The sequence below is a fragment of the Physcomitrium patens genome, chromosome 7 (assembly GCF_059467195.1).
Source record: "Physcomitrium patens ecotype Gransden chromosome 7, ASM5946719v1, whole genome shotgun sequence".
NCBI lineage: Eukaryota > Viridiplantae > Streptophyta > Bryopsida > Funariales > Funariaceae > Physcomitrium > Physcomitrium patens.
The window spans coordinates 6,743,840-6,861,659 of NC_143416.1; the positions used below are offsets into that span (position 1 = coordinate 6,743,840).

The 117,820-nt window shown below is 38.8% G+C and overlaps 13 protein-coding genes and 4 long non-coding RNA genes across 35 annotated transcripts in view; 9 read left to right on the forward strand and 8 right to left on the reverse strand.

The window, feature by feature from the left end:
• Positions 1 to 3,636, forward strand: part of LOC112285241 (uncharacterized) — a 5,141-nt gene extending 1,505 nt beyond the window's left edge. For all 3 annotated transcript variants that reach the window (XM_024525942.3, XM_090251836.1, XM_090251835.1), the window contains 2 exons: positions 1 to 2,435; positions 2,599 to 3,636. The exon at positions 1 to 2,435 is cut by the window's left edge. In XM_024525942.3, coding sequence (XP_024381710.1) covers positions 1,391 to 2,435; positions 2,599 to 3,386 — 1,833 coding nt within the window. In that variant the 5' untranslated portion in view covers positions 1 to 1,390 and the 3' untranslated portion in view covers positions 3,387 to 3,636. The remainder of the gene's footprint in view (positions 2,436 to 2,598) is intronic.
• A 7,916-nt stretch (positions 3,637 to 11,552) lies between these two features.
• LOC149988537 (uncharacterized) lies at positions 11,553 to 12,503 on the reverse strand. The gene is made up of 2 exons (XR_016504147.1): positions 12,216 to 12,503; positions 11,553 to 11,986 (listed from the first exon to the last, which is right to left on the reverse strand). It is a non-coding gene; the product is annotated as an uncharacterized LOC149988537 (long non-coding RNA).
• Positions 12,504 to 26,420: 13,917 nt separating this feature from the next.
• LOC141045581 (uncharacterized) lies at positions 26,421 to 28,329 on the reverse strand. Its single transcript, XR_012217817.2, has 2 exons — positions 28,191 to 28,329; positions 26,421 to 28,045 (listed from the first exon to the last, which is right to left on the reverse strand). It is a non-coding gene; the product is annotated as an uncharacterized LOC141045581 (long non-coding RNA).
• A 152-nt stretch (positions 28,330 to 28,481) lies between these two features.
• Positions 28,482 to 31,840, forward strand: LOC112284453 (F-box/kelch-repeat protein At5g15710). The gene is made up of 3 exons (XM_024524244.2): positions 28,482 to 29,288; positions 29,673 to 29,936; positions 30,658 to 31,840. The coding sequence occupies exons 1-3, from the start codon at positions 29,017 to 29,019 to the stop codon at positions 31,343 to 31,345; spliced, it is 1,224 nt and encodes a 407-aa protein (XP_024380012.1). The 5' UTR covers positions 28,482 to 29,016; the 3' UTR covers positions 31,346 to 31,840.
• Positions 31,841 to 45,399: 13,559 nt separating this feature from the next.
• On the reverse strand, positions 45,400 to 48,347 carry LOC112284845 (protein ETHYLENE-INSENSITIVE 3-like 1a). The gene has a single exon (XM_024525156.3). The coding sequence runs from the start codon at positions 47,992 to 47,994 to the stop codon at positions 45,955 to 45,957; it is 2,040 nt and encodes a 679-aa protein (XP_024380924.1). The 5' UTR covers positions 47,995 to 48,347; the 3' UTR covers positions 45,400 to 45,954.
• A 3,248-nt stretch (positions 48,348 to 51,595) lies between these two features.
• LOC112285031 (periodic tryptophan protein 2) lies at positions 51,596 to 56,416 on the forward strand. Its single transcript, XM_024525497.2, has 7 exons — positions 51,596 to 52,888; positions 53,079 to 53,330; positions 53,599 to 53,691; positions 54,096 to 54,467; positions 54,690 to 55,031; positions 55,267 to 55,494; positions 55,651 to 56,416. Exons 1-7 carry the CDS (start codon positions 51,779 to 51,781, stop codon positions 55,840 to 55,842), a joined length of 2,589 nt encoding a protein of 862 aa, XP_024381265.1. The 5' UTR covers positions 51,596 to 51,778; the 3' UTR covers positions 55,843 to 56,416.
• Positions 56,417 to 58,365: 1,949 nt separating this feature from the next.
• Positions 58,366 to 59,829, forward strand: LOC149988538 (uncharacterized). The gene is made up of 2 exons (XR_016504148.1): positions 58,366 to 58,857; positions 59,118 to 59,829. It is a non-coding gene; the product is annotated as an uncharacterized LOC149988538 (long non-coding RNA).
• Positions 59,830 to 63,874: 4,045 nt separating this feature from the next.
• LOC112284916 (uncharacterized) lies at positions 63,875 to 65,639 on the forward strand. 2 transcript variants are annotated; one of them, XR_016504150.1, is made up of 2 exons: positions 63,875 to 64,014; positions 64,314 to 65,639. It is a non-coding gene; the product is annotated as an uncharacterized LOC112284916 (long non-coding RNA). The 2 variants fall into 2 exon arrangements; XR_016504149.1 differs by having other exon boundaries at positions 63,982 to 64,073.
• A 907-nt stretch (positions 65,640 to 66,546) lies between these two features.
• On the reverse strand, positions 66,547 to 69,144 carry LOC112284915 (uncharacterized). Its single transcript, XM_024525293.3, has 4 exons — positions 68,941 to 69,144; positions 67,628 to 68,175; positions 67,258 to 67,339; positions 66,547 to 66,999 (listed from the first exon to the last, which is right to left on the reverse strand). Coding segments are annotated over exons 1-4 (672 nt in total). The 5' UTR covers positions 68,942 to 69,144; the 3' UTR covers positions 66,547 to 66,958.
• Positions 69,145 to 69,286: 142 nt separating this feature from the next.
• On the forward strand, positions 69,287 to 73,999 carry LOC112284912 (uncharacterized). Of its 6 annotated transcripts, none has more exons than XM_024525285.3 (6): positions 69,287 to 69,436; positions 70,342 to 70,409; positions 70,570 to 70,638; positions 70,828 to 71,026; positions 71,190 to 72,499; positions 72,706 to 73,999. In XM_024525285.3, the coding sequence occupies exons 4-6, from the start codon at positions 70,832 to 70,834 to the stop codon at positions 73,859 to 73,861; spliced, it is 2,661 nt and encodes an 886-aa protein (XP_024381053.1). In that variant the 5' UTR covers positions 69,287 to 69,436; positions 70,342 to 70,409; positions 70,570 to 70,638; positions 70,828 to 70,831; the 3' UTR covers positions 73,862 to 73,999. The 6 variants fall into 6 exon arrangements, with proteins under 6 accessions (XP_024381053.1, XP_024381051.1, XP_024381054.1 ...); XM_024525282.2 differs by having other exon boundaries at positions 69,296 to 69,436; positions 71,187 to 72,499; XM_024525284.3 differs by having other exon boundaries at positions 69,296 to 69,436; positions 70,348 to 70,409.
• A 417-nt stretch (positions 74,000 to 74,416) lies between these two features.
• Positions 74,417 to 80,507, reverse strand: LOC112284914 (CBS domain-containing protein CBSCBSPB3). 6 transcript variants are annotated; one of them, XM_024525289.3, is made up of 15 exons: positions 80,228 to 80,507; positions 79,701 to 79,934; positions 78,644 to 78,809; positions 78,237 to 78,369; positions 77,825 to 77,995; positions 77,243 to 77,321; positions 77,004 to 77,120; positions 76,623 to 76,689; positions 76,329 to 76,434; positions 76,069 to 76,127; positions 75,670 to 75,779; positions 75,422 to 75,561; positions 75,167 to 75,252; positions 74,961 to 75,050; positions 74,417 to 74,779 (listed from the first exon to the last, which is right to left on the reverse strand). In XM_024525289.3, the coding sequence occupies exons 2-15, from the start codon at positions 79,871 to 79,873 to the stop codon at positions 74,600 to 74,602; spliced, it is 1,677 nt and encodes a 558-aa protein (XP_024381057.1). In that variant the 5' UTR covers positions 79,874 to 79,934; positions 80,228 to 80,507; the 3' UTR covers positions 74,417 to 74,599. The 6 variants fall into 6 exon arrangements, 5 of the variants coding, with proteins under 5 accessions (XP_024381057.1, XP_024381060.1, XP_090107963.1 ...); XM_024525292.3 differs by having other exon boundaries at positions 78,237 to 78,382; positions 80,228 to 80,500; XM_090251837.1 differs by having other exon boundaries at positions 78,237 to 78,382; positions 79,701 to 79,945; positions 80,228 to 80,459.
• A 1,161-nt stretch (positions 80,508 to 81,668) lies between these two features.
• On the reverse strand, positions 81,669 to 84,947 carry LOC112284635 (uncharacterized). Of its 4 annotated transcripts, none has more exons than XM_090251838.1 (5): positions 83,937 to 84,947; positions 83,466 to 83,600; positions 83,058 to 83,366; positions 82,745 to 82,934; positions 81,669 to 82,452 (listed from the first exon to the last, which is right to left on the reverse strand). In XM_090251838.1, exons 2-5 carry the CDS (start codon positions 83,490 to 83,492, stop codon positions 82,214 to 82,216), a joined length of 765 nt encoding a protein of 254 aa, XP_090107964.1. In that variant the 5' UTR covers positions 83,493 to 83,600; positions 83,937 to 84,947; the 3' UTR covers positions 81,669 to 82,213. The 4 variants fall into 4 exon arrangements, with proteins under 4 accessions (XP_090107964.1, XP_024380397.2, XP_024380396.2 ...); XM_024524629.3 differs by having other exon boundaries at positions 81,669 to 82,458; positions 83,937 to 84,185; XM_024524628.3 differs by lacking the exon at positions 83,937 to 84,947 and having other exon boundaries at positions 83,466 to 83,911.
• A 6-nt stretch (positions 84,948 to 84,953) lies between these two features.
• On the reverse strand, positions 84,954 to 90,376 carry LOC112284634 (ethylene-overproduction protein 1). Its single transcript, XM_024524626.3, has 6 exons — positions 89,745 to 90,376; positions 88,553 to 89,182; positions 86,623 to 88,374; positions 86,125 to 86,416; positions 85,678 to 85,987; positions 84,954 to 85,580 (listed from the first exon to the last, which is right to left on the reverse strand). Exons 2-6 carry the CDS (start codon positions 88,699 to 88,701, stop codon positions 85,360 to 85,362), a joined length of 2,724 nt encoding a protein of 907 aa, XP_024380394.1. The 5' UTR covers positions 88,702 to 89,182; positions 89,745 to 90,376; the 3' UTR covers positions 84,954 to 85,359.
• Positions 90,377 to 93,725: 3,349 nt separating this feature from the next.
• LOC112284595 (uncharacterized) lies at positions 93,726 to 96,972 on the forward strand. Of its 2 annotated transcripts, none has more exons than XM_024524514.3 (6): positions 93,726 to 94,221; positions 94,644 to 94,695; positions 95,112 to 95,362; positions 95,612 to 95,748; positions 96,130 to 96,369; positions 96,667 to 96,972. In XM_024524514.3, exons 1-5 carry the CDS (start codon positions 94,052 to 94,054, stop codon positions 96,219 to 96,221), a joined length of 702 nt encoding a protein of 233 aa, XP_024380282.1. In that variant the 5' UTR covers positions 93,726 to 94,051; the 3' UTR covers positions 96,222 to 96,369; positions 96,667 to 96,972. The 2 variants fall into 2 exon arrangements, with proteins under 2 accessions (XP_024380282.1, XP_024380283.1); XM_024524515.3 differs by having other exon boundaries at positions 95,612 to 95,676.
• Positions 96,973 to 98,332: 1,360 nt separating this feature from the next.
• On the forward strand, positions 98,333 to 99,595 carry LOC112284597 (bet1-like protein At4g14600). The gene is made up of 4 exons (XM_024524517.3): positions 98,333 to 98,431; positions 98,600 to 98,846; positions 99,164 to 99,220; positions 99,401 to 99,595. Exons 2-4 carry the CDS (start codon positions 98,700 to 98,702, stop codon positions 99,563 to 99,565), a joined length of 369 nt encoding a protein of 122 aa, XP_024380285.1. The 5' UTR covers positions 98,333 to 98,431; positions 98,600 to 98,699; the 3' UTR covers positions 99,566 to 99,595.
• An 870-nt stretch (positions 99,596 to 100,465) lies between these two features.
• Positions 100,466 to 101,650, forward strand: LOC112284596 (GCN5-related N-acetyltransferase 7, chloroplastic). The gene is made up of 3 exons (XM_024524516.3): positions 100,466 to 100,491; positions 100,934 to 101,080; positions 101,368 to 101,650. Exons 2-3 carry the CDS (start codon positions 101,042 to 101,044, stop codon positions 101,539 to 101,541), a joined length of 213 nt encoding a protein of 70 aa, XP_024380284.2. The 5' UTR covers positions 100,466 to 100,491; positions 100,934 to 101,041; the 3' UTR covers positions 101,542 to 101,650.
• A 365-nt stretch (positions 101,651 to 102,015) lies between these two features.
• On the reverse strand, positions 102,016 to 104,832 carry LOC112284594 (clathrin light chain 1). 2 transcript variants are annotated; one of them, XM_024524511.3, is made up of 4 exons: positions 104,714 to 104,832; positions 103,241 to 103,756; positions 102,954 to 103,107; positions 102,016 to 102,730 (listed from the first exon to the last, which is right to left on the reverse strand). In XM_024524511.3, exons 2-4 carry the CDS (start codon positions 103,726 to 103,728, stop codon positions 102,293 to 102,295), a joined length of 1,080 nt encoding a protein of 359 aa, XP_024380279.1. In that variant the 5' UTR covers positions 103,729 to 103,756; positions 104,714 to 104,832; the 3' UTR covers positions 102,016 to 102,292. The 2 variants fall into 2 exon arrangements, with proteins under 2 accessions (XP_024380279.1, XP_024380280.1); XM_024524512.3 differs by lacking the exon at positions 104,714 to 104,832 and adding an exon at positions 103,980 to 104,593.
• Between the last annotated feature and the right edge of the window lie 12,988 nt (positions 104,833 to 117,820).

Here is a 117,820-nt window from a genome sequence, read left to right on the forward strand (position 1 = left end):
GTCATCAACATTTGCGAATCGTTCGACTCAGCTTCGGCATGGTGAAGTGGACCCGATTCACACGAGTCACAAATTCAGGAGAGGCTGAAGTAAATGCGCTGTGGTGATTGATCACAGCACCGATCATTGGGGATGCCGAAATTGGAAGATTAGGTTTCAAAATTAGGCGCAACGCCACATGGACAGAAACAGGACAAATCGGCAGAATGTTGAGAAGGGTCTCGAAGGATTTATTGATCGAGACCATGGGAATCTAGGAGCTACGATTCGAGATTTCAGCAAAACTTGCCAGTTGGCCACGTACATTGTAACCCCCCTAAAAATTGTAACCCCCTAGAACCCAATCGTCGATTCCGCGTTTGAAATTCGACAACACTAGGTGGGGTTCAAGGCTATTGATCCCGAGGTCCGGTCCCTGGGGTCACGTTAGCTTCTGACGAGGAAGGCCGGTTTTGAAAAAGGGTCTTGCTGTGTGCTCGTGATAAGAAGGCACTGTGGGCTTCTGTAGGGATTCGCATCGTTGGATTCGCATCAACCTTCAGTAGTTTTCTGTGAGGAGACAAGATTGCAGATCCGGGTGCAGGTGGTCTTGGTCTCTGAAACGGGCAAGGAAGCTTGTTCACAATCTACACCTGGCTTTGTGTATGCATCGAAGAGTAGCCAATGTTTACGAGGCTTAATGGGATTGGAGTTAGTTGTGGGAAGTAGACTCGAGAACTCTCACATGACACGGGTTGCAATTGAAACGTTTCAGAGTTTCTTGCTTGTGTGTTTAGCTTGTATTTAACCGACGTCTTCTCGAATTTAAGGAGCCGGAAGGGAATTGAAGGCACCACTCCCTTCGTCTCTGGCCATTTGAGGCTGTGTTGCTTGCCAGAAGAACGCACCCATTGCGTGCTTAATGTGGCGTTGTCTCCGTGAACGATGCCGTTGCTTGGTTACGTTCCGCGCTCTTGCTGCTAAGCTTCACCCTCAGTGAGACTTTGAAGGAAAGATCCAGCTGTTGTGCTGTAAGCACAATGAAAGCTTCTCTCATTCCATTACGCAAGGAGACGTAAATATTTGGAGAGTAACGAGCGCTGCGGAATGTCTTCTATCCGATAGCTGTCAGCGCTACTATCATCGTAGTACGCGCTCTCAAGCCAGCCCTTCGAAATGTGTTTGTTGTTCGCAAGGAGTGGTCATTAACTTGCAAGCAGTAGATGCGATAATTTACCCTTGTGAGTAAACTCTCCAACAATAATAATCTTCCTATTACGAGATTGTGGGGTCCGATTTGCAAACTGGCTGGAGTGAAAACAATGCTCAAGCCATTTGGAGGTCTTTAGTGACTGGATGATTCTTGTTCTAGCAGCGTTACTATCAGCAAATCTTTGGATTTGTGGCAGCCATGTCGCCATTTATGGATTTGGCTCCAGAACGCAAATCGAATGGAGTGGTGCCTAAGGTCGAGCAGCGAGTTCCTTCAAATTCCAGGAGCATTGAAGCGAGTCGATCTGATAAGGGTTCCTCTGCGTGCAACGCATCAAAGCCAGGAGAACCAAGAACCTCAGGCGGTGTTATTTTTGAAGGCATTGCGCTGACGGAGAACGGTTCAATGAAGAAGAAGAGGACTTCGAAGTTCCTCATTAAGCAGTTTGGAATTATTGATAAACCTGCTGATGGAAGCCTCCGGCGGAACCTTGAGCTTGTAGGCAAAGACTATGTATTCACCGTTTCGGAACCCAGAACCGTGTCTAACACTTACGTTTCAGTGCAATCAGACGCAAATTCTGAGGATGCTGCTGATCAGGATGGAATCGGGCTGGGATCGGAATTCACAAAACCTTTTGTTGACTCCGTAGTTGCTCTCGCAGACTCTGCTGTAGGAAAGCATCTGAATGTGGCTAAAGCGACGCCCATAGATTACAGATTTACAAATCGGGGGTGTGTGGAGAAACATCGCTGGAATGTGGCGAAGCTGCCCATCGAGTTGGATTTTAGGCAAGAAGAACGTGGGGTTGGAGGAGGAGAGGTGCCTGTAGATTCTGAAACGAAGTGCTCACCGAGGAATTCATTACGAGTAGGACTGCATTCAAACTCAGGTAATCATTCTTCGTCTGAGGAAAGGTCGCCGACTGGCTCAGAGAGGTTATCTTTCAGTCAAGGTGGCAGTCCTCGCTCAGAGGGGTCTGTCTTGTCAATTCCGGAGACGGTCATGTCCAGCCCCGAACATGGAGTTTACAGTGACGGCAGCGTTCAGTCGCACTCTAGGATGAGTCCCTCAAGCGTGGTCGAGTGGTCAAGCCAGTCTTTCGAAACTCGTGGAGAACTTGGCATTGGTAGGTTGACATCCAGGGAGGATCGAATCATCACCGGAAATTTGCGTCGCTCAAGTCTAACGAATGTCCAACCGCCCACTCAGTGTGAAACCCAAGCACTTGACAACGGTGCAGGTAACCGAATTTCTGATGTGCTCGTGGTTGCAAACATCTGTCGCTTGGTTATATGTATTTCTCGTATTCACATTATCCGTTTTTGTACCCTTTCTGCTATTTATTTTGGTGGTTTCTCACGCACCATTCCCAGCGAGTAATTAGATGAATGAATTGCTTGCAGATGGCTTGGACTCTCGAGCAGAGATACATCACGAAACAACTTCTGCAAGCTCAGAGTCGTCCGTATCCCGACGTTCTTTATGCTGTCGATCTGGGGAATGGGTGTCCGAGGATGAGGATTCAGACGGCGTGTCAAATCACGAACGTAGGGCTAAACATCGAAGTGATGCAAGTTACTCTAGCTATTCATCTTATCATGGATCCCAATCTAGATCTCGGTCTACTTCTTCTTCTTCTACTACTACTACTTCAGGTTCTAGTAGTAGCAGAGGTTACGCAGAATGCTATGATCGCAAACCGAATGGTTCAAGCATGGCCAAATTCACTTTTCCAAGTCGTCGCACGTCGAAATGGCGCGATGGAAACTCCGAAGCTAGCCCCAGGATAGCGGCTCAACCCCGCAAACACAGAAACAAGAAAGGCCGTGAAGGCGGTACTCAAAGCCACTCATGCGAAGTTGACGACATGGCTATATCACTGGATTCAATCACTCCCCAGGAAGCTACAGCAGTGTTCCATGACGAGGTGGCTCGAATGATGCTTGAAGAAGGGCAGGACTGTGGTGAAGCGCATGACGTCGAGGAGTTTCTCCAAGGATATATGAGCTTACGGTCGCCCTTCTATCTGTCCATGGTAGACAATTTTTTTAGAGCTGTGTGTGTGGATTGTTATAAACGACCCTTGGAGCTTCCGGTTGGCGCCACACCTCGCATTCGCAACAGATCGGGGTCCTCCCTCATCTCCAAATCCTTGAGACGAGAACGCAGGCTCGCTGCTTCGACAGGTTGAGCAGCATGTCTTGATTCTACTCGGGAGAGTTTTCAGGTGCCTAGAAAACCAAGAGGACCGCTTCGGTCGAACCATACCGATGGGCCATTGAGAACAGTAGCTTCCCAGACGTATAATTCAAGGACAAAGTGCTTGTACACATATAATTTCCTCGTTTAATCCATCATCCATCTCCTACCAAGCTTACAAACGTTGGCATTGCAGCTCGGTGCTGTTTTTAATTTTTGAAGGCAAGCATGATTACCAAGCATGTGTGAGCAATTGCAATTCGAAGAATAGTAGATGGACTTGGTCGTTGCTGTGATTGTGCAAGTCCGGGGACTAGTTTGCATGGGTTTTTTCATGTGGAAAGATCCACTTCGAAGGATTTGCGACAGTGGCAATCAGCTCACTCCTCATCGAGCCTCTTCCGTGTCTCCTATCTGATATCATCCGAGGAAGAAATAGCATTTCGGCACGGCGCGAAGGGCGCATATAACTGAATGAACTAAGTGAACACTCGTAAAAAATTCACCGAAACGCAGCTGTCTAAACTTATGCAGTGTGACATATCCAATGGTAACGCATGCTCGCGCATGTACATTTTGTAAATGCGATTGACAGCGACCCAGTTCTGTGAAATCTCCCCCACAGCAATCTGAACACCTGCAGTGCCACACACCAAGTGTCAGTGCGAGGGAGACGGGTCTGGAAGCCAGGAAATTGCGGAAAGGTCAGGTAGCTTTCTTGTCTGCATTAATGATAGTGGCTGTGCGAAGCGGGGGTGGCCCCATAATCGGGATTCGGCACAACCCATGCGTGGGAAAAACCCACGCCTGCTTGCCTTCTCAGCTGCATTTAGAATATTCGCACAGGAGCCCTCATTTTCAAAAGCTGCTCACAGCGGGACCTCCCTTTATGTGTCTTGATACTTGTCACTGGCTTTTCCGCCACTAATAGAAAAGTACGGATATGAGACATTCCACACGCTTCGTGATTCATGAATGTTACAGTTCAAAACTGCTGAGATGGGTTCATTTTTATGATCGTTGTCTATGCTTGTCTCTGACATTGTGCTCTCCGAACTAGAATTAAGGGAAAACTGACATCGACATTCCTCATGATCACAAAGTAACTCAGTGTCGACTATAATTTCTGACATTGGCGTTGATTGAGTATATCATATTTTTATTTATTTATTTATTTATTTTGTGGCAAATGAAAACTAATTTCATTGCAGAAGAACTAGTACAAGGCATCTGGTAGAGAAGGGACTCATGAATCCCAACTAGAGAGTGACTCGCATCTAGGACTTAATTAAGTTAAAATACAATCCCTTTTGCAGGGATCTGTATACTGCAATTTAAAGTCATTTTGTGGTATTGTTTTGAGTTGGTTGGAGTGCCATTTTCTTGTGTTTCTTGTGTATTTAAGAATAGTAGTTCCAGCTAAGAGTTAACAGTGAAGAGTCGGTCACAAGTGTCAATTGAAGAAGTTCCAGAATGAACGACTCAGCAGCAATATCAATTGGAACTTCGGGATGTCTAGATTTTGAAACTGGAGGCTCAAGTCAATGAACTGGGAAAGTAGAATGAAAATCTATCAAACCAGTTGAAAAAGGAGTCAATGGAAGGACTAGAGGAGGAAGAAGATTTGCAATTGAAACCAGATTTGGCGGAACCTACATTCAATAATGTAGTAAATGATTAATTGGGTGTCAAGGACAAGAACTCAATGAAAAAGCAATTCAGACAAGTAAGCCTTCACTCAAAGGAAGGTAACAAAATATAAATAAACAAGTATGTATATTGTAAGAGAAACTGGAATGGCTATTGCCAAAAGACATTGGACAACTGCATTGGACATCTCTTATTGTTTTTGGGATCTTCCAATCTATAATAGTTTGAACTTTCTTAGGATCCATCATAAGTCTATCATTTGAAATGATGTAATCTAAGAAATCGACTTGAATAGTGTAGAATACATACTTTTCTATCTTGGCATAGAGTCCCGCATCTCTTAATTTTTGTAACACACGACAAACATGAAGTTCATGTTCTTCTGGATTTTTAGAATAGATCAAGATGTCGTCTAGATAATAGACTACAAAATCGTCCAAAAACTCTCGAAAAGTATTATTAATTAGATGTTGAAAAGTTGTTGGTGCATTTGTAAGTCCAAAAGGCATGACATTGTATTCAAAATGTCCATACCTACTTCTAAACATAATCTTCCATTCATCTCTTTCTTTGATGCATACTAGATTGTATACTCTCCGGAGATCTATTTTTATATAGATCTTAGCTTGATTCAGCTGATCAAGAAGTCAAGATATTAAAGGTAGTGGATACCTGTTCTTGATAGTAATCTTATTGAATCCTCGATAATCAACACACATCTGCAATGATCCATCTTTTTTCTTCACAAATAGAATTGGAGCTCCTGTCGGAGATTTAGAATGGCGTATGAAATTCTTGACTAGATTTTCTTCAATATACTCCTTGAGTTTAGTCAACTCATTTTGTGATAAACTGTAGATTGGTCCGAATGGCGATTGTGCTCCTTCTTGAAGATCAATTGAGCAATCATAGGGAGGATGTTCTGAGAGTGTATCCGCATACTTTTTTTCAAATGCATCTTGAAATTCTTGATATTGGCTTGGAATGCCACGTGAAGTCTTTGCACCATTAAAAACGGGTGTGGCATAAATAATATATGGTGATTCTTTCATAACAGCATGCAAGAAAGCTTTTGCACCTATAAACACGGGTTTAATTGAACTAGACTTATGACTCTCTACTTGATTAACTACACTGTTAGTTATACTTTTAGGGAAAGTAAGAGTTTGAGAAATCCAATCTATTTCAGGGTTGTATTTTTTTAACCATGATAAATCTAAAATGATTGGATTAGAAGGAGATTTAATGATATTAAATACTACAAAGCTATTATGATCATTGATTATTACTTCTATAAGAAGGATTTTGTGAGTAATATCTCCAGAAGACAATGGACAACTATCTATGACTTCTACACGAACAGGTTTAGTTTTCTTTATTAAAGATATGATATGTCTTTTAGTAAATTCTTCATCTAAGAAACACGTTGAGGCTCCTAAATCTAATAAGGCAGAGGCTTTGTAATGTTTAGGTCCTAAAATAACATTTAATGTAAAACAAGGAGAGGTCTCTGAGGAGAGAATAGGACCTTTACTAGATGTTGTGCAAGGTTCCAGCCACACAATCCCTATTATAGCTGGACTAACTCGTTTTTCGACATATTGTCTTCTTTGACAGCCATACTCCTCATTTTGTCGTTGCGTCATTTCTTTGGATAATGTTGAGCAGTGTATTTTGGTTCTCCACAATATAAACATAATCCTTCTTGACGATGACGAGTCTTTTCTTGCTTAGTAAGAGGTATGAAACGTACTACATCAATTTGCATATCCTCTACTTCTAAATGTATGTGTTGAAGAGGTGTTGGTGTTGCCATTGAATTATAATAATGTTGAGGTCCACTTGTATGGTTCTCAGATCAAAATTCAAAAAGACGATTGTCGCACTTCACAGCAAAGTCAATCGCTTGACTCAATGTTTGAAGATCAGGTAAGTTGAGCATTAATTTTTTAACCTCATATTGTAATCCATAGAAAAATTGATTAATAAGTGCAACATCATCCCACTTGATATCAGTTGTAAGTTGTCAAAATTATGAAGCATACAACATTACTGATCGATTGCCTTGTCGTAAAATATGGATCTTATTGGTTGCAACACGAATTGCATCATGTTCTCCATACATAGATCAAAATTCCACTAGAAAAGCCTCTAGATTATCCAATATTGAATCTCGTCGTTCAAGAAAAGATGAAAACCACGATAGAAATGAACTTCAAAGAAGCGTATCAATGAATCTAACTTGCAATCCTGGAGTTGGATAGCTTTGGGGTTGAAGTTCAATCACAAGTTGCACTTGATTGATAAATCCTCGAAACTTGAATCTAGTGCCATCAAACTTCTCGTGTAGGATAATTCTTGGTTCTCTAATACTGGAAGGGCATTCCACCATAGAAAAAAGGACATGATTTGGTGCAGATGTTCAAGCAGCTCCAACCATTTCTATATCTTCACTTCCTACTAATCTTGTTGCTCCTTGCGGTGGTAAATTGAGTTGATGCATCGCAAGCATTAACTCCCTCAATTGCTCTTGCATTTATGCCATTGCATTCTTCATTTCAACAAGTTGTGCCATGATAACACTTAGAAAAGAGAAGATGTCTAATATCGCTCAAGACAAATAGAAGAGAGGACTTGGGAACAAAGAAAATACTAAAGACAATATAAGTTTAGAAGAGAATAATCCGCAACTTCTAATATGCTTATATCTTATTAAGAAAAAAGAATAATCCACTGTTAATCAAGATTAGACAAAGCTCTGATATTGTAGGTGTACTCTTATCAATTTGTCAAGGACAAGAATTCGATGAAAAAGTAATTCAGAAAAATAACCCTTCACTCAAAGAAAAGTAAAAAAATATAAATAAATAAGTATGTATATTGAAAGAGAAACTAGAATGGCTATTGGCAAAAGACAAGAAAACTACAGACCCTTGAAACTAGACTAGAAGCAAGAAAGGAGTTGACAAGAGTGAAGAAGGCTTCACTCTTGTCTCTATATATACTATCTAACTAGGGGCTACGTAGCGACATTCTATAGGACCTCCAATAAATGTTGACTTTGTAGGACACATGCCTTGACTTACAAGACAAGTTTTTCTATGTGTGGGCCACATTGTTAGCTTGGTCTTTAAGCTAACAACATGTGTGGCATATGGCCAACTTGTTGACCACGTTTCTAATCCAAAAAGTCAATTAAAGATACCTATAAAGTCAAAGCAGCATTTATTACTACTAGAACATATGCATCAACTTTCAAGTTGGCAGCCAAGTAACATCAATGTAATTTTTTGGACGTTTTCTCATAATTTGTAAGTTATATTGGACTGAATTTTTTTTTAAGCATGTAGAAGACTTATAGTGGCATTTGTATGCAAAATTTTGCATCAAGTAGATGATCAGATTAAGAGTTACAACTTACTGAAGCTCATTGACTACGATTAGAGCTTCCAAAAAAAAATCAAAATTACCTAATTATGAAAGTAATAAAGCAATTGGAATTTGTATATAATTGAGGTTATTTAGAAGAGTATTTTTGAGCACTTTATATTGACTTTAAGTACTTTTGAATTATAATTCAAATTACATTCTTTTTATATGAATGAAATCTATTAGGATTTTTTGAATACTTGTAAATTAAAACTTCACCTTCTACAATCAAATATCCAATGCATTTCTAAATAAGATAATATGTAATATGATAGTATTAACTTTTTTAATAGACATATAAGTGAGTTTTTTTTTATGCATGTTTCTAAAAACGTATCAATATCTATAGATTTTAGTGACAAAGCAAAAGAAATGCCTAATAATTTACTTACATCATCTTCTTCTCTCCATATTATTCCTAGTTGATATATCAATGTGGATTATAGTGTATTGTCAAGGGCTTCTAATAGCCACTTAATTTGTTCCAATTTATATTGAGTCCAGAGATCAAAAAAAATGTTTCAATAAGAGAAATGAGATTATGAATAGGAGCATCTTTTCTATGCATTATAAACAATATGTCATCTGCATATTATGCCATAAGTTGTTATCTATCGTCTATAGATAGTTGAATTTTTTTTGACCCTACCATCTTCTCTTTCTTAATATACTATTGTATTAAGATCTTTTGCAACAATAAAAAAAAATAGATATTAGATAAATAGAAAATTTTGATACACTTTTCTTTAAATATTAAATTAAAAAGATGGGATTCCATTTATCTTAACACATGTTGTGATATTATAAAAGAGAAGTCTAACCATCTTAATAAATTCATATAGCAGCCTAATGGCATTAATAATCTTTAAAAAAAAATCCAATTCACTTCATCATAGGCTTTAGAGAAGTCAAGTTTGATGAATAGTAGTAGTTGTTTAGATTATTCTACTTATGTTTTAGTTTCTTTTCATAGTAATAGATTATTTAAAATATATCTTATAGATAAGAAGGCTACTTAATCTAGGCTAATGATATTAAATAAGATGGATTTTAGGCAAAGTTGAAGGACCTTGGCATATATCTTGTAATCAATATTAAATAGGGCTTTATGCTTTTAATTCTTGATTTGTTGCCTAGACCTCTTTTTATGCAAAAGCACAATTAATTCTTTTGTGATACCATAAGATAGATGATCAAACAACAAATTGATCTATAACATCTGTAGGTAATTCCTTCCAATTGGATTCCAAAAATAAAAGTTAACATTCTACTAGCACCCTATCCAAGATAGAAGCTTTGTCACATTACATAGTTTAGAAAGTGTAGATAAGTTTGCTCTAATCTAGAAATTATTGTAACACATTTATTATGGCTACTATGATTTTAGAATGCATGTCTTGCACTATCCAAGTGCTTGCATTGTTGATAGCCTCTAATCATCTTTATTTTGTATATACTCTCATAAGATACTATTTGTAGAAGAATAAGATTGTTGCTAGATTAAGAGGCGTGTGTCCAATCCTATTATCTATTATCATGAAGTAAGTGGTTACCTTCTAGTCCTCATAAGTATTAAAATTCACTTTGGAGACTATATTTCCTACCTTCCACTACTTCAGCCAACTTTGTAGCTGCTGCTCTATAACCATTTTTTTTTTTTAATGCTTGTAATTCTTTTGTACATGTTATTAAGTGCAATTATAAGACAACATCATTCAAATTTGCTTATATTACTATTATAGCCACAACTAATTCTTTTCATTAGTGTTTTTTTTTTTTTTTTTTTTTTTTTCATGTTGAATAGTTACTACGCATTTGCAATATTACTTGTAGAACTTGATGTACTACTTCATTTTATTAAAAAAAATTGAGTTGTTGTATATTGCCCAAATATGAAAAATTTCTTTTTATACCACAATTGTTTGAAGGTGCACTACATTTATGATATAAATCAACAGCCATTGTACATTTATTTGTAATTTGAATTGTCTCTATACCAAATTATAGTCTAAGATGATACAATCCTTCATAATTCTCTACTCATTGTTGGTTATTATCCACCCTTGACTTAACCAATTCTAAATCCTATCCAATTAAGTTATGGGCCATGTAAACTAAAATAAACTTCCACTAATTGGAAGTCTATTTTGGTTTACAATGATTTAATAATCTACTTATTCTAACAATTCTCAATTATTGTTTAAATAGTATTCAATAAATTTGATAATTTTCCAATTGTGAAGTAAATAAATCCATCCAGTAGGTGATTTATTCTAGTTCAGTATTCTTAATTATCTTATAAATTGATCACATAAAATTTTCTCTTATTTTTTTACTAAAGAACTTAAATTTTCTAACTAGTTAAATTCACTCACAACAATACAAGCTACTTAAATGACCAAAAAAACACACTTAGAAGAAGAATTTTAATACGATTTTAATCTATTGTTATGTAATTTTTATTTTAAATTCTTTTTATCTAATATTAAAAAAACATCTAAGATAAAATTAATCCAAGACAAATTTTCATCCATAAATGAGTTTTCATCCAAGAATGAATTCTCATCTATAAATAAAAATTCATCTACTTCTAATCAATTTTCATCCATAAGTTTCATCCAATTTAACCTAGCTTTATCCATGCAATTTTCGTTCATTTCAAAATTTCATATCCATGATAAGTTCTTCTGATCTATATATCATTTGTTTGAATTCTCACAAGAGAGTAGTAACCATTGAAGAAGAATTTTTTCGCCTTGTGCCATTCTTCAACCACCAAATCCACCGATGCAACAACCAGCCGGAGCTTGACTCCTTGATAATGGATACACCTTGCTGAGTTATTCTGTTTTCTTCTCTTCTTTGTGGTTGATTTCTTTTGATCTACTATTGTAATACCTTAGCTAACTACACAAGCACCGAGCCACCGGTTCTACAAGGCCCACCACTACTACATGGCCAAAGGAAAATTCTGCTAAGGATACTCAAGGCCATCAAGACCCTGAGTTGTGCCAGTGTTATACCACCCACACAATTCAAATAGAAGGATTGTGGGCAATCCTACGGAATCTAGCGTACATTACAACTGCACACAAAAATTGTATTACACACAAAAAACCACAAAGAGTTGAAAATGTTTTCAACCACAAGCCTTCCTACAACTCCTTCGTTTGATCCTTTGAGCAATACGTCCATGGGTTATGTTGCACAAATTTGATGTCGATTAGAAGTCCAAGCAGTCGATGTCACTGGTTGCCTTTGACCAACCACGACGCGTGCCCTTATAGCGCCTCCACGCCAGTATGCGAGTTGACATACTATATCAATTACAACCCCGGTCCAAACTTGCAATGCCATGCTTTCTCCTCCCAAAACGAGTAACTTAGGAAGGAAAAAATGGGCCCAGACAATTCCACTACAGGTGAACGTAGACACAAAATCAATGTAAGCTGATAACAAGGGGGACTGTTGCGTCGCAACACCCAGCTTCTTAGTTGACCACCTCCACTTTCTCTGCAGGCGAGGAATAAAATCCACAATAATTCATCTTCTCTGGAAACAAAATCAACTACCGCACAGCAGCGTGGAAGGAAAAAGAATGCAGGAATCGTGTAGCTCCACCACTTGGCCGAGTCTTGTCACCCACCATGATTCACATGGCTGATTGACTCCACCAAACCACAACGACAAGTTGAAAGAGAAGAAATAAACCAACAGCAAAAGGAAATTATGCTAGACTTACAATGCGACGCCAGCCCCACCAACTCAGAAATTGTCACTCATGTCATCGCTGCACTATAGCCAAACACCACTGCCCCGACGGAATGAATGGCACCGACACCATGCAAGGAAAATAGAAGAAACCACAACTCTGCTACTAACCACAGCACGGAAGGGATAACCAAAACAGAAACAAGGTGAGTAATGCCGCCTATAACCTAAGCACCGCTGCAACAACCCAGCTCACCAACCTTCTAGATATAATGCCAAAAATCACAAAGCGCTGCAACGTAGCCTAGAAAAATTTAAACAGGAAGAAATATAAACGTCAGGGTTCTAGCCGGACTCGTATCGGCCATACCTCCGCCCTCAAGGTGGAGGTCAGCAGCCTAGCCGATACCTCGCTTATACTATCTGGCCTGCTCCATACCCGGTCCATGGCCCATATCCAAATTCGGCACAATATTACGTACGTCGTAGTTCTACCATATTATATTTATATAATATTGTATTATATCAATGTCGTATCCAATATGTCTACAAAATGTATTCTTTTGTATATGGACTATATCTGAATTGTGTTTGGTAGTAAATAGACCTTCTCTAAACCATATACATATCTTACAATACTAGAATTTTGAATATTCTAGATTTCTTCTAGATGTTCCAAGTTATTAAAAAGATACCAATTTGATGCCTCCTAAGATGTCTTCTGCATCTGAATTTCTACTAGATTTTTTATACTAATCATGTTTTTTCTACTAACACTATTTTATTTATATTTAGCCTTCTCTAACCTAATCCTTCATCTAATAATTACACTTCTCATTTTAATTATATTCTTTTTGTTCTAATAAAAACCATGAGTTGATTTGGTGACTTATAGGCCACCTTTCTTCTCTTTTCTAGCTATTTCAACTAAATCTGATAGGATTGATTGTTGAAAATAGATCTTCTATCTCTAGAGCCATAATAAGTGAAATAAAGTTTTGTCTCTCACTCTCTAGAATCATTGTTCCATTTACATTAGTTTTATCACTTCTCTTTTGTACAAAAATCCAACTGTCTATTAACATCCAATGAATACCTCGGGGTAGTCCATCAAGGAGCTCAAGCCAATGAAAACACCTCTTTATTGTGGTATAGATGGCATAGACATTTATTAGCATCATGTCTCTCCTAGGAGTGTCATGTAGAATAAGCCATTAAGCTCGTCTAAACTAAGAGCAATGCCTTGAGCTAACTAATAGTTGTAAGCAAGGTACAATCCATATGCATATCCCTCTATTGTTGACTCTATCAACATTACAATCATTTTTAGAGACTATTGTCGCTTCAATACCATAGAACTCCACTCCCTTCTAATATTTCTTATGCATGGTCATTGAATTTTATCCTCAAAGCTTGTATTTTTTAAAATATAAGAAGTCTAGTCTAAAAATGTGTGCATTATAATAATTATAATATCTGTCTTTACAAGGTCATTGAGACTTTACACATTTTGTGACAAGATAGTGATTTTCATCTAGATACCAATGTTGGAGGCATATTGAAGTGATCTATAAGTAGGATGCTCATGATGAAGTATAATGTCTCTTGATATTAATCAAGATGTTGTACATGATGCTGCTTAGACTTTTCTTCTTAGCTAGTTACAATGTGCCATCATTCAAGTTGATAAATACAAATACAATAAAGCCATGTTTATGTAGATTACTTGCCCTTTCAACTATTTATGAAAGGCCGGAAGTAAGTGCATTGAGGTTTCTCTATATGTATATAGCAAGATTCTAATTAAAGTTATCTATAAAAGTAATGTACCTTCTAATCTATTTTTTGAAAGAAAATACATCATGTTTAGAATTACAAATGTGCTAGGGGTGGCTATACTTAGAGCCAATTCAAAGATTATTTTTGAAGACTTTCTTCTATTAAAATCAATATCTAAATGGTTGTCATTGCCATTTGACAAAAATGATTGCATTATAATATCATTTGTACAAATTTATATGATTGGATTTCCTATAATATCACCTATTTGGATTGATGTTGGCTTGATTTCTACCACCTTCTCCATTTCTTCTATTGGGTATATTTATAGTATTGCTATTGTGTTGTGATTTGGCTACCATGTGAAAATAATGCATATATATATTTTATATATAATTTATCATATAATATAATAAGAGTCATCTTATTAGATTATAATTGGTTACAAAATGTGATTAAATTATTACTTTGAAGCAATTAGTTTAAAAAACTATTATTGAAGTTGATTTTATATTTATAATAATTTTTATATATTTAAAACAACCTTTATTAGACATTGGTGACTCTTAAAATCTTATTTTATTTTGATTAATTGATATTTAAGGCACATATTATGCAAAACTTAATAAAAAAAAATGATTAGAAAAGAATTTTTGTATAAAAAGGGATAGTTAAGCCAATCATATGGATGAATGGAGATGGATGATAAAAATCTCCATTCTTATTGGCCAAAAGTCATGTCTAATGGGCTTCAAGGAGGCTGCCCGAGGCCTTATTAGGGATTAGGGTTGCTCTTTTGAGACCATTCAAATATTGAAGGTTAGGATCGCCAAGTTTAGAATTTTGGATATGATTTTGGTAAAAAAATTGTATGATTTGGAATTTTTGTGAAGAAGTTATAGGTGCTCAAAATTAAGATGCTGATTTTGTATCTACTATCATTGTTTGGGGCATAACACATGTGTATGAAGGGCTTTTAAGGATCCAAATATGCAATTGAAAAGTTGATTTAAAGGAATATATTTTTCATACGAAAAGAAAAAGTTTTGAAATTGATTTAAAAAAGCAATGATTACTTAAAGACAACATTTCTAAATTGAGATTTTTCAATAAACCAATTTCATAAGAGATTTGTTTCTAACCATATCTAGGCTATTTACATGAATATTTGACTAAATATTTTTAGCAATGTATATTACTATTTTATAAATCTATATATCAAATTTTGTAGCATTTGGACTTTTGATTTTTGAGATATGAACAAAATAGTATTTACTTTCTTATAAATTAAGATTTAAAGTACCTGCTAGGATTTCTAAGATGCCAAATGATTTATAGTAGATTTATAGTTTATTTTTTTCATAGTAAAGCTGAAGGATAAATTCTACATTATTTATAAATTTGAAAAAATAATAATAATTGGATCAAGAGATATGATATTCTAAATTTTAAAGAAAAAAACTCCTTTGTGGGAGAAAAATATTTTGAAAGGATTTTACTACAATTTGGGCATTTTATGCAAAATAAAGGAGTTTTTAAAAATAAAGATTTTATATATGTTGAAAATAGAGATATAGAGCCATGGAAAAATTATGATATAAAGATGGATTTTTGAAAGGAGATTATGGATTTTCTTTGAGCTTATTAAAAATCTAACTTATCAACAAATGATTAGTTATGATTTGGTATAGCAAAGGATGTTAGGACATTTTTAGATGCTTTAAAAAGCCTTATGTATAGATCTTCTTAAATATAAAAAGTTTTTTTTAGTAGAATATTTTTCCATATTGTTATATTTATTTATCTTCTATAATAAGAATAAATCACTTATTAGAGCTTGGTCAATAAATTAAAGCTAAACTCTCTACAACTAAGTATTTAATGTATTTTTAGATAAAAAATCATAACATACAACATTGCTAGAGTAGGATCTCTGTTGGATAGATTCATCATTACGGTTGGCAAATGAAGGTGAAATAAGGCAAATCATACATAGTCCACTTTTCTTGTGATCCATCACACGGTACTCAAATCTTTTTATTGCAAGTCACTTATATCAATATAATCTTTGTTTTTTTTGTAGATAATAGTGTTCTACCTTTTAGTTGGTGACTTATTTCTTAAGCCATCAGATGATCTATTTGCTAGATTCTATATAGTCGATTTTTAAGTTGCAAGTAAGGGTAGGCATATAATATTTGCTTCTACTCTTTGTTTTCGTTAAGGCTCAAATATTTGATTGTTTCTCTAAGGTCTTTGTGTATTGGAAGATAATTAATTGCATAATCTCGTCTGTAGTACCACCTTGTGATTTCTTGGTAAGAATAGACATTCACAGATAAGATGATTAGTAGTGAGGCAATAACATCTTATACAAAGGTTCTTATAATCAATCTAAATATTACTCACATTTCCTATAATTGGATTCTTAATTGAGATAAAAAGATTATAGGTAGTATTGGCAATAATTACCATGTAAATTTTTTTATCAATATTATTTCCATTTAAGCAATCCCTATTCCAAATTGAACCAAGATAATTTACAATTTTTTATGTACTACTTATGAATTTGTTAAAGATGACTTTAAAAGTAATCCATAAGCCATTGAATTGACTCACTTTGATATTTAGTATAAAAAATGCACTTATTAAGCTTAAAATATAAATTTAATGAGTTAATATTAGAATTTTAGGAGAAAATAGAAAATAAATTGTTAGTAGGAGACATGCAATCTAAGATAGAGTTTAGTAAGAAAAAACTATAAATACTACATTTTTCTAGTTAGCTAGTAGTAGAGGAATTACAAAGGAAGTAGTCTTGGTGTCAAAAAAGAAAAAAGAAAATCTAATGAGGTTTAATTATGATGGGTTTGAAGATTTTTTCCAAATTCAACAAATCTAAGCAGCAAAGTAATTCTTCTAATTTATGGAAGTCTTTCAAATGCAATGGAGGCATCAAATGCACCATGTGGAGTGAAGAAAATAAGATCAGCACTCTTTCCTTCAAAGTAAAAGTAGAGAAATGAAATTCTCAATTTTTGAAGAATTTTACAAATATTGCCTAAATCCTTGTAAGTAAAAAAAACTTCATAAAAATTACAAAGGAGTATAGATTGATGCATGTGAATAATCAATATTAGCATAAAAAGGTGTTTTAAACACAATAGTTAAGTTAGATTTATCAAAAAGGGTTTTTTTTTCCACTTACAAAAGCCATCAGCCTTAGTCATGAAATTAGCTCTTGAATGAAGGAAGGCCGTAGATCTATATTAGGGATCTTAGAGATCAAGGGTGGAGATAAGGCCGCCCTTTCACAAGCCACCACTCAATTTTATAAGAGTGTTTTGGTTTCCCAAGCCTCTCTCTCTCTCTCTCTCTTTCTTTTTGATGAGGGCAAAGCCATGCCAAAGTGTGGTCTCAACCCTAACCCTAATCTTATTTTTTTGCTTCTTTCTTGATCTTAGATCTCATTTTGAACTTTAAGAACATATGAGCATTGATTTTGTGTCATGGGTGGTGCTTTTTGTGGTTTAAAAGGCGCCTCTTTGCAATTAGTGGTCACTAACCATTTCCACAGTCAAAAGAGTTTGAGGGGCCTCGGATTTCTCTCAATCAGTCTGTGTTTTTTATGATTTGTAAATAAAAAATTTTCATCAGATATCCCTTATTATTAACTTTCCAACGAGCTAAGGCCTGTTCAATTTGGAGTTGAACCGAATTTTTGGTGAATTTTTGAGTGCTAAGGGGGCGGCTGCCTTGGCAATTTCAATAATCCAACTTTGAAAAGGTATTTCTCAGTGCCACTTAATGTGATAATTTTTAAATTTTGGGAATTCAAGTATCTCTAAGCTGAGCTTCCATTGGTGCAGATTTCATTAAATTTAAAGAAATTTTGAATTTTTAACAAATTTTTGAATGAAGAGGGGTTGACTGCAATGGGAGGCCCAATGACCCAACTTTGAAGAAGCCTTTCTCGCAGCTCACGTACTAGATTGCTACGAAAATTGCAGATCAGGAGCTTCTTGAAGTAAAATTTCCAAAACAATAAAAATATATAGATTTAGAGCTGATTTGGATTTTTGGAAAATTTTGGAGTAAAAAGGGGGGTGCTTCCTTCAATCCTTGGGCATTGTCAAGGTACTTCCACTTATACCTCTCTTTATTTTATTTTTTCTTTGATTTTTATTTTTTTATAGTAACTTGTAACTTCTACATCCACTTTTGGATTTAATTTTTAACTTTTAATCTTCTCCTTTTTACTTTTAATTTTTATTTTTTATTTTTTAAACTTTACTTTAATTTTACTTTTACTTTTTAATCTTTAATTTTTACTTTTTACTTTTAATTTTTAATCCAACCTTTAAAAAATTTATAGTTACTATGGATTAATGATAATAACTTAAGTGATTACTTTTATCATCAGTTATTTAAGAAATAAAAATTTATATATTTTTAAAAATGATAAAATAATATAATAATAAAAATTAATAAAATTTACCTAATAAAAATAATAATAATTAAATCAAATTATCTAATTAAAAGTAGAAGAAAGAATTTTTTTGCATAAAGTCAAGGAGTGAATTATCATTGTGAATGTGAGTAATTTTAGAGGATTCGATTAATAACTTAGTATTTTAAGAAGAACAAGTAATAAGTGGATTAGGATTTAAATAATAGCTTTATTTTTAAATTCACATAGTTAATTCACTTATTGTGAGTTAGAATAAACTTCCAATTAGTGGAGGTTTATTTTAGCTCACATAATCCAAGTTGTTATCTTCATGCCAATTGATTTATTTGGATTGAATTTTAAGATCCAGAGTTATAAGATACAAGTACTCCACTTATCTAAGTGAGGCATCTTCATAAAAAAAATTATATGATTTTTTTATTTTTGCTAATAATTTGAAGAAAATTATAATCAAAGATTTTATCAAAGCATACATCTTTATTTATTTCTATTTGATCAATTTCAACTACTCCTATATATTCTTTTGAATTTGCCTTCTATCTACAAAGTATGCAATAGTCATACACTTTGGCAAGTGCTTCATCTCTTGTTTCTTTTTTATTCCATTTACTTATATTTTGATTGTTTTTTATTCAAATAGAATCATGTGCAATTGCTGTATAAATCAAATAAATAAAAAAAAAAATAAAAAAAAATAAAAAAAAATCTTAGAATTACTTTGGTAGAATGAAATTCAGCATACTTGCTGAAATTAGTTACTGTTGCAACAAGTTTGGATTTTACCTAGTCTTTGTGATAGACCCTCTCTACTTGGCATCCTTCTTCTAAGCTTATTGGAGCAAGAAATGAGTCGGCCACTTATGCCTTGACAGCATTGGCCTATAACTCCATCCATCATGACTTACGTGGCTATTTTGGTATCATCTATTACTTTTCTTGCATGCCAAATAGCCCAATTCCATGCAATGATGCTTCATCACCTACAATGTCCATCTTCCAAATCCACAACTTACACAATCTTTGACATTTTACATATATGTTATAATATCTAATTACTTAATTCTAATTTTAGCTTATTCTATCTTTTAGAAATCTTAATTGAAACTACAAGTCTTAATCAAATGTATAAAAGTAATAGCTTACTTTTTTTATGGTGATTGAACATAAAAGGTTGTACTCAAAGAACACCATATGTAATCATATAAGCTTAAAGTTGCTTGTTGCATTTGAGCATAGTGAAACTCCAAAGCTACATCATATCCGTCTCTCTTTGTTTTGAAAGAAAACAACATTTTTTTATTAACAAAATTTTAGTAGGAGAATAGACAATAAAAAAGAAATGAAATAAAGAATCTTTAGCTTATTAACAAAAAAATAAAATATAATGAAAGAATCTAAGATCAATATTTAAAAATCAATAATATTTTTTATTTCTACAATACAAATTTTAGTGCAAATTATGCATATTAATAAAAATAAAAATATTTTAATTTTTTTCAAAAAAATAAATTTAACAGCTAAAATAATACAAAATTTAGAAAAGATTTTAGACAGTGCAGACTAATTTGTGAAGTTCACTAACATGATTTTTTTTTTAAAAATGTATCATGAAATATTGTATGTAAAGAATTTATTCTACAAAAGATTGAAAAATCTTAGCATATAGATAAGTCCTTGATTATCATCTTTAATGTGTAAAACATCAAAAGAAAGAATTCTACTAATAAGTTATATGAGGTTATGTCTGTAAACTTTTGTAGGCATAAAAATTCATGAATAAGAGGTTTATGGAGTAAAAATCTATATTTTGATTTAGTTGAAAGAATGGTTCTAATTTATATATTGGTGTAGAGCTATAATTTTGTCAAACGCTAATCATGTCAAGGTCAAATAAAGATGCTGATGATAAATCATCTTAGAAAAATAATATGCACAAGAATCTACACAAGGCATTTGTGAGACTTATTAAAGATCATTAGATCTAGTGCTAATAGCCCTAGCTTCATGCTAACAATCATAAATATGACATTGATAACTTATAGATGCAATGCAAAGTCTTGCTAATATCTTTAATGATTGACATAGAGAACCACTTAAAAAGACTTACAAATACATATTATAAAATATTTTGATTACTTATTTCATAATGGAATAATATCATAGATTAGTTGTGTCCAATATCTAAAGAAGAAGATCATTCTATATGATAGGTGGAAACATAATTACGGCTAAGCCTAATTCTTATTCTTATATATATATATATATATATATATGACTATCTTCTTTTCTCTAACCTCCTCTTTTGTATGCTTTATTGATATTATGTACATCCAATAAAAAGATTTTATAAATATTTTTAAAATATCCTATTAAATTTTAGAAGATTTCAAATAATTTTTAAAATATTCTAATATAAGATTTTAAAAGGTTCTTATAATATTTTAATAAAATATTCTAAAAATATTTTAAAAATATTCTAGCAAATTTTAGAAAGTTCTAAGATTAAAAAAGTTGTTCAAGAAGCTTTCAACGGTTGCTTTGTCTTTCAGTAATATGTCAACTTTTGGAGAAGCTTCTTAGCATTGATTCATCTTGAAGAAAAATAGAAACTTCTTAAGAAGCTTCCTAAAATTCCTTTATCTTCATAAAATATGAAAACTTCTCAAGAAGTTGTCATGGACATATGCATGTAAGCCAATAATTACATGTATAAATAAATAGAAGCAAGTATAAATAGGTAAAAGAAAGTTAATTCTATAATATCTTCAATAAAAGCTTTTTAGAAGCTTCATAGATGTTGCTTTGATTTTATAAGTATCTTTAATTGATATTTTGGATTAGAAACATAGTCAACAAGTTGGCCATATGTCACACATGTTGTTAGCTTAAAAACCAAGCTAACTATGTAGCCCACATATAGAAAAAAATTCCTTGTAAGTCAAGGCATGTCTCCTATAAAGTCAATACATAATAGAGGTCCTGTAGAACATCGCCACATAACCCCTAGTTGGATAGTATATATAGAGACAAGAGTGAAGCCTTCTTCACTCTTGTCAACTCCTTTCTTGTTTTTAATCTAATTTCAAGAGTCTCAAATTTTCTTATATTTTGGCAATAAGCCTTTCCAGTTTCTTTTAATATATGTACTTTCTTATTTCTATTTTGTCACTCATTCTTTGATGTGGATTTCATTAGTTTATGCATCATCTTTTAGTTCATGTCCTTGACAGATTGATAAGAGTACACTTATAGTATCAGAGCTTTGTCTTGTCTTGATTAAGAGTAGATTAATCCTTTCTCATGATAAGATATAAGCATATTAGAAGTTATAGATTATCCTCTTCTAAAATGATATTATTCTTAGTATTTTTTTTGTTCTCAAGTCCTTTCTTCTACTTGTCTTGAGTGGTATTAGATATTTTTTTGAGTGTTATTATGGTAGAGCTTGTTGAAATGAAGAATGCAATAGCACAAATGTAAGAGCAATTGAAGGAGTTGATATTGGTGATGCATTAACTTAGCTTACTACTACAAGAATGAAAAAGAATGGCAGGAAGTGAGGATGTAGAGATGATTAGAGCTGCTTCAATATTTGCACCAAATCATATCCCTCTACCCATGATGGAACATCCTTCAAGTGTTAGAGAATCAAGAGTTTCCATACCTGAGAAGTTTGATGGTACAAGATCCAAATTTAAAAGATTTATCAATCAAATACAACCTGTGATTGAACTTCAACCTCAAAGCTATCCAACTCTAGAATCACAAGTTAGATTCATTGATACACTTCTCTTAGATTCAACACTATCATAGTTTTTATCTTTTCTTGAATGATGGGATCCAATATTAGATAATTAAGAGACATTTTTGGTAGAATTCCAGTCCATGTATGGAGAACATGATGCAACTCGTCTTGCAACCAACAAGATCCATATTTTACAACAAAATAATCGATTTGTAACGTTATATGCTTTACAGTTTCGACAACTTGCAACTAATATCAAGTGAGATGATATTGCACTTATTAGCCAACTTTTCTATAGATTACAATATGAAGTAAAGAAATTGATGCTCAACTTACTTGATCCTCAAACATTGAATCAAGAAATTGACTTTGCTGTAAAATATGATATTCAATTTTTTGAATTTTCATCTGAGAGTCATACAAATAGACCTCAATATTACTATAATTTGCTGGCAATACCAACATCTCCTTAACACATACATTTAGAAGCAGAGGATATGCAAATCAATGCAATACGTTTTAAACCTCTTATTAAGCAAGAAAAGATTCATCGTTATCAAGATGGATTATACTTTATATTGTAGAGAATCTAAACACACTACTCAACATTATCCAAAGAAGCGACAAAATCACAAAATGATGAGTATATCTATCAAAGAAGACAATGTGTTGAAAAATAATTTTTTCCAACTACAATAGAGACAATGCGGCTGGAATCTTATACAATTTCTAATAAAGGTCCTATCTTCTCTTCAAAACCCTCTCCTTATTTTATAATAGATGTAAATTTAAGACCTAATAATTATAAAGCCTCCACCTTGATAGATTCAGGCGCCTTAGTTTGTTTCTTAGATGTAGAATTTGTTAAAAGTCATAAAATATCATTAGTACAAAAAATCAAACTTGTTCATGTAGAAGTCATAGATAGTCATCTGTTGTCTTCTAAAGATGTTACTCATGAAACACTTCCTATAGATGTAGCAATAAATGGTCATAGTAGTTGCGTAATCTTTAATATAATTAGATCTCCTTCTAATCCAGTCATTTTAGGTTTATCATGGTTAGAAAAGTATAATCCTTGCATAGATTGGATTTCTCATATCCTTAACTTTTCTAAAAGCATAATTAAGAGTGAAATTAATCCAGTAGAAAGTCATAAGTCTAGTGCAATTAAATCTATGTTTGTAGGTGCAAGATTTTTCTTGCATGCTACAAAAGAAGAATCACCTTGTGTCATTTACGCCACACTTATTTCTAATAATGTAAAGACTTCATGTCGCATTTCCGACCAATATCAAGAATTTCAAGATGTATTTGAGAAGAAGAATGCGGATACTCTTCCAAAACATTGTCCTTATAACTGCTCAATTGACCTTCAAAAAAGAACACAACTGCCATTTGGACCAATTTATAGTTTATCACATAATAAATTAATTGAACTCAAGGAGTATATTGATGAGAATATGGCCAAGAATTTCATACGTTGTTGTATAGCATGATTTGCTATCTAAAAATACACTGGATATCTAACTATAGAGATTTTAGCTTAAACCTTTATATGAATTTTGTCTTAGCTTCCAAAACTCCTTTAATTTGCATAAAACTCAAAATATAATAAAATCCTTTTAAAACATATTTTTCCCGCCAAGGATTTTGTCGTCTCAAACTTTAGAAATTCATAACTCGTGATTTGGCTATTTTGTTTGTCTCAAATTTATAAGTAAGTAGAATTCACCTTTAACTTTTACCAAAAAAAAACCAACTGTAAATTCATTCCCAATCTTTTGGCATCTAAGAAATCCTAGCACATGCTCAAAACCTTAATTTACAAGCACGTGAAAACTATTTTCTTAATATCTCAAGAATCCAATATTCAAATGTCATCAAACTTTTGTACAAAGTTTATTAACATGAATTTACACATCTCCTAAAATTTTGTGCCAAAACCTTCTCAAATTACTCAAGTTATAGCTCAAGATACAACCACTAGTAAATCAGGTCACTTACTACCCTTAGATTGCATGTGTTGAGTTCAAAAACCAATAACTCCTTCATTTGAATTTGGAATCTAGTAAGTAGTATGCAAAAAGTGTAGCCGCAAAAGTGCTCTCTCTAGTTGTAGTCATCAATCCTCAATTTCTCTCCGTATGCATGCAATATGTCAAAAATAGTGACAATAGCTCTCAAATCAACACCTTAACTTTGAGCACCTATGTTTCTTTCATATAAACTCCAAATTATACAAAATTTGCATCAAAACCATAGCCAAAAATCTAAACTTACTGACTATAGCCTTCAAAGCTCGAATGGTGCCGAAAAACTAACCCTAATCTCTAATATGGCCTCAAGCAGCCTCCTCAAAGCCTAGTGGTCATGATTTTTGACCAATAGGAATGGAGATTTTCATCATCTATCTCCATTCATCTATATTGGTGCCTTAATTACTTCCTTTGCTACTAAAACCCTTCTTCAATCCTTTTTCTTATAAGATTTACATAATTTATGCTCTAAACACCAAATAAAAGAACCAAAATAAGTTTTCAAAGGTCACCAATGTTTAACAAAGGTGACTCGAAATATTTAGAAGTTACTATTAACCAAAACCAATCTTAAAAGCCAATATCAAAAGAAATTAAAGTTATACAAATTCTATAGTAATCTTTTTAAATAGCCTCTTTTTAAGATAATAATCAAATTATATTCTACAACTAAGTAAAATCTACTAACATGGCTCTCACTATGTTACTTAGTAAATTATATATTAAGTACATAATTATATTATTTTCATATAGCAACCAAACCACAACACAACAATGTCATTCCAAATTACTAGCAGGAACTCTAATCTTATTTGTAAAGAAGAAAGATGAGTCATTACGGATGTGTATTGATTATCAAGGACTCAATAAGACCACCATCAAGAATAGGTACCCTCTACCTTTGATAACCTGACTTCTTGATCAACTAAATCAAGTTAAGATCTACACAAAAATAGATCTACGAGGAGCATACAATCTAGTATGTATTAGAGAAGGAGATGAATGGAAGATTACATTTCAAATTATATATGGGCATTTTGAATACAATGTCATGCCATTTGGACTTACAAATGCACTAGCAGCTTTTCAATATCTAATGAATGATGTTTTTCAAGAGTTTTTAGATGATTTTATTGTGTGTTATCTAGACAACATCTTGATCTATTCTAAGAACACAGATGAACATGAACTTCTTGTTTGTTGTGTATTACAAAAATTAAGAGATGTGAGACTCCATTAATCGGTGGGTATAAAGAGTTGTTTTTCTAGTTTTTGAACTAGATTCCAACGTTTGAGCATTGCGGAATCAACTCAAGACTTGAAGAGATCCTTAGCATCTGTGGGGAGATAAGTGTGAAACTAAAAGATTCTACATGATTCCAATGAATGATATGCATCTGCTACATTATTGAAATTACTAAGAAAAGCTAAAAAATCCTCTCCTAGCATATAATTGTTAAAAGACAATGCGGGAAGGCAATCCAAGTTTATTCCCATGTATGATAGAAGAGCATTCTAGGAGCCACCATGTTTTGGACTTGTAATGCCCTAGGATGTGTACCTATGATGCAGAAGGTGAGATCGTGGCCTAAACAATGTAGCCATGATAGGGATAGTTGTTGATGTGGTGCCATTCATTGATGAGAATATAGGGAGTGTTGCTTTGTTGATGTGGTGCCATTCATTGTTGATGAGAATATAGGGAGTGTTGCTTTGCTCCTGGGTATTGTGGACGGCCTGATGCTTTGTTGTAGAAGTTTTGTTTTTTCCTTTGGTGTCATAGTAAGAAGAGCACGTAGTAGGATGTCCCCGGAGTGAGCATGTTGCGACTTGTCACCTTGGCATGTATCTAGTTCATCATCCTTTTCTTAACCGAAGGAGGTAAGTGTCAAGGCTTCTATCATTGTCAAGAAGCCATTGGTGGTGGAGAATCTTGGTTGTGGGGGTTCTTCGTCTAATGCCCGTAAAACAAGTAATTTGTCGGGTCTGGAGCTCATGTGTGCTGCATCAATTCCACAGTGTTGTATTTGCTCTAGGGATGGTATGAGCACACCATACAGAGGCAGGAGTCTGCACATCTAACTGTGGAAATGTTTTGGTGAATAAAGCACTGTCTCGTTGAAAGAACCCTCGTCAGGTTTTTCGCCAAGCCGTCAAGTGTATGTACTGCAGTTCTTCGCAGATGTTGAGCAAAATATCATAGGTCGCAAAATCAGTTGCCTCGAAATGGCTTATGTCACAATGTTTGGTGTGAAGAAGATCTAGGATGCCTGGGATAACACGTAAGTTGTTGCACCTCCACGTAGCACGTGAGCCTGGGGAAGGTGGTTGGTTGGCGCGGGGAAGGAGAGTTCTGCAAATCTAAAACAAATGATAACAGACTATAGGACTAAGCAGGTGCAATATGGAACTCTTGTCAAGTGGAGTGTTGCGCTTTCCTAGCTGCCAATTGATGGATAACTTGCCTAGGTCCACTTGAGTCGTGTTATCCACCAGTGTTTGAAAGGAAGATGATACTCTGAATTCCACGACGTGTAGAATTTGCTTAGTGTCTTTACTGGGTGATTGCCTCACTTCATTGTCCATCAGCAAGATGGTGTGTGTTTGTTGACGGTGACCTTCCAGTTTTAATGACGCCGTTTGCTTCTAGCATTCCGCAAGCTAGGATAAAATTGACGGTGGTGATTGTTGGCGATGAAATTCTTCTAGATTGATGAGTTGCAGCACCGTCTCTAGATGTAGTTTGGCGACTCGCTTCTTTGCCATATCGGAGCTCTCGGGTGGAGTAATGAACTCGTCCTCATCCACTCAATGTGCCCTTTGAGCCTATTGGGCTGAATGGTCTTCACTTGTTCGCATATGATTCAGTGTCTCCCATACTGCCTGGCTGATGCAATCTATGTTTGTCTCGTCCAACCAACGTCCTCAGTCCTTGACATTCTTTCAAAATCACATAATTCACCTTTCACAAGTACCCGGCGTCTCCAACAAAGACTTTGCCAGACGCTAATCCCGTCGAGGTGAGATAGTCATGCTCATGGTAAACCTTCTTGGGGAAGAGTTGTGGACAAGAACTCACACAAGGTGGTCGTGAGACTTGGTCAAGTTCATTGGACCTAACACATGCGGCCCTAGCCGCGCCGCTAACAACCCTAAACGTGACGCTGACAACCTATGGACGCGACGCGGGGTCCCATTGATATCCTCAACCTCATGCAGGTAACCACTTAGATGGACTCCCAAATACCAACTGTGGCAGGTTTTAATTTCTTGTTTCATAATGGAATAACATCAGAGATTAGTCGTGCCCTCCGCCTAAGGGGGAGGATCACCCCATATGATAGGTGGAAACAGGAAAACGGCCAAGCCTAATTCTTATCCCTACAATTGGTGGCTGAGGAATGATGTCATTCGATAAAAAGCACTGTGAGGTTTTGTATACATGGCAAGCATGATTCGTGATAACAGTCACTCCGACTGTCATTGAAATGTGTTCGTTTCAAATCGTTCTGCGCCTTCAGCATTCATAATTACCGCAGTCATCTCAACACTTCATGAATGCATGCCGACCTTGAGTTCTCTTATTCGAAGACCGGAATTACAACAGCATTCCAGTCCACGAATTTTCATTTGGATTGCACATTGGATCAGGTCTTGAATTTGTTCCTTGCAAGGAGAAACAGACGGGGCAGGCAGTATTATTGAATATCACATCAAAAGAGTGCAATTTCCAGTTGTGCTGATCGCAAGTGCCACGTTCCTATGAAGATGTGGTAAAGGATCCTCACAGGGTTTTTTGAAGTTGCGAATGACTTTTTAGTAATCACCTAAAAAATTCGTAGAGTCTAGATTAACAGCTCTTTGACATCATTTCTACCACAGGAACTGTAGTCTCCTTGGAATTTCAAGAACAAGGTATTGAGTTCTGCAGTAAAGATAAGGTTGGTTGAATTCTTCCATAGAAGTGCGTACCATGCAGATTGTTGGCTGGGAATGCTTAACATTTTCATTGAATTCAATCAGAGTAGCTCGAAATTGCGCTGAGATCGATAGCAAGTCTCTTCAACTTAGAGATCTCACGTCTGGAAACCTAAATTAGTTGTTAATGAGTAATTGGGTCATCCTTCACATCAACCATGATCATGTAACTGCCATTTGCACCCTTTTGATTGCACCTATTCGTCTCCCATCTGCCTCTCTCTCATCTAAGAGTGCGACCTTTCGCCATCCCTTTCGACGCGCCTGCATCACTCTCCTAAAAAATTCTTTCTCTATCAACGCCGCATCGACAGTTGCGAATCGCTACGCAAGGCCACCGAGCGAAAGTGAGCGCAAACGGTCTCTCGATTGAGTGATGTCAATGTTTCGGACATTATTACCGTTGGCTGAATTAAGCACGAGAAGTCGATGAAGACGAATCCCCATGGTGCCAGTCGCAATGCAGACACAGTCGTTCCGGCGCCGACTTGGCACACCTGAAATTTGCGTTGCACGAGGAGCAAGGAAGAAGTGCAGGGCCAGACCGGCTAGAAATCGAAAGAGGAGGAATGCTTCACAGATTCTCGAATGCTTTAGAAATGCTCCAGGAATGACAACAGGCATTTGCTAAGCGCAATAAAATAAAAATAAAAATTGACCACAGGATAATAAAGCTGAGATGGTGCTAGCATCACCACTTCAAGCATTTCCCTACACAATGTGAGGCGCTTGAGTATGGAAACAATCCTTCACTCTTGTGGCACTGACATGAAGGAAACGTAGAACATGGAAGCGTGTTCATCTATTGCGGTGTAACAACATGAGTAGTACATCGCAAGGATTGTGTCTTGAAGATAGCGGCCATGAACGAACATCACTTGAGCAAGTGGCAGCTATCGCAGTCGCAGACGAGGGACTAGGAGAAGGCTATGCAGCCGCGGCAGCGACCACGCAGATGGAATCTGAGCAGGGAGACTCGTCCATACAACTCGATGGAGAGCTGTGGGGATCGCTTCCCGAGGACTTGCAGGACCGGATTCTGGCTTGGCTGCCATTCACCGCTTTTGCACGAGCTAGCACCGTCTGTAAACGGTACCTTACCGTCAAAAACTTCGTCATCGTAGCTTTTCTAAGTTCCTCGCAAGCCTGCGTCGCAGTACCCAATCTTGTCATTGTGGTACTAAATAGATGGCAGATTGTTTCACCCTTGCCACTATCATGCCTCAATAAAATCTTTCAAATTGTGCTCATTGCTCGCCACGATTGATAAGTTCTTGCATCAGGTCGCACTTTCTCGCTCTTTGATGCTCTTTTGACGTGAAGGGGTGAGAGCTTAAATTTCACTTTGATGAACTTTTGGGCACTTGCTTATGCATCTGAAAAGCATTGATGCAATGGTTTGAGTTTGTGGCATCTGTGTACTTTTTTATTTATTTACTTATTTCGTTGTGTTTTTTTTATATTTTGTCTCGCTAGGTGGAACTCTGTTATGTACTCCCATAGTTTCCTGGAAATGTATCAGCGAGTGCCATCACCAGAGCCATGTTTCTTGATGTTTGAGGCCAAGGATCGCAGTATGTGCTCTGTGTATAACCCTGCGTCCAATCGCTGGCACCGGATTCCCTTCACCTTTTTTCACTATGAGACTAAGTTCCCTTGCGCCGCTGCCGGGGGTCTGCTTTGTTTTTGTGGCGTGAGTGCCTACCCCAGCTTGTCGGTGTGCAACCCCTTGACTCGCAGGTATCACCACATCCTCAAATCCTGCCTGTTCGGCATTCTTTCCACATTATAGATGCAATTTCTGATTGAAGATTCAATTCCTTGTTCTCATTGTGGTGTGCTCATTTGCCTCTGCTTGACCATGCATAGTGATCCCTGGTTGGTACTATTCTGCTTAGATTTTTCATGGAAATTCTCACCACTGGTCAGTGAAGAAGCCCGATGACTGGTATTTGAAGACTGAAGATATCAGGGATGAACAAAATAAAATAAATATTAATAATACGTCAAGTTCTGCTAGATAGCAATTAGAAGGATCTTTCGTCGTTTTTTGGAACAATTCATTGCGATTCTTGAAACCTGCGACGGTGCAAAGACGGGATCCAGAGTTTAGGGTTTGGCAATATTATTATGCGATGTTTTTCTCTGTCTAAGATGTTCCAGTAGACAGACAGGGTCGTAGGAGTCAAATTCTGCACATCTAAAGACAGCCAGTAGCTGTGGCTAGCGAGTGAAGTTTTCAACGAAGTATGCGAACATGCTCATGTATTCCATCAAACTTTGAATCAGCATAGACACTCGCTCTGATATAAATCACGAGTCGTTCATCATCTCCTACCGCCAGGCCTGAATGGTGAACAAATAACTGCCAAAAATAATTTTCAGCATTTGCGCCGTGCGTTCATTTTCATTCATAGCACTAGCAAGTTGACCTTTAACTTTTTCCAGCCTGCTGTCATAGATGGCGAGAGCTGCCCCCCATGTTGCACAAGCGGTTCCCGAATCTCGTCGGTATGGTGGTCGAACCACAGACACGAGCATACAAGATCGTGGTGGCTGGGGACTACTACGAGGACAACGTGAGGACGGAGGTTTACGACTCCACGTCGAACACCTGGCGCATAACAGGGAACCACTTGCCAATAGCAAACTACACCCTCCGCAACGCATTCTGCAACGGCTTCCACTTCTGGGTCACCCGTGACCCATACGGAGTCATCGCGTTCAACATGCAACACGGAGTCTGGAGTGTGGTCAGGGCTCCCATGCCATCCTTTCTCACTTCACCGCACCTGGTGGGATGCCAGCGGCGTCTGCTCATGGTCGGAGGGCTGAAGAAACGCACCTCCCCGAAGAATATCCGGATCTGGGAGCTGGAGCAGAGCACCATGATGTGGGTGGAAGTAGTGCGGATGCCGCACACGTTGTGCAAGCACTTCCTCAAGGACTCACGCAACGGGGACTTCATGTGCGTGGGCCACAACAACCTGATCTGCATCACCAGCTACAAGTGCCCGCTTGCTCTGATCTACGACTTCTCCAAGCGGTCCTGGCGATGGGTACCCAGCTGCCCTTTACTCACAGACATCGAAGACTACAGGTCCACAATTGGGTTCCCGTTCAGTCCTCGGCTCGATGCTGCGGTTTAATCCGGCGCCACTCCGGTCAATTTGTATAGATTCTGCAACAGCACTTGCTCGGTGCCTGACACACCGACACCGCACCGCATCTCCGTGTCCACTCGGCTACCCTTCACCACCATCAACACCAAATCAAACCAAATTCTCCTGTTGGAACACACGATTCTTTTTCTTTCGAAGTGTCAGATTGGGTGCTCTTTGCTGGTTCTACTCGCCGCTGTGTGGTGCAACTTTGCAGTCCCTGGTTCATTGAATGCTTCGACATAACTTGCTTATGCTTCATACTGATCTAATCCAGTTGTGTCTGAGAGAACAAGTTTCTTGGCTTCTTAACAAAACAAAGCCTGGCTTGCTCTGTGAATAAAGTGATAGAAGATGAGATTGTTTGATGTTCGGCTCAAGCAGTTTCTGTGTTTGTGATGAGAGGTCAATTGTGGGTCAAAATCAACGATTTGTTTTTGTGGCGAGGTATGTTTGATTGTTATTATAACGTATTTGAGTCTACTTTGGATGGGATATGTATGTGTGTATATATATATAATTATTTATTTATATATTTATTTATTTATATATTTATTTATTTAAATGTTTTGCTATCTTTGAAAGGTTAATCTTATGTACTTCATTTAACCTATCATGTAAGAATAGGCTTTCTTGTCTTGATGCATCTTAAGTAGCAATGAATTGTTTGAAAAGTTATTTATTTAGAAAAAATAATAATCTAAGTTGAGTGCATATTACTTATTTTGAAACCACCATTGTTGGTTAGTCTATAATATGTTATGTTCTAAATTTAAATTTTGAATTCTTCTTTTTTATTTCATTTTTTTCTTTAGTCTGTTTATATATAATATTTTTTTGATGATATGATATTATTTAAAATATTCTTTAAAACTTGGTAATCATCTTTATCTAATTAAAGTATATATCACAAAATATATAATAAGAAGAAGAAGAAGAAGAAGAAGAAGAAAAAGTTTTAATTTGATATTACAAGTTAAGCAACTAATATGTTTCATTATGTGTATGAGCTATTTTTAAAAAAATACAACAAAAGAAAAGTGAAACATGTTTCTATTCTAATTTATTACAATAAATATATATATAATACTATATATATTAAAATAATTAATAAATAATATTATTTTTCAATTGAATCATTTTATTTTGCAAAAAAAATTTGTAGATATCTTGCAACAATCACTTTAACCTCAAGAATTTAATTATTTCCGACAGACATACAAATAAGACATTAACCACCGAATAGTATTAATTGAATTTTTTATATTGTAAATGTGAATCAAAATTTTAAATTATTTACATCTAAATTGGCTATTTTAAATACCTATTAACCAAGTTATTTGCTAATTTTATGTTGCCATATAGAGTGCAATTTGGTAACTTTATTAACATAAATTCAATTGAGCTTATTCAGTTATCTAAGTAGTTACAAGGTTTTTAAGAATAAGAATATAGTGAATTAATTAAGATTTTATGAATTACTTCAACATAGATATATACATATATATATATATATATATATACTTTTGTTTGAATTGAAGCATTACAACAAGAGGCATTGTACCTTAAAATCTATCCAAATACACAAGTAGAATATAACTTATGTCAAAACTATATTTTGCTTTATGTTATCTAATTTATTTATTTTAAAATCTAATGCATAAGTTGTGTTGGAATAAAATATAAATTATTTTAAAAAAATCAAATAAAATCTATATTTGGATTAAAAGATATCTAATATGTTAAAAATACTTATTACATGCAAAACTATAACCAGCCACCTATACTTTATTCCAACACAAATTAAATAACCAACACATCATTATTTTTTAATCAACTAATTTTGTCTCCTGTAATTTTTCCTTGCTATCTAATTTAAAAAATTAAGAGCCAATATTATAGTTTGACTTTAAAATGTATTATGGTTATCAACACTAAGGATTGATTTTGGAAAAACCAAATTGTTAGTTATGTTGCTTATAAAAACCAAGCATGCTTAACATGACATTTTATTTTAATCTTTATTTTACATAAAGAGAACTTGTGCCAATCAAGACAAATCATATTGTTCTATATCTTATTCTAAATTTGAAAATCTTAAACAAAAAGTATTAAATTATGAATTTTAATAAAAATATATTTTTTTCTATTAGACATACACACATCCGTAAATGTATGCATGCATAAATACATAAACTTAAACATCTACTTCAAATTTAGTGTAAAAAATTTTAAAAATAAAAAAACAGTTTGTAAAGCCATTTTTTCATATGATTAGATTACAAAGGTTTCCTTGCTACACCTCAAAAAAAATTAATGAACGTGGCTGCAAACAATCAGTTTTTTTTATTGTAATCAATAAAAAAAAATTACATATTGTTTTTTTAAGTCTAAAATTAACAGTAATCCTTTGAAAATAATTTATTTATTTAAATCACAATTTCACCATAATTTAATTCAAAATATAACTGTTGAAAATGAAATATTAACAATCACAAGTATCAATAAGAGAAATTAGAAAATAATCCAACTGGTATAGTAGCATGTGATGTTGAAATATTGTAGTTGAATGTCTTTATGATTGATTTTAGCATAATATATTTTTAATAAGTGTCAAATGACCTTGAAAATTGATAAGAATTATAGCTTCTTATTTTTGGTAGAACAAATTATTTCTGTAAAAACCAGTCATTTTATAAATTTTTGGCTATTATACATGTACCCTTGATATGTAAAAAGAGAAAAAAACAAACTGTAAAAATTATTTCAATAAAAGACGGAATTTAGGAATCTAAAGTATATTTATCATAAATATAATTTTCATTAAAAATTTATTCTATTGTAGTTTTTGAGTAAATCAAATAATTATATTAGGTTTTCAAAAATATTATAGATTTTGAATTGTATTTTAGAGAAAGAAAAGTGATATTTTAGTAAATAAAATAGAATTGAAGCCTTAATAATAAAAATAATAATAGAGTGAAGCTGTGCATATTTGTGATTATATCAATTATGTTTGAATTGTAATTGTATGGATATGCAATTTAAAGAGGATTAAAAACATGGTCGAAATTCAAGCACATGATCTTGAAAAACTATGCCCTATTAACAAAACTACAATCTAAAGAACTTATCTTGTTTCCTATTGTTGGATGAAACTAATAAATGGGACGTGTAAGGAAACTAATTTGAATGCATTTTAAATTCTGAATTGTAAAATAAAAAAATAAATACATCTTTCAGTAATTATTTGAGTAACTAAAGGTTTGATATAGAACACAAGATAACAATTTAAAAATCCAATTACACTAAACCACCACAGTTTGAATTCTCAAGTTTTGGAAGAGGGGACGGTGCTTCAAAATATCAACAAATACTTTCTTTTGTAATATCACTTTTCTTCATGAAAGATAATTCAAATACTGTGGCTTTGATGATACAGTCACATTATATCATCAAGATGAACATTTGAATAATAGCAAGGAATGAGAAATGACCAAAAAAATACTATAAAACTATAAATAAATAAATAAATAATAACTGTGCTATTCAATGCTAGAGATGAAACGATAAAAAGGCTCATGTAATTTTGAATGAGTACTGTATAATGTGTATATATATATATAAAGATAAAGATATGAATAGTATGCTCAAAATGCCTTTCAACGAATCAGATGTATAGATAGATTGATAGTAGTTTAGAAGATGCTTCATGATCATTTATTCATTTTAAAAAGAACTTGATTTAGACGACATACACCATTTTAATCTTAACATATTATTCTTTGATGAACTGTTACTGATTAAAGCTCTAATTGTACTACCTATGAAATCAAAACAAGTCTTAAATTACAGATTTAAACCTACACCAAAGTACACTATTTTTCACAAAGCGAGCAAATACTCGTGCAAGAATATTTGTATATATATATAGAGAGAGAGAGAGATAGAACAACGTTCCACTTCCATATAAGCACTCAAAATCAATAAAGAAAAGCAGAATCGCCCAATTGGATTCAGTGCACCCAAATTAAGGTTTTGGATTGTAATCCCATGTAAGTCCAAACCTTTCTAATTCCATATTTTACAGTTCATCGAAATCCAAATTTTGGTTTTAATAACCAAAATTAATGCATCCACTCCAAAAAAGAAAAGGAAACAAAGATAGAAAAAGCAAACATCTTGTTGAGATCATTAAATGTAGCCGACGCTCTCCATAATATTTACTATACACTATAGTAATTACTATAGCTACAATATTTAGAGTCTAGTGGAGAAGTACTATTTATCCTCTCCTCTTTTTCTCTTCTTGTATACGAGACACAACTAGATCAATAGATTTTGTGTGTGCGAAGCTCTCTCTCCTTAAAAACCTTCTTGTGTGTATGACTTACTACTACACTTGTGTAAGTGTATGACTTACTATTACTCTTGTGTCTTTCTAAAACTTCTCAACACGTTATCAGCACGACTCTCTTCTACACACTATCACAATTTTTTTTTTTTTGCTCTAGTCTTTGACTCTTCAAACCTGTTGCTACCCTTTCTCAGTGTCTGCCTCATGATATTGTTCTTCTTACTCGCCCCTTACACATTAGCTTGCTTAGAGCACTTGTTCCACTCTCTGCCTTACTTGCTTAGAATACTTGATCCAGTCCAACTCCACCCCAGCTTGCTCTGTGCTCCCTGCTGTGCCCGCGCCTCCTGCCGAATTGCCATCAAACAGCCGCCGAGCTACCGCCAAACCTGCCACTGCCGCCGCTGTCATAATGTGTGAAGTCTTGCTTGAGAATGCTCTGGGCACCTGACTGTAGAAGGAAGAATAGAAATTGCGATAACAAAATCCTAAATAGAATACTAACAATGCTCTAATTAGACTATAATAATGGTAAACAAACGTAATCCAATTCAAAACAACTCAAAGAAATTTCAAACAAACAATAAAATTCTTAAAGAAATATTAGAATGATCACAAATTTTACTCAAATATATGTCAATTCAACCTTAATTTAATTCTAGTTAAAATCCTATTGAATTACACTCAACTTTAGACCAAACCTAATTAAATCTTAAACCCTAATAATTCCTAAACCCTAAGTCAAATCCTAAACAAATCTTAAATTAAACCATATTCCAAACCCTAAACCCTAAACCAAATCCTAAATCAAACCCTAAACCAAACCCTAATCCAACCCTAAATCCTAAACCAAACCTTAAATCAAATCTTAACCAAACTCTAATCCAAACCCTAAATCAAATCCTAATCTAAATCCTAATCCAAATCCTAATCCAACCCTAAACTCTAATCCAAATCCTAAACCCTAAACCAAATCTTAAATCAAACTCTAATCCAAATCCTAAATCAAACCCTAAACAAACTCTAAACCCTAATCCAAATCCTAATCCAAACCCTAATCCAATCCTAAACTCTAATCCAAATCCTAAACCCTAAATCAAACCTTAAATCAAACTTTAACCAAACCCTAATCCAAACCCTAAATCAAACCCTAACCAAATCCTAATCCCTAATCCAAATCCTAATCCAAATCCTAAACCGAACCCTAGCCAAATCCTAATCCAAATCCTAGTCCAAACCCTAATCCAAATCCTAGTCCAAACCCTAATCAAAAAAAATTCACTTGTAGATCAACAACAAAACTCTCGAAATCACTCAAAACATAAACCCTATTTTATTTCATAAAACCCAAGTCATCCAAAAAAAACCTCAACTTTGCAAAGCTCTTACAAATTCATATGAAATCCAAATCACCCAAAATCAATGCCTATAGAAACCCTATCCAATCTTCTCTCAAACTCCACTCTCCGATCTGCCAAAGAGTCCCAGAGTCATCATCGAGAGTCGGTTTTGTGCCTCAGGATCTGATTTCGACCCTGGTTTATAACCGGCCCTCTCCAAGTATCAATATCTAGTTTTTCTAAGTAACTTTTTTCTAGAATTTACTCTTAACTTTCTTCTAAAGATTCTTATATCATTTATTTTCCTAATCTACTTTGATTTGCCTTACTTATGGTACTACAAAGTAAGTAGAAGTCACCTTTCTAAAAGGCAGCATTGGTACCTTTTAATTTTTCTATCCCTTTGGCTATTAACTATATTTCTAAGATAATTTGTTCTAATACTTTGAACTAAGATCTCTTAAATTATAATAATCTCCACACTCTTTCACCTATTAATCATATTACATCATGACACCGCTACCATCCCGTCGCCGCCTAACGCCGTTGTCGCTGCCACCGCCGCTGCCGCCCATCGTTGCCCGTCGCCGCTGCCTACTGCCGCCATCTTATTGTTGTTCTACTGCCTTAATCTACAACTCTCTCCTAAAAATAAATATATATATATATATATATATATATATATATATATATATATATATATATATATATATTCATTTTTTCAAGTTCAAGTTCATCACTTTATTTGACTTTATATTTTAAGGTACGTTTTATTCAACTTTTCTACTTGATCTTGTATTTTCTTAACAGATTTATTTATAATGAGTGCTTCAACATCTTCAACTCCTTCTACTATGGTTCCAACTATTATCAATGCATCCCAACATTTTCAAGCTCTTTTATTTCCACCATTGATTGTGGATGGAAATAATTATCTATTATGGGCAAAAATGGCAAAAGCAAATTTATTTGGAGAACAACTCTCGGATGTCATTATATTTGAAGAATCTCCTACAACAAGTATTTCTATACCTCCTGCTATTCGTTGGAAAGCACTTCTTTTCCTTCGTCGTCATCTTGTACCTGCATTACAACATCAATATTTGGAAATGGAAGACCCTACAGAACTTTGGAAGAAGCTTAAATCTAAGTTTGATCATCAAAAGACCATTTTTCTTCCACGTACACGTCATAATTGGACACATTTACGTGTCTTGGATTTTCCAAATTTAAATGCTTTCAATAGTGAAATGTATAGTATTGTCTCACAATTACGATTATGTGGACAAAGCATTTCTGAAGAAGAAATGATTGAAAAAACTCTCTCTACATTTCCTCCTGTATCTGCTGTGCTTGCACAACAATATAGGAACATGAAATTTCGAAGTCATTCTAATCTCATGTCCTATCTACTTCTTGTGGAGAAGCAAAATGAGCTACTCTTGTGTAATGCGGAAGCTCGTTCTATTAGAACTATAGTTCCAGAATCTTATATACTTAATATTTCAAAATCTAATAAGAAATTATATAAACATAGAAAACGTACTCATAAGTATCAGGGTAGTCATAGTCAAGACCATTTCTACCCATATGGAAAGAATAAACGTTCTACTATTAATTATAGTAGAAAACAAAAATCAGAGATGCGTTCTTGACATGAGTGTGGAATGATTGGACATTTAGCACATGCGTGCCGTACTTTAGAATATTTTATTAAAATATTCTAAGAAAATAAGAAATTACAAGCTGAGGCTCATGAAGTTCATACCATGGATGCCTCTATGGATTCAATTGGTGTTGATGACTTAGAGGCTTATATGAATGATAGAACCTCTAATGATGAATCAAATGATGCGTTCATTGATTTTGCAACAACACATACTATCTTGCGAGATAGACGATTTTTTATTGAAAAATTTTCAACTTGGCAAACTAAAAATATGATGACCATGGCTAGAGCAAATGCGTTTTGTTTCCAAAAGGGCACAACGATGGTAAAATTACCTGTGAGTTCCATCATAAAATGTAAACATGCGATGTTTGCACCCTCAGCACTTCGGAGTCTGATCACCTACCAAGATGTAAATATTAATGGTTATCACCTCTCGACCGCCACTTTAAATAGAAAAGAGGTTTTGGTTCTTGTGAAAAATCATAAAGTTGTTGAAAAAGCTTTTGCTATAGAAAATGGTTTATACCGAATTGTGATTTGGCCTCCCATTATATTTAATTTTGCATCATTTATCTCAGAGAGTCATGTTTCTCTCTAGCATGGAGGATCGGGACATCCAGAATCCACATTATTTAGAAAGATCATTCCATGTATAACTGAGCACAATTTAAAGCCTGCAGATGTAGACTGTATGGAATTATATCGTGAATGTGTACAAGGTAAAATGATTACTCAACCTTCAATTTGGAAACTTCTACAAGAATTACTACCAATGCTTGAAAGATTGCATGGTGATATTTGTGGTCCTATTAATCCAATATCAAGACCATTTCGTTATTTTTTGGTCTTTGTTGATGCATCAGGTAAACAATCACATGTTTCATTATTATCAACTCGAAACATGGTGTTTGCCAATCTTACATCTATGCTTATTCGCTTTCAGGCACATTTCCCTGATTATCCTATAAAAACATTGCGTATGGATAATGCAAAAGAATTCGCATCAAAGTCTTTTGAAGACTATTGTACTGCAACAGGAATTGAGTTGACATATTGTGTTTCATGTGAACATACTCAAAATAGACTTATAGAGTCATTTATAAAGTGTATACAACTCATTACCCGGCCACTCCTCCTTCACGCAAATCTACCTGCATCTATGTGGGGTCATGCAGTTTTACATGTTGCAGCATTAATACGCCTCCGCCCTTCTTCTCTTGAACTTGTTTCACCACATGAGCCCATTTCGGGTCGTATTCCAAATGTATCTCACTTACAAATATTTGGTTGCCGTGCTTGGATTCTAATACTAGAACCTCAATGGCGTACTATTGGAACTCATCGATAAGAAGGCATATATGTTGGTTTTGATTCATCAAGCATTATTCGTATTATTGATCCATCAACTAGCACATTATTACGTATATATTTGTAAAATTGCCATTTTGAAGAAACTGTATTCCCATCTCTTTAAGGAGGAGTATCCAATCAACAAAGAAATAAAGTACTCATATTTGAAGTATTAAAAATATTTACAATGAATCCCGATCCTAAGACATCTTTGGCAGAAATTGAAGTTGCTAAGATTTTACATTTAAAATGGATTGCGGATGAAACACTTGATGGCTTCAATGATGCACCTAGAATTATAAGAGTTCCTATTAATGAGGCTCAAAATGCACCTGCTCAGATTGTAGTGCCATTGACTACAATACCTCAAGTTATAAAAACAACTACTAAAAGAACTCGTGGACCACATAAACAACCACATAAGAAGAAAGCTATAAAATTAACTAATCTTGGTATTATTTTTCAAGAAATTGCCAATCATCTTGCAGGACTACTAATTCATGATGATATATCCATGCATAATGTACCTTCAATTCCTATGAAAAACAATCTTGGAATTGGAAGGAATAAGAACAAGTTGAGTAAAGAATTATCTATTATGTATTGTGCTACAAATGATATCTGGAATAGACCATCTATTACGGTAGATGAATCATTTACATATATGATTATAGAAGCCCTTTCCTGCAAGGAAGACGATCCTGAATCTCAAACCATCGAAGAGGCGATGTGTCGCTCAGATTGGTCAAAATGAAAAACTGCTATTGAGGAGGAGTATGCCTCTTTTCGTAAGAAGAAAGTCTTTGGTCTAATTGTAGACACTCTTACATCTCGCCCTAAAGGATATAAAATGATATTAATACGTAAGCAAGATGCTCAAGGCCAAATAATCTGCTATAAAGCTTGTCTTGTTGCTCAAAGATTTATTCAACGATTTGGCATTGATTATGAATCCACATATTCTCTAGTCATGGATTCAATTATATTTCGATATATTATTGGAATGACAGTTCATGCTACCCTTGAGATGCATCTGATGGATGTAGTAACTGCATATCTATATGGTTCTTTTGATACAAATATTTATATGAAAGTTCCACTTGGCTTAGAAATAGGAACTCCAAATCAACCCGCTCCAAGAAAATATTGTGGTATTAAATTATGTAAGGCCTTGTATGGTTTAAAACAATCCGGATGAATGTGGTATCAACATCTTCAAGATTATTTAATTACAAATAATTTTATAAGTGATCCACTAATCCCTTGTTTGTTTATCAAACGAGATAAAATTGGTTTTGTAATCATCGCAGTATATGTTCATGATCTTAACCTAGTAGGCACTACATCTGCATGTGTTACAACTACAAACCTACTTATGCGTGAATTTGAGATAAAAATGCTAGAAAAAACAACTTTCTGCATTGGTCTTTAGATTATGCATCTAAGAGATGGTAGCATTTTTCTCTACTAACTAACGTATATTAGACGAATCTTACAAAGATTTAATATAATTGATGCTTATCTATTGTCCACACCAATGGTTGGACGTGGTCGTGATGGTCATGATCCATACCGTCCATGCGAGGAGGAAGAAGAAATATTGGGAGACCAATATCCATACCTCGCAACAGTTGGAACACTTTTGTATTTAGCTACATCTACAAGACCAGATATTGCATTTGCAGTTAGTGTTCTTGCAAGACATAGTGTACGTCCAACACTACGACATTGGAATGGCATCAAATATTTATTACGTTATTTAAAAGGTACTAAAGACTTGAGATTATACTACACAAAATCGACGGATCCAAAATTGGTTGGATATTATGATGCAAGATATAAATCTGATATTGCAACAGCTAAATCTCAAACAGGATATGTATTTTTAAGACATAGAGCTCCAATATCATAGAAATCAGTGAAACAAACAATAAATGCAACTTCATCCAACCATGCAAAAATTATTGCCTTACATAAAGCATCTCGAGAATGTATTTGATTGCGATCAATTGATAAATTCATTCAAACAACCTATGGATTTTCATATGATGATTCTCCAACTATTTTGCATGAAGATAATAGTGCTTATATTATACAGATATAAGTTGGTTTTATTAAAGGCGACAGGACAAAGCATATTGATCCAAAGTATTTTAGTTATACTCATGACTTGATTACTGATCAAGCACTTATAATTAAGAAAATTGAATCTACAAATAACCTTGCTGATCTTTTCACCAAAGCTCTCCCATTAAGCAACCATCGTCGACTTACTTATGGCATTATTATGCGATGACTTGCTTTTCTTGAATATGAAAGTTAATGAGATCTTTAAATAATTAAAGAAAATGATGTTGTACTCTTTTTCCTTCATCTATGATTTTACATTTGGAGGACAACTAAGATAGCCAAGCTTAATTAGGGATAATTAGTGAAATTGATTAAAATATGACTATTACTATTATTATATAATTAGAAGTTACCATGTATTTTCCATGCCAATAGAATTCCATATAAAAGAGCATCAATTGTGGATATAAATGTATGTGTGAGTGTATTTGATGTTTATCTAATATGTATAAAGAAGAATGACACTCTTCAAATACAACAATACAAATAAAACACATATTAGACAACAATGTTTGGAGTAATTTATAAGGTATTTGCAATAATGGATCTGAAAATGATAATGAAGGATAATTGTAGTTTTTTGATTGTTGTAACCAACCACCATCTTCAATTAGTTAAGTTCTTATCAAAATTATACTCTCCTTGGAAGTAAACTAATTGGTTAAATACTTTAGATATTTCACTTGAGTAAAATAAAAAACTAAAGTTACAAGGTTTTTATCAAATATATATACATAAGGAAATGATAAGATGACTCAATTTTTTACTAAAGTGATCTACTCTTTCTTAACCAACATTGCACCCTTATAGCCTCCATTCATGTTCCTAGCTATTCTCCATGTGACAAATATACCATACAAGAGACCAAACAAGAAGTTGAACAAAAGAGTTTTAAGAAGAAAGCTAGCAAGAACTTGATTAAACCAAATGACTACAAAATCAACACCAAGAGAGGTGAACTAAAACTCCAAGAAATATATTGACAACACTAAAGATCCCCTCAACCCTGGCTTTAATATATACTAGGTATTAAAAAGCTTCTTGAGAAGTTTTCATATTGCTTGAAGATGAAGCAATTTTAGGAAGCTTTCCATACAACTTTTTTAATCATCCTAGAATTTTTTAAAATCTATTGGAACATTTTAAGAACCTTCAACAACCTTCTAAAATATTTAAACATGTGTGCAAAATAAAATAAAAATAAAAAATGTTTGAGTATGATATACATCCAAAAATAAATTTGCCAAAATAGGTGAAGACACACAACAAAACATCAAATTAAAAAATATATACACAACCAAGAATAAAAAGAAACATAATCATATTCAAATTTAAAAAATTAAAAGTATTAAGAGGGCACGAATTTTTATTGACATAAACAACGAAAGGAGTAAGATTAATAATAATTATTATTAATGATTCGAACTTTGTAGGATTAAAATTTTAAAAAACAAACAAATCAGCAAGAAATTTTTTTAATTGACCAGAAAATAAAAATGCTATAAACTTAAGTTTATTTTTCTGTTCCAAAGAAAAGGAAAAAAGAAGAACCACCTCAACTTGTCATATGTCTGACACATCCATCACTACTTTTGAATCAATACCTCAAGGATATGGATAATAATACAAAAAGAGTATATAAAAACAAACACACAAAACATATATATAACCAATCACAAACTGACAGTCGAAAACCCACTACTCCACCAACATAACAACCGAGAGTCCACAAGAATTAATAGAAACATCCAACAGGGATCCCAGTTTTTGTCGAGGCAATCCAGCAACTGAAAACGAATCTAAGATGGGAACCAATCCAAACATTTCCACCATGCGAAGAATCCATCTTAATATAAAACAAGCATTAAATGAAATACAAATAAAAGCTGTAGAACCGAAAGGAGAGGAAAAAAGCACGTAAAACCAGTGGCTGCATGCTCTCATGACAATCCCACCTCCAGATCGGAACCGTTCAGTGTGCAAACAGATCACATCGGCATCCATAGAAAAACAAAAAAAAAACACACACCCCTTGCTCCAGTATCACAGACCTAAATATCTCCGTTGACCTCCAGGCTAAGCAAAGGCAAAGCAAGGCAAGGCAAGGAAATTAAAGGGGCCTAATTAGTTCCTGTTGCATCCAGATCGACGCATCGCATTTGGATCTTCACCACCTGAAGTACTACATGAAGCTACAAGCGAAATTCGTCAGCAGAATGGACGCAAACTACTCACAGTAGGAGAATGGATTTCCACTTCTGCTTCACCTTGTGCTGCCACCTCCTTGCACTGTCTTAGATCTAAAGAGCCAGCTCTTCACGATGCTGACATGGATTATTTATAATGGGGGGGACAGCCTGGCGTTACGGTCATCACGATGATCCGCAACAATGCTCCTTAAAACAAACGCTAGTTGGGTAGCTTACTAAAAGGGACGTAAAGGAATTGATGCTTGCCGTGGTTCCTGCAGCACTTTACCCTCGGTGGCAGTTGAGGGCGTCATTCACCCACTACCTTTCGCAATTCTCGGTGGAATGTCGTCCTGCGGCTGAACTGGGCTGAGGGACGAATGGTCCAAGTGGGGGACGAAACCTGCATGAGGACTCTGTGATTTGCCTGAATGCGAAGTCCCACTGCGAACCCTAGAAGATAGTTCTAGCACATAGTTTCACTATGCCTCTGTATTTTTATATAATAAAAATACTGCATTGGTTAGTTTTGAAAGGTTTGTGGGTATGCAGAGAACATTTGTGGGAAAGGTTAATGGGGGGAAAAAAATGTATTACAACTGGATTACCATTCAGGATTTTCTTGTACTTGGGTCCTTGTGCTCGGGGCGTACCGTACGTACTTCTTCATCATTCGGCACATTTTTAAATCAAAGAAAGTTGGGATTTTTGCCATAGGGGTTTGAGTCTTGACACTGACCTTTGGATTTACCAAAAGACCAGTGGGTGCCAACATTCAAAGGCGTGAGAAAAAAACACGGAAACGGTGTACATCACCTCCCTTAGATTAAAATAAAATATACAGGAAACCCTGCAGTGACATGATCAAACACCCAGAAAAAATCACCTCAGGGATAGAGACAGAGAAAAACGATTAAAAAAAATCAAAAAAACAAAACATCACAAAACAAAACAAAACACATGTATTCGAGATGAAAAGTTTAGCACTACTTGGATCCCTGGAGTATATGAAATTGAAGAAGCACCCACGTTTGCATTAAATAGGAGATTATGTTACATCCCACGTAAGGCTGCCAAAGGTTGCAGGATGCAGCAGCCACATCGGAGAACAAGTCGTTTTCCAGCATTAGGACTGAGCTCCCTTTCACTCCAATGTAGATACCAATGGTGATATAGTACAAGAATGAGAGCACTTGCTCTATCATACAGAAACACATGTTCCTCTGAGCCTCCTTGACCAGCACATCTCAAGATAATGGTCTTCATCCATCCTGGCATCCATTGCATCCCCCAACCTTCAAGACCACCCTTGCATCTCTCTTCCCTTCCACTATCCCACCAACCTTCCCAACAGCCAGTATACTTCATCCCCGCAAAACAGGCAGCTCCACCAGGCGCGAGAAGACTCCCAGCTCCAACTCAGAGGCCCTGCTACGATATACATTATGTCGTACTGCCTTCAGACAGCACCAGCTAAATTCTATCTAAATCTCAATCTAATCCCTCACTCCAGCTTCCATAGCGAAGATCACAAACATGTGATTTCGGTTGATAGACTTCTATGCACCGAAGTACCATATGGGGTCCTCACCAAGTAAATGATCTATTGCGGAAGGCCCCAATGGCACATGGGACTCAATTCCTATATCAAAAGTGGAGCTAAAGTTGTAGTCCAACGGCGGCTCGACGCCTGAATGAGGGTCGAACGAGTGCTCAAAAACCTTACCATCCTTGGGTAAACTGCCATGGTTTTCCATACTAACGTCCGTTACATTTGAGCCCTCGCCGAAACCCTGCCCAAACATGGTCTCGTCCGCCACGAGATCTGATGAGTCCATCTGTCGCTGCGATTGATTTGCCATTCCGTTATCAATTGCTAGAAGGCCATTGCAGAGCTCTGATCCGTCGAGACCACTGGATCGCGCTACTCCCATGGAACCCTCTACTGGATGCATTCCGTTAGCCCCGTAGAGTCCCGCAAGCAAGTCATGAAGCGGTTGCTGATCACCATTACCACCTTGCATATTCGGCACCGATGACATGTTTTGAATTGGAACAGGAAGTGGGAGAGGTGCGTAGCCTGCTGCCCCTTGAATCACGCCGCCAGGATTACCAACCATCCCTCCAATTTGAAAAAGGCCTTTTCCGCTCAGACCCTGTGGCTGCGTGTTCCCGGAGTACATGATATTGTTTACAGAGACCGAGGCCACTGGTCTAAATACGCACGAAGCCTGGTGCATGTTCCGTAGTTCCCGATCCACAAATGCACTGCGCCATTCATTACGCTTGCAATTCGGATAGGGGCACATGTAAACCCGTTGCTCCATACTCTGCACTTCCCCAGACGACCTTTTCTTTCTCGAACCATCCACCAGGTCTCCATCTTGCGGTCTAAGAGAAGACTTATCGAACGTTGAGTCCAAAGAATCGGTATCCCTGTCTGCGCCACCTTTAGCCGCAGAGTGGGCAGGTCGGCTGCCTGCACAGGGTTCGTAATCATCAGTGTCCACATCCTGACCTTCATCACTGCCAGAAGGTCCAGGGGGAGAGTCATCGACTCCATCAACGTCGAACTCATTCGAGCTGTTCCCAGCAAGACCAGAACCATTTTGCCCGCCTGGAGTGCCCGCGCTGCCTCCAGCACCGCTCTGCTGCCGGGCGAGCCCTTCCTCCTGATTTAACACTGAGAGCCATGTGGCACTTTCCTTTGCTGTCATCTTATCCTGTAAACACTTAGACTGCCTCACAAGCTTGCGAATCTTCGCAATATCCGGCGACATGTGTTTGATGACAGCGGTAAGAACGCCCACCTTCCATGCCTTCTTCAGATCATGAGGCTTCTTGTATGGTGGCGCTCCTTGCCCCTTCGGCAATCCTAGCTGAGGCCACCATTCCTCGTCCCCGGATGGCCACCACGGAGGTGGCACTCCTTTTTCCAACGGGTACCTCCGCTGGGGAGGGTCACAATGTTGCATCAGGGCGCTCAGCAACGAGCCTAGAGTGGTGTCCTGAAGTTCTTGCAAAGTGTGAGGAGTAGGACCCGTGCTGACGTTACCTTTAGGCTTGCCCGGCAGAGCATGATCCGCCTGGTACTTGACGATTGCCGCGGGCCCGTTCCGATCAAACCTCACTTTCTCCTTCCACCAAGCACGAATATTATCCGATGCCCCACTCACAGGCTTCCCCTTCTCCGGGATAATACCATACACAAATCCCTGCGCCTGACAAACCTCCATCATCTTCAACATATACTTGAGAATTCCATCCTGCGCGCGACTCATTTTCTTCCGCCGCGCTTGCTCCTGGCTCTGCTTATGCTGTTTCGCCGACGCCACCCCTCTCTCGCCGACACCACCGCCTCCACTCTTCCCATCAACCCCCGTCCCGCTCCGCATCTCCCTATCCTTCTGCAGCTCCTTAATCCGCTTCAAACGCATCTTGTCGCGCCACATCCGCTTCTCCAACTCATCCACGTCCATCTCCTCGTCGCTCATCTCTTCTCCGTCTTGCATCATGAGACCCTCCCCGTCGTCGTTCTCCGACAAGAAATCCCCCATCTCCATCGTGCCTCCGTATTCCACCTCCTCACCCCGCTCCATCGCTCTCCCTCTTTTTCCCCTTCCCTGCTCTACCACACCCTCACTCACTCAAGCCCCTTCGCCCTCCTCGTCCTCCTCGCCCTCGCCCTCGCCTGGCCTACCCTGCTTACCACCCTCACCTCACAATGAAATCCCAGCCCCAGAGCTTGCAGCCCTGCACTAACACTGCAATCGTGTCCACCTCCATCGCCCGCAACCCTAGGGTTTCAGCACCAGCTATTCAGCCATGGCGCTCCACCAAGGCAACGCCGAAGCACCACCGCAGCATCTGAAGCAGCAACAACAACTACAAGAGCAACAGAAGCAGCAGCAGGAGCAAGTAGAGCAGCAAAAAAAACCATTCACGCCAGCCACACAAGCCACTGGTCCCGCTACCGCCCTCCCTTCCCCTCCCCCTCCTGGATGAGGGAACGCTCGTTCCCCTCCGCTCCCCTCTCGTTCCCCTCCCGCGCGGGAACCGGTTGCCCGACCGGCTGGGGGTTGGTTGCGACGGTGTTGGGTCGGGTTCTCCTCATCTCGGCCCAGCAACTTGGCTGGGCACTGACTGGACCAGAAGGCACTGTGGGGAATGGTTGCTGCTGGATTTTCTTAATTCTTCTTTTCTCTCAAAATTTTATTAAATTCATGACATTAAAACATTTACAATCATATATATATATATATATATATATGTATATATACACACACGAGATGTTATTTAAGCCATGTTATTTTTATTTACAATTTGGTAATTTTCACAATTCTTTTCACATATCATGTTATTTTACATGGGAAATTTTGTTTTGATTTTGGACTTTTGGGTTGTTTTTCTACCACAAAGTTTGGTCAACTAAAGGCTTAATGCATTTATACACCAATACAGAATCAACATGAGTCTTCTTAATATTGAAAGTGGAGCAGTTTTTGGAACAAATGAAACTAGCCAATCTTTTTATGTCGAAATACAGATGTTGTACAATTAAATAAATATTTGAGAAAAAATTATCTTGTTTGATGAGCTGTTTCAGTCCATGAGATTTTCCAAAAACATCTTAGTACTTCTACCTGCGTATGCATGCTTTACAAGTAGATGTGTTCAACATTTTCTATTTGGATTGTAAATAACCACTTTTTCTTTTAATAAGAATACATACCGTAAATGTAAAATGGGTTATCAATATTTTAACGTTTTTTTTAACATGTGTCTATAATATATATACGTATATGGCTTTATCAATAATTTCAAGCACACAAATATGCAAGTTTAAACAAAAATGTTATCTATCCTCGGAAAAAATAGAATGAAATTTAATCACAGATCATATTTAATTCAATCACAAATTCATGTCTAATATATTGAAAAAAAAAAAAACAAAACAAAACAAAACAAAAGGTATATATATATATATATATATATATATACATGTATTCAATATTTTTGGTTTTAATCAGTTGTAGAGCAACTAGTAATTCCACTATAATATAAATATTAAATTTATGTTTATCTGACTTATAACACGAAATAATTGATAAAATGAAAATAAAAACACACAATACTTACAAATGAACCTAGAGTCATGTTTGAGGATGCTTAGAAAGGAATCTTTCCAAAACCATAGATACAAGTCCCTTTCAAATCTTTACATTGTATGTTATTGTTTGTTTTAAGAATTCGTTTATTCTTTTAGATTAACCCTTGTCTACAACCAAATAAATGATAAAATAAATAAATATAATAATACATATTTCATACTGTTGGATATCATGTTTTAACATCATCAATTCTTGTAGAAATTTTTATTTGAAATAATTTAAATTTTTATTTGAAGGAAAACTTCAAAATTTTGGCTTTCAGTTCCTATTATAAAATTCTGTAATTTTGTAGAATCTATTTTTTAGAAAATTTATATAGAAATTTTAATATCGACTTTTTAAAAGCATTAAATCATAGTGACTAAAGCCTAACATAAAAGGTATGTACACTTCAAAGCAACTCTATTCATATACCATTACAGATCCCTTATTAAACCCTTCGTTGGATCTTGCACATTTAGAGATGATTTGAGAAGTTTTAGTATTAGTTTTTAAATTTTGGAAATAACAATAATAATAAATGTCATGTTTGCTATTCCTACTTTCTAGGTTAGCTTTGTTGACTATTAGTTCTTAACTTGTGCATTGAGCATCGAGTGGTTCCATTTATAGTTTATCGAGCTGTGCATAAGTTTTTTGTGAAAATTTAATAAAAAAAATGTCTTTTTAATACAAGTGTTCAAATACCTACAACATAACTAAAATATAAGTTAAAAAAAGACTGTAATTTTCATGAATTCACGGTAATACATTTTTAACATGCCATTTTTAGGTGGGGCATCAATAACAGTTTTATTAAGTACAACTATGTTTGTGATTACATAGTATGTTATTAACTCTTATTATAGCAACAGTAATGATAATAATAATAAAGACAATTAAACTTTTAGGTTTGTGTGAAACAATATGAATTTGTTTTGGAAATTAAAATAAACATTTCCATTGTTTGACACATTCTACTCTACCAATGTTTTCATGCATGTGTAAAATTCTATAACATAGGACTGACAACTTAACTCTAAAAAAATTATTTTATGTATTAATATGTGCACAGAATATTACGCTGTAAAGCACTGTACATCCTTAAAAACACAATGTTTTCCAGGAATACACTTACAAATGGTTCTTGTGCATATAAACAACACAAGAAAAAACACAATTTCATGCTCACAATCTAGTATAGAGGCAACAAAAAGAAGAAGAAAAAGGGGAAAAAACACACACACACACACACACAGTATGATTCTTATGTTTAAATTTGTATATTTCTTAAAACATTTCAATTACCTAGAAAAAAAAAAAAATTTTTTATAATAATTAGCTCAAAATATGAATGGTTTTAATTAATTTCAATAAAAATGCACAATATGTCTAGGAAATGGAATTCAGATTACTTTTCAGAAATATTTCATGATTACTCCTCAAAGTCTTTATTCTGAATCTACTTTGAATGGCAAAAAATACTCATATTTTTCTCTATTTTTATACTTATGTATATATATATATATATATATTAGGAAAGTTATTGTTTTTGAAGAATGCTTTGTGTTGGATTTCATGGACTTGAATATGTAACATCAAAATACCCACCAATTAAGACAAAGTGTGTCATCGTTCCTAAAATATGACTAAATATTATTTCATCTAAACTAGAATAACCAACAAATAAACATTGTAATGAATTATATCATGTTTTTACGACATATTTTGAAACCTTATAATATTTAACGATAAATATTCACTTAGCTAAAGTGTTGTCAAAACGAAGACTATAAATAGATTACACTATATTGCCCAAGTTCAATACTGATCCACTTTTTGGGTTACAGTCTCAGATTGCGGAGATGGTTATCATCTAAGAGTGTGAGTAGAATGACATGCATCCCCCCACCCTTTACGAAAGCATATATAGTCCATGGACGAATACGCTTGTTCATCCATCCCGAGATCCCACGAAATATCATCTATTCATAATACATCCATCCACAGAGGGTTTAAACCCTCGCTAAACCCTAAATTGATTGCTGGAGACGTTCAGTCTCTGCTGCACTTCACCGGCGACCCCGACGCCCTGTGGGGCAGAATTGCGTGTTGGAGTCGGATCAAAGGTCGAAGGGAAGTCGGAATTGGCAGCAGAATCAGAGCCAAGCCGACACACTGCGACTCACTGAAATTTGCGCCGCTTGATTTAGGTCTTGATTGAGGAAGAGCCATGAATTTCCAGTTTAGTAATCTGCTGGGAGCGCCGTATCGAGGAGGTAATATCACGTTTAAGAAGGATGTACTGCTTCTGTCGCCGGTTGGGAATCGCGTGTCTGTCACAGATTTACAGAAGTCGGAGTCCACGACGTTGCGATGCGAGAACGGCAAGAGCGTGAGCCGCATAGAAGTGTCGCCGGACGGGACGTTGTTGTTAAGTGTAGACGAGGATGGGCGGAGTATTCTTGTGAACCTACACACACAGCAAGTGTTGCATCATTTTTCATTCAAGGGGCCTGTGAGTGCATTAAAGTTTAGTCCCGATGGGAAGTTGATTGCGGCAGGGGTGGGGAAGTTGGTACAACTATGGCGGACGCCAGGGTTTCGGAAGGTTTTTGCTCCGTTTGAACTAGTGAAGACGCTCGCGGGCTGCCATGACACAGTGACGTGTATTGGATGGAGCTCTGATAGCTGCTGGTTAGTGGTTGGCTCTAAGGACTTGACGGCCAGAGTTTTTTCGGTGAATAAGTTGGACGAGCTGCGGGCTGTGACTCTTAGTGGCCACCGGGATGTCTTGGTGGGAGCTTATTTTTCGAAGCCACTCCTGAGGGAAGACGATATCGCAGTGTATACTGTTGCTCGTGACGGAGCCCTGTTTGAGTGGAAGTTTTTGCCCAATGAGAAAGTGTATATTGGAGTAGAGGATGAGGTGGGGACGAAGAAGTTAAAAACGAGTGTCAATCTTACCACCGGAAAGTGGGTGATAGCTGAGAAGAGATTCTTTAAGCAAACTGCAAAGTTAACAACATGTGATTATCACCAAGGTCTCAGTATAATCGTAGTAGGATTCTCGACTGGAATTTTCGGTATATACCAGCTTCCGGACTTCACGTGCTTTCACCTCTTGTCCATTTCAAGCAAAAAGATATCTACTGCAACGTTCAATGCTGCCGGAAACTGGATTGCATTGGGGTGTGCAAGTTTGGGCCAGCTCCTTGTCTGGGAGTGGCGTACTGAGACGCAGGTTTTGAAGCAACAAGGACATTATTTTGATGTGAATTGTCTGGCGTTCTCTCCCGATTCTCAGTATCTGGCCAGTGGAGCAGATGATAACAAGCTTAAGGTTCGTTGAAAATGCACCAGCCTCTTAGACTTTTATAACAGTCGGAAATTTTGTTGCTTTTAGAGCTAGGTGCACACTCTCGAGCATCCTAGTTTGTCATCCATTTTGTAGGATGCATAGAGTTTAGATCATGCCGAGTTTTTGAAATTAGGCGACTCACTTTCATGGCATGTTCTTTTTCTGTGCTCAGCTTTGGAATGTGGCATCGGGATCCTGCTTCGTGACCTTCACCGAACACACAAATTCCATCACAGCAGTGCTCTTTCTACCTGCGAATCATGTGGTGGTGAGTGCATCATTAGATGGAACTGTTCGAGCGTTTGACATGGTGCGCTATCGGAATTTTAGGACTTTTACTACACCTACGCCAACGCAATTTGTTTCATTAGCAGCAGATCCGAGTGGAGAGGTTCTTTGCGCGGGGACTCTCGACGGTTTTCAGGTATTGCATGTCTTTGTGACAAGATGGAAATTCTGTACATTTACTCGTTCTTGAAACATGACGGTGGCGGCACTTAACAATATGTAGAAATCATGACTGTTCTGACAACCTCGTGGTTGATTGTCTAGTTGTGTGGTCTGTTCGACTTTCTTTCATATCATGTGCATTCATAGAGATCCAGGTTAGCCAATTTGAGTCTCTTTTTGTTACTTTATTTTAGTGGCATTTAGCATGCGCGAGCGCTAATTTTGAAGTAATCTTTGTTCAGATATACGTTTGGTCGGTGAAAACAGGAAGGTTGTTGGATGTGCTGAGCGGTCATGAAGGTCCTGTTCACGGCTTATCCTTCTCTCCTACTTCTGTAAGTCACATCCTGCACGAGCGTACTCGTTTAGTGCACAAAATGATTTTGGGTTTTGGATTCAGATGCCATGAACTGAATCAGTTGTGATGTGCTTGGGCTGTTCGTTTTGATCTCTATACAATTGAAGATCTGGTTTAATTATCATTGATTTTCGCTACATTTGTTACAAAATGAATTGTTTTAGTAGTGCTCTGTGTTCTTTATTTCTACCCGGATACCTTTTGGGGTGTGAAAATGATGTAAAGCAGTCTTTTTCTTGCTCTTGTTTTTCACTATGTGTACCGAACACTGTTTGGGGCTTTAAATGGTATGTGATCACTCCTGTAGCCACCTTTCAACATCTCCTGCTATCTGCTGAAATTAACCGCTAGCGTGGATGTGCTCTGTATTACTGTTGCCAGGAAATGCTAGCATCATCGTCTTGGGATAAGACTGTGAAGATTTGGGATGTTTTTGAAGGGAAGGGTAATGTTGAAACTTTCACCCACACACATGATGTGCTGACTGTTGTTTACCGCCCAGATAGTAAACAAATTGCCTGTAGTACACTTGATGGTCACATTCACTTCTGGGATCCGACTGACGGTGTTGAAGTAGCCAGCATTGATGGTAGAAGAGACATCAAGGGTGGTCGACTCATGGGTGACCGTAGAACAGCGGAAAATTCCAGCTCTGGAAAATCGTTTACCAGTTTGAGTTTTTCTGCCGATGGCAGCTTTATCTTAGCTGGAGGTTCTAGTAAATACATCTGCATGTACGATGTAGCTGAACAGGTTGGCATTTCCTTTCTCACCTACTTCTTTTTGTCCTTGGACTTGTTTGTGCTTATACAGTTTGAGCTGCACGTTGTTTGAGTGACTAGGTTACAATGGCTCAAGTGTATCTACTGTGGAAAATATATGTTTTGCCTAAGCTTTGCCTTGAAGGCAATTTTTTAGTGTACATAGTTGTGTGTGTATTTAATCTCCAACCTTGTGACCGGAATCTCTTTTCAGGTACTCCTGCGAAGGATACAGATCACAAATAACAAAGCTCTGGATGGAGTCTTAGATCACTTGAATTCCAAGAGAATGACCAGTGACGGACCGCTGGATCTGATTGACGATTGGGATAGTGACGATGATGATAACTTTAAACAATCATACAAACAGTTGGGATCTTCTTTGCCCGGAACCAAGGCGAACCATGGAAGGCCCATAGCCCGTTCAAAGGCACTGCAGCTTGCTCCGACAGGGAGAACATTTGCAGCTGCTACTACTGAAGGCTTGCTAATATACTCCATAGATGACAATCTTATCTACGATCCGGTTGACATTGCCATTGATGTTACACCTGAGGTAGGCCATCGTGCTATCTAGGTCTCCTCGTTGTGTTCCAAGTTTGGGATGAATATTTGGCAAGTTTTATCAGTTATTGTAGGTGCCACCATCAGTCTGACTTAAAGTTTCATTGCATATTAACCATTTTCCTTGCATAATATTTGAATCGATGCACATGATCATTTCGTCATAGAAGTTTTGTGTTGTTTGCTTATGCTCAGTACGTGCGAATAATACCTTGGTGTCATTGCAGACCATATATGATGCTCTGGAAGAAAAGCTCCATGCCCGTGCTCTGGTGCTGGCTCTTCGCCTCAATGAGCCAATGCTGATCAGAAAGTGTATAGAGTTTGTGCCTCCAGAGGAAATCACGACGGTTGTTTCCTCCATTCCAGTCAACTACTTGGTGACTCTGTGCACAGCTTTGGGTGAATATATATCGAATTCCGTTCACCTGGAGTTCTTGCTTATATGGTGTCAGGTTGATTAAGTTTTAACCTATTTTCACCCAGTTTTTTTTCTTCTCTATTTTAAGGACTACCTGCTGAAAATAAGATGAAGAAATACAGCTTTGTGAGGTTCAGAGTTCTGTTCAGTCTAGAATCGAAATTGAAAACCTGGGGGTTCGGGGGTGCAGGAAGTTGTTGTAATACATGGGAAGACTCTAGAAGCACGTCAGGCACAGATGTTACCGGCACTAAGGGGTCTGCAGAAAAATCTCATCGCAGTCCATGAGGATCTCTCCGATCTCTGCTCTTCCAATCTGTATATGTTACAGTACTTGTCTACTGCTCCTTCACCTGTATCCTTGGCGCCTGTGACACCTTAGATACTAAGAGATTTATCTGGACCTATATGCACGGACTAAAAAAATTGTTGAGATTTTCGCCTTGCTTTTCTGCATGGGCAGATCTTTGAGTACACAGCATCAAGAGCTACAGCGTAAATCGTTGATCACATTTGAAGTTAACACAATCCTTGCTCTTTAAGTCTAGCTTGGGTGGAGGTGATGTAGCGTGCAAATCGTGTCTTCCGTGCAATGGCTGCGGTGGACTCTTCTAAACACCCCCTAGTAGGCAAGATCATGTTCTGACACCGCGCTCTGGTTAGACATTGGATTGAATGCGGTGGTCCCTTCTTGATGGGCTTGCTCCATATCTTCCGGCTTGGCCAAGTGAGTTCTCCCCGGACCCGCCCCTTTTAAAACCAGCGTCTTTTGTTAGGCTACTTTCCTATGATGTTTAGGATAAAGCCTCAACAAACAATCATTTTGGTGCTTTGGCTGCCTTGCTCTGAAGCGGTACAAACTCCAAATTGTCTTGGGCCACATTCCAACTGCCGTAGTTCATGGTTCTGGAATTGTGACTCCAAATTGTTCTTATTAATTTTACGCTTTTGTGATATTTATGTTTCCAAGAGATTGGACTGTGATTAAGAATCGTCGTGCCGGTTTCCATAGGGCCTGGTCTTTAAGTGTACAAATATGTTATCAACTTTTTAGAGTTTCAGTAATCTAAAAAATGAAGCGAATTTAAGACAGCACTTCGTACACATATGAATAGTCCAAATATATTGGATTAAATGTGAAAGTTGTAAATGCCTCATTAGTTCTTCAACCTATGATGGAAGTCAAAACATGATGACAACGTGTCTAACAAAGCACGGTACGGTACTAGTTTTTTTTGTTATGTTTTAATTGTGTGACTGCACTTGTGGAAGCGTATAACTTGATTTTACGAAATAGCGAAGCTTCCAAACTCTCACATGCACTCAGAATGACTGATGTCCAAGTGATCTAGATCTTTTTGTAAATAATGACTTTTTGCGTAAACAAGGTGTTACGAAATTCAAGAATACATCAGTTATTCACTTATTAGATAGTGTTATAATATGATGTTGAGATTAATTTCAAATGTGAAGTGGTTTGTTTATTGTTGTATTATATTAATATATTACTTAGGACCATACTTTTTAACTATAAATATGATTAAGGTGTAAATGCAAAAACTACATTTAAAAAGTCCTGACAAGATTTATTTCGGTGTGTAACACAGAGAACTGGGTAAATGATTCTTATTAAATTTCATTGGAAAAAGGTGCATTTCGAATTTAAACATTTTATTCTTCAAGAAATAAAAAATGAAGGATTTTTACTAAAATCGATAAAAATTTACATTCTAAGGCATGTGCATATCAAAAATTAATAAATGGTTTTAAATGGTTATTGGAAAACTGTTTTTGCTCCTTTGTACATTTACCATGATTATATATACTATTTCGCTACTTTCACATTTGCAGCTGCGAATTTTACAGTTTGTTGATATCAGTTTGGTTTTACAAACCAAACCATTGTATTGTATAAAATATCATATTGGATTTTAAATTAGTTATAACTTACACTTAGGTTATTTATTTTAAAAAATATATAATAAATAAATAAAACTTCAATAAATTCTTTTGCACAAATCAAGAAGCAAGTTTCATAATTTTTTGGTTTCTAAAGGCAGTTGTTTTAAAATTCTCTAAGCATTTCACAATTGTTGTTATCATTTATGTCCATTTTTCATACCAAAAAATATTTTTGGTTCTTAAACAATAAGTTTGTTGAACGTTAGAGTTAAATTTTCTTATTATTAATCCACAACTTTTATTTAATTTTATGTGTCTTTATATGTTTAATTTGTCTCACAATTATTCCATAGCTTTATAATATAATTCATTCTCTTATTGTACATACTATAACCATATGTGAATATATATATATTTATATCTATAAATGTGATTCTCAATAGATTCTAAAATTTAAGTATGTTTTATTTTCTTTCATTGGGTAAATTTGGAAAAACAGTATTTGAGCCTAATTTCACTATATAAACATCAAAGTATTAAAAAACTAACATTAAACAATCATAAAATAATATATGCCTTAAGGTAATTGTTATGAGTATTGAAATTAAACATAGGAATGAAAGAAGTAAAATTAATCAAAAATGATAGTCATGATCATTTTATTAATACATATGATTTATTATCAAACTTGGTGATTACTAACTAAAAAATATAATTTTATTATTAAAATAATTTACTAATGATGAAAGACACCTATAAATATAAATGAGCATAAAAAATAATAGAGAATAGAATTTGAATTACATACGTTACAAGGCCAAAATCTAATCGCAACAGAATCCTTTAAATGCACCACTAAATTAGCACCGAACTTAAACTTGTTGGACATAAACACAGCGGATTAGATAGCGGCTCTCGCACATCCAGAGAGCTCCGACCGCTATCCAGGCCGCTATGAGTATACAGCGTCATATAGCGGCTCTAATGCGGAGTCCTTGTGGCGGCGAGTCTTCCTACCGTCAGGGCCGCTAAAAACAAAGGGCAAAAATCTCGCGGCGAAGCAGACGACGGCGATTCCATTCGATGAGTTGGAAGCGGAATTAGTTATGAAGTTGGGACTTGCAGATCCCTCACACGCAGATTGCATTTTTGTTCATCAGATTCTTCTCCCCAACTTTTCTTTGCTATTCAATCCGAGAGGTCACGTTTGAGAAGAAGGCTGTATGTTCGCGGGGCTGTTGTTCTTCTGCAAGTATTGCAGCTCGTCACGGAGGGATGTTCAATACCTGGTTGTCCGATTCGATACTGCATTCGAATTTTCTCTGGTTTGTGAATGCGTCGTCGCGTGGATGTTTTAGTTGCAAGTTTTAGGGCTAAAGGCTGGGTTTCTTGAGTGGGGTTTCAGGAATTGAGCAAGGGCAGTTCTGTGAGGAGGACTCTGGTGTGGGTTTTAGGAGATCGGTGTGTTTGGGGAGGTTTTTTTTGGATGAGATTGGTGGGTTTTAGGTTGAGCATATTTTGAGTAACTGTAGATGAGTAGAGAGTTGGTAGCGTTTTTAGACAACATTGTTTGAAGTGCTTGGAGAATGGTGTGCTTGTTGGAGATTTGAGAGCCAGGTTGATGTTAGATTGTGAGAGCCAATCTGCACTGAATGTGGTCGGAATGTTGTGGGTCACAATTGAGTGGAATTCTTGCATGTTCTGCAGGAAGGACTGAATTATTCTGTGGGGTTTTATGTTTGGTTGCAACTACAGCGTCGGGGGGAGAGGTGTTCATGGTAGGGTACGCCTCAGCTGAGAAGAAGGTGAAAGGCTTTTAGCAACCGTCACTAGTCGAGCACACAAAGAGCATGGGTTTCAACTTTGCTCATCAACATGACGAAGCCCTTGGGAGATCAGAGCCCTTTTAACGCAATCATCCACAAGCACGGAGGAGAAAGTTGGATCTAGTACCTAGTCGAGTATAAGTACCGCCACTCGAATGTGATTCTAATCGACCCCCCTGCTGCAATTGAGAAGCTCCAAAACTGCATTTCCGTGCTGAAAGCTGTTGCCCACATCATAATCGGAAGGATCAGGAACTCTAGGATTTTCCCAAGAAACTCAATGTGGACACCGTCGAAATCCTCAATGACGACAAATCAATTGCGGAGTTGACCTTCCCTGTGATTGCCAAGTCTATGGTGGCAGATGGCACCACCACCTCGCACGCCATGTCCCTGCTCTGCAACAAGAAATGCCTGCACAGATTGAAACCTCCAATTTGTCAACCACGGAGGAGTGATCTTCAAAGTCTATAACAAACTACTCAGATCTAGTGAAGTTTGTTGAAATCGGGCTTCTAGCTGACGGCAATTTGGGCAGGTTGGTTGTATTCTAGAAATTTGTACAATTCCTTACGGATCAGTAAGTTCGAATTATAAACAAGATCCTGCCATGTGTTATCCCATTTTGGTGATACCATCAATTATGTCCTTCATCCTTGATTTATCATGCCATCGTTTTCTGATGGAGTTCCTAGTCGATTGGAACTCTTTGATGAGTTGCAGACTGTCGGGTGGGTCCTTGATGAGTATTTGCTTTTGCGCTCACTTTTTCAGCTGCAAACATTGTTGTCGCTCTTTCTCCCACATGATTTGGCTAAGGGAGAGCCCAGGTCATCATTTCTACCTTGCTTTTACTCATTTTTCTATCCCTCACGTTGCTGTCTAATCAATCCGTGTACGCTTTACGACTTGCGGTCAGAGAGTTAGTTTCAAAGTGTAGTATGGTGAAGAAACAGGGATTATGTGTTCTATTGGGAAGGATTATCGTTGTTAAGCGGATGCAGCAGACAATTACAAATTTCGAGGTCCGGGCTCGGTCTCCCTAATGTCGAGAGTGGTCGTTTTGTGGAAGTTGAGCATCTCAGCTTCCAGGATAGTTTGTTGGTCACTGCCAACACAACAAATTTTAGCAAGCCGTCATCTTCCACAAGTGGATTGAGGCATTTCTTCAGCATTATTCTAGTCGAAGTTCGAATGATGTTGGTAGAAATGTAGTTAACCGCGATGATCTCAATCTCAATTTCTTCCGCTGCACATGATTTAAGTAAAATCCTAATCTCTGGATATTCATGTGGAACCTTTACAGTCCAAGTGTGACTATTTATAAAAGATGATCTGAATAATAATTTGGTTGTAACGTCAAAACTCAAGATGTGGATCACAACCACACACACACTCAATATATATATATATATATATATCTGAGTGTGTGTATCCTTCCTCTGACCTGGAGGATATATAGTGTGCCATGATTCCATTTGCTACATTATTCGGCGAGAAGACGAATCTGGATGGCAGACGAAAACAACAATGACAGGGGAAAATCGCTGCAGTGGAGCTAGAAGGGTGGAGCTACAATGGTGGCTTCAAATGATGGGCTTCGGAATAATGAACGCCTCTAAATCTGAAGTATATTCCTGATATTGCATGAAGTAGCTCCACCGAGGGCCATGCTGAACGGTAGGTTCAACGCTTGGAGTGTCGGTTCCCCCAACTCACCTGCACAAGATTTAAGGAGGTGGAAAGAAATTCAATTGGTCGGGTCATGCCGTACCCACTTGATCCCAATTGGAACTGTAGATTAGGCCACAACAAATGATGGACTGCTACAGACGTGTAGCTCTTGACCATCCTCACGCGCAAAGTGTGGATGGCCGAAGCGTTACCGGGTCACCAGATTCCTGCCCCCGATTGCCAGGGTCACCGAAGTTCCTCAATCTGTATTGGGCAGAACTCATCGTGTGCCGACTCGCACTCCGAGTATGTAGATATTCGGTGCCTGACAGCATTCCATGCATGCTAAACTTTTCGTGCTCGTCCGTATACATATATCCACCACCGTTTCCTTTTCTCTCATATTCGGACACGACGACTCACGATTTTCAGTTCATTGTAGTTGGTCCAAGTTTTCTAATGTTGTTGAGTCTCTACGCTTAATGGGGTGTAGCTACCTTTGTGTTACTTCTCGTGAGCTCTTCTTACAATTGAAATTACAGTTTCCTTCGTGTTTCGAGCGTTGCTGCGAGCAGTAGAGGCTGGTGTGGGAAACTGACAGGTCGGTGAAACACGAGCTTCCATGAATCTAGAGCCAACCGTCGAAGATGCTCGTTCAAGGGGGAAAAACCGACTTGCGAAAGAAGCACTCGAAGGTGTCACAAAAGTGTCCGACGGTGCAGAAGAACTGCTATGCGTTGGAGCCTATCCTGGAACATTGCGAAGCTCCCAGTGAAAAACCATGCCGAGTGGTTGAGTCTCCTGGACGTCCCACGCAGAGTAAGAAGGCTGCAACACCCATGAGAATCTTACTAACGTTTCGAGACAGGTACGCGAAGCTGATGAACGACATGGCCTGGGGAGCAAACCAGGCGGGCATGTTGACGTTCTACCCATGCCCAGGCTATGACTATCCAGGCACAAAACTCCAAGAGAAGGAGAAGCAGGCGTAGCAATGCCGACAGTAAGACATGGCCCACTTTCGACAGATCACCTCCCTTCCCGCTTCGATTCTCTATTCAAGGTCCAGCTTCCACGCCCTACTCCCCTGGATCTCAACCCAGTTTCAAAGCCCACAGAAAAATTCGGAGCTCGAACACGAATAGTACCGACTTATCAAACATAGTTATTTTCAGATTCCGAAAGCAAGTCAGGATTTTGTCGCCGCTGCGCAGAATCTGACTCATGGAGCGTGCAGACACCTTCCTTACAAAATCCGAGACTTCAGCAAGGTCATGCTGTCACATAATCATCTCAAGACAGTACCGCTGTCACATAATCATCTCAAGACCTGTAAATAACTCCATCATCATCTTCATCTTCTTCTGCTTCATTTCGCTTGTCGTGCAACTTCAACATCCATCTATGTTAGCTTTCCAACGGGACCAACCATTGTTTCAGATAGATCCAGAATCCGTTGCAGTGGGGAAGCAGTGGACCAGCATTGAAGGTGGAGAGGGTGGCGTTGGAGGCGAGATTAGTTATGACGCAATGCAGAGGAAGGCGTGCGTGACATCCTGCGGGCATCAGCGCCGCAGCAGGATGACGAAGCCCTAAACCGACAGTCCCCCCGATTCACTTGGACTACTCGGGATAGATGCTTGCCTGTCTGCCATGTCAGCATGAGCTGCTGACTTGGCATGATGACAGGATGCTCTGGTGTGATTGATGCTGTTGTTTTATTTTATTTTATTTAAAAAAAACACTTGTTGAGTATGAACGATGGTCTTATTATTTCTTTACTCCTAGTCTTTGGTATCTCACTTACACAAGCCTCTCTCTCTCTCTTTATATATATATATATATATATATAGTGGAAACCTATGTCATTGGCCACAAAAAAATATTTACTGAAAATTATGATTGGGAGCTTCCAAGCTTCATGCTTAGTGATATTGCAGTATTATTCTTGGCAATTTGTAACAACAATATGCAGATTTTAAACTTTGATTGATCAAAACTTTAGTTATTTCTTCATTTTTGTTTCACTTTTGATGAAAACAATGAGATACACAGCCAGTCAAAGATGGTTTTTGTCCCCTCTAATTTATCCCATTAGTTTATTTCCTTGAGTTGTTTGATATATATAAATATATATATGTATATATTGAGACATATACAAGGAGAATTTATGAATAAAAAATTCTTAAAAAAATGAAGAAGCTAATGATATAGGACAATAATAAAATCTATGAAATAATACAACTTGCTAGAAAAGTAGTAAAAAGTTAAAGTACAATTTATGTAAAATATCAATGGGAGAACAAAAAGCATTGCCTAGTCAATAAAATGGAGAACAGATTCTTTGGTGAAACCTAATCAATTTCCACCACAAATACATAGTGTAAAAAATAAAACTATCAAGTCACATTTTCCTCATTTTGACGCCCAAAAGTGATGCTTTTTACATCCTCCATTTGCAAAATATTACATAATGTTGAAAAGGAAAAGAAGTGGCTCAATCCACAAAACAAGGATCACTCAAACACCCTCTTTTCAAAAAGAAAGAATGTTATTTTTTTACTTTTTTATTTTTTTACCTCATTTGACTACGTAATCAGAGCCAAAAGCAAAACCAGAAAAGTCAGAAATCTAAACGATGCCCTAAAAATCGTCGAGGTTTTGTCGTCGATTCATGTCGTCTAGTTAAGCAAAGTGAGTTTTTTTGTAGATCGAAATAACGCAATCCATCGATGAGCCCGCGCGGTGTCGGTCCGCGAGGCGTGAACACCCTCTCACTCTCTCTCACTCTTGGTCGCCAGAGCAGGGAGGAGAGAGAAGAGTAGCGCCGGCTCAGAATAGACAAAAAACACAGTGCTCGATTGTCAATGGGTGTGGGGGTACTTGCGAATCACCGCCCCTCATCGCGTTTCGCATGGACCTCGCACCCCACGGCCCGAGCCCAAAGCTAAATTTAGCGTCGCGGACATGGCGACGAGAGTGTGATTCATGTTGATATCACTACGCATGTCTTTGCCTTCGTGATGCGTGATCAGCGAGAGTCTAGTAGGTAGTGTTTTTTATTTTTATTATTGAGACTGGCTGTCTGTCTGTCATGGGACCATGCATCGCGCAAGCTCATGCTACCAGACATCGCGCGAGGAGGGTGCTTGGTATGTTGTTGCAACGATGGGTTCGGTGCTGGGGATCTAGCTCATCCCGGTGTCAATCAGTTACTGTGGTTCAACCGCATAGCCCCCCGTCGAGATTAGTTTTTTTTTGATTTTGGTTTCGGAACTGGACCAGGCATGCAGTTGTGGACACCGATTCCTTGATTATATTTGGGGTGAAAATCTGTTCTGAAGTTTTGGGTTCTGGTCTTAATTGATGCAACTTTCGTGGCTGGTTCTCCTGGTGGCTGATGATTCATCCCCTTCACTTAGAGTTGTCTCATGTGACTGAATCCTCTCAGGTTGGTGTCCCCGTCCGGAGATCGAGTTGCTTGGCGCAGGGGCGGCGTGGTGAACTTGTACTGGCGTTCGACTACTCTGTGGGGACTTAAACGGATACTGTCACCGATGATGGCAACCTTGACTGGCTCCTGCGTCTTCCGATTGTGCTCTTGGTAGTTGGGCAGCTTCAGAGGCAACGGTTCTGCTGAGAAATCCGGTGGGCTTAGCGTGTATGTATCAGATGTTCTTAGTGACTGGTTTCAGTGCATTATCCTGGTCAGTCGCTCAGTTCCAAATACATCTTCTCTAACGTACTCCTTTTTCTTGTGGACTCACAGCTCTTGGAGGCACTCGTTGCTAGAGTTGCTTTCAGTTCTTCGCTTTTGTTGACTTGTAGGAAGCATCCTTTGGCTTCAACCCTCGGCTGATGGCGATGAGTAAATCGTAGACTGTTCTTCAACCCAAAACTCACTCCACTGCACCTACCTTTGTTACCGGTATCTGAAGCGACCTTTCTAGTTCTTAAGTGTATCGAAACTGAATCTGATAAGGAGAGGATTTTGTTGTCGAGGGTAAGGGAACTCCGTCAGAGAGGTTTTTTAGAATGTGAGCCGACCAATTGGTTACTCTTTGGAAATGGACTGAACGTGAATCGATTTGACTCGTGCAAGGCAGGCCATTATTCATCATTGAGCTAGATTCAGGTGCTGCAGCCTCCGGTTTTATAAAATCACGTCTCAAGAGGAGAAGGTGGCGCAGTCAACGATGAACACACCAAGAGTGAAGATGAACCAGAGGAGCCAGAAGTGCTATCCTCTCGAGTCTGTGCCAGAACACTGTGTGCGTGCATTCTCTGAAACATCGCGCTCAAAACCTCAATATGCAAAGAAACGGAGGATCAAGGACTTTCTGGTACGAATTAGGGACAAATACGTGAACATGATGAATAACATAGCTTGCAGCGCAGATTTGACAGGTTTCTCAACCGGGTATGCGTGTTCAACGGGTCCAATGGACCTCCTCTCTGTCTCAGTCATGACTAACATGAAGAACAAGGAGAAAGAGGAAATGTTAGAAGCTATTAGGTTTCTGGAGGCTACATCTCGAGGATAAGACCAGAGAATCTCAAACGCAGACTGTTGGCTGCAATCTTGTTACTACGATTCATCAATAGTTGTGCTCATGGAAGCTTCTTAGCTGAGTCAAGCACCAGATACACTGTACAAGTCGCTCGGATTTGGCGTGAAAGTCGCACAAATCTATGTATAGGTACTATTGGACTAAGCGATCATTTTGTAGAATGATTTATTATTTATTCAGGTTTAAGGAGAACTTGATTGCTTTGATCGCTGTATTCGCGTCTTGTGGAGAATCTGAATTGAACAGGGGAACGGAAAGTTTCCTGTATCAAAGCAGAATGTGTAAATGAGCGTGGCTGGAAAAGAGAACAAGAAAAAAATGGCGCACTTACAAATTTTCTTTTATCTGTTTTATGATCTTGTCTCGAACTCATCACTTTTGCAGCACTCTCAGTCGCTTGCTTGTATTTCTAAAAAGTCCACAAATTACCCCAAATCCTGAACAATAACGGATTAAGACACGACTCTTGAAGGAAGACTTACTCATCGATGCGCTTGTACAAGCATGTGACTTCAAAACATTAAAAACGCTTCCCTCTAAAAGATTCTGTTCTTTTCATTCAAAAATTGATTATTTAATTCGCAGTCATACCAAAGCAAAGAAAACTAATGAGGTGGATGAAAACTTAATCAGCACTGTAACAGAACCATAGTGAACAACTGCACGTATTTATAAACCATAAATAGAAAATCACATCACAATTCTTAATCATATGCCCTAACAAGGGCATTTGGTGTTCTGGCGTTTACACCAACAAGCTGTAAACAAATAAATGATACTGGACTCAAACCAACACACTTGGCTTCAAGTAGCAGAGCAAGGTGCAATTATTCCACAACTAGGAATAGACCTTCAATGGAGACAAATAGCAACCCTGCCCTGCTTGTACAATTTCGAACTTCCTAGTAAACAAACCAGGTCAGTGCGATAAACAGCAATGTCCTTTCCCCAACCTCTCAGACGAAGATAGTTTTGACACAGGCACAGAAAATCCCAGTCCCATCGGTTCCATCGAGGAGCAGTACATACAGGCACGGCACTATGAGAACCGCTGGTGGAATGAACAGTATCAGACACCGCATGTACCTAGAGTACAAACATGCTCAAAAGATGTGGACAAGTCACCTGCTTGAATAGACAAGTGAACAAATAATCCTGATAAATTTGCATGTCCTAAAATAAGCATTGCATGAGTATAACACAGAAATGAACAGATCCTTTTGTATCTCTACTACAGCCGAAACCGATCATGCTACAAATAATAACTGGCACATAGATACTGTACAGTCCAAAGGGGAAACATTTAAGTGGTTTAATAAGTGACCTGGATAATGTAAAAGGTTAAATATAGTCGGCATTCCAGAGCGAAAAATTCTAACCAGATACCAGGTATTCAAACGCCTGTTGGCAGTGCTACCGCCCAACCATATCAAAACCAGATTGAGCTGAAATGTCTCCCAGATCATGACTGCATTGCAAGCCCTTGACAATTGCCAGTGATACGTTCGAAGTGAGATATTAATTCTCATCTATTTGACTCAGCAGGCAATGGCCTATTAAATCCACCTGCACGGGAAGATCAATTTTAGTCAAGTTAGGGAGTACACGGGCCATACACTGACACCAAACAAATCTGCGAGTAGTAAGCATGCTCAACTCACAAGTATCTTAGAACTAACACATTCAAAGCGAGAAAGAATAACATTCTATAAAATATCGGTTTCGACACAAATTAACACATATTTTCTCTCTGACACGCCTTCAAGTAGTTAATGCATTGTATCAGCTGTGTGAAGTTTTGGAGATTCAAAAAGAGGGGATTACCTCGTCTGTTCATGTACTGTCGTGGCGTACGCTTTGTGGTGAGCTTTACCGCACTGTGATTCGCATCTGGAATGTATTTCCCCTGTCCCAACGACCAAATACAGGAACCGAAAGCATTTGAGAAGAATGAAAATTCATCAATCATGACACTTTCCTTCCGCAATCTCAATAAGATTTTTGTGAAAAACACAAATAAATATAATGGTAAATAAGTGAAATACACAATTCCTTAAGCATAATTTTTTTTTATGTGCTTGGAACTGCAGGGCGAACTGAGACCCCTCAAGCCAAACTCGACACATAATAGAATACACAAAGTATTCGAACAGCACCAACTTCATAAAAAGCACAACGAACCACAGAATCTCACCTTTGTCGATGTGAAACCCGTCGGTATTCCAAGCTTCTTCATCATATTCTCATCATCGTCCATTGCAGGTGGAGCCGCGTAGTCAGTTTTGGTTTCACTGGCAATCCCATCTACGAATTCAGCCACAGCTGCGCGTTGGTTATCTACCCCATGGCTCCCATCTCGTTTGTCTCTCTGTTCAGAAATCTTCTTATCACTCCTCTCTCTGCTTTTCTCACGATCTCCTCCATGACCTCTATCTCTGCTCCTCTCTCTTTCCCTACTTCTCTCTCTGTCCCTGTCTCGGCTTCTTTCTCGGCCTCTACTTCGTTCTCTCTCCCTTCTCCCATCACGTCTGTCATCGCCTCTATATGATCGATCATGTGACGGTGAGCGACGATGCCTGGCTGGGGGAGACCTAGATCTTGATCTCGTTCTCGACCTCAGCCGCCCTTTCTCCCGGTCCCTGTCCCTGTCTCTGTCCCTATCTCTCTCCCTCTCCCATTCGCGATCTCTGTCTCTTCCTCTGTCACGGTCACCACCTCGGTCCCGGTCGCGTCTTCGATCCACTGCCATACCAAAAGGATGCTGTAAGAAACCCGTGCGACATTACAGAAAATAACTGCAAAAGAAACGTCATACTTGACAGGAAACTCTACTACGACAGCTTCGTTTAACACCCCAAATCGCCCAAAACCACGCACTAGGTATCCTATCTTTTTTACAACAACAAAGGTCTGTACATATTTCTGCCGAAGCCTAAACCAGACACAATAGAGAAACGGGAATGCCCACCCTCTTGGTGACCCAAAATTCTTCGCTAATACCCTATCCATACCCTTTCCTGAAGTCAGAGGAACTGCAAGAGAAGACAACGAGAAACCCTACAAAATCCTAGCGCTAGCATCTCGTCCCGCAAATGCACAAAACTACGAGGTGGAATTCTCCAACCCGCAATAATTTACAGATTCAAACACACACACGATTCATGAGAGCTATCATCTAATGTACACGAGACAACATTTATGTCAAATCCCATGATACGAAAAAACAACGTAAACATGCAACAGCACCAAAGCCAAAACATCGACACCACCCAAAACCCTAAAAATTTGAAAAATCATGTCACGCTAAACTCCTGGTCAACTACAGCTGAAGCGATTCGCAAGAGTACTACACAAGCCCTAAATATTGCATTCTCCCCGTACAGCGGCACAACCCAATACATTGCGAGTGCAGCAATAACAAATTGTAACAAAACCTTAGGGTTCCAACAACAGCAACCGACTCGCGCATGGAAAAACGAAATGAAAACAAGACTAGGAAACACTCACTTGCTCAATCGCTGATAAAGCACATACGAAAGTCGAGTCGGGTCGCGGGTCGCACGCAGCAGCAGCAAAAGCAGAAGCAGCAGCTATCGGTGTTAATTTACTCCAGCAGCGTCAACCTTCTCAAGGCTCAGAAGTCCCATACAATCCCACGCATGCCCAATTGCTGTTTCGATATCTAACCCTGGGAAAGAGGCTCTCGTCCTCGTGCCGCGAACAATACTGGCCATGACGGGAAACTCGGAAACAGTTTCGGACGAACACCGTCGAACTTCGTTCGTTGGATGGACGATCTCGCGGACTGACACTCCAACCTAATGGAAAGTGCTCTTCAGGAAGGAGACTGGGAATTGCGAGTGAATGTGGAGTTGTGTGGTGGCACATCCCAAACCGTGTCGCAGCAATGGCGGTCCCCGCGGCTCAACTCCTCATTCTCGCTTCAGTTCTGTGAATGGACATGGTGCCGGTGCTCTCACTTCCTCTGCGCCATGCGTCACAGGTCAGTGCTGGTTTCTCTCTGCGTGATTATTGGGTGTGCAATTCTGTGGCGAGTCAGAGGAGTTTCTGTTTTGGTTTTTGTGTCTAGTTGGGGTTTCTGATGGTGATGAGGGAAGCTCGAGGTTGGGGTCATTTTTTCTCTTTTCTCTTTTTCTTCATTTTTTACTATGTTACCTGGTGTTGAAGTGAGATCTGCGTGGCCTTGGGGAGTTGGATTTTTATTTCTGAAGTTCTCGAGTTGATGCTTGGGGGAGGGGTTGTTCGGTGCTCCGTGTTGTGTGCTGGTGTAGTGCTATCTACGAATGATGACGGTGCTGGTCCTGTCTAGTTTTCTTTATGGGGGGGGGGGTGGATTTTCTCTGGTTTGTTTGTTTGTCTGTCATTTTTTTTGTTTTTGGAGCTGCTGCATGTGGACGAGTAGGGTGAAGTGAAGGAAATTTCGCTGGAGTTGAAAATCCTCGGTCGATACTGAATTCCTCCTGTCTTGAGGTGGAAGGTCGTGTTCCTACCTTGAAGTTATCACTGGGTTGCTGGATGAAACCTACCTTGTCGGTAGTAGTGCTATTTTTCGAGGGAAGCCGTCACTTTGGCGTAGGATCGGGGATGCTCCTCTTGTGTGGATGGTCAAACTCCCAGCCCAAAGAACACGGAGCTTCTTAACTTCCCTCGTTTCGATGTGATTATGAACGTTTTCATTAGTCGCTCATTTTTAAGTAAAGTTTTAAATTATGTATCATTGGGCGAGAGCATGCTGTAAATTGGGAAAAATAATCGCATGGAACGAACGATTTTCTGGGTTAAATGTTTGCGAACTTGATTACTAGATTTTTCATTGGGTATGTTCCACATTTTGTGTACATGCCTAGATTATTACCTGATGTTACATGTTTCATGTGATTATTTAAGATGCAGGGTTCAAGGGGGAGGGGCAGGGGCAGGGTTGAGCTCCTGTCCATCTTCCTTCTTCGTCTAAGGTAAGTAGTTCTATACGCATACAAGTATGCTCTCATTCTAGCCGACTGTTGAGGATTTTCGTACGTCATGGTACGGTGAGAAAGGGAGTGAATTATGTGGGTTGATTTCGAGTTGAAGTTTACTGCATGACATATATTTTGTTGTTTTCTTGTGTTTCAGAGTCTCAGTGACCTAGCCGAAGATATTCTCTAAAATCTAGCTTTTTCAGTCTAATCTCAGTCTTAACAGGTACTGCACTACTCTTTTCAGACTATACTTTGGGCTTATATTTCTTGAAATGTTCTCATCTCTGCAGCTCTAGATGGTTAGGTCACTCTTTTGCCATGGTTTTCTCAGTGTGCTCCGTGATCGTGTTTCCTTTCAGACTATAGCTTCTACACATCTTCTAAGGCCCCCATGTGTGTGGTATGATTTCAGCCAAATGCTTCGACCGAACAAGGTATTGCCTTTGATCAAGGCAAGTCAGCGATCATGGATTCTAGCTGGTACTTCTGCGGGGTCTCGTAATAGTGATGGCACATGTCATCCACATGGCTTCAGTAATGCAGATGAGAGGGACGAACATTCTAAGAGGATCCCTCCTGTATCTCCTCCTCTATCCCACCTTGGAAATGGAGTGAGTCTCACGGTGCCCTAAAATTGTCTTTTCAACTGCAGGAGCTTTGTTTTTCAATTTTTTCAACACTCCTCTGGAGCTCGTCTTTTAATTTTACTTGTGTGTCATGTTAAGTTTTCATGTACATTGTCCTTGTCTAACGATCCACTTTTCTCCTTAGCAGGTCCATGTATTGGGACATCCTTCTCTCCACCCTAGTGGAAACCCACATCTACACAACGTCCCTGTACCAGGAACCTTCGTTCGGGATACTGTTGTCGAAGGGCATGCCTCAGAAGGTGCTGTGAATGGACAGCATGGGAAGACGAGCTCTAATGTTGGTGGCTCTCGTGCCGCAATTAACTCCGATCCGCAACCTACACCGAAAGTTGGCTTTGCAGCACTCCCAAGCTTATCTAATGTGGAGAATGTGGTAACGGCTGCTGCCGGGGGTAGGAGCGTTAACAATTACCGTTTGCGACGACAGCAGTCGAATTCATCTTCTTCTCGAAGCAGCTCAACTGTTGCAGCTGAGAAGGAAGTGAGAAATCCTCTTCCTGCTCAGAATGAGAGTGATGGTCCCCAAACTTCTGTAAATCAAGGAATTGCTGTTGTCTCAAGTGCAGGCGATTCCCAGAAGAAGTCCAGTAATGACGAAGCATTTAAATCAGGCTGGCAGTCGCGCGGTGTCCAGTCTAAGCCTTCAGCCTTTCCCTCTTCTCCGGTGCGGCCATGGGGGCAACCTTGCAACCCCCTCGGAAATGCCCCATCTGTTTCACTGTCACGGCATCTGTCAGTTGGAGCTACTGGTGACATTCCAGGGGATGGGTTACCTGTGCCTCGATCAAGTACCAAAGAGCGCTTCCAAGCTGCTTCTCAAGGCCGAACTGGACAGAACTCAAACGGCCGATCTCAATCTGGTAACAGACGGCTGAATCATAAAACAGCATCTGAGTCTCGACCTGCTAATGGCGAAGTTGTAGATCATGTGTGTAACATTTTGAGGCAGCTCAATTGGCGGCCGGATACACTGGTCGCGCTATCCCGCGTTAACAGGACACTGAGTGCTTTCCACATCAACGAGGTTCTGAAGCATCAGAAGGAGTCGGGATTAGCGTTGAAGTTCTTCGACTGGGCGAAGGAGCAGGAGGGCTACAAGCATGATGTGTGCACTTATACCACAATGATAGGCATCATGGGTCGTGCCCGGAATTTTGAGGCTTGTAGCCGGTTGCTTCAGGAGATGCGGAGAGAGGGCTGCGAGCCATGTGTTGTAACATACAATAGGCTTATTCATGCTTATGGAAGAGCAAATTTTTTGGGTGAAGCCATGCGGATCTTCTATCAAATGCAAGAAGAGGGCTGTAGCCCTGACCGCGTCACGTATTGTACTCTTGTGGACCTCCATTCCAAAGCTGGTTTTCATGACAATGCCATGGACATGTATCAGAAAATGCAGCAAGCGGGATTTCAGCCAGACACTTTTACATACAGGTATGTTCTGCATCACAGTCAATTAATTATTGCCTAATGGGGTACAATAATTGCACACAAATTTTCTTAGTATTTTTTTGTGTGTGTGTGGTCAATTGGTTTTTGGGTCTCATTCCTCATAATATACTTGCTCTGTTTGTGCTTTCTGCAACGATGAATAAAGTTGTTTTCGAACTTCGTGGCACTGATTTTGATTCCTTGAGCAGTGTCATAATTCATTGCCTTGGCAAGGCTGGCAAAGTTAGCGAAGCTTTGAAGCTTTTCGAGGAGATGGTAGAGCGTGGGTTTGCACCCAGCCTTGTAACTTATAATATCATCATCGATTTACAAGCTAAATCCGGCAACTACGTTATGGCTATGAAGCTCTACAATGACATGCAAGACGCAGGGTTCCACCCCGATAGAGTAACTTATAGCATCATGATGGAAGTTTTGGGTCAAATCGGGCACCTCCAGGAAGCGGAGCTTATGTTCAACGAAATGGAACAAGCTGGTTGGGTGCCCGACGCTCCCATTTACGGCGTTATGGTGGATATGTGGGGCAAGGCCAGAAACGCAGAGCGCGCGCTCGAATGGTACCAGAAGATGCTGGACTCCGGACTAACACCCAACGTTCAGATTTCCAACTCCCTGTTGGGCTCTTACCTGCGCATGCAGCAATTTGACCTCGCTTTCGGTGTCATAGAGACTATGAAGGCGTGGGGACTGGTTCCCACTCTACAAACACACACGATTCTTTTAAGCTCTTGCACAGCAAGTGCACAGCACCACCAGGTAGTCAACCTCATGCACAGATCCTCAGAGACTGTCTATTCTTTCGTGTGTACATTACTATTGCGACAGCTTCCCCCCCAGGAGCTGAAACACATTGTTCAGCATTTTTTTGAGAGTTTACATGGGGAGGAGCACGATTGCAAGAGGGGCTTTACAGATTCCTTGATCGAGTTTCTGCACAATTTGGAACGGAGACCAGAGGCGGGGCTTGTTTGGGAGGTCGGTAGGGAGCATAATCTGTATCCCCAAGCGGTGCGAATGAAGGCTAATAACCAGTACTCTATCAATCTCCACGTTATGTCTATGGGGACGGCGCTCGTGGCGCTATCCAGAACTCTCTCCGAATTTAGAGAGAAGATGTTGTACACTGGAGTAGCGCCGGAGCGGATTGAGATTATTACCGGATGGGGGAAGCACAGCCGCGTCCCTGGGGCTTCGTTAGTAAGGCAAGCAGTTCAGAATCTGTTGACTGCCTTGGGGTCCCCATTTTACGTAGAAAGCTCCAACGTTGGATGCTTTGTTAGTCATGGGAAACCCCTTCAGAATTGGTTGCATCAACCGCATGTTGAGCACATGCTGTTGTTTTAATGTGGGGATCCATAGTATAGTTGAATAGATTTTGTAAGCTTTCAGTTGTGTAGGATTAACCCCATTCGTCGATTGAAATTCTCATGTGATCAATTGATGTTCGTCACTTCGAATATTTATAATTTCTCTCTTCATATATTTCCGACTGCTTGTCAGGAAACCTAATGTCGAGCTATTGGAATGGCTGTTGTGATTGTAAGCGTTTTATATGATTTAGACACGCATTGTTGGTTGACTGCTTGTATTACTTATTGTCTATTGCTAGTGGAGAATTTTTTCGACTTAGTATTCTGGAGAGTATTATATGATCAAATATTGTGCTGCTTGGAATTCAGGTTGGTATTTAACTTCTTTATTCCTTTTCTTTTTCTTTTTCTTTTTTTGACGAGAATCGAGTGAAAACGAATACATAATTGATATAATTGCTTCAAGACAACAACTCTGACTTGTTAGAAAAGTATGTAGGAAGATAAAAGAGGAGATGTTAGGACATGACACTGAAGCACGAGCATTATGCTTCTACGATTTACCATTGCCGAGACTACCACTTGTGAGTAGTTTGAGACATTCGCAGATTATTTGTACTTAGAAGGTAAAAGTTCAATCACCAAAAGTTCGTTTCCACTCCCTCTAAAAAACTTACTTCTAACCTACATACCCGTGTCTGATAACCTTGCTATCTAATACATTATACTTGGATCCACACACCTTGTTTAATTTCCATGGATGTTCCACATATTACATAAAGCTACCTCTAGTATTGAAACGACGGAGGTACAAGACAGCACCGACCGCAACAGCTGCTAGTGTGCAAGCGATAAGAGTGGAATGCATGGTAGACCAGCCCTCTACATCTTTGTTTGCAGCAATGGCATTGTTTCGAGGTTCTTGAGATTCTTCCAGATGAAGAGACAAGGCCTGAACATCAGAACTTTCATTAGAAACTCTGAGCTCAAATGCAAGTTAGGCTCTAGAACTAGTTGCCTTTAAACGGCCGGCAACACGATGAAACAGGACACATTCAACCCAGATTCAGTTCAATGACTTCTGCACATATGATGCCTGCAATATCCTGTCAAACATTTGCATGCTAACTCACCTTCGAACCACTTATTCGAGCAAAATTAACAGCAGCCACAAGATCAGAGTTGGTGGCGAGTAAAACTTTGTCACCTTCGTCGTCGATATACTACCACACAACATTTCACAAGCATGACCACGATTCATTAGATCTGCGCTACCTCAAATGTGAGTCAAAATCAAAATCAGCAACGACATCAATATCAAAGTCAAATAATGGTATACCATAAGTCGAGGAAGATGAGTTGGATCAATATCATCACCAACACGTTGCAGAACCACAGACATGAGCTCGGTCAAACTTTCAAAACCTGAAATTTTAGTGGAAGCTAAAATGAGTTTTAAGGGCAACCATAATGATCCACTACAACTTTTGAAGGATTTATAGAGTGCAATCAGTCCTTCCCTAGACAGCAATACAATGTCAAGCATATTTTTGAAATTTAACCGTAACTAGGTTGCGATTGGGCTGGGACCTACCGCAATTAAACCGATAGTGGCCTATCTTTCCATCACGAGCAGTTACTTTCAGTTTGAAAGCAAAAGTGTTGCTAGGTCCAAATGATGGGTAACTGGACTGTCTTTCCGAAAAGACATCATATTGTCGTCCAGAAATATCACTGCAATCAAGAACTCAAATGTGACCGTAGCAATCTGATTTGAAACATTGACCACCAACATAAAGCCAATTTTGGCAAAAACAGGGTAACCAATATGCGTTGACGTACCTGCGAGTGTCCGATTCATCTTCAGCTGGTTCTAATGCCAAAGCAGAGTCCCAAAACTTCTGAAGCATATTTGTTGCCTTATCTTGGCCTCCACCACCAGCACCTCCAATCTGGGAACATCGCCCAGAACTATTCAGAGGCCAATAGAGGCTTGATCGTTTATACACTCTTATGGTTATAAAGGTCTTGTTCAAACATTTCACTACATACGCACCATCACTGCGAGATGTGATGTAAACTCTACTTTCCAGTATCACAATTTTGCCAGAAACTCTCTGAAGCACGGAGGATTCCACCTGGCTTAATAATGTAAACTTGAAAAGGAGCTGATGACATGGTTCTTTAAATAGGTATACTTCCTCAAAATCAAAAGCATACCAAGATGAGGCAAGCACTTACAGTTGCTACAGCTCCATGTGTGAGCTGTAATACATCCACACAGGCTACCAAGAGCCCATCTGCAGAGTTCCTTGAAGATCTACGCATTTAGTATGTAGGGTGTAGCATTCACATTGAAAAACCCAGGTGTTCTACATTTTCCATGATACAGAAGCTAACTGAAGACCTCAGACACCGAAGAAGGACGACCCGATCACACCTGCAACTAATATACTCCCAATAACACTACAAAACACAGAACAGGGGAGCAGCGTATGTACCACGATCTTTAACAGGAAGATGGAGGAATTTCCCATCGTGCATTGTATGCAGTGCATCCACCAAAGTCGTATCCAAACTCGCGCATTCTGGATTAGGTGTCATTACCTACACAAGCTCAAAAAACAATAAATGACATCGCATCTAAATCTCAAGCAAGTTCACTCACCATAAAATACTAAACAAAAATAAATAACTGAATGAGTGAGTGAGTGAGTGAGTCGTTCGATTCAGATCATTGAGAATAGATAAATTTAAAATCTCAACTATTATGGAAATTATGCAAAAGATCGCACCTTATCCAAAGTGGTCTTTTCTGGTTGAAGGTCTTTAGCAACGACTCTCATTAATACATCCTTTGAGCTGAAACCATCAACTGAAATAATGTCATGTCACTTTGTAACATGATCAATATGCATCTGGGAGCGTACTAAGGATTTGGCGGATAGAGGACGAATACGTTAAAAAAAACTCCTCTTTACATATGACTCTTAAAGGAGAAGTTCTTTAACCACCGAAATGAGATCAATCAAGGAATTTACACATGAATACAGTTAAATCATCCTCATGAATCTCATGAACCTTCATAGTCATGACCATTGTTTAAAAGAACATATTTCACCTCTCCAAGAAATCATGACTTCCTAAGGAGCGGTGCAATGTATGAAAAATCTCACGTGAGAATTCCTATCGGTTTGTTGCTTGAGGAAGTAATAACAACTGAATTCATCCGTTGCTCCTTCATTTTCTTTGTTGCATCAGTGACTGTCTCCGATGGTGAACACGTGGGCACTCTACAAAAAGTAAATGACCAGAGGAAACCTCAAAATCTGAATAGCACCACACCAACTTAATTCTTCAATAAACCAAGTGTGCATAAAGAAAACAGGGAATAGCCAGCTCCACTGCAACTTACTTTGTTCCTTCCGTAATTATAGATCCCAGAGTAGGTCTGAACATGCGATCCCGCAGGTTCTCTATAAAACTGGATTTATCTGCCCAATCGATGGTAACATACCCCGTAAGCCAGAAGCCGGACCCGAAAATATAGTAACGATCTAAATCATCGCCAAAACATAGAATAAAACATTCCACGGATACGGCATTGAGCTCAAGGTCATTCTTCTTTAAGCTATTATTACTTGCTTCTCAAATACCCTGCTTCGCAAGGATGAGGCAAATTCCAAAATATCCTGAGTTCTCATTATTTGGCATGTCAATGTCTAGGTGCTTGAATATTTGTTACGTTATGTTACACTAACACCAAATTAACATGAATCTCATAAAGCTTGTGCGATCACGAGAGCAACAAGTGCTTCTATGAGGCTCAGTATATGCATTCTCTAAGTAAGGATATTCAACTGAAGTCTAAAAACTCAGGGCGATGATTAAAGTTCCGTAACATTCAATATATAGAAGAAAAAAAACCCAAAAACAAAAAAGAAAGCATTTTGGCAGAGAGGTAGGGAGAGGGAGAGGGGGAGAGAGAGATTTGTACCGGAGCCTTTGACGCTCCACTCACGCTCAACAGACTCCACAGCAGCTGCGATAGCGTTACCCTTCTCCGCAGCCCGCTCCATACGGGCGATGGCATCGTAGAGACACTTTGTTATGTCTAATAGTGCTACCACTTCTCCTCCCTCCACTACAGGTAAATGCCTGAACTTGCCTGTGAGGGCCCATCAAGCAGCATTAGCATAACAAGATTGTGACTATGCTCATCTGTGTAAGACAACAGCACTAACTTGTCGCGAACAAATTAAAGTGTAAAGACTAAAATGTTAGACTAGGGCCAAGACAAACAAACGCAAAGAATATCAGATACATCATTGCTTACAAAACAATGCACACCGACACGGAAGTTCCACTAAATGAAAACTCACGTTAAAAGCAAGTAAAATTTATTGCACCTTGTACCATCTTCTGCAGAGCTTCAACGGCTAGAGTATCACCCATTACAAAAATAGGATTCCTTGTCATAACCTTCGACACTAATGTCTCTTCAGGCTTCAGTCCATCAGCAATGACTCTAGTTGCCACATCCTGCAACTCCACGCTGCATCTTACACATCAAATTTTTAACCCCCAAACCAATCACGGATGCTACAGGTGATTGTAACAAGCGGAGGTATGGATCTTTCACAGAATGTTGGAGCGCAATGTAACAAAAACAACAGACATTACTTACTAGACTGATCCACAATTTTAACAACAAACACAACAGATGAAGCTGTACTTCTCACATCTCAACTGCAGCAACTGTAGCAACTCGGAAAGTCAAAGCTTAAAAATCTAAAAATAAGATGATGAACCTCACCTTGTCCGTGATAATTCCACAAAGGAGCGCACTAGAATCGGTGAGTAAAGCAGCATCCACCCGTCGGGTGGCCATTCGACGACAAGCATCGGCCACAGTAGTGCCTTCAGGAATGGTAAGAGCCTTGGAAAGCCTCAAACGCTTCACTGTCCTCTCTCCAGCAGGCCTGCGAGAACAGGAAAGATGCTATTAGGACTTAAACTTCAAATGCGCAAGCTAAAGAAATTGAGAGATGACCGCTAGTTTAAAATAAAATTTTAAAAAATCAACCAACACGGTGCACAAGATGCTCCAGATAAATTGAACCGCCAATTTAGATCAACCCGGAAGTCTAAATGAATGTGTAGTACATAAATATTCGCAGATTGATACATTCTGATTGCTATGTGCATCACTGGAAGCACACTATTGTTGGACGAGTAAAAATAGCTAGAAGTTCACGGGTTTGGACTTCACATTTAAGAGTAACCTTCAGTCAAGTTGCACCTATTGTTGGGAATATGCATCAAGAGGATAGATAGTCCGTCTCAATTATGAAGTGGCAAGACTATAACAGGTCATTTATGGATAACATTGGGAAAGGATCACGTTGCTCTTGTTCTGAGACGAACGGATACTTCCTTTTAAAAATGGACGTGGTTGCATGAGAATTTAGAAGAAACGTGAAGTACATCGACTGAGGTTCGTGAGGAAGAGCTCAACGAGCAGTATACAGCGGATATCATTATTTTATACCTCATAAGAATACCATAAGAATGGATGTACATTGAAACCACGAAAATGGAAACTCAGAAAGGCTGTGAAAGCATTCCATGAGCAGAGAACCCCGATACTCGACCATAAATTACTGCAAAAGTAATGGCAAATGATGAATGCTCACACCCGAATGGTTTTTAATTACACAAATGCGTAAATGAAAGTTACTCGCAACATTTGTCCCTGTCTGCTACTCTCGAAAAGACAGAATTCTCATTTGAGCTTTTCCTGAGCACGCCTCCGTAAAGAGTCAGTAATATCGAAACGCCCAACAAAGAAGAGGAGCTTGAGAAAGACGTACCCAAATCTGGATAGCTTGCGACGAAGAGTTGGGCCATTGCTTTGAGAAGACTTCTTCTGCGCGGTGGAGGAGGGGACTGTGTTTGCAGCCGAGCGAGCACTTTTCGGCGAATTCAATGAGCGCTTCGCAGCATCTGCCGCTCCTCCTCCTTCTGATCCAGCCCTACTACCCATCGTGCGATGAATCAGCCTTCAACCTTACTCCTTCTCTGTCCTCGTTCCAAAATTTGCACTCCTGGTGATCAGCTAAAACCTCCACGTCAGTACAACTTCAATTTCCCACACAACGCATACTTATCACAACGTAATCCTCTGTAGTCTCGCTCCCACGAAATTCACGAAAATCCGGGAACAGGCTGTCGCCCACCACGAAAGAAAAGAAAAAGCTCAAGCAAAGCACCAAAGAAACTGCACAAGAAACTGCGAAAACGACCCTCAACTCCCACTCACGAGCCTAAAAACTCAACCACGATTACAAACCAAATAATAAGAAGAAAAAAAATTGGAAGCGATTCTCCAGGCACCAACCTGTCTTATACTCGGTAACCTTTCGTCCAAGTAAAAGAACAATTCAACACCGAGTCCAAAGCAACGTCCGGCTCTCGACTAACTCCATACCCCCCTCTCTCCCTCCTCCTCCTCCTCACGAACTGTAGCCAAGAAAAGCCTCTCCGAAGCACCGGGTCGCAAATTGAGTTTGAACTCGCGAATTGGGCTCATTCAAACGGGGCCAAGAGCCCGCTCTGCACCGCGCGGAGTCACAATCCGATGCATGCGATGGCAATCGCCGCTGCTGATGCTGCAGGTCCTCCTCCGAGTGTCGAGATCCCCCCCCCCCCACCCAACCACGCTGCTGCTGCTTCTGCCCCACCGCGTCCCCTGCATCTGCCCCGGCATCCGAATCTGCGGCCCGCGCATTCCTGCAGAAGACCCGGTTGCGCTGCACGGGAACGCCCGGGAACATCGTTCCACTCCTTCGTAGCCTCTGTTCCTTTCCCGGGCCCATGTTCCCATCTTTCATGAGTCGCGACGTGACCACCATCCTCTTCATCCAACCCGCTGTCTTTATGCATCTTCGTACAGAACGAAGATGGATGATTTTGGAGTCTATTCATCCATTATTTGTTTATTGCATTATTGGATTATTACTTTATGGTTGGGGACTGGAAACAAGGGGTCACGTCATGAGAAAAAAAGACAGGTAGAGCTTGGTTGTTGAATGTTTTTGTTCTTAAATAAATAAAAAATGATTCGGTGAAAGTAATGAGATCTATCAGACGGTTGTATGAGATTTACATAAAGTGTAGAGGGGGGGGGGGGGGGGGGGGGGTGAGTGGCGCCTGGGTGATGGTGATGAGGGCGTGCAATCCGGGAGGGTTGCCAGGAGGAGGAGGAGCCAGGGATAGATCTTGCTGCAGCAGTGGGAAGCTGAAATCCAGCACCACCACAACCCCCTCCTCTCCCTCACACCCACTCACTCTCTCTCAATCCCATTGTGATGCTATCATGCCATACGTTGGGCAACCTTGCACACTGGCTCCCTCGTTACCAAGTGTGGTAGAGAGTTTTCAATGGAAGTTCTGATAGAGAACTAACCAACATGTGGCATGTGGGCAGGGGGGAAATAAAAAATATAAATAAATAAATAAACAAAAACGTACATACATTATATTATAAGAACAACAGATTTTCTTGCTAGTGATTTTTTTGTAAATTACGCAGAACCATTTTTTTTTTTTTTTTTTTTTTTTTTTTTGATGCTCTAGTTAGAAGTGATGCGTCTCTTCTACTCATTATGTTTCCAGAAAACTTCAACTCATTATGAACCATCAGTTTTATATATATTATCCATGAAGAAAGTTATGCATCCAATCAAAATTTCGATTTTAATCATTGCCACCCAGTACACAATATTTCAAAAAATCAGTTTTGTTCATGATCAAATTTTTGAGCTAGAGGAGAAACATCATGTTTGTAAATAAGCCAAAAATAATTCAAATGTAATCATATTTACTACGTTAATTACATGTATTGAAAAGTCATTCACAATTAAACTAGAAAGCTAACCACGCGGTCCTATAATATTGCTAAGTCACTCTAAGAAACGGAAAAAAAAGAAGAAAAAAAGAAGAAAAAAAGCTTCACTTTATATCTTCTTAATAAATAACTTGTATTGTATGAATAAATTATTGAAGTTGAACAAAAATAATAATATTCGATAATAAATCTAAATTGCATGAATCCGTCAAACAAAAACTAGAAATTAGGCCAAACAGACTAAAATTGTTCTAGTTCATGGCAGATTTTAATACATCCCTTTGAGAACAAAAATAACTTAACAAAAATTTGCAGAGGGAATGAGGAAGAAGAAAACAATAGTCTAGATTCCTGACAGCAAGCTCTACCTCAACAAACGGACTTGGGAGGGAGCATTTACAAACAAGGATGTGGTGACCAAGGAAAGTCAGATTTCTTCAATTATGGCAATAATGTACAGTTGTCTGCTTTGAAAGCTTACCTTTCCAGCTTGACAGTAGAGCAAAGCGAAGGTAAGTTGGTGGTCACCGCTTGAACACCAAGCTTAAACTGCTGCTCTATAGTTTCACGAGAGTCCGTGACCCAAGAGGAAACACAGCGGGAGTTCTGCCACAAATTCGCTACTTCTCCCACCTTGGAGAAATGGGGTCCCAGCCATGTAACTCCGTCCTTGAAATCGGCACCTGTGTAGTTGAAATGAGGGTCCAGCAGGTACCCTAACCCTACAAGAATTCATCAATATCATTTCTCCAGTACTATGAAGCTGAATCAGTAAAGCTAGACCACCGCAGGTTTCATACTGTTGAATTCACCATAAGATTGTCGTGGAAGAACAAAACGTTGAGGACAAGAAATGGTACCAAAACCACACATTGTTAACCTTTGCATTGTAGCGGAATGGCTATCAATTTCCAAGTTATGATGATTAGATTCCACCCAAGTATTCAATTCAAGGTCTAGCTATTTCAGTAGAAGCTAAGAATTAAATTTGTTGAGACTGTCACCAACCCGATGTTAAGCTGCTAGCAGGATCGTTGGTTTCAGCCAGAGAATCAAGCTGGTCCACAAGGCTATGATTGAATGAAGTGAAGAGCAGCGAGAATCGTGGTCTCCCAACTCCATGGTCTTTCTGAACCCTAAATAGAGATGCTTTCAAGCTATTTGCATAGTGCTCCTCCCAATTGCAGTGTCGCTGGCACTGCCAAAGCGTGAGGTCTCAATATAGGTCCATTCAGGGAAGAAGACAATTACAAATTTGGCCATAAGTAGGACAATGAATGCTTCGACTTCACCCTCCACTAGATTTAGTGGAATGTCATACCTGAATGGAGTTGAGACTAAGACATTTCTCAGCCTTCAGTTCAACAATAAGACGCACATCTACATCCCAAAACGTCTCCAGAACAGTTGCAAGCTGAGGGATGCGCTCGTTCTCATATTTTTTATCAAACCATGCTCCAGCATCTAATTTCCGAAGGACATCCCACGATGTGTCCTCAACACGAATAGCAGCATCGCCTACATGCCCATTGGCTGGCAATATCTTGTTGCGGTAATGATTCGCATGTACTACAGCAATTTTGCCATCGCTTGTCCGGTGCACATCCATCTCAATGCAATTCGCCCCAACCTAAACCTTGAGCAACAAGAGATTGCTAAGGATAAATTAACAAACGAGTGATACTGAGCAAAGACGAAAATCCTGGTTCTCGTGGTAAGTGGACTGCACCTTCAGAGCAGTGAGAAAAGCTGCCATGGTGTTTTCTGGAGCGAGCGTCCGGGCACCTCGATGTCCACAACACCATTGCTTGCTCTGACCTCGAGTACACAATAGTCGCTCTTGCGCAACGTGGTTCAGCGAGGGCTGCAAATGGGCATTGAAGAAAAAACGCAGGCACATTGTGAGGACAACAAGACCTAGAGAAAGTAACAGGAGCTGTAAAACGGACGCTCGGGCCCTTTCCCTCGACCGTGCGGGTACTCTAATCCGTCGTTCTTCTGACGACACTGTGTACACCTCCATTGTTGAACCCCTAAGATCAATGATGGTTGTAGTTCGGCACACTTCATCATCGAGTAGTTATAATTTGCAGAAGCAGTGTGCCATTTTCGCAGCGTTGAATGAATTATTCTTCGAGTCTTTTGGAAGAAACACCGTCTTCAGCCACAGAGCAACTTTGGAGAGGAGGGAGTACCTAACCTTAAAAGAGAGGCGCTGCAGCGACCAAGAGGCGCAGACAATGCTGTTATTCCACCCCTTCTTCTTAGTCTTGCTTCACGCTATCGTGCCGACATCTCCCTTGAGTAATCTCTTTCAAAGTTCATTGCCAATGTGAAACAAGGCTCCTTATGTACAATACACAAAACACATCCCAAGGCGTGCAAAGAATTGGCCAGATTGTAAAAGGTAATACACACAACCCCGTGCGAACTCTCTTAAGAGAACACTCTTCTCTGATGATGCCGACAAGTCAACAGTCACTCCCATTTCTACTCTCCAACAACAAGGAGGACGATCTACAGAACTTTCTTCCTTTCATCCAACCAACCAACAGACTCATAAATTCAAGGTACTGAAAACAGATCAAGGAGACGGCAGAAGAACTTGACGAGAAGCTCCCCAAGAAAGAGTTTTCGAAACCTCAATCTTACCCCAATCTTCCAGCGGAATTACTCGGATTCAAAATTTACGCGAAACCCACCCACGGAAACCACTAAATGCTTACACAAGACCAAAATTAGAGACGCTTGTCATACAACTTTGCCCCACGAGAAACCGAGAGTTCGAGAAAGCGATTAAAGTAGTGAGAACAGGCGATACAAATCACAAACGCGTCATTGAAGCCACGAAACAACGCTAACAATCACAGATAAGCATCCTCAACGGAGATTGCAGGAAGAACTAAGGCTTGTACGAAGGACAATTCGTGGGACACAACCGACACCCTTAAAAGTACCTCAACTCGGAATGCAAAGGTGGATTTCTACGTGACAAGGCTTCCGCAACACGACACGCTGCTCATCATTCTGCTGTCGTCCCATGAAATTCGACGCCAGAAGGTTGAATGGGACGAGATTGGAGGCAAGAGATGTTTACAGGCACTTGTTGTCAGCAAAGAATAACAGCTAACTCAAACATTCTAACTCATTAACCCCAAAAACTGTTTGCAAAGAACTACAAATTCAAGTAGGCAGATTGGAGAACAGTGGAGAACAGTTGGTCAATCGCGTCCGCTTTATAGGAACATCGTATAAATGCTTCGATGGTACATATTACAATAATGGTCATTTTGAAACCTGCTGGAAGTAGGTTACACTCCTAGCAGTTTGCTTCAAAGCATTACTCACACACACGACGTTACCTGAGGGAGCAAGTATCTAAACACTGGAGAGAGTAAGAATTCCACTCTATCCGGGTGCCTCCGCAGAGGCAATCAAATGAATTTCTGTCCACATTGCTCATAATGCACACATATCGAATGAATTGTGGCTACATGCTATTTACTGGAATAATATATGTAGAGCACACATATCGAGGAGGACCAAACTTGGTCCCAGGCTTCAAGGAAATAGCCGTGGGGCCAGAAGTTTGGTCCTCCTGATAAAGTTGATTGCAAGAATCCTCACGCTTCACGGTTCGTAACCCGGCTGTGCAATTCCAAAGTGTCACTGTGAGTAGGATCCACAGATAGAGCTGCCCGACAATCGCGTTTTGCTCCTTCGAAGTCTCCGTTGCATTCGTGAAAAGCAGCACGAAGGTGAAGGAGTTGCAAGTCGGCATTGAATGAAATCGCCTTGCTAAGCTCCATGATTGCTTCCCGCTCCTTGTGACCATCCATTAAAACTGTTGTGACCCAGGAAACGAGGATCAGAAAATGCATTCTTGAATCAAGGACACACACACACAAAATAAATAAACCAAATAAAGGACGAATGCGTGCCTGCGGCTCGATATCTGTAGGGATATGTGCGCAGCGGGTCCAGCTGAGTGACCATGCTCAGATCGGCCATTGTCATGTCACGTTCACAGTACTCGGACCTTTTCTCATATGCAGAAGCATTGTTGCGGGCTTTTTCAATGAGTCTTGTCATCTCTTCGTGGGCTGCCTTTCTGTCCCCTTGTAACGCATGAACACGAGCCAAGCCTTGGTGGGCTCGAGTATGGCGGATTTTAAGGGCATTTACATAGCAATCGGCGGCGAGTTTGAATTCGTTACAGTCTACGTACACACTTCCGAGGTTGTTCAATGCCTGCGCAAAAGAAGAAACCACCCGACGACAGTGTGATGTGAACATCTCTCACACGGAACACACCTCGAGTATGGTATTCATCAGAAAAATGAAGGAAAGGTTGCACAGGATTGTTGGAATAGGAGAAAAGTGATTACCTGGCCCTTGCGGAGTCCATCTGAAGGACATTTTAGGGCTTCCTCTAGCAACTCCACCACCTTGGCGAATGAGGAAGGATCCAAGCTGGTGTCTGCTAAAGCATAGGCTTTCAAAAAAAATGCCTCAAAGGACCTCTGATAAGCAATAGACTCTTCTGCCTTCTGCAAAGCTTCTTCACGGTGACCTGTATCATATAAAATCCAGCCTTCGTACACAAGCCGTTCGTGATCACTACCTGCGTTGTCCCGCGCTTTCCTCAAGCTACGCATGGCTGCTTTAGGGCAATTCAACCTGATCAAATAGCAAGACATCTTCTTTCAGTTACAGCTTCTCAAACACTTACATACATAGTTTATCAGAAGTAACAATGAGCACCGTCTGAGGTCCATTATCAAATAAGCATTATGTTTTGTAAGAAGTAGCCAACTACACCATGTTGTAATCTAATTTGGACTCAAGACTAAGTAAACAAATCTAATCAATGAATGTGAGCTTACCGCAGGAGAAGAAGGGATTGACGGAAAAAAAGTAAGCCCTTCCTTGGGTCTGATTCCAGCATCTGATGAACCACGGCTAACGAGCCAATATCGTCAACGGAAGACCACCGGTCATACAACTGCATCCAACAGTCAGCTTTGGACCACTGCTCCACATGCTGGCTCAGTAACCTAAGCAACTGATTGGCACCCACACGGCCAGCATACATCATGTATGATGGATCAAGGGTTAACAACGCCCTAACATCCCTCACTGCACCTTCGTATTCCTGAAGTGCAAGGCAAAAATAAGCCCGAAGCTCCAAGCAATCAGACGTAACCTTGAATCCCAAGATCCTGTTGATCTCAGTAATAGCAGCATGGACTTTTTGCTCATCCATAAGGGCGGCGGCGCGGTACTTGTATGGATATGATAGCGTTGGATCCAGCTCGGTTGCTTTGGTCAAATCTGCAAACTTCTCCAGTCCGTCACTGTACAAAGACCTTTCCTGAAACATCCACCCGCTAGGTTTGTAACTAGAAACAACAGCTGCACACTCTTCATATGCAGCTGCCCTCTGCCCCTTAAGACATTTAATCCTCGCTGCTCCAGCCATTGAGTACACGTGACCCTGTTCCATAGCAGCTTCAAAATATGCCAGGGCCTCATTGTATTGTTTCCTAGCAAAAAGGACACAACCTAGCTGGTGGAAGGCGATGGCTTTCTGCCTTTGGGAGGCCGCACAACGTCTCTGTCCTTCTAATAACGCAACAGTGCGATCAGAGCACATGTTCTCCTCCAAGCTAATTTGGCTCAAGAAGGCGTACAAGGCAAATGAAGAATGGCCAACCCTCGCAAACTTGGCCTGCCCTTCAGCAGTAGACAGCATATCTATGACTTGTCGACATGATTTGAGAGAACTCGGAAGCTCACGGAGGAACACTTGCAAGCAAGCTCCCACTACAGCTCTTGCACTTTCTTCAAGGGCATAGTCAAAATATGTCATTACATCGTCCACACATCGGACAAAGATAGCCAGACTTAGATCACAAGCATCCTTCAAAGTGTCGCAACAAAACCTGTTTGCAAATGACAGAATCTCGAGCAACATCTCTGGTGAAAGTCGCGCAAGCCGGCCAGTTTTACTGAAATGGTCTACGGCTCTCATCCCTGTCACTGATATACCATTCTTGGAAAACCCTATATCACACATTCGAGCTTCTAAAAAATCACCATTCAACATGGTATTGAAAGGCACTGACAGGCCAGCTATTTTGTGCCGATTGCAAGGGACTGCATCTCCGCCTAAATGAAAAACTATATCGTTTACAAAGCTGTTGTAAGGTCTGTACTCTCCTACTTGGGAACTGGTCTCACCAGGTGGACATCGACAAGCACACGGATCCGAGGGAAGGTCCATAGACAACCCCGGAATAAGGACATGCTGCAGACACTCCAGTTTCCGACCACTGCAAAAATTAGGGCTCCCATCGTTCAGCTCTTCGTCAAGTTTTTCATATTTCAACCACGCTGCAAAAACAAGCTTCTCATGGACAGTGACAGCATGCTGACGAGCTGAGCGAAAGCTTCTTCGGAGAAGCTTAGTCTCACCAAGGCCACGGAACACACACGCTTGTTCAAAGTAAAGTGTCGCTTTATCCTCCTCAGCTGCTGTCTCCAACTGCCCGTAAATTCCAGCTAAAGTATCCACATAATCTACGGGCTTGAAGTAGGGATCTAAGGGAGGATCACTCAATTTTGACACCGATGTGCTGCAACAACACGTATGCGAGAATCACTAGTCCATACATCGTATATTCACTGCTAGTGGATGAGCGCAAACGAAGTCTGTGGGGTCAGAAATAAAATGAAAAACAAGTGAACAAGACAACAACCTAAACCTCAAATAAGAAAATTTTACAGAGTGATGACCAATAGGTAGAAAGAAACCTGGAGGATGGTACGGAGTCTTCATACGTTAGTCGTTCTCCTTTTACATTACTATGTTCTTCAGGAGAGGGAGCAACTTTTTCGACTGGACAGACAGCATGAACTTGATTGCCCCCACGGCATCCATCTGCTATCCTTAAGGTTCTCATTTTCGGAGAGCAAAGCCTAATGACAATGCAAGCCCCCTGGTACTTGATACATACGTGTAATGCAGGGTTAAACACCGCCTACTCATATTTTTTACAATCCCATACTCACAGAAAACAAACTACGGCCTTCATCATGAATGACTTTTCTCCAAATCTCGGGCATGTTCTTGAAAGGTTCCACTCAAATCAACGCCTCTGATTGTTCAGCTCTGGGTGAAACTAAAGGTTGTATCTGAGGTTTGATAACTAAAGAACCTCCATGTTTCCAAGTCCAGGCATGAACTTATTCGCTATTTGACCTGACATCTATCCACTAAAGACCACTTCGCCGCTTCAAGTTACCACATGGCAGATTATCCGCCAGGTCCTGAATGCGAAGAAAGTATCTTCAGTCGAAGCTTTACCAAAACTCCTGAAACTCTTCTTGTAGCTATGAACTACTCTGATGCACGCATACATTCGATGGAGGATAAGCCAAAACCTGAAAAAGCACGAGCTTTAATTAGGTCTCAAATTTTTCGTGACAGAGTTCTGTTATGAATCTGTAAATTCTTCCACAGAGCAGAAAAACTACTGAAGACGATGCTCAGCCTCATCTGCACCGAAAACAACCGATCTCAATGCAGATTTACCGCCTACAACGAGCCTGCACGGTAGGATTTTCAGGCATGTTCCAGTCTACACTACAGGAACATCCGAATAGCTCAGTTGCACGATGGGTACTGGTGCAAACACACCAATAGTGATCTAGAAATAGCTACAACGATCCACGCAAACAAGAAGGCACAACTCGAGCAGCCCCCATTCTTGAGCAACAGCCAAAGATTAACACTGATTGCCTCAACCGCTTGTACACCTTGTGAACACGGTGATGCTGTTAAACAAAAAGAGTCGAAGAAGATAGAAGACCGCCTCGCACAACTCAGCCAGCACCTCCAGAACCGGGTGGGTGCTAAAGCTACTCCCGCAAACCACCGACTCCAGATGAAAAAAAAAAAAAAAAAAAAAAAAAAAAAAGTCCAAGCACAAACGGTGTCCCTCACCTTCCCCTGCCGCAGTCAGAGGTCCCAGTGATCCCAAAAGCTGAAGACGTTAAATTTCAAGCTGGATGCTACTCAATCACACTTGCTCAACTTCAATCAACTCGAAAACCTTGACAGTACACCTCCACCCCACCAACTGAATGAGGTCTAAGTAACCGCATTATGAGGCCCCCTCCTTCGACTTCACATCAACGCATCTCCCCGCGCTCTTCTCCCCATTGCATCACAACGCATTCTCCAAACCACCCTTGGAAGCAACCCCAACGCTTACTGCATCTCTGCACTACACCGTTTCTGACACTCCACCCCACACGAACCAGACCTAGATTTCTGCCAACTACTCCGACCTCCTTCACTACGAAGGAACCCGCCACCCGCTCTTGGATACCACTGTAGCCTGCGTCGTCGTCGTCGTCACTCGAAGCAGGCTTCAAGATCGGACGGTCGGACGCACGCGACGGCGACGCGCCAAGCACCTCCTCCTTGCTCGAACACCACCACCACCGCCACCACTACTCTCACCACCAATTCAACCCACGAACTTTGGCAATTGTGGGCGGATTTCGGCAATTCAGCGCCGCCTGGGCACCAAGCGCGATGCGGAATGCGAGTTCCTGTGATTATGGTACAGTGACGAATTGCAAGTGGATTGCAAATTCTTCCTCCTGCGTTGTGGCACGCACTCTCATACACACACAGATCAGGATTGGTACTCAGGTCTCGGTTTTAGGTTTTCTAGACAATTGCGAGTCTTGAGAGTCGTCGGGGCCCCAGCGATGGGGTCTTGGCTCTCACATCGGGGTGGCTTCCCCACTTTCCAAAGCCCACGGCTAAGATCTCTCAATCTCTTCTGTGATCCGACGGCTCTAGGCCTTTTTGGAGTTTTGGGCCTCGGTCATGTGCGCCGTTCCCCCACAAGAAGTCTCCCTTCCTCTTGGGGACCGTCATTGGAACATGACTGGGCTCGGTCATAGGCTCTCCATGTTGGGAGAATATTTATAGTGGACCACACCGAAGGCCACAGAGTTAACCTGTTTGGGTAAAAACAAAATTGGTGAGGGTTCGTGTGGGTTGATCCCATGTAGACAACATTTAGTCTAGTTTAACACCCTTGAAGAATATAGCTATGGATAACAAAAGAGGATAACCAGTAATATTCTAAGTGAAGTGGAACATGCCTACATTGATCCAACCACTTTTTTTTTTTTTAATTCAATATTTTTAAACAAATAATTCGTCTTTCTCCTTTGCCCCTTCTCCTTTACATGGAATATTATATTTTTTAGGAAGAAAATACACGAAGTGCTCTTATTCTTTCTTCTTTCATCTGAAATGGAACTTTCACTTGAATGCTCTTTTGGGTACTTCTGGTTATTCGATGCCGATCAACCGTCCAAAAGTTAAACAAATAAGTAATTAAATTCCACTTTCCATTTTAGGATAACAAACATGTCGTCTACAAATTTTTAAACATATATATGTGTGTGTGTGTGTGCGTGTGCGTGTGTATATTGAATCGCAGCGTAACAAAATGAGAACAGTTGGCACCCACAACTACCACTTTTTACAACCCAGTGGTTTCTAGCCCGTATTCCTAAATCCTAAACCAATTAAAAGAGAAAGCTGTAGCCAGATAGTTGATACCGAATATTAATTTTCTAGGAATTCAAACAATGCAAGGAATGCGAGTGAAAATGACGAGAAGATTTATAGCTTTAAGAGCAGATATTTGATTTCCTTTTACATTCAACAGCGACAGAAGAGCACAATAATTAGACTTGCGCTTCAAAAATGAATTTGCTGGTGAAAGTATGGAACTGTGCTCAATAAGGCGGAAAAATAAGTAAATAAACAAATAAATAAACGCAAAAGAAACACAACGGAGAAAGTGAAAACCCAATATGCAGAGAAAGGTGAAATTAAATACAAAAGCAACAAAAATAAAACAAAGCAGCCGAAGGAATTCATAGTATTCTGCATAGAACATTTGGGATTGAATGTATCGTGCATGAAATGATTGATGAAAGCGGCCAAATTGTAAGAATTAAAGAATAACCGCCTTCATCGTAACACTTCGGTGTTTTCATTTGACACCGAGGTCAAGATTTCACAGAGTTCCGACTCCCCGAAGCCCAAGCACACTCAGGAAGATAGTAGATGGACCATCGATCCAGAATACAATCTCACAATATTTCCATTTCATTGCGACAAAATGTTCTGACGCATTCAATTGCTGGAAAGCAAAGAAGAAGAGGGATTTTGGTTTTTGCTGGGGTCGGCGTAAATCGGAGAAGAGTCCATGGATAATTCTTTGGAGGTATTCGGATTGACAATCTGGAAGGCTGTTACAGCGGGAAGATCCTTTAGCTTGGTACTACAGCGGCGTCGCGGATTGGATGAAGGAGGGAGTGAAGTTACCCGCCAAATGTGTGATGCCACGAAAAAATAGAGTTCGGTTCGCGTTGACGAGATCAACGGATATGAAATGGCGGAGCTCGGAGCGCAAAGGAATGACAAGTTTCCTCGGCGAACGAGCCTGACTGTCGGTGTGCCGGTTTTATAAGTCCCATTGAGGCTTGATTCGCCAATGCAATTGACTTATTTTGGAAGAATTTTGGTGGACGTAATTGAACTGGTCTCATTTAGGTCGCTCATTTTCAGGAGAAAGGCTTGAACTGGGCTTAGATTAGTGGAGATTTTGTACAAGGAATATTATGGCCCCCGCAAATTGATCCCCACGTTCACTCACGAATAGCTCTAAACGAATATGGATGAAACTTGAACTGTCTTCTTTTACTCCTTCTCCTCCCTCACGCATGCGACTCCCTCTAATTTGAGTTGCGATTTCGAAGTCAGATGATCTATGCAAAAGACTCGAAAGAGAGCTTCACTGACATTACGATGCCTCATGTGCCTTCTCTGCAGCCGACTGCCACGCAATCACGTCTACGCATTGTCAACCTAACTCACATCTGCACAATTCCGACTCCATGAAACCCTTGCAGAATATCTGTACACGGGAATGGTTCACATTCCTTTGCTAATGTGAGTACACATCGCTGTACGTTCTAGCGTGGTGAGGACAGATTCAGGGTAATCGATCGGATACGAACTGCAGAAGGAAACTGATGTCTGCTTCTCTACTCAGCTCCTTCTGTTGGCAACTCAGAGATGCTCCAGATTACACTTTTCATTTTCGAGAGAGGACAGCGATTGTTCCGACTCTGGATTCGTGCACAGCCTCGGGATACCAAATTCACAGTGTAGTTGCTGAAGAAAACCATCTGAGTTATAATTAAATTAGGATTAAGACATTATAAAGCTACTTCATGAGGTAGCCACAGTGCAATCAGATTAAGTTCACAACCATTATAATTAGTCCCCGAGGAGCTCAATGAATGACAACTCCGTGGATTATATCCCCCAAGGGCATGAAACATGGAAGGTTGCTTGTCGGATCAGATAACACACTGTGCACAGACTCTTAAGAAAGAAGATCCAGAATTGGATGAAAGTAAGGTCAAAAAATGTTACGATCCAAATATGCAAAAACTCGGCTGGATGCAACAAAGGAATGGCCTGGAACACACGACTCCTCCAGGCAGGTAGGCAGGTAGGCAGCCAAGCAGAATCCAACAGCTTATACATAGCACACATGGCCACCATCTATCTTGATAAAATGAGGCCACCAAACAATGAATGAATGAATGAATGAATGACTAGGGCACCCACTTACGAAGTCCAAAGAGACACACTTCGCTTGAATGCGCGAAGCCCTCGAAGCCTTGATGATCCCAGAGCCTGTCATTCTTTGCCCCTTTCCACCGTCATCATGTCCACGTCATGGACTACTTCTGCTCTGTTGGCATTGGACACGTCATACACATATATCTAGGTGGCATGCCACATGGATAACCTGAAGTCCACTGGATTCGCCGGTGTTAACGCGAGGGTCCGATCCCGGGATCGCAGGCTTTGGCCGAGAGGTTTTGAGCCGTGGCCATTTGCGTCGATGGACCTCCTCGCCACGTTTCTTGGATCGGTGAAGCTGTTGAGCTCGGATTCCGCTTGACCTGGCGAATGGTTTTGGTTTTGCATTGGCTGGAGGTAGTGTGTTGGGAGCGATGTTGGTGAATTCGGAGCTGGAAACGGTGGGATTGGTAGAGAGTTGACGGACTGGAGGAGGAGGAGTAGAGTAGAGTGCGGATTGCGTGTTGAAGGGAGTAATTGGGATTGCGGGCAGGTGTGAGTGTGCGAATTGGAAATTGTGATACGTTTAAGGAGCGGGGCTGGTTGAGAAGCCCTCCATGGCGAAGAACACGGCGGATGGGTTTGCCAGCAATCGACGCTCTCCGACGCTGCTGCGGCGAAAACGAGAGATGGAATTGAGGGCTTTGCGTGACGGTGACGAATTTGGGAATTTAGCTGGGGGGAGTGGTTCTGTAAACCTTCGACGGAGTTCGTATCCCTCAGCTAGGTCAGTCCTTTGTCTACACCACTACGTGATTTTTTATTTCTTGATTTTTTGTTTTCCTTGTGTTTATTGATTTTATTTTATTTTTATGTTTTATTTTATTTTTATTTTCATTTTCATTTTCATCATGAAGCAAGCCGCGGACAGTTTGGTTTCATTGGATCGAGAGTATTTGTACTTGTTCGATTATATGGATATTTCTTGCTTTCATTGGTTGTTGTGTTCTCTCTGATGTTCCAAATTTACAATTGGACATGTCAGGGTTGTGCTTGCTTTTTGTCCTTTGCTTCCTTGTAAATCTCCATACTCTGACGTTGTGTGTGTTTCACAAACCTTGACTTTCCTTCCGCTCTCTTTTTCATTATTGGAACAATATCCTTGTGTTGCACCTTTATTCTTACCTGCGCTTATTGTATCATTTTTAGGGCACCAAACTCAAATCAATCTGGACCTGCGGAAGTCTCCGTTCAAAGAAAGGTGTGATATTATTTTTTTCACTTAACATTCCCGTTTCAATAAACAGTGTTGGTCGATTCATATAGCTTCTTTCTTTTGAGTTGATCAGCCATGCATGCCAAGCCTTACCATCTGCCAATTTCCCCTAGTTACTGTATTATGATTCCTTGTAATACCATTTCTGGACCTTTTCATATGTTTGTTGAACATAGCTGATATCAATCTTGGTGGGAGTAATGCTCTAAATAGTGACTGCAAGGTAACATGACTTGCATACATAAGAAGGCAATATTACGTTTAGAGAGTGTGTATACCTGCAAGGTTAGCTCGTAGGAATGATTTTGCTATTACCGTCGTCTAATGTCGTTCAGGGCTTAATTGAACGATCTGGTAGCCACCATTCTATTGCTGATTTAGTTTGTTGTTGCTACTGGCAGAATGGAGTCTTTGAGGTCAAAGGCGTCATGAGTATGGCAGTGGATCCTGATATAACGTACGGTATATTAGTCGATTATGAGAACAATTCACAAATCTTTAAAACTGTGTCCAAAGTTGAAGTGGAATACAAAGGTGATATGAAATTGGTAACACAGCATGCGCATTGGAACCTCATGTTTTGGTCTGGGAAATTTACCATCAAGATGAGGGTCGAGGAAGATCGGAGCAAACATAAAGTTGCCTTTAAATTGTAAGAGGAACAACCTGATTGAAGCAAAATGCATGTTCTCAATTGCACTGAATGCTCATGGTTGTCAGAGTTGGAATGATGTTTTGAAAAATGGGCACTCTGTACAAGGTGAAGTTTGGACGATACATCATTTTTTGGATATATATAAATTAAGATTTTTGTCTCATTCTATGTAGAAGGATTCTAGTAGGTTCACGTTAATTATTCATTATTTTACACATTGACATTTGTTCTTGGTTTTTATGTTAGAAACGAACCTGGTTTTTTGAAGCTTTTCAATGGTTACTGGGGCATAGAGCCTTGGATTCAGGAGGGTAAGCAAGTGGGTTCTAAAGTCTTGGTCACCCAGGAAGTTTTGCCCTCCATACTGCCTCCAGGACCTCTAGGTATCTCTTACGTATTCCATTCATAGCTACAAGAATGGGCTTCTTTCCACAATAACCTATGAGGCTAATCACAAATGCCATGGCATCTGGTTATGGGTTGTAATTTTTACACACAAGTAGTAGTGAATCTGTTTGCAAAATTATTTACAGCCTTCCAATGACAGGAGTAGTTGGCAATGTTTGCAGTCATTACAGCCTAGTGTGCTCAATTGCATGTGTGTCACAGACACTTTCAACATACTCTTCTCTCTTTTTTCACTTGAGTGTATGTGGGTTACACACATCATGCATTATGCATCCGTTTCTACTATTACTTTTTCAGGTGACAATGTGAACGTTTCTCGGATACTTCTGCTCTGATCTGTACATGGATGGTGCCAGGTGGTTACGTGTCAAGAATTATGGGCAATCAAGTGAAAGCTGCTCTTCAAGACCTGTCAGTGGAAGCTGAGCGGCTGCAACAAAGTAGGTGATCCAGAGTTAAATCATTTGTGGCACTCAGTGGGAACCAGAGTGGGAACCACAATGGGAATCGAGGATCTATACTGAATTCAGTCAACTTCTGAGCTCATTGTCAGATCAAGCACTTAACTTAATGTAGAAGACCCTGAACCTCTATAGGTGAGTGTTCTTGCACGTAGGTTGACCTAGGTCTTACTTCTGGATCAAACAACCATATCATGGAATGTATTACACATATTATTCTGGTTGAAATTAACAACTTCTGATCAAGAGTAAGTATAACCTCAATAATAATACCCAAACCTTTTGAGCATTAAGACAATTTTGGTATTGCAAAGAGTATACATGTCCAAATGTAAAGAAGTAACACAAAACCGCATTGATCCTTGTTTTTGTGGACTAGTTCGTAGCAAAAATTGCTGTGGTCTTGACAAACAGTTTTGATGTGTTATGCAGGAAATCATCAACCAAAGTTGTGCATGCTGTATTTTTTGAAAAGGACTGGATGATCCGTTTTGAGTTAGAATATCGACTTTGTTGCGTACAGTCTCAACCGTATGGTATTTTTCTTACTTTTGTTAGGGAAAAGTGGTAAGAACTGTTGCCCTTTTTGAATGGGCTGGATTTTGTACCTTCCGTCGGGCACAGTCAGGTGTCTTCTTGAGATGATTACCGTCGGTTAGGACTAGCTCCGGTTATACTTTCTGAAGTCTGTATTCGTTGAAACACAACTCAATCATGAGCTCACCATTGTTTAACGCATGTTTTTGGTGGTTTGACATGTAGTTGTGAATTTTTGATGAATGCTTGAGGAAGAAATCAAATTTTGTGTGCGTTTAGTGGCGAGCACTGAACAGTTGAATGAAGAAATTACAGAGTAAATTTCTAGATGCTCATGCAACCATATTTAGTTTCGAAGCACTTCTGACTATTTAACATTTTAAACAAAAGAAGTAATAACCGTTGATTCGCACCAAATTGATGGAAAGCTTCAATCATCTGACCCAACTTCGAACAATCAATATTTTCATCGCTGCAATTCAATTTGGGATATCTAATAATCTCACAGAAGTAGCTCTGGTTTTCTGTGTAGAGTATTGCATTGGTACCCGTGGTTTGAGCATCTTCAATATAGTAAGATGACGCTTTCTTTGTACATGACCTTTCATGGCTGCGTGACGCCTGTGTCGGGTCAAAAACTTCAAAACATCCTAATCATCTGATTGCATTCACTCTTTCTGCTTGATTCAAGTTTAATCCGGTCCTTTTTCGTTCTTTAAATGCATCCTTCGAACTTGCATCGCTTCTAAACGTCTTCTCTGTCAGTAGTCCTGATTCAAGATCGAGCACCGCTTGTGGAACCTGCAAATCTTTCGCAGACCAACTACCATCGGCATATTCTTCTGCTGCAGTGTTGGTTGTTTTCCCATGCTGTCGTTGTTGCGCTGCGCCATTCGATCCAAGTGTTAGGCTAAGTTCAGCATGATCCATGCATTGTCTCACTGCTTGCAATGGAGTTTCCATGTGCAGATTCTCCTCGACACATAAATGAAAGAAGAAAATGTAGGACTGAGTCATTTGAAATGAGAAATGCATGGCTAACTTAAAAGTAATGAAGACTCTATTTTACTATGGAGTTGTGAATAACAAGACGTTTCTCATCCATCGCAGTGATCTGAATTCCTGCTATCATAAAAGTTTCGAAAGGCTCATCGAGAGGCTCAACTAAACTGCAACTGAACTCGAGTGAGGTGCGGAATCACCAAGTAATTGACTCTCCAAGCCTCAGTGAACCCTCTTGAACCCTCTTGAACCCACGAAACAATGGGAAGCAGCACAGTGAGTTCCACTGACCAGGGATGATATTTCATTCATCCAATATCAACGAACGTCTTTGCCATTTCCACGCCAACATCCATCCAAACGCTCCAAGCGGAGCCAATCCTCAGTGCCTTGTGACTCATTTCCCTTGATCACAAGCCAATAGCACTTTTGATCGAAATTATGGCTCGTTCGAGGGATGAACGTTGTTGGCTTTTGAACGAAGTGGGTATTGAGGATGGTTTTCATTCATCTACTGGGCCAATACCGTGGAAGGCGAGGAAGCAGTAGGCAGAGTCATTACTCCGGAATGCCGAATTCGTTTCTCCCTTGAGCTGTTTGTTGTTCGATCGCTGCCACTTCAATTTCGACCGTTCGCCGCTGTCGTTCGGCTCCGCAAGTACGTTTCTCTCAGCTTGACCAGCGGCGTTTCGATCTCTCTTATTTCGATCAAGTTTGTGCGATGGTTGGATCCTTTTTTTTTTCCTCTTTTTATGTGTGTCTCGGTTTCTTAGGGTTTCGCATATCGCCAACTGATTAGTGGGTTTCACATTGTTCTTCCTTCCAGGCCTTTTTGCGAGCGTTCCCACTCTCGGCGCTGAAATCTTCTTGCTCACGTGACACCATCTGAGAATATATAGCTTCTTTGAGTGCTTTGGTTGCCATCCATGGCCTGGACGGATGACAGCTTGGGGCGACGCAGGAATCCTAACTACAGCTATAACTCTGATCAGGTGCAGCTGAGAGTTGACCCTCGTGACCAATTGGATGAGGAAATTTACGGCCTCCGTAACAAAGTAGCCCAACTTAAACAGGTACGGTTATGTGTTTTCTGTTTGTTGTTTTACTTGCGCAATGCAACGAATGGTAGCATGAATTGCATACTCGTTTGACTTCGTTTCGATTCTTTTGGGAGCGTGAAATTTAGGTGCCTTGGAGTTCTTGGAGCTGATCAGCTGCAAGTGTAGGTTAGGACACGGATAAGAACTGAAAGACGTTATTTATGAATCTATACTCTTCACAAAAGGCATTAGTTTATCTAAGTGCAAAACCTTATGGGAATTCAATTCTTTTAAATTTTCATAACCTGATAGATACGTCCATGTGAATTTGGTGGTGGAATTTGGGTCAGGTAGCGCAGCATATTGACACAGAGACCAAGTATCAAAATGAACTTCTCAATCAACTGGTAAGCAACTGCGAGTTGACAACTTAACCTGGAGATATTGTCATTCTTCATCTGTTTTCGTGCCTACCAGCGTCTGCTCCTAAGAACCATATGTATCGTACAGATCGTATTATCTAAGTGCGGGTTGATATGAATTCCATACTTGGCAGTAATAATAAATTCGTTTTTTTTCCTACGCAGGAAGAGACGGTGGCCAAGGGTCAAGCAATACTGAAGATCACTATGAAAAGGCTCAATCGGACTCTGAATCAGCGCGGCATCAGCCCTCTCTATCTAGCCATTGTATTTGCTTTACTGTGCTTCTTTTCAGTCTATTTGTACATAAAATTTCACCGTAGAACATGATATTATTGAAAGTCCTCTATTTTACTTGTACAGCTGTGTTATTGAATCGTACGCTTCTTATTTTCTACTGGAAATTGTAACATATGAACAACCAAGCGTTCACCAGCAATATGCAAGTTCAAATTTTCGGAACTTGTTGCTCACGGAATAATGATTATGTGGTTCACACACGTTCCACAACTTCGAACAGATCTTTGATCGCTTATGGCCGGGTACACACATATGTAAAATCTTTGAGTACCATATTACAGGCAACCATCACCACCAAAATCATCTTATGAGAATTACCAACCTACAATTAATTCAGAATCGTACAGTTCAAAACCGACGAATAGCACACATCCAGACTCTCGGTCCCGCCAACAGATGCTTCACGTGCTACGACATCTATCCGCTAAACGAGCAACTGCAGTCAGACTTCACACCATACATACGAAAATAATATCACAGAAATCTGGATCCTTTTCCAATGCAAACCTCCAAAATAGATAAACACACATGCTTCGATTCCGGACAACCTAATCACAGTTTACACCGGAAAAGTACGAAACAACAAAGAAAATAAAAACACCCCTCCTTGCAAGATCTACGCTCCAACAAAAACATGATAACAAGATCCAATCACCTGATACACAACCAACCCCCCATAGTAATTCCCAGAACCAAATAACCAACCTCCGAAAAAATTAAACGGACACAAATCATGCGCAATAACCGCCACTCGAAACAACCAGGAATTACAAAAATCACTCAAGGCCCACCATTCAAAACAGTATAAGCTATATCACCAGCACTCAAAAAAACCAAAAACATCGAAGAGGAATAAAACATCGTCTCAAACTAAAAGAAACTAAATCACATCAAAACATATAAACAACTTCCAGCTCTATACTCTGGCCAATTCAGCTCAGCAATCGAAGAAGCAGGTGAGCGTTCGAGCCAGCGATCTCATTCTTTGTAACCTTAACCTTGCATCAAAATCCAGGATACCCCTTGTATCTACATTTAGGCAGTCGTAATCTGGATCGAGTTTTCCTGAACTTCGATGCCACTGGTCGCCGCTACTCATCACTTCTCATTTCCACTCTTTACTACGTTGGCAATGGGTTGTTCAAGCCATGTCTCACACGACTTCAAAGCTTCACCAGCGCCCAGGTACGAATCGTTTTAGAGCGTAGCACGCAATCGGAAGCAAACACTGTCTACCAGAAAACCACCGTCACCAAAGGCTGACAAGCTGAACTTCCGCGGAATACCAGGCAGATTGTGATCCGACATACTCGACTGGACTCGACTGGACTGTCATATTCCTCGTGAAGCAGATGGAACGCATGAGGACTGAACCTAACTTTGTTTCTTCCGCTTCAGGTTCACAAGGCCCACAATACCTCGACACCCTTTTCTCTCCTCCAACCGGACAACACCCTGAACCAGGCTTACATCTTCAACGTTGGCGTCGTCAAAAACTCCAGAAGAATGGGGGTCGGAAAGGCTCTGCTGCTGGCCGCTCTCAAGGTACGAGGCTGTTACCACCTTTCCACTTCCACCACACAAGCTCTTCATGTGCTCCCAACATGACTTCGCGGTCCCATGGCACCCATGCTCAACCTGCGGGACAGACTGGGCGTGAAGGGGAATCCCGTTACGTCACATCCGTTTGCGTGTACCTCCTAATCCACCGATTCGTGCCTGCCCCACGCCCATCATCTTGCATGCACAACGTTGAATTTTCGGCCAGAGTGCTCATTCCCTCACAACAATATCCACACACAAGCACAACCTCATTCTTTTCCCTTCTGCAGGTGGCCAAACAGATGGAACTTCAGGTGCTGTTCGTGCATGTAGAGGCGGACAATCACGGCGCCATGGCGTTGTACACCAGCTCAGGATTCAAAGTCCAGGAAGAAGAAGCAGAACAGCTGGCGCTTCAATTACGAAGGCCTCGCAGAATATTGTTGAGCTTCTGGACCTCATAAGTCATCGCGAACCAGATGTACGTCTTTGACCAGCACATAGTTTGAACTTCCTACCTTCTGTACTCAAACCACATTGCAATCCGAAGCTTCCACCTCCAAGTTTGTCCAATCCCAAATTGAGTGACAACCACAACACAAACACGACCCCCCACACCACAAACCAAAGCCTTCACAATCACAACAACACCACTTCCACCTCCACATCACACATCAACGATGACCGTTCCTCACCCAACGCACAACATTCGCGCGCTTCCCAAATGCAACCATTTCCCGCCCATCCGTCGCTTGACAACCTGCCCACACCCCTCTTCCCTTGCACAAAACCAATCCACCGCCTGCTCCATATCCTGTCACCCACGCATCTGTCCGCTCAAATCCCTCTCAACCGCAAACATCCACGACTCACAACCCCACCCGTCTCATACACATCCATTACACGTACTGTGCTCCCACAAACAACCACGCCCATGCTTTACGCTAAAATCAACAATCGTTATTGACAAAATCACCAGGCTGCCAACGTCGTCCGACCACCACCCCCAACCTCCACAACCCTTGTACATCCAACTTCCGTCCCAAACGGTGCGTCATGTGCACGTGATTATCAAAACCTACTCGACAGGAACCGCCTACAACCAATGCCCCCGCCTTCAATCCCCACCCGCTCCACAACTCAAACCTCCGACTTCTACAAAACTAACTGCATACGCCTACGCTGATCTACTCAATCGGGACCCACTCCACCTCCTCACGCTGCGGCTATCAACTCCGGCTCCGGTTGCGCCGCAGGGGCTTCGGGGGCCTTCGCCGCATCTGCTGCTGGTGCTGCAACGGCGGCACCATTCTCCTTCTCCTTCTCGCCCTCCTTCGCAGCCCCATCCTTCGCACCCTTCTCGCCCTCCTTCACCTCCGCCTTCGCTGGCGGTGGAGGAGGAGGAATCATGTGTGCAGGAGGGTTGTGCTTCAGCTTCAACAGCACCTGCCTGAACCGTCCCAGGTCCGTCGCCCTCCCCGGTTTCGGTCCTGGAAGAGCCACGAACGTCGACTTCTTCTCCTTCTTCTCCTTCATTTGTCGGCTTTTCGGCTCCAGAGATGCCGGCAGCTCCTTCGGAACCAGCTCCGTCACAGCCTTCCAGTACTGCTTGTCCGCCGTCTTGTGGAAGTGCTCCTGGTCGGCGTGGTACACCTGCCCAACCCACCACAACCACGTCTTAGCTCACGTTCGCACCGATTCGCCGCTTGCCACCAAGACCGCCCCTTCGCTACCGGGACCCATGCCCCCACACAACGCCCAACTCCTTCACCGTGCCACCCGAAACAACCCCCCCCCCCCCCCCCAAACTTATTCGTCCCACCAACCATCCCACCCTCCTTGTACCTACAACAATCCCCGACACAATGCAACCTACCATCTCCTTCTCACGATTCTCCTTCATCTTCGCCTCCCGGTTCGATTCCCGCTTTGCCTTGTGCTTCTCCTTGTACTCATCAGCATCGTCCATGATCTGCTGCAGCTTCTCCTTCTCGACGCGCTCCTTCTCTTGCAGCCGCTGCATGTTCTCCCTGCCACTCACCAAACCATCCCCCACCATGTGAAACCATGCCCCAGCCTCATCCAAGCCTCTACTCGCCAAGCACATCCATCACACACTGCCACCCTCGTCTGCATCCCGCTACACACCACACCCTTGCTCACCTCTTCCACTGCCGAAGAATGGCGCCTTCCTCCTGCATCTCCTCAGGCGGGGGCAGCATTGGACCGCCGCCGTTGTCTCCGCCGAACAAATCCTCGTCCAGCTCTTTGTTGTAGCTCCCCCCCGCCGGATTCGACGTGTACTCCGCGTCTGTAAACCCAGGAGCCGAATACTCCCCCTTCGGAAATCCTGACGGCGACTCCGAACCCGGCATCCCGAACCCGTACATCCCCGGCATGCCAGGGGCCGACTCCTCGTTCTCGTATATTGGGGCCGGGTGATCGTAACCGTGGGACGCGCCCTTGAAGTCGTCGAACCCTTCCCTGTTGTCGTCCATCCCGAAGTGATCCGGCTTGTAATCGTCTGGAGCTCGGAACGAGCTGTCAAATCGAGCAGAGTCCAACCTAGAGCTGTCGAACCGGGCTGAATCGTCGAAGCTGCTGTATGTACTCAGGTCGTCAGCTCCGCCAGAGTACCCATCGTAAGCCATGCTTGCGGTATCTCGGCCTCACAAGATCCTACATGCACCACACCATACCCCCGTCACCACGCAGCACATCACACGCACATACACGACAACCAACCACTTCACGCGGCGCATTCCATTACCAACAGCCACAACAATACAAACGCATTCCGCCTCTCGAACGCTGTGTGAGCCCATAATTCCCTGTGCATCCCTCGCCTACCCACTCCTCCCCACACGCCTCACACCGTCCAACTGTGCACCCTTCCCATCACCTTCGCAATCCTTTCAACCACCCCTACGTCCTCATCGCTGTGGACCACCCCGCGCTCGCGCTCGCGCACATGCCTCTTGCGCACTCCAGATCTGATGGCGGACGGAGTCGCCTTCCTAACACGCCCACAACAAAATGCTGCGCATCCTACTGATCGCCAAACAGGGCACACCATGCCAACAACCTGCACCGCACTCTCCTTCTCCTCGGGCCTCGGATCACTCTGTGTCTCGCAATTTTCCCACCAGCTTCCACGGACCTACGTCCCTATGCGATCCTATCCACGTCCCCGGATCCGCCCACGCTCTACCTCACATGCAATCAAGTATAAACCGAGCTCAGCCAGCCCAGGACAGTGCCGACGATTCTTGCGCGCAACACAACCGCCCAATCCACACGCCCACACAGTCCACAGCCAAATCCTCGACCACTCACAGTAATGTCGCCGGTCTTGCCATCCCTCCCTCCAACCCTACATGTGCACAACGCGCGACTCAAGCACCAGCGAACCGCGCCAAAACCCAACCCACCCACGTATGCCGATCCACAACAACACAAATCCTCCGCCAATGCTCCGGCCCATCCTACCGCGCGTGTCCAATTCCACCAAACCCTCCGAAACACCTCCCGAACCGGGCGCTCCCATCACAGGAGCTATCAAAGCAGCAAGAAAAAGGCACCAAACCAAACCAGAGAGCGAAACGGCGCAGATCGAGGAGGGAGGGAGAAGCATACCTGCGGTACGAGGCGCGCGATGGCGCAGGGTGGGATCCAAAGGGAAGCGATCCAGCAGGAGCAGCAGCAGCAATAGAGGCGATGTGGGGCAAGAGGAGGAGGAGGTCCGTGATGGCGAAGAAGAAGACGACACTGAATGATTTCCACTGCGACGAGTCACCCCGCTCCCTCCCCCTCCCCGGACGCTGTTGACCATGCTCCCTCCTCCCTTCCTTCCTGGTGGATGTGGTTAGTAAACTACATTAGTTTAAGTGGTCTACTTTACTTTAGAAAGTATGTTTTAATTCAATATCTTATATTTGTTGGCCTTGTTTGTTTTTTTAGAAATGTTCACTATTGGACTTTTTTTTTTGTTTGTTTGTTATTGTCTGTTTTTTTATTTTGGTGTGCAAGATAACTTCACTTGTGGTATTTGTTTGCCAATTTTTTTATTTGACATAGATTTTGTTTTTCTTTTTTCTTTTTTTTCTTTGGAGGTGTAGCAATTACTTGGGTTTTAGCGAATTTAGTTTCCATAGTTAATGGAGTAATGTGTGGGTCCTCTTAATGTTTTTCAATGATTTTATATTGTTGGAATTGTGCCCTTATTATAACTGCTTGTTAAAAGCATCAATGAAGTGGGTTCAAAATCCCAATTGTTGGTAAATGCAGATTTGGTACCTGCTCATACATTATCTGTCATTGCTTTCATTTCTGCTCCCTATACACTTTAAGATCCGAGCCATTTTCTATTGGGATGGTACTGCTCCAAGCTTATTCTTTGTTCTTGACTTTATTTCTATATTGTTGGTTTTTTGAGGCAGAAGAGTGTTGAAAGTTGATGTGTTGGATTTTAGCCGAAAGCAACAGACTACAATGTGCAATGGCAAATGGCCAATTGGAGCAATAATGGATGGATGATGTGTGTCATGTGTTTCATCCCTCTATTATCTTTTACATTTAAAAAATATATATATATATATATATATATATATATTTCTATCTATAGCTTCTAATTATTAATATTTTAAAGTTCACTTTATAGACATATAGAGTCTAAAATTAATATGATTTGAGTTGATTCTATGTAGAATTTTTTAAGAAAGCCAATGGTATTATTAATTTGACCATTGCAGATCAAATAGAGTATTAAATTGAGATTTATTAAATATTGTCTTACTTCCAAAGGTGGTTTTTAGTCCTTTTCTTCTCCACATTTTATCCAATTTGAATGTGCTATGTCTCCAAGTACTTATTAAAGCATAATGAGAAGTTTTTAGAGTTGAAAATAATATACTTGGTACTTTTGAAGTTCTCAATTTAAAATTTTAGAACTTTTTGTGATCTTATTTATTATTGCCTATTTTTTGACTTGTCACTACAAACCCCAAGTAGATAGTTGTTGCTTTGATCTATTTGTGAATTTTTTTTACATGTTATTAGAATGAAGATCTAATTTGGATTTTTGAATTTTTTCTTTGATATCTTTTTTTTAATTGTGGGTATTATTGCTATAGGTATCCAATGTTTTTCCATTTTGTATTGTAGATATTCAAAGTTTATATGTATACTAAAAGGATGAGATTGGATTGATGGCTGGTTAAATTCCTTTGTTTGCATCAAATAAGTGATGTTTGTTGGTCTTATAGTGGCATAGAGGTAGTGACTAGTAAATTGTAAAAATTGGTGGTAATTATATATGCAAGTTGCTCTTCATTTATTATATTATTGTATATATTCAAGTAGTATTTTTGTGGCTCAAAACAAAAGTCAATATTATAAATCTTTTTCATTAGACTACTTAGGAAGTGACCACATTAAATACTTTGAGTGAATGGTAGATACGAACATGACTTTACAACTTATTGAAATATTAGATACAATCAAGAGACTTTGAGTTTGAAGTATGGACACATTTATTGAGATTGAAGATGATCTTTACAACATGGTGAGTGATTGGTTCTTATAATGGCTTGAAGGTATTTCTTTGAAAAATTAGAAGCTAAGATTTTAAACTTAAATAAAAGAAAAGTACCAAATATTTCCTACTTTTAATGAGTGGTATATTGTTGAGCTATTGCTACAACATTAAAAGCATGAAGTGCTTGAGATATATAGAATATGGATTGAGAATCACTCACTTTAACTACACAAGAAGTAGCCCTATTAGAAGACCATGATAAAGCTTATTTCTATCATCAATGAAGATATAGTATCCAACTTGATTCTTATAATGAAGAATAGATATCTAGTAAAAGAAGAACATGGAAAATTCTTAATAGATACCTAAGAAAAGGTTATAGTATTATGAATATCCTAAAATAGTAGCACTTCATCCACCTTATCATGGATAGTTCAAACTATGCAAGCAGCTATGTTGCTAGTAGCTAAGCCACCATCTTTTGACTCTCTTTAAATATTTATTGTATATTTTGAGAGTGAATATAGAGGCTTCATGCATGATTATTTGCAATACATTGAAGACTTCCGACATGAAAAATAAGACATATTATACATTATATATATCCATTGTTGTATTACAACACAACTAATGGATAATAAAAGAAAAGAAAAAATTGTAACATAAAAAATCTTATTTAAAAATATAATACCAAATTATCTTAGATATATAGATAATAGCTAAGCCGGTAGTAAAATTAATCAATGTTAATATTATATTTTTTGCAAAATGACCTTTTAATCACTTTGTAAGGCTATAAACAAGACAAAACAAGATAGATTAGCAAAATTAGTATGATGGAGAATCTAAAATAAAAATAAAAATGATCTTCTAACAAAATTAATATCATGAAAAATCTAAGATAAAAATAAATATTATCTTTCAGCAAAAATTATCTAAAAAAACTAAATATTGATACTTGGAGAGAACTAGTAATGAACTTGAATCAAAATCAGATCCCAAGGTACAAAACCACGCCTTTATGGAAAATCTAAGATTATTTTATTAATTAAAAGATGGAATTCAAGAAAAGATGAGAGAGAGAGATTTTTTAAGCATTGATTTTGAGTATTTTGAGTTTGTAATGACTTTGTAAGAGCTTTGCAAAGTAAAGATTATTTTGCAGTGATTATCATGGACATATGTATTTATTCTAATATTTATCTATATGATTAAGTAGAAATAGATAAAAATATATTTATTTTACAATATTTACTAGAAAAGCTTCTTAAAAGCTTTATAGATGTTGTTTTGACTTTATATGTATTTATAGTTATTTGATAGGTTAAAAATTTGGTCAACAAGTTAACTTCGTATTAATAGCTTGCAAAACAAGCTAAGTATATAGAGCATATATAGAAAACTTGCCTTGCAAATTAAGATATGTGTCTTGCAAAGTCAACATGTTTTAGAAGTCCTACAAAATATGGCTACATAGCTCTTAGTTAAGAATATATATCGAGGCAAGAATAAAGCCTTTTTTACCCTTGTCAATATATTTTTAGTCTTTGGTCTTCTTTAAAGTCTTTCTAATCTTCTTATCTTTGAAAATAGTCATTTTAATTTAATATCATATCATCTTTGAGTGATTTTCTAGTCTTTTCAAGTGATACAAGAGTGTATTGACATTTTAGTTCTTTGAAGTTCATGTCTTTGATAATAATTCTAGTTTTTGTAAAATAAAAATGATTTATAATTTAGATCATTTTGTGAGATTTGTAGTAGATTTATAAGTGCAAATTTGTGGATTTGTGTTCATTTTTATATAAAAATTGTATTATAAATTTAAGCTTGATTGAGTAGATAAATCAAAGGTTATTGAAATTGAAGTAGGTTGAGGTCTTAAATATTGGAGTTTGAAAGACTAATTAGAATATTTAAGATTTATAGTAATTTTCCAATTTGATTGAGATAAAATATAGCATACCTGTAAAAAAATTCATTTTAAAAAATTGTGTATAATTTCAAAACAATTTTTTAGTAAAAATAAGAAATATTAGTGCTATAAAATTGATATTAAGGTTGGAGACAGAGGCCAATCAACACTTGAGTGGATTATGGATTTTTTTTCTATTTGATAAAGCTAATTGTCTTCAAAAGTATTGTTTTTGTTTTCAACTAAGAAATATAGAGGTGTGAAAATTTTGAATTATAACCAAAAATTAGATTATTAATTATTAAGGTTTTGAATCTAATATAAGATTTGATTAATATTTATTTAAGATTTAATTATAATTTAATTATATTTTTATTAGATTTGATTATGATTTTTTTAGGATTTGGTTAAGATTTGGTTAAGATCTAATTAGAATTTTATTAGGATTCTTTTAAGATTTCATTAGGATTTGATTAGGGCTTGATTAAGATTCTTTTATGATTTCAATGCAATTATATTAGGATTTCTTTTAGAAATTTCATTAAAGTGAATTAAAAATTATTTAATATTTATTTAGAATTAATTAGTGTGTATTAAGATATATCTAAGTTTTTTTTAAAGTTGATAGGATGTATTTGAGATAATTAAAAGCTTATTAGGTTGTTGAAGATTGTAAAAAGATACATTTAAATACCTTATAGATTGTGTTAGGTTATAAAACAAACTTCAAGATAAATTCAAATCCTTTCACAAATAGATCTCTAGTGCCTTTTCATATTAGTATTTACATAATACAACATTAATTAATATAGTTTGCAATAGAATCAATCGATGTATTAATTAAAAGTCAATTTTTTAATATATTTTTGTCCAAAATTAATATACAATTCTAAAAATTGGCTATATCAAGAATCATTCTCAATTATGATGGCAAAGGAAGGCTAGCACAAGCATTTGCTAAAGTTAAGAAGTATAGCATGATTCTTTGTTAATAAAATGTCATTGTCATATTTGTTTGGATGACCAATATTTTAAATCTAAAAAAAGAGCTACTGCCATAAATAACTTGATAAAATCTTAGCATGAAAAGACTTTGCATTTTTTGAGGTGTGGTGAATTTGGCTACATAAAAAATGAAACCAATTGTTTCAAAAAGAAGAAGGCCTAAAACACATAAAAGCCTAAGGAGAAGACAAAGATAGCTAAGGTAGGATAGAAATATAAAAAGAAATAGTTGAAGATCACTCATTGTAGTAAACACAGCCATAGAAAATATCACTAATTAATTTTACATTCAAATAAGCAACTTGCTTGAGATAAGAAAAAAACCTTAGAAGCAAAGATTACAAAACTTGAAAAGAGATTAAATAATGTAGCTTTAGAATGCTATGTCTCCAAATTTGATGTGAATTCTAAGATTGGAATAAGTTCTTTTACTCTACATATTTATATGTTTATCATATATACCTCAATAGTGGTCCATACTATGGCATCTACTCTATATGAATCATTTAAGAGCTTATATGATCATCATAATAGACTTGAAAATTATATTATTAAAGTTTGGTTGTTATTATCATTTGACCTTTTAGATGTTAGCTATGTAACAAGGCTTTGTATTCTAGCTTCAACATAAAGTAGAGAAACTATTGTTAGGAACATAATACACACTTTGACTTATAAAAATATTACAATATCACGTTTTTTTTCAATATTGATATATTGACTTTAGATTTTAAATTAGCAAGGATTTTTTATATTAAAGATAAAATATTAGAAGGCAATTTGCCTATGCCATTGCTTGTAGTGGCTCAAATAATCACTAAGCATTCAACAAATAAAGAATAAGCTAAGTTGCAAAGTAAGCTTGTATTTGAAACTATCATAAAATTTGATGAAAGTGCTTTGTAGCAAATAAAGCTATGTCCATTATTTGATACACCATTGACTATATTAGTAACATATTTATCTCATATTGTAGCTTAACTTGCTGAGGAACATCAAAATGTGCACCCAAGAATAGTGCAATTGGTTAATGACAATAATATACTTATTAATAGTTATATTGGTGGTAATGTATTTTATATATATATATATAGAGAGAGAGAGACATGTATGTATCATTTATATATATATATATATATATATATATATATATAGACATGTATGTTTTAATTATATATATATATATATATATATGTAAATTGTATAAATATGAAACAATTATGATTATATATTGTAACCACGTAAATTAATGAATTTCTTATAATAATTGATCATTAAAAAAAAAAAAATAAAAAAAAATAAAAAAAACTATTTTGAATACAAGACAATGGTTTTAATATAATAAATTGTTTTATAGTAGAAAACAATGCTAATAAGAATAATATTTACATAGAAGATTATGGGCAGATGAATAGCTTCAAAAATATGTACTATCATTATTTAACAAAAAGAAATTAATACAGTGTAGATTGAGATGACATAATTTTGTGATAGCATTTGGAAGGATATATCATATGAATTCCACTATCTTTTCCATTATTTTACCTTTTTTTTGTTTAAAGTTTTATTATATAATCTTGTGGGCAAAATTATCGTGTATGGTGAATCTTAAAACACTTCTATATGTGTAGCCTATAATGTGTAAATCTACCAACACTTTATCATTTTTTCGTTATGTATCAAGAATAAGAACTCAATTAAGGCAAATAAATAAGTGAATTTTCTCTCAAGAAAGGTGATAAAATAAAAATAAAAAAATATGTATATTAAAAAAATCTTAAATGGCTATTATCAAAACATAGGAGTATTAGAGATCCTTAAAACTAAACTAAGAGTTAGAAAGGAATTGATAAGAATGAAGAAGGCTTCACTCTTGCTTTTATATATAGTATCTAATTACGAACTGAGTAATAATGTTTTATATGACCTCCAACAAGTGTATAATTTGTTAGACACATGTCTTCACTTACAAGGCAAGTTTTTTTATATGTGCACCACATGGTTAGCTTGGACCACAAGCTATTAACACATACAACATGTCGTTCACTTGTTGACAAAGTGTTCAATCTATCAATCATCTATAGATACATAAAAAGGTGGAATGGCATCTAGAAAGCTTGTTTGAAGCATTTCTATATGATATTATCAAATTAATTTATTTTTATTTACTTTTATATACTCATACTATCTAAGTAATTATTGGTGTAAATATATATGTTTGGGATACCATGGTTCCTCTAGTTTTTTAATTCTTAAAGTTTTTTTTTTCTTTCTTTTTTTTTCTTCTTTTTTTTAGTATGATGTCTGAGACAACCATATCATCTTCTTCCACGTCTTTTTTTAATCTATTTCTCTTAAGATATTTCATCTAAACAAAAGATACATGGATCATATAAATATCATTATATTTAAGATTTTTTAGCAATTAAAGATTGTTTATTATTGTCAAAATTAAAACTAAATTAAACAAAGATACCTTATCTTTAGTTTTATTTATTTTATTTTATTTTATTTTATTTTTTTCCAAATATTTAGGATTGAGTTTGAAAGGAGGCTCTACAATAGATTTGTTAAAGTTAAAGTAGAATAAGTTACCTTATAGAGGATATTAACTTAGGTAAGTTGCTAGTGGTCAAAGTTTTGACTCTTGGTATATGATAAGGGCATCCAATGGATATAGGACGAAGTCATGGACCAAGAGTCAAAGTCAAAAGGATAAAGTATTAACAAGGGAATATCCAAAGACTAAGTATGAGTCATTAGTTTGTATTATAAGATACCCTCGAGGCTTGTGAGATGTCAAAAGGATCTTAGAGCCACGTGTGTAAAAGTCAAAGAGTGGAAGTTGTCTTTTAGGATAGCAACCACTACCTATAAGTAATAGGTATTGGAAGTAAGATACATCTTATTCCATACTCTCTTTGTGTGTAATCTTGCTGATGCTAAGTGTTGTGTCTTCAAAGTGCTTATTCTTCAAATAGGTTATGGGCCCATTTATCTTTACTTGTGAGTTTTGAAGTACTTTGAAGTCTTTCTTGTTGTGAGAAATAGATCTTATGGTTGTTGCTGAAGTTTGAATTTGCTCTCTTCTAACTCTTCTTATGCATCTAGTTGTTGATGTAGTTTTTTCTCGTACTTGTTGTTAAGTGCATTGATAGTCTTGATTGTTGTTAGACTCCATTTAATGATATTTTAGAACTTGAGTATTGTATTTTTTTTGTTGAGTTTGATCATTGGTGCTCTAACTTTGTACTTTTATATACTTAACTTCATAAGAGATTCTTCTATTATTATAAGAAGTATTTTGTGTGGTTCGAGGAGTGATTGAAGAGTGGCAAAGGTTATGCAAGATGTTAAGATAGAGTATAAGACTTGTGAGAAGTCTTATATGTGAAGTTGAGAGTGATACAAGAGTGAAATCACTTGTATAATTACATAGAGTGCATTCTGGGTTTCTAAGGTAGCAATACCTTCTTTTTGATTTTGAGAGTTCTATCTTCACTTTTCTTGATTTTCTTTCACACATTCCTTCTTTAGACATGGCTTCAAGTGAAAATGAGAGCTTGAGAGTGATTGAAAAGTTTAGAGGTGACAACTTTTACCATTGGAAGAAAAAAATCAAACTTTTGTTGGCTTCATTGGACCTTTGGAACATTGTTGATGAAAGTGAAGTCCCTCGAAGTAACAATGGTGATATCAAGGTGAAGAAGGAGTACAAACGTCTTGAAAAGAAGACTTTTGGAATGATTGCAACAAACCTTGATGATGCCAACTTTTCACATGTTATAGATTGCAATAGACCAGCGGAAGCATGGAAGTCTCTTTGCAACATTTATGAGAGTAAAAACCTTGCCAACATCCTTTAGACAAGGAGAAAGTTTTTAATAGTAAAGATGGAAGAAGGAGATGACTTCATGGCTCATGTTAATAAGGTAAAAGCATTTGCTATCCAACTAGCAGTTGTTGACAAACTAATTGATGATAAGGACATTGTGTTGACATTGCTCATGAGCCTTCTCGAATCGTACAACTACCTCATTGTGGCATTAGAGTCCATCAACATGAAGGAGCTTACCATGAACTATGTCACGTCAAGACTTGCCCATGAAGTAACGAAGAGGAAAGAAAAAGAGCTTGCAAGTGATGATTCGGCTTCATTTTCAAGACAAGGTAAAGGTAGATATTCTCACCAATGTAATAATTCAAAAAGCAATATGAAGAATTTCTATATTTTTGGAAAACTAGATAATTTTGCTAGAAATTGCTACAAGGCCAAGAAAGAAGTTAGAGAGAATGCAAACAATGCTAGTGATAGTTTTGGTGGAGATGAGTATGCTTTTATGGCAAGGAAAAGAGCCTCCATGGCTGCTATTTCCAAGTGGATTATAGATTGAAGTGCTACTAAGCACATGATACCATACAAGTATTCATTAAATACTTATGAAGAAATTCTAGCAATAAAAGTATGGTTGGGGACAATGGCATTGGAATTGGCTCCATTGTGGTGGAGATTATTATGAAGGACCAAATCAAGAGTATCACATTGAAGGAAGTCCTACATGTTCCAAAAATGAAGAAGAACCTCCTTTCGGTGAGCAAACTTGTATCATATGGTTCTAAGATTCAATTTGATATGAATGGATATTTTGTAAAGACATTAGATGGCCAACATGTTGCCAAAGGTCTTACAGATGGAAATCTCTACTTCATCAATTGCAACAAGGTGAATGGAGTTGAAGTGGTGGCATTTGCTGATTTTCCACAAGATCAAGACAAGTTTAGAATTTGGCATCAACGACTTAATCATTTGAATGCCAAATGCATGAAGGAGCTCCAATCCATGGTAAGTGGCTTGGATCTTAGTCAGATCAGCCACAATGCCATGATACTTGCTTGTGAAAGATGTATACAAAGCAAACAACAAAGGGCTTCATTTCCAAGTGGAGTTGCAACACGTGCAATAAAATTGTTGGAGATTGTGCACTTTGATGTTTGTAGACCAATGAAGACACCATAAATTGGAGGAGCAAGGTACTTTGTCACATTCATAGATTAATTTTTAAGAAAGGTGTGGATTTATATCATTAACGCTAAAATTAAATGTTTCTCAAGGTTTAAGGAGTTTAAGGCTCTTGTAGAGAAACAATGTGAGTGCAAGATCAAAGTGTTGAGAACGGACAATGGAGGTGAATACATATCAAAGCATTTTGATGAATTTATTAAGATTCAAGGTATTGCAAGACAAACCTCTACTCCTTACACTCCACAACAAAATGGAGTTGTTGAAAGAAAAAATCGGACCATTGTGGAAATGGCAAGGAGTATGCTTCATACACAAAACCTTGGGCATGAGTATTAGGCAAAAGCTATGGTAAATGCGGTGTACACAAGGAATAGGTGCCGTATAAGTGCACTTATATCAATGACTCCTCAAGAAGCTTGGAGTGGGAAGAAACCTTGTGTTTTACACATAAGGATTTTTGGATGCATTGCTTATGCAAAGCTACCATATTGTATGAGGTCCAAACTTGATGCAAAAGGTTCAAAATGTATATTTATTGAATATTGTGAAGATACCAAAGCATATAGGCTAATATGTTTAGAAACCAAGAAGATCATCAAAAGTCGTGATGTAGAGTTTTTGTAGCATAAGAGTACTTTTGAGCACTTGGAAGAGTGTCCTAGTGGGAGTGAAGGTGTGTTTGTGGACACATCTTCAAGTTCAGCAAAGAAAAAAGAAGAAGAAGATGATGATGATGACAATGAAGATGGAAGAAATAAAAGTCAAGATCAAGTGCCAAAGAAGTTAAATCATAGTATACCTTCAATTGCTAGAACCAACAATGAAGACAATGAAGATGTTGAAGGTGATGATGATGATGAAGAATATCAACCTGTGAGTGAGAAAAGACAAGCATTGAAGAAGAATTTAATGCTGGAGGTGTCACGGACATACATATAATTACCTATATGAATAGATAAAAGTATGTAAAAGTAGATAAAAGTATGTAAAAGTAGATAAAAGTAGGTTAATTGTGTAATATCTTCTAGAGAAGCTTCTTAGAAGCTTCATAGATGCTGCTTTGACTTTATAGGAGTCTATAGTTGACTTTTAGGCTAGAAACTTGGTCAACAAGTTAGCCATGTGCCACACATGTTGGAAGCTTAAAGAATAAGCTAACTACGTGGTCCATCCATAGAAAACTTGCCTTGCAAGCAAAGGCATGTGGCCTAGAAAGTCAACATATATTGGAGGTCTTATAGAACATCGCCATGTGGCTTCTAGTTAGATAGTATATATAGAGGCAAGAGTGAAGCCCTCTTCACTCTTGTCAACTCCTTTCTTGCTTCTAGTCTAGTTTCAAGGGTCTCTAGTTTTCTTGTATTTTGGCAATAGCCATTCCAGTTTCTTTCTTAATATACATATTTCTATTTTGTCCTATTTCTTTTTGAGAAAAGTCTCACTTACTCTTTAGCTTTCATCGAGTTCTTGTCCTTGACAGATTGACAAGAGTGCACTTACAATATCAGAGCTTTGTTTTTTCTTGAGTAAGAGTGGATTACCCCTTACTCTTGACAAGACATAAGCGTATTAGAAGTTTGCGGATTATCCACTTCTAAACTGATATTGTTCTTAGTATCTTCTTTGTTATCAAGTCTTTCTTTTCTTTTGTCTTGAGCAATATCAAACAAATTTTTCTTCTTAGTGTCATTATGGCAGAGCTTGTTGAAATGAAGAGTGCAATGGCACAAATGCAAGAGCAAATGAGGGAGTTAATGCTTGCGATGCATCAACTCAATTCACCAACACAGGAAAAAACAAGAATAGCAGAAAGTGGAGATATAGAGATGATCGGAGCTGCTTCAACATCTACAACAAATCACGTTCCTTCTCCAATTGTACAACACCCTATAAGCACTAGAGAACCAAGAATTGCCTTACCTGAGAAATTTGATGGTACGAGATCAAAGTTTCGAGGGTTCATCAATCAAGTACAATTGGCAATTGAACTTCAACCGCAAAGCTATCCAACTCCAGGATCACAAGTCAGGTTTATTGGCACTCTACTTTCTGGTTCTGCATTATCGTGGTTTTCGTCTTTTCTTGAACAACGAAATCCAATATTGGACAATTTGGAAGCTTTTTTGGCGGAGTTTCGATCTATGTATGGTGAACACGATGCAACTCGTATTGCAACAAATAAGATCCGAATTCTGCGACAAGGAAATCGCTCAGTAACAGTATATGCTTCATAATTTTGACAACTTGCAATTGACATCAAGTGGAATGATGCTGCACTCATCAGTCAATTTCTTTATGGATTGCAATACGAAGTAAAGAAATTGATGCTCAACTTACCTGATCCTCAAACTTTGAGTCAAGCAATCGATTTTGCGGTAAAATGTGATAATCGACTTTTTGAATTTCGATCTGAGAATCATTCACGGGAACCTCAACGTTATTACTCAATGGCAACATCAACATCTTTGCCAAACGTACATTCGGAAGTAGAAGACATGCAAATTGACGCGGTACGTTTTAAACCTCTAACTGAGCAAGAAAAGATTCGTCGTCGTCAAGAAGGATTATGTTTATATTGCGGAGAACCTAAGCACACTGCTCAACATTGTCCAAAGAAACGACGCAACTATAAAATGAGGGGTACGACGGTCAAAGAAGACAACATGTCGGAAAACGGATTCGTCCAGCTACAATAGGGACTGTGCAGCTGGAACCTTGTACAACTCCTTATGAAGGTCCTATCCTCTCCTCAGAACCCTCTCCTTGTTTTATAATAGACTTATATTTAGGACCTAAGAATTACAAAGCCTCTGCTTTATTAGATTCGGGAGCCTCAGCATGTTTTTTAGATGAACAATTTGTTAAAAGTCGTAAAATACCCTTTGTACAGAAACCTAAACCAGTACATGTAGAAGTCATAGATGGTCGTCTCTTGTCTTCTGGAGATGTCACTCATGAAACTCATCCTATAAAAGTAACAATAGACGGTCATGATAGCTACATAGCTTTTAACATAATTAAATCCCCGTCCAATCCAGTTATTTTAGGTTTATCCTGGCTAGAAAAATATAACCCTCAAATAGATTGGAATTCGCGTAAACTTGACTTTTCCAAAAGCGTTATTAATAGTTCTATGAACCAAGTAAAAAATTATAAGTCTAGTACAGTAAAACCCGTACTGGTAGGTGCAAAAGCATTTATACACGCAGCAAAAGAAGGATCAACTTTTGCTATTTATGCTGCACCTATTTCTGAAAACGTAAA

Excerpts from the sequence above, each read along its gene's own strand:
- LOC112284914 (XM_024525289.3), bottom strand. The coding sequence starts at position 79,873 with ATGGGTAGTAGGGCTGGATCAGAAGGAGGAGGAGCGGCAGATGCTGCG. Across the intron at positions 77,121-77,242 it reads ATAATTACGGAAGGAACAAA|AGTGCCCACGTGTTCACCAT; the intron begins GTAAGTTGCAGT and ends TACTTTTTGTAG. Across the intron at positions 76,128-76,328 it reads TCTTCCTGTTAAAGATCGTG|ATGGGCTCTTGGTAGCCTGT; the intron begins GTACATACGCTG and ends GGAACTCTGCAG.
- LOC112284915 (XM_024525293.3), bottom strand. Across the intron at positions 67,340-67,627 it reads CGGGTTTCACATCGACAAAG|GGGAAATACATTCCAGATGC; the intron begins GTGAGATTCTGT and ends TCGTTGGGACAG. Across the intron at positions 67,000-67,257 it reads ACAGTACATGAACAGACGAG|GTGGATTTAATAGGCCATTG; the intron begins GTAATCCCCTCT and ends CTTCCCGTGCAG.
- LOC112284595 (XM_024524514.3), top strand. The coding sequence starts at position 94,052 with ATGGCGAAGAACACGGCGGATGGGTTTGCCAGCAATCGACGCTCTCCG. Across the intron at positions 94,222-94,643 it reads AGTTCGTATCCCTCAGCTAG|GGCACCAAACTCAAATCAAT; the intron begins GTCAGTCCTTTG and ends TATCATTTTTAG. Across the intron at positions 95,749-96,129 it reads ACTGCCTCCAGGACCTCTAG|GTGGTTACGTGTCAAGAATT; the intron begins GTATCTCTTACG and ends GGATGGTGCCAG.
- LOC112284453 (XM_024524244.2), top strand. The coding sequence starts at position 29,017 with ATGAGTAGTACATCGCAAGGATTGTGTCTTGAAGATAGCGGCCATGAA. Across the intron at positions 29,289-29,672 it reads GCTAGCACCGTCTGTAAACG|GTGGAACTCTGTTATGTACT; the intron begins GTACCTTACCGT and ends TTGTCTCGCTAG. Across the intron at positions 29,937-30,657 it reads TGCAACCCCTTGACTCGCAG|ATGGCGAGAGCTGCCCCCCA; the intron begins GTATCACCACAT and ends CTGCTGTCATAG.
- LOC112284634 (XM_024524626.3), bottom strand. The coding sequence starts at position 88,701 with ATGAGAACCTTAAGGATAGCAGATGGATGCCGTGGGGGCAATCAAGTT. Across the intron at positions 88,375-88,552 it reads GACTCCGTACCATCCTCCAG|CACATCGGTGTCAAAATTGA; the intron begins GTTTCTTTCTAC and ends GTGTTGTTGCAG. Across the intron at positions 85,988-86,124 it reads ATGGACTCCGCAAGGGCCAG|GCATTGAACAACCTCGGAAG; the intron begins GTAATCACTTTT and ends TCTTTTGCGCAG.
- LOC112284597 (XM_024524517.3), top strand. The coding sequence starts at position 98,700 with ATGGCCTGGACGGATGACAGCTTGGGGCGACGCAGGAATCCTAACTAC. Across the intron at positions 98,847-99,163 it reads AAGTAGCCCAACTTAAACAG|GTAGCGCAGCATATTGACAC; the intron begins GTACGGTTATGT and ends AATTTGGGTCAG. Across the intron at positions 99,221-99,400 it reads ATGAACTTCTCAATCAACTG|GAAGAGACGGTGGCCAAGGG; the intron begins GTAAGCAACTGC and ends TTTCCTACGCAG.
- LOC112284596 (XM_024524516.3), top strand. The coding sequence starts at position 101,042 with ATGGGGGTCGGAAAGGCTCTGCTGCTGGCCGCTCTCAAG. Across the intron at positions 101,081-101,367 it reads TGCTGCTGGCCGCTCTCAAG|GTGGCCAAACAGATGGAACT; the intron begins GTACGAGGCTGT and ends TCCCTTCTGCAG.
- LOC112284845 (XM_024525156.3), bottom strand. The coding sequence starts at position 47,994 with ATGGAGCGGGGTGAGGAGGTGGAATACGGAGGCACGATGGAGATGGGG.
- LOC112284912 (XM_024525283.2), top strand. The coding sequence starts at position 70,832 with ATGCTTCGACCGAACAAGGTATTGCCTTTGATCAAGGCAAGTCAGCGA. Across the intron at positions 71,027-71,186 it reads TATCCCACCTTGGAAATGGA|CAGGTCCATGTATTGGGACA; the intron begins GTGAGTCTCACG and ends TTTTCTCCTTAG. Across the intron at positions 72,500-72,705 it reads CCAGACACTTTTACATACAG|TGTCATAATTCATTGCCTTG; the intron begins GTATGTTCTGCA and ends TTCCTTGAGCAG.
- LOC112284635 (XM_024524627.3), bottom strand. The coding sequence starts at position 83,759 with ATGGAGGTGTACACAGTGTCGTCAGAAGAACGACGGATTAGAGTACCC. Across the intron at positions 83,367-83,465 it reads CTTTTCTCACTGCTCTGAAG|GTTGGGGCGAATTGCATTGA; the intron begins GTGCAGTCCACT and ends CTCAAGGTTTAG. Across the intron at positions 82,459-82,744 it reads TGCTAGCAGCTTAACATCGG|GGTTAGGGTACCTGCTGGAC; the intron begins GTTGGTGACAGT and ends GAATTCTTGTAG.
- LOC112284594 (XM_024524511.3), bottom strand. The coding sequence starts at position 103,728 with ATGGCTTACGATGGGTACTCTGGCGGAGCTGACGACCTGAGTACATAC. Across the intron at positions 103,108-103,240 it reads ATTCTTCGGCAGTGGAAGAG|GGAGAACATGCAGCGGCTGC; the intron begins GTGAGCAAGGGT and ends GGTGAGTGGCAG. Across the intron at positions 102,731-102,953 it reads AGAATCGTGAGAAGGAGATG|GTGTACCACGCCGACCAGGA; the intron begins GTAGGTTGCATT and ends TGGGTTGGGCAG.
- LOC112285031 (XM_024525497.2), top strand. The coding sequence starts at position 51,779 with ATGAATTTCCAGTTTAGTAATCTGCTGGGAGCGCCGTATCGAGGAGGT. Across the intron at positions 53,692-54,095 it reads TATCCTTCTCTCCTACTTCT|GAAATGCTAGCATCATCGTC; the intron begins GTAAGTCACATC and ends TACTGTTGCCAG. Across the intron at positions 55,032-55,266 it reads CCATTGATGTTACACCTGAG|ACCATATATGATGCTCTGGA; the intron begins GTAGGCCATCGT and ends GTGTCATTGCAG.